Below are 137014 nucleotides of genomic sequence, written 5' to 3'. Positions count from 1 at the left end.
GATTTCCGGGAGGCCCGTCCCCTGCCACGTGCCTGGTGACCCTTGCTCCTGCCTGGCTGCCCGTGGTCCTCTGTGCGACCCCCACCCCCAGCCCAGGAACTGGACAGGAGACTCTGAATGGACGACAGCAGAGCCATCCGAGGGCCGCCCCTGACCCTGGCCCTGACCCTGCCCTGGAGCCTGGTTTCCAAATCTTGCCTCATGCTTTCGCCAGACCCCCTTGGCCCCTTCCCCTGACCCTGGAATGCCCCTGGGGCTTCCTGGAAACAGCCCCTCCTTTGCTTACTATTGGGTGCCAGACCTCACCAGCACCGACCGCCTGAAGGTGCGGGGACATCCCCCCATTCCCTCTCCTGGGGGTCCCATCGTCAGTTCCCCGTGGGCAGGATATCAGAAGAGTTCTCTGCACAGGTCCTCCGCCCCTTCAGGCACGGGAGAGGGCAGCTCAGAGACCGGCGGCAGATGTCAGTGCCTGCCCCTGCAGCGGGGTGCCCCGTGCTGAGACAGTGCGCACGGGGGACACTCCGGGCCTCGGTCCACTGTCCATGTGGCAAATGAGGTGCTCTGCGGGGCTTCTAAACTCTTCACCCTGGCCTCCCCATGGGTCCCTTCCCTTCCCCTTGGGGGCCCTGGCCCTAGGTCCCCAAGGCCTGGACCTGCCTCTGCCACCCTCAGAGCAAGGATGCACTGCAGAGGGAAAGGGGCTGCGACTCGGCCCCAGAGCTCCGGCTTCCCGTCTCCCAGCCCACAAAGCACTAAAGTCCGTAGGTCCTGGGACATCAAAGGCCCAGGAAGCTCCTTGTGCTGAGTTAAGCGTAGTGGGGCAGACGCATGTAGCTGGCATTTCCCACATTTACAGCTGCTCTGCTACGGGCTGGGAATCGGCTTCCCCTGCAGCCCGGTCATCCCTTGTCCAGAGGGACCCGTGGGAAGGCCAGGGTGAAGAGTTTAGAAGCCCCGCAGAGCACCTCATTTGCCACAGGGAGGGTGGACCGAGGCCCGGAGTGTCCCCTGTGCATGCTGTCTCAGCACGGGGCACCCCACTGCAGGGGCAGGCACCAACATCTGCCGCTGGTCCCTGAGCCGCCCTCCCCTGTGCCTGAAGGCCCAGCACTTCGAGGGCTGCCTGGGCTGAGGACCTTCGCAGAGAACTCTTCTACACCCCACGGAGGAGGCTGAGGGGTAGAGGCAGCTGCGGGAGCCCCAGGGCCACCAAACAGGCACGCCTGCCCCTCTCCTCGGTGGGTGCAGAAAGCTCTTAAATGGTGGAAAAGCAAGGCATGGCCGCCTTTCACAGGCACTGCTCAGAAAGTTCCAGAAGGAGACAATGGCATGGAGGGAGCAGGGCCCAGGCTGGTGGGGGCGCAGGGATGAGGCCAGTGAAGGCCACGGGTCAGGGGGGGCGGTGCTCAGAAGCCAACGACCCCATCCTTATCGCCTGTGTCTCTGCACACAGCGTCTCGTCTGCAAAGTTAGCTGAGCAAACGCCAGGAGCCAAGGGTCGAGGCAACGCCATCCGTGGGGCCACTCCACACCCCCTCTGCTGGCCCCACCAAGACCTGCTTTCTTGGTTGAAATCCAACTCACAGTCTGCCCCCGGGGGCCCAGCAGCCCTGCCCACTGGAACAGCTGCACCCACAGTGCCCAGCTTCCCAGGGCGACAGGGGCTGGGTGAGCCTTCCTGTCCCCACTGGAGCATGGCCGGAGTGATTTTCTGCTTCTGCTGCAGACCATCCCGGGCCTGGTGGGAGCAGCTGTAATCGCATTATCCCATTATGCCTCCACCGGGCACTGGGATGGGGACAGGGCTGCAGGATACGACTCCATTTACCTATCACCAGTGGAGCCCTGGGGGCTCTCCTAGGTCCATGGGGAGGGGTGGCCATCTCTTTAGGCCCAGGGACCCCAGGACAGAGGTAGAAAAGCACAGGAGAATTAAAGAGTTAAGGCCAGAAGGGGCCAGTCCGGCCAAGTGGAGCAAAGCTGTCCACCGGTGGCCAGGGCATGACTGAGGGGCTGTGTGGGGAACAGAGGAGGCGCCTCGAGCCCCCCGGCCGCTCCGAGCAGCTGCTGATCTTACCCAGGCCCATGCCCGTGATGAGCTGTGTAACTACCTCCAAGATCAGTCGGGAGGCTCGGCCCGGGGGCCTGCGCAGCGGTCGGGAGGCTCGGCCCGGGGGCCTGCGCAGCGGTCGGGAGGCTCGGCCCGGGGGCCTGCGCAGCGGTCGGGAGGCTCGGCCCGGGGGCCTGCGCAGCGGTCGGGAGGCTCGGCCCGGGGGCCTGCGCAGTGGTCGGGAGGCTCGGCCCAGGGACCATGCAGACCTAACAGCTCCAGCCCCGAGGCAGGGCAGTTGTGCTCCAGAGGGCTCCCACGGCCACGCTGTTCCTCCCAGGTGGACACCCTCGTGGCACGTACACCCCTGCTCTCAGCCCTCTCCTTCACTGGATGGAGAGACTCAGGACCCCCAGAGGTGGGTAGCGGGCAGAGGAGGTGGAGCTGGTCTGAGATGCAAGAGGTGGCCCATGGATTCTAGGAGCAACCGGCGACTTCCGAGGTCCCCCACCCACTCAACACACATTCCCAAACCCCATTTTACAGATGAGGATGAGAGGCCCAGCACAGGGGCCCATGTCTCTGTCACCAGGCAAGGTCGGGGGGATCTAGGGCCAGAATCTGGCTTCCCGCTCCGGCCGGGGGTCAGAGGTCTCCGGTTGGCAGCCGAGGCCAGCGGGACACAGGCTGAGGGATGGGGACAGCTGCTTTCTCGGCACAGACAAGGCTCCCCTCCTCATGCTGCAGACCCCGGCTGCCCCATCAGTCACGGCCCACCCAGGACCGTGCAATCATCCCCCACTTCTCCTAATCCTCCTGCCAGCTTCTTCCCAAGAGTCCAAGCAGTTGGATGCATTTTCTAAATTCTCAGGCCACTGCTGTTTCCTCCTCAAATTCCTTGCCCCCCACCCGCGGCCCCCTCCCAGCCATGGGAAAGGACTGCTGCGGCCTCCCCACAGGCCCATGCAAGGGCGGGGCTGCGTCCAGGCAGCTGTGAGGTACTGGGACCCAGGGGTAAGAGCCCCGATTACAGAGGCGTCATGGGAAAGCGGCGAGGGGAGGCCACCCACAGCCCCCACCACAGCCCCGCTCCACGCCCTCCCTGGATCTCTGGCCCTGGAGAGAATCAGATGGGACCCCCAGCAGCAGTCACTTGAGCCCCCCTGCCACTGGCTCTGCTGAGGATGCCCATTGGGCCATGCTGTGGCCACCTGGCTTGGAATGTGGGCACCAAGGTATCGGCCCAGATTCCTACCCATCAGGGCACCAGCATAGGGCCGAGCCAGTGCCACAGAACCCCCGGGCTGCACAGACATGTCCTGCACGTACCACAAACCGGGAGGGAGGGGTGCTGCCCAGGGCTCTGTGCCCTCCCGGAAGGGGCTACAGTGGGGCTGATTGTCAGGTGGTGGCTCTGACGCAGGAGAGGACAGATGGATAGAGCCCGAGGGCAGCCTGGCCAGGTGCACACAGTGGTGGCTATGACGCCTTCTCCCACGGCTGTCGCTCTGGGTCCAGGAGTGAAGATCTCCAGGCTCCAGAGAACTAGAAACAGCCGGCAGGCTCGCTGCTGATAACCGGGCCTTCTCCACCTGGTGGGGAGTGATGAGGCAAGACCGGATGGCGGGCCCCAGGCCTCCCCTCTCCTGGGACGGCCAGCTCTCCTCGCCTGTGCACGTCTCAATACGTCCATGATTACGCAACCAGCCCTTATCGCTGGATGTGAAGATCTGGAGGCCAGGCGGGGCCCTGAGGCCACAGCCTTCCCGCATGGGTGAGCGGTGAGCTGTGCAATTAGCCCTCAGGCCATCCTCACCAGGCCCTGCCTTTGTTCCTCCACCTGCCAGGCAACATCCGCTGGCGGTCTCCCACAGCCTGGCCAGCCTGCTCTTTCTCCCTCCACTCTGACCCCTTCCTCCTCGGGGCCCTGACATGCGGCTGTCTGGCACCCATTTTCAACTACTCTTTTCTTTCTTTTGAGTTTCACTCTTGTTGCCCAGGCTGGAGTGCAACGGCACGATTTCGGCTCACTGCAACCTCTGCCTCCCAGGTTCAAGCGGTTCTCCTGCCTCAGTCTCCTGAGTAGCTGGGATTAGAGGCATGCACCACCACGCTCAGCTAATTTTGCATTTTTTGCAGAGACAGGGTTTCACCATATTGGTCAGACTGGTCTTGAACTCCTGACCTCAGGTGATCTGCCCGCCTCGGCCTCCCAAAATGCTGGAATTACAAGCGTGAGTCACCGCACCCGGCCTTCTTTTCTTTTTTCCTGTCCTCAACTATCCTTTTCATTAAAGAATTCAGAATTCTCTCCCCTGCCTGCCAGGATGGAACCCAAAACCACGTAGCCAGTGGGCCTGCCTGAGCTGCGGCCCTGCGCCTGTCCCCGACAAGTCACCCTCCATTTTCCATTCCATCATCCTCTCTCTGCACCTCAAGCACCGTGACCCCTCTCCTGCCTGACTGACCTCTCCGTCTCCAAAGGAGACCCTTTCTTGTGCTTTCCCGCCCTCTCCAGGCCCGCCGTCTGCCTGGGGGCTGCCCTGGGGGCTGCCCTGGTGGCTGCGCTGTGTCTCCCACTGCTGTCCACACGTGCTGCCTGCTCTGTGCCTCAGAGGCACTGGAGCTCACGTACTCGGGGCGGGTGGCCTTCGAACACTGTGAGTCCCCACATCTTGCCCCTGGAGGCCACAGCTGCCCTGGGCCAAAGCTAAGCCGCTTGCTCTGCAGGGACCAAGGGCAGGGCTGCCTCGAGGGCTTTGGGGCAGGAGAGAGGGAGCGAATCTCCTGGAGGCAGATGAGGACCACAGGGAGGCTGCAGGCCTTGAACCCCTCCCAGAGAGCCAGTGGAAGGATGTTGCCTGGTGGATGGGAGATGGCAGACGGGTGCTCTGGGGGCTCCTGCCTCCCTATAGCACCTTGGACGTGTTTTGTTTTATCATGGTGAAAATACGTAACAAAACTAGCCCCTTCAACCATTGAGCCATTTTAGCCATTGAGCCACTGAGACATTTGAGCCATTCAGCCATTTTAGCCACTGAGCCACTGGGCGCACACATCAGTGGCACTCAGTGCTTTCTCACTGCCACGCAGCCATCGCCACCGTCCACCTCGGAACTCCTCCCTCTCCCAAACTGAAGCTCCCTGAAGGTGCCCAGCCGACTTGCCAGCCTCCTTGCCAGTAGACGAGATGGGGAGGCAGCCCTGCTCAAGCAAGGAGGCAGAAGTCTTGACTGTTCTCCCTGTGGTCCCACGGGGAGCACCTGCAGCAGGGCCCTGGCTGGACAGACGGCCACGAGGGGGGTGGTGTAGTGATCGCGTGCCCTGGCCTGGGCAAGAGAGTGGCGCCCTTGGCCTGCCCAGCCCCTGCCCTGCAGCCCGCCTGACAGCCGAGGGGAGCTTCACCTTCCAGCCTCTGGCTGTCATTAGCTGCTCCCGACGGGAGGTGGGACAGGCAGGGGAGACTCGTCCCCGCAGCCAGTGAGGATCCAGGCTCACGTGGGACCACCTGGACCTCATTATTCTTAAGTGGTCCAGTCTGAAAGTTTGAGAAGAGGGGAGGAAAAAACTGCCAATCCCCAGGCCTGGAGAGCCCCACCCCCTCTTCCAGCCATCACTGAAGCCCCGGGGCCTTCAGCCACAACCGAGAGCTGAGCCGGGCCCACCCCAGGGCCCAGGAGGGGCATCTGCAGAGGGTTCGGCCCCAGAAGGACTTGGAGGTCAGGCAAGTCAAAGGGAGTTCAGAGCTTAGGAGGGGTGAGAGGTCAGACTCTGGTCCTTTCTCATCAGCTGGGGTCCCTCTGTCCTTCCAGAAGGTCACCTGGGGTGTCTACAGTCCGGGCCAGTCTGACAGGTGGGATGGTGCTTCCCAGCAACCCCACCTTGGGGAGAACCCTGCTGCTTCTCCCTGCTCTCCACCTCCGGCACAGGCCCCGGGGAGCCTCCAGCTGATGACAACGCTGAGTAGACTCTGGGGCCAGCATCTCAAGGCACCCAGGACCCCAGACCATCCAGCCACACCCCAGGCTATGAAGAGGGGGAGCTCCGGGGAGGCTGGGGTGCCTTCAAGCTGCATCCTAGCAACATCCTCGACCTGCAAGAGGGACACTTGGTCTCAGCATGGGGAGGACGTGCTCAGACCCCATGGATAGGATTTGCTCAGACCCCATGGGGAGGACATGCTCAGACCCCAGGCAGGCATCCTGAGTGTGCCTGGCCTGGACCCCAGGCTGGTAGCTCCTACCTCTCACGGAGCAGCAGAGGCTGGCAAGAGGGACTCAGAGTCCTGGCTGGGGGCAGAGGGCCCTGCATGGCTCTGGGGTCCTGACCCAATCCTGCATTTCCACAGAGAGCTGCCTCAGCACCCATACTGAGGGTCCGTGCACCCCCTGGTGTATTGGGGACCCTTCCCCCACCCCACCCCCCATCGCCACTGGGACACCGGAATGTGCAGGATGGCTGTGAGGGGAGAGGCAGGCCCGGGGCGCGGCGGGCAGGGCTGGACGGGGCTGGGGATCTGTAGGAGGCTGGCCAGGCAGATGGGACGTGTCTGGACCCTTAGCACCATCACCTCTGTGTTTTGACCACCGAGCAAATATACCCTAAATGAAGCACAAATTCGCCAAGGGGACAGTCAACTCTGTCCTTTCTTCTTAATCCCTCTGGCTTAGGGTTTCCCAGCCTGGACAGCCTGTCCGAGGGGAAGGCTGCCCAAGGGCACACGGGCATCCGTCTGGGGACATTCAGGCAGTGATCAATCCCCGGCCGCCCTGGTGTGTGCTCAGCACTGTGGGCCTTTTCCCAGCCAGCTAGTGGGGGAGCGGCCACTGTGGCTCCCTGAGTCTTAGTGAGATGGTCAAGGATGGGACAAAGATGGAGACCCACATGCGGCCGCATCCATGGGCAGAGGCGGCGGAATACAGGACAGCTCTGCCATCCCCTCAGCCGAACCATGAAAAGCAACCCTGTCCCCTAAGGCCCCAGTGCCCACCTGGAGGCCACCATGAGCTGGAGCCCAGCACAGCCGCCACCACCACGTCTTGGCTGTCCAGCTCAGGACAGGTCAGTTCCAAGGCGTCCAGGCTGGAGCTCTGGGGGTGGAACAGCATAGCTCCTGAAGAGTCACTTGTCCAGCCCTGGCCATGGAGGGACAGGTGAGAGCCCACCGAGGGCTCTGAGGACTCCAGGAGGGACCAGCTGAGGACACCGGTGGGGGTGATGCCTCCCGCTTCAATGGCCGCTCGCAGGAGGCAATCCCAGAGCCCCGCTCCGTGGGCCACCAAGTACCCGGAGCCTCATTTAGAAATGGCCATCCCTCCCCACTGGCCCCGGCTGGGATCCTGGTGCTCCAAGAGTCCTGCTGTGGTCCCAGGGAGGAGCAAACCCCTCCCAATCAGGAAGCATCCTCAACCCCATCTAATTCCAGACGCTGCCTCCCACCTTGGCTTTCGGAGATGGAGAACAGAGCCGGCCCCTGCCCAAGGTCCCGGAGCCCAGGAGGGCGCCCCTCCGAGCAGACAAGCTCGCCCCTGCTCCCAGGACGAGCAAGCCCCTGCCGAGGCTCTGCTGCTGCTAATTGGTCCTTGGGATAAGCAGACCTGTCCAGGAAAGGACACCCTGATCTCCCAGCCCCAACCCCATCTGGCTGGGAGTTCTGACTTAAGCAAATAATCCGTCCAGGGAATTGAAGGCTCAACAGAATCGCCCGCTACGGATCCGGTCTCGGTTCCTCCACCCTCCTCCTGCCACCTCCACCTGGGCACTTGAGATCAACAGCAAGGCTTTGCAGTCGTGAGAGCTTCCCTCAGATGCCCTCCAGCCTCAACCCAGAGGAGATAGGTGCCTGGGCCGTGACCCCTCACACAAGAGGACCAAGCCCAGAGAGGAGACGGGGAGCCATTGGCCCAGACAGCTGGGGTCTGCAATGGACTCAGTGAGGTCCGGCCCTCCTCACTCCAAGGGGAGCTGGGAGCCGACCTGGTGAGGGAGGACGTCCTGGGAAAATGATAGGAATCAGGGAATGGCCCTGGGGCTCCAGACCTCTTCTGATGGAGTTATTCAAGGCCCATTGGCAGGGCTGGGCATCCTCTGGACCCTCGGGGGATAAGGTCCCCTCACTCCACCACAGAGTAGCATCTGGGCACCTACCTCCTGGCCATGGGCAGAGCAAAACTCTCTCCTGGACCCCAGTGCCCAGAGCCCTGGCCTTGAGAAGTAGCTGTGTGTCCTCAAGAGCCGCCCCAGACTGCCCCCCACCACCTTGCAGGCAGCTCGCCCTCCCACCCCACCAGCTGCAGGGTGCGGACACGAGTCTTTTACATCCCCAAATGCTCCTTCCGCGCCTGCTTCAGGAGGGCAGTCCTGCCTGCTCAGAGCCCAGCCCTGCCCAAACTCCTGGCCAGGGGACACACGGGCATTAGAACATGGCATCCTGGTTCTGTTCTATGTTCAGGAAGATGACACCCATTCGGCTGAAGGGATGGCAGAGCCCCTCTCCCCACAGCCCCCTCTGCAAGTGCAGCTCTCCTTTCCTCTCCCCGCATGCCTCTTCCCGAGGGCGGCCCCCTCTCTCCATCAGGATCACCCCTCCTGGGCCTCCGGGGTGCACTGTTTCCCCCAAGCCCTCCCTTCCTCCCTCAGGGTCAGGCCCTTTCCTCCAGGCCGCTCTCTGTCTCCTGGTCTCTGCCCTCTCCCAAAACTCATTCTATTTCTCTACATGTCTACCTGGTTCCCCACCCGTCTCCATTCTCCCAGTCTCCCGCCTGCCAGGCTGGCCCTGGCCCCAGCCACTTGGCAGCCTCCTCCTCCTCCCAGAACCTTCTCTTTCCTTCCTGGTCCCATCTCAAACTGCAGCAAGCTGGTCAGAAGGTGAGACCAGGCTGGGAGGAGCTCTGGGCCATGGAGATGGTGGCCGGGGGAGGTGTGGGAGGTGGAAGGACAGGTGGGCCAGGTGGGGAGCAAGGTATCCTGCCATGGGAAGGGCTGGAGGAAACATTGTATCCAGGGATGGTCAGAGTTCACCTGGAGGCCCTGAAGGTCTTGCTTTTAGAGCCGGGCGGGGCTGCCGTGTAGCCAAGCCAAGGCAGTGGCCCCATCCCGGGGCCTGGGCTCCTGGCGTCTGCCCTGGAGCCCACCATGTTGCAGTACTGAGTGGCCGTGCATTGCTGCTCTCTTCACTGTATGACCGGGGGTTCCCTCTGTGCCCCTCAAAGCCCCATCTGGCCTGGACTTTGGGTCTGCAGCTGGCACATGAGAATCTTCCCACAAGGCAGCGTAGGGGGACCGGGGAGCCGACACCAAGGATGCCAAGGTCTTACTTGAGTAGAAGACTTCCATCCTGAGCGATCCTGCTGGCCAGTCCTCCGGATCCAGCCCTCCCGGGGCTGTGGCCACCCCCAGGGCTCCAGGCGGGTCTGGGGTCCCTGGTCCCCCAGGTCGTCCACCCCTTGCTGCAGTTCTCCGGAAACAGGGGGTGCTGCCCTGGCCATTTTGCTCCTTGCTGGGTGTCTGGGAGGGCTGTGAGGGGAGAATAAAGGGCAGGGAGAGGTGAGAGACCCGAGGGACGGGGAAAGCAGTCTCAAAGGAGGGGAGGGAGGGCGGGCCAGCCGCGTGGCGCAGCGTGTAGGAGGGGAACATGGCGGTGCCCGGCACGAGGTGGGGTGCGGGGCGGCCCTGGAGCCCTGGCTGCCTCTCCCTACAGCGGGTCCGGCACTAGCTAGCCAGCTGAGCATGCTGTGTGTGGAGTCTGCAGAAAGTGCTGACCCGCCAAGCCCCACAGGCCAAGCCAGGCCCGGGGGACAGGAAGGAGCATGGGGCCTTCACTCACTGCCCAGCCTGGGGCACGGCCGGCCCATCTCCCATTTCCAGGGCATCCGGGGACGGGCACGCCCCGGACACTCACTGCCCTGCCACTGGAGGTTAGCATCCTCCCTCATCCGGTGCCCTGCCCAGGTGGCTGTTACCTCCCCTACCTCCTCCAAGACCCTGAGCAGGGGAAGAAGGAAAGTGGATGGACCTGACCCTCTGACCTGAGTGCGGTCCCCGCTCTGTTCCCCTTTCCTCTGCCCCTAGTTCTCACCGGGAAGGAGGACAAGAGCGCTCACCTGGGGTGGCCCCACGTGCCTGCCAGCCTTGGTCCAAGACTGCAGAGAAGGGGCCTTGAGGAGGTGGGGAGGAACCCAGAGGCAGACCCCGAGGGTCTTCCCTGAAAGTGGAGGGCCGGTGAGCAGCAGGAAGATCCGGGATTGTGCCCTCAGCTGCCCTCTCTGTCCTGACGTGTCACTCGCTAAGGGTCACGGGCCAAGGAGGGACCCGGCAATGTCCGGGAGCCACAGAGTTGGGATGGCCAGGCTGGGTGTGGGGTCTGTTGGGGATCCCAGGTGAGAGGAAGGAATTGGGAGTGGACTTGGGCCCGAGGCAGGCTGGGTGGCTGGTGCAAGGCAGAGGGCTGGGCCCCGGGGGCATTCTGTCCCGGCTCCTCTGTCCCCTCACCCAGTTCGTGAGCATCCCTTGTGCAGCGGGCCCCGGAGAGCACGGGGGTGGTGGGCGGATGCAGTGCAATATCCCCCAAGGAAAGTGTGTTGTGAGGCGGTGGAGGGCAGGGCCGGAGAGGCCCCAGCTGCAGAGCAGGACGCCGGAGGGCGAAGGGCAGCCGAGCCAGGGCCTGGGGTGGCCGGAAAGTGGTACTGTGTTCTTGCGGGCCGGACCAGAGCCCAGGCAGTGTCAGGAGGTGGATGGTGTGGAAGAGAGAGGAGTTCCAGGGGCACACTGGGGGCCCCTATGTGGCTGGAAGGTGGAGGGGCGCTGGGTGGAAGGGCTGGCATCGGGCTGGCGGCTTGGGCTAAGGCGGCCTTGCAGGGGCTGGCTCCTGAACGGCGAGAAGTATGGGCTGGAGTGGCCACAGCACTGGGGAGAGACAGATGGAAAGGCTGGACAGGAAGCAGGGCTGTGGCCAAGCCAGGGCCCGGGGAGGACAGGGACAAGTGGCAGATGTGAGGGTGCAGAGGAGCAAAGTCACCAGGACCTGGCCTGGATCGGGACGCTCAGGAGGCTGAGGCACTTGGAGGAAGGCCCTGGGGGAGCCCGGCTGGCTGCCCCACCCCTGCCACCCTTAGCTCCCTCTGCCTGCCAGGACTCCTGGGCTCCATCGGGTGCCGCAGCACCCTGGCCGCGACGTAACAAGGGGGGACAGGGTCAGCAAGGTGGCCTTTCATGCCTCCATGTTTGCAAATCCCCAAAATGACCCAAAAGACAAGCTCAAGGCTGGATTTTCCAAGAGAGCCCCTTCAAGTACCAAAGGACACAAAGAGCAGGCCCTTCGGAGTCTGTGGCCCGCAGACGGCCGGAGATTCCACGGCTGGCCTGCGGGGCTCCAGCAAACACGTGCAGGGCTTTCCAGAGCCCCGCACAGAACAAAGAAAAAATGGGGAGAGCAGGGCCTGGGCTGAGTGGACCACGGGCGGGTGGGTGGAGGGGACGCAGCGGCATGGCGCCCACTGCCAGGCCAAGGGCAGCTGCAGGGGGCTGGGCTGGAGCAGACCCGGGGAGGGGGTGGGGGCTGGAGGAGGCTCTCACGGCCGGAATCAATAACTCATGCTGGGGGAGGGTGGGAGACGTTTGTGGCGGGGCGGGGAGGGGGCGCCTGACAGGGTGTCCCTCCACCCCCAAGTTCAAAGTTTTATGGCGAGCAGGCTTGACTTCCTCCCGCGTCCCTCCTCTCCAGGTGTTATTTGAAAAAAACACTTTTCAGACTACATGCTGAAAAGTTCAGCATGAAAATTTAATGTCAGAAACTCTGTAATCTCTTTCCCAGAGATAAGACCCAGCCCCTCGAGGAGGGGCGAACTCGATCCCTCTAACACAGAAAGCAGACGCCAGGCCGGGAAAGCAGGGGCCTGGCGGCCTCGCTGGGGGAGGCTCAGGCTCGCGCTCCCTCCCTCCCACCCGGGGCTGGGAGGGGGTGACTGAAAGAGGCCCTGCAGGGATGGAGCTGCAGGGCTGGGGTGAGGGGTCCGGCAGGAGGGGCCGTTCTAGTGCAGCCTGCAGGGTTCGGGCACACCCGGGCCTTTGGGAAGCACTTCCTGCCGCTCTCCCGCGTGCACCCCGCTCCCTGGAACTTGGAGTGGGTGCCGCGGCTGCCAAGGCTCGGGTTTCCATGACGCCTGAGGCCCCTGGCCCTCTCACTCAGACCCGAATTTAGGCCTCACGGAGGGCTCAGGCTGTGGACAGCTAAGCTGGGGAAGGACAACATGGCCACCACCGCCCCTGGCCTTTCTGACCGGCGGCACTGCCCTGGGTTGGGTGGTGGGGGCGTCCTGCACACACAGTTCCTGAGGTCAAGCCTGGGTGTGGGGGTCTCGGACTCTGAGCTGCCAGACCCGCCGGGTCCTGGCCTTAGGGAGAGGAGAACAGAGCCGCCACACACCCGGCTCTTGACTCGATTTCTCTGTGGGTGACAGACATAACTTCTCTAAGCTGTTCCCAACAGTCCCCACCCTGAAGACGGCCTCCACCTCAGACATCAGACAACGCCCCGAGCCCCCCCTGCCCAGGGCCGGGAGGGCAGGCTGCCCGGAAGGAGGGTGGGGCTGCCCGGGGGCTGGGTGTGCTCCAGACCTGTGTTCTGGGACTGCATTCCGGGGGAGGGGGTGGTGGGAAGGCGCCATGTGGAGCAAACCGGCTGGGCTGGGGGCAGGAGGCCCCCCAAGCGGGGAGAGGGAGGCGTCCGACCGACCGACCGCACTGCTCTGCTGCCCCCACCAGGCAGGCTGAGGCCGGCGTCCCTGGAGACCGGGACCTGGTGGCCGAGCCCAGCACTCCTAAATGAGCCTGAGACCCCCACGTCCTGAGAGGCAGGGGGCTCCTTTGTAGCGGAAGGAGACAGAGGCCTCCTAAAGGGGCTGGACGCTTGCCCAGGGCGCTAATCGCCTGGAAGCTCCCAGAATGTGGGTGTGGGAGAGGCCAAACTGCTTTCTCCCCAGATCCCAAGATCCTGGGTGACCCTGAACCCGGGCCTGGGGACCTGGCCACGTCTGCCCAAACCCCCTATTGCCCCCCACACGTGCTTTGCGTGGTCCGAGCCCGGCGGGCGGGGCAGGGCTGGCTTGAGGCCTCCGAGAGGGCTTCTCCCCAACCGTCCTGCCCCCTCCAGGGGACATGGGGAGCCAGACGGGTCTGTTGTCCTGTGTTTCCTGCTTCTCCCGGTGTTGCCCTGGTGTGTTGCCATGGTGATGACACCAGGCATGACTGGGAGGGGTCACACCTCAAGCAGACCAAGAATCCTACGTGTCCACCACAGACCGCACCTCCTCAGGACACCCACGCCCCGGCCCCCGGCCCCCAGGCCTTTTCGACAATGTTCCATGAGCCTGATGGATAGGCACGAGGTCCAGCGTGTGAGGCCCAGCCCGCTGCTCACGAGGTCCACCCTGCATCGCCACAGCACCCCACCCGGCCACCCTGTCTGTCCTCGGGGGCCCCCCAGCCGTCTCAGATCCAGGTTGCCCACTGTGAGAAGCGCCCTGGGTTTCTGCTGTGTCCCTGAACCCTGACAAGGAGCGCTTCTCTTCCTACACCCGCAGCCCCTCACAGCCCCTCCACGCCCCAGGGTCCCCCAGCCAACCCAGGGCCCTGTCTGCTGCCTGCAGCTGAGCCTGCGGCGGGGGACCCCTGGCAAATGTGAGGAAGCCTGGGGAGAAGGCAGCCCCTGCAGAAGCTGCTTCCCGTGTGCCCCCACCCCATGCTGCCGGGAGAGGCTCGGACCTCAACAACTTGGGGGTGGCAGAAATGGTCTCGGCATGATCAGTGCGGCCCCTTCTCAGCCCCTTCCTGGGGGGTCCAGAGGGCCTAGCAGCTTCCCTGGCTGGGGGCTGAGGGGCCTCAGGGCGGCGACTCTTGGAAAAGCCTGAGGTCAGAAGAGTTCAGAAACGGCCGTGCTGGCTGGGTCCTCTTGACTGATGTGGACAACTGTGTCCCATCTCCCTGAGCTATTTCTGTTTTCGCAGGAGTCAGGGGAGGGCTGGAACTCCGGCTTCCCGGCATCCCGGCGGGCAACCAGATACCCTCAGATAAAGGGCATTCCTGGAGGCCTTCATCACGCTCCCCAGGCAGCTGCTGGCCCCTCACCCTGCACAAGTGGGCACGTCCTCCCTGAGCCCCGAGGGAGGCTCGGAACACACAGCTTCCCTGTTATGTACCAGCTGAGGGGCCCGGGTGGATTTAGCTGGGGTGAGGCCCAGGGGCCCAGGCGAGCAGGGGATGTTCTGGTGGGGAGGACATGGCTGAGATGGGAAGAGCAGCTGGTCCTAAGCCCCACAGGCCCCCTTCAGGGCCCCGAGCCTGGGTTTTATTTTGGGAGGCACCTTCTAGAGCGTAAGCTGCCTCATCCCGTGGGCAGGCGTGGGGTCGCCCAGGACCTAGGGGATCCTCCAGCCGGCTGTCCAGCTCTGGGACTCTGGGTTCTGGGGAACCCTCAGGGGCTGATGTTCTGAGCTTGTTTGCCCCACAGTGTTCTCAGCCAGGTCTGCACCCTAGCAGGATGCCAGAGGGCCTTTCCCAGACTTCAGAGCTGAGGCCTGGGCCTGGCAGGCGCCCCCTCCTCCAGCAGGACGGGAGCCAACCGTTCACTCAAGCCATGAGCACCCCACGGGCTTCCCTGCAGAGCTGTTGGGAGGGGAGGGTCCACGATCCCAGGTTCTGAAGACCTCTGGGCCCAGCAGCAGGGCCTCTGAGGGTGAGGAGGGATGAGTGTTAGGAGCAGAGTCCATTGCCGGCTGGTGGGGTTTATTTTGTTAAACAGAAAGAAAAACAGCAGCAGCAGCACAGAGCCCCGAGGCAGTTGACCTCCTGAAGCCAGGCAGGGTGCCTGGGCAGGGCCCCAAAACCACAGAGGAGCCCCAGTCAGCCCTCTGGGGAGGAGGGTCAGGCACCCCGACAGAGGGTGACCAGGACACACGACCCAGCAGCCCCGAAGCCCCCCAGTACCTCCTCACTGGGGACCAGCCTGGCGGCAGGAGGCAGCCGTGGGGGTCGGGGACACAGTGCTGAGGAACACTAGGACCTGGAATGCTCCTTAAGGGAGTGAGACACCCCTGGGGGGCAAAGCTAGGTCCTGACCAGGGTGGGGGCTGCAGAGGAGCTGAGCTGACTCCAGTTGGTGCGTGGCTGGCTGTCTAGGGGCAGCACAGAGGGAGGTCCCATCCCAGGCCAGCAGTGGCAATGCCATCTCCGAAAAACGGCCCATGCCATGAGGCCTGAGCCTCCGGTGCCCTTGCCTGGCATGCTCTGCCACACCGTGGCCGCGTGAGGGACAGACAGTGAGGGACAGAGCCCCAGCTGGCAGGGAGGTGACGGGCTTGCCATGCGCCAGCAGGCACCGGGGGAGGAGGGGCTGGGTATCGGCGGCGGGGACCCCAGGGTGCGCAGCGCGATGTGAGGCGGGCTTCTTCTGCAGGCCCGTGTCTCCTGGGCAAGTGTTATCATCTCCACATTTTATTTTATTATTATTTATTTACTGAGACCGAGTCTTGCTCTGTCACCCAGGGTGGAGTGCAGTGGTGTAATCTCAGCTCACTGCAACCTCTACCTTCTAGGTTCAAGTGATTCTCCTACCTCAGCCTCCCGAGTAGCTGGGATTACAGGCACCCGCCACCACACCTGGCTAATTTTTGTGTTTTTAGTAGAGATGGGGTTTCTCCACGTTGGCCAGGCTGGTTTCGAACTCTTGGACTCAAGTGATCCAGCCGCCTCGGCCTCCCAGAGTGCTGGAATTATAGGCATGAGCCACTGCGTCTGGCCTCATCTCCACATTTTAGACAAAGCAAGACAAGGTGGCAGCCAAGGGCCTCAGGGTTGCAAGGCGGCAGCTCCAAGTGGAAACCCGGACTCCTGGCCCCTCACCCAGGCCGCATACCTGCAGCCAGGCCTCCCTCCCAGAAGCTGCTACTAGGCCTGCTCCTAGGCCCCAGCCTCCTGTGCTCCCGGTCCAGGTGGTGGCCATTGTCTGCCAGCCACTAGGAGCCAGCTGGGGGGGAGTGCCGTGCCCCAGCCCCTGGGCAGCCCATGTGACCCTCCTACACCCGTGGGCAGGGCCCTCGAGTCCCAGGTCCCAGTGGCCAGCCATCGGTCTTCTCACTAACTGCAGGATGGCCACTGAAAGCCAGAATGGTGGGGGCCTTGGGGACCACCCGAGAATCTCGCCCACCATGGCCCAGGCCCATGGGCGTTCTGTGGCTCCAGCCTGTGGCTCGGGTGGGGGTGGGGACCTGGGATTTCTGACCCCGGCGGTGGGGAATGAACAGCAGACCCCTGTCTACGCCCCTGGCCTGCGGCTCGCTGGCCTTCCTAATGAGCGTGTGTTTCCAGAGCCCTTTGATCTAGGGCTTTAATGACCATCCCCTACCGAGGAGCCACCAATCAATGGGCCGCCCCCTCCCCAGTGTGCCCACAACCAAAGCAGGGCTTATCCAGGCCCCCTGACCGGCAGCCCTGAGGCTGAGGGCTCCTGCTCCCGCCCGGGGTCACCAGGATGTCCTCAGTGGCATTCCAGGTGGGACGAGCCTAGCTCCTCCTCAATGCCTCCATGCCCACGGTCAGGCCCAGCTGCCCAGGGGTCATCTGGGCACTTCCTGGCCCGTGATGGGGGAGGGAGTGGCCGAGCAGTGCTGGCTGCCACCTTTGGGCACCGGGGGTCTGCTCGGAACACTGAAAGAGGATGAGACATGGCCTCAGCTCTGACTCAGGGCATGGGAGCAGCCTGCGCTTCACAAGGTCGGTCCCCCACTCTGCCTGGGGGTCTCCTCCTGAGCTCCATCCTAGGTGGGCCAGGGCCCTCTCCCCGTGGGGTCTCCAAGCCCCAACACTTGGCCCACAGAGTCCGGCGGGTGTGCCGTCCATACTGTCCTGCTGGCAGAAGCTGTGCCCTCCGCTGGCCCTGAGGAGGCCGCTGCTGCTGTCCCTGCCACGGGGGACACCCTGACTTCCAAGGCCGGCTCTCCTCCCGTAGTTAACAAAGTGGGGGCGCAACAGGCTGTGTCTCCAATGTGGCGATGGGGGGACCCATGCCGTCCCGCTGATGGGGAGGCAGGGGCCACAGGGCAAGGCGGGAGCCCCAGGGGGAACTGCAGGGGTCCAGTTCTTTGGGGCCACCCTTCCCCCAGGGCACCCCTCACTCAGGCCATGCACGCACAGGCGGGAAATGAGATGTGTGAGGCTGGGCTCGGCCCTCCCCCTCTCTGGCAGCAGGCATGGGGTTTTATGAGTGCTACAAATCAGATATCACACAGTTTGGGGCTGACATGGTTTTTGTAAGAATTATTTAAGGCCCTGGCCGCCGGTAAAGTCCCCGGGAGAATGGGCGCGCCCAGCTGCGGGCCGTCGGAATTCCAAACACTTCGTAAAGCTAAGGTACTAGCCGGAGCACCTCGTTTTGTTTAACAGGCTGCTTCACCCCTGCCCCGGGCCGCGCAGGCTGCTGGGAACACCTCCCCCAGGCCGGGGGGCGGGGGGGCTGCCCGCAGCTGTGAAAGCTGGGGCCTGCCTGGGCGGCCCTGGCTCCAGGCTGAGAAGCTGAGAGGGAGTGAGTTGAAGGGTTGGTCCCACTAAGCATCTTCTCCCAACCCCAAAGCTCTACCCAGGGTCCTGCTGTCAACCCCAGACACCGGGCCCAAGCCGCTCCTGGTGGTCTCCCGTGCTCCATCCTGGGCCCGGCTCATTCCTCGTGCCGTCTGTGGCAAACTCCTGCAGGCCGGGACCCTGCCCAGCACCCACACGCTGGGAGCACGACAGTGTCCTGGCCTCGAGTGGGCCTCACTCGGCATCTGTGACTGGTCAGTTCTGCCAGCCGAGCCTGCTGCTAACTGGGCCCGGTCACGGGCTCAGGCTGCCCTGTGGCTACTTCCCTGCTCCTTCCCTTCAGTGGGCCCAGGCCAAAGCAGAGACCACAGATGTGCACAATGTCACCACTGCCAGAGGAGGGACGGCCATGTGGGTGGCCCGGGGCACCCCAGGCACACCCCAGGAAGCTGCTCAGGGGTGCCCGTTGGCAAGGAAGGTACAGGGGGAGGCACATGCCAATCCACCAACCTCAGGGATTCGTCCAGGCTTCTATCCTGGGATATTTGAGCACTTCCATAATTATCCAAATACCGGTGTCGTCTCATACTGTCAGACAAGGACACCCTTCCTTATGTGATCATCGCTAAAATCCATGACACTGTCATCACACCGAGGGCTGAGTAACCGCGCTGAGAATACGGGACACAGGGACACGAAGCTCTCCCAGTGAACCTGTGGGAAGGAGACGAGCAGCATCACGTGACTGGGGCTGGCCCGGCTGAGGGGGTTCTGCGGGAGCAGGGCCATGGGCTCCCCAATCTGGAGGGGAAGCTGCTCACTCATTGCCTGGCCTCTCCACCCACTGGAGTGGGTGCCCTCAGGGGAGCTCAGAGGACCGTGTAAAGGTGGGCTTTGAGTCCCTGGCGCTGCGTGGAGCACTCCTGCCATGCGGATGTTGGGTGGGAAGGAGTGGAGAACCAGGAAGGGGCGTTGTCGTCGGATCCGATGGGCCCATCCCTTCCCAGCCCCCAACTTCCCGGGGGTGACAGGCCCCGGACTTGTGGATCCCTGTCTCTGCGGGAAGTGTTTGCTGCAGGCCCCAGGGCTGCACCCTCCAGGGACAGGCTGGGGACCCTGCACGTCTGAGCTTCGGTAAATTCCATGTAGAAGGGCCATAGGATTTCTGGAATCTTCTGTCTCACGTCTCTCAGTGAAGGAGGATGGGGTAGCGGCTCTGTCCGGGGCCTGAGGGACGTCTCTGAAGGCCAGCGCCCCCAGCCTCCCTCCATGAGGGCTCCAGAGCAGGGGTCACTCTAACCATGGGGCGAGTCCCCTAGGGTCTCAGCTTTGCAGAGCTGGGCTCAGGCCAAGGCAAGGAGTGCGGATGTGTAGGGGGAGGATGGGTGGGGGGTCTCCCACCCTCTCGCAGAGCTGGCCTTGTGCACGGAGAATGCAGGCCCGGCTGGCCCTCCCCATTGGACACAGCATCAGGGCCCCAGCGTCCACGGAGGCCAGGGCCAATCAAAGCCAGATGTTGGAGAAACAAGAAAAGCTGACTATTTTGACTAGAAAAAGCCCTAGTTACAAAGAAATAATGAATCGATTTGGGGGGACTGGTGCTGGGGATGATCTCAGACGGGGTGGGGTGGTGAACACAGACGCCGAACAGGTCACTCAGGGCCTGCGTGTCCCCACCCAGCATGGTGTGGTCTGAGGCCTCGCAGGGTGCGGCTCCTGTCAGGCTGAGCTGGGTGGGAACCTTGAGGGACATCCCCTCAGACACCCAGACCCAGGAAGCAGCAGTGTCTGGAGGATCAGGAGAGGCCAGAACACGGGGACCCCAACAGTCCTGTCCTCCCAGCGTGCCATGGCAAAGAGCAGCATCCACTATGGAGAGTGTCCTAGGGCAGGCGGAGGGGTGGAAATATGGTCAAAGAGAAGAATTCTTGGCCTTGAAAGAACTCTTAGCGGGCTATGGAGATGAGACGGGCATCCACGTGCAGCGCAGCCCAGGCCCCGGCTGCCATGTACAGGGCACTGCAGACATTGTGCTTGCTCCCAGGGCCCCAAGACACAGAGGCAACAACGCAGGGAATTCCGGGGGTGTGGAGCTGTGAGTGGTGCTGGAGATAGAGAGGAGGGGACTGAGGGTGCAGCACCTGGGGAGGAGACGCTAAGATGAGAGAGAATGACAGGGAAGGGAGCAAGCACAGGTGGCCAGAGCCCTGGGGCTGGGCCCCTCGGTCCAACTCCTGAGCCCCAACCCGAGCCCCAGCCCAGGCCAAGCTCCCAGGGCCCTGCAGGAACCCCCTGGGGTCCAGCCCAAGAGCAAACACGCCATCCGCATCTACGCCTCTCCCCAGCTTCCAGGCCACTCGGGAGCCCACCTGCGCCCCTTGTGAGAAGCAGCCCAGGAAGACGTCGCCTTCATGAGCACCCCATCTGGAGCTCCACAGTAGGGACGTCTGTGGAGCCGGCCCCATCCCTCAGCCATCCTCAGGCACCTTTAGAGCCTGGGACAGTCACTTCCTCGGTGAGGCTACAGCAGCCTCACATGCACGCCACGGGCGAGAAAGTGCCCCAACCCTCCAAGAGGAATGGCAAGCTGACATCCACGTCAAAGTGTGCACACGCGTGTGCGCCACAGCTTCGCTCACGAGAGCCAAAAGGCTGAAGCCGCCACGTGTCTGCTGATGGACAGCGGATGAACACAAGGACCGTTCACACAGTGCAGCACGACTCAGCCTCAGAGGGAAGGAGATCCTGGTGCAGGCTGGGACGTGGGTGCGCCCTGAAGATGCCACACCAAGTGAAATAAGCCAGACACGAAAAGCCACACAGACCCTGGGTGGTTCACTCATGAAACATCCAGAACAGGCCAATCCAAACCAGACCAGTCATAGCCAGGGGCAGAGGGGAGCAGGGAGCTGGGAGTTCCAGCTAAGGGGCGCATGCTGCTTTCTGAGTGATGACGATGTTCTAGTAGGCTACACAACTCTGGGAACATACTAGAAGCCACTGAGTGGGTGGACTGCAGGGTACGTGAACTTCATCTCACTAACGCTGTTCTTCAAAAATTGAAAAGAGCATCCCAAGGCCAGTGCTCTCTCAGATCACTGTAGCCACAGGCCTCCTGCTCTGGGGGACCCACCATGGGCAGGCAGGGATGCCGGGCGGTGCTTGGCTCATGCCACCTGCCCACTCAGCCAGACCCTGGCCAGGAGCACCCATCAAACCCCAAGGAAGAGGATGACAGCCCGGCTTTCCCACCTGGCCAAGCTGACTTCCTCAATCGGGCGGTCACTCACTCACTCATTCACTTAGCTAATACGACTGACGGTTGCATGAAAGGTGGGAGGTGGGAGGGCAGCCCCGAGATGGCAGCCACTACAGCTACCTTCAAGGGGCTGGCCTGCTCCAGCCTGTCCTCACTTTAAGCCCTGGAGTGGACCAGGAGGAACCGCTGTGTCCCTGGCCTTCAGTTCCTGCTGGAGGCTGTTAAGTTGGGAACCCCAATGCAGATGGATGACCAGGAACGTGACTTCAGGCTCTAGACTGCAGAGGCGTGTGTTGGCTAGCTTGAGGCAGGGGGGCCCAAGGAGGTGGGAGGGGGCAGGACGGGGCAGAGGAGGAGCCCGGGGAGCCAGGGCCAGGAAGAGCCTGCTCCTGCCCCAGCGCCCGGCTGCCCATCTGCCACCAGGTACAGAAGTGATGCCGTTTCAAGACAGGACACTATCAAGCCGCCCCAGGAACACCGCCAGCTCCCGAAGAGAACCAGATGCCCACAGGAGGGAGGGTGGCCAGGGGCTTTCTGCTCCATTCCGGCAGCTTGGCTTACCTGGAGCTGCCAGGGCATGGGCTCCTGTGGGCTGGAGAGCTGGGCCCATCGTGGCTATAACTCGTCAGCACAGACAAGCGGGGCCATCCAGCTCTGAGCACAGCCTGGTGCGGTCCTGAGGGCCCCTCCACCCCTTCCCATGCACGCAGTGGGGCATTGCCTGGACCTTGCATCACTCCGGCATGGCAATAAAGGAACATCAATGGGGACACGCGGCAGTGCTGCCGGCTCTCCCTCATCCTGTTGCCTTTGTCTCTGGCTGCCCCCGACCCTGCTCCCAGTTGGAGATGTCCACAAGGAGTAGGGCTGTCATGTTGGGGCGACTGAGGCAAGGCCGCAGGCCCGCCTGCCATCCCTGGGGTCAGGGTTCCTCTCCCACTCCTGCCACGCTGAGGATGTCCAGACACAGGTGGGAGTGGTCTTGTCAGCCTTGGGAGATTAATCTTTCCGGGCGAGTTCCTTCTGCAGGAAGAGCCTGTTTGGGTTGGACGGGGGTCTCGCCCAGGTGTGGGGGTGGTGAGGCTGACGCCCAGGCCAGAGGGGCCCTGTGAGACCCTCTCCGGTCCCCATGCATGAAAGAGCCTGTGTTAGCACATGAGCCACTACAGTGGGGCCCTTGTACTGGGGAAAAGACAGACCTGCCCAGGTGCTGGTCCCTCCCTCCCCGAGCCTCCAGGCAGGAGCGGGTCATGGGAGCTGGCACGTCCAGCCAGTCCCTTCTCTGGGCTCTCAGTGTGCCTGGGGTGGTGGGAGCAGACTCCCGGCTGCAGCCCTGAGCATCCCACCCCACCCGGGGCCCTTCCCGTGGGCCCTCCCCGTACGGCCCTGGTTGGCTATCCCAAGCTCAGCTCCACGGGTGCGGCATGCAGGCCTCTGGGAGAGAGGCTGAGCCTTCCAGACCCCTAGTGGGGCCGCCTGCCCACCCCAGCCTGTTCCGCGCTCCTCGGCAGCAGGCATGTGAGGTGGGTGTGGATGCTTCGGGGAGACTATCCAGCGACATGGCTGGGTCACGCACACGTGGCTGGGACGGAGACCTGGGGGCTTCAGTTCAGACACCTGGCTCAGACCAGAAACCACTGGTCAAGTAATGACCCAGAAAGTGGGGTCTCGCGTGAATTACCCGCCCCAGCCGAGGACCGGCAGCCCAGTTTCTCACACTGGACAGCCACATGCCCGTCCCTATCCTCCATTCTTCGAGAAATGCGCTCAGTCTCACCCCTGCGCTCATCCCCGCGTTTTGGTCTTGCCTCCATCTAGGCACTCCCTAGGACTGGGCCCAGGCCAGGCACTTGGCAGGCCCTTAAGGCTATGATCTCCCCTAAGGCTCTGCCCTCAGCCAGCCCCTTTCCAGGGTCAGTGGGCTGCCATGCAGAAGGATGCCCAGTGGCAACTGGGGAGTGGGGGAGCCCCCAGCGTGCTGTGCAGTAGCTCCCCAGCCCCTTTCTCCTTCCTGGCAGGGAGGCCTGTGGGAGACATGGGGGCTGCAACAGGACAGCACAGGCCAGGGTGAGATGGGGCGGGAGGAGGGTCTGGAGGCCCAGGCGGCTGGAGCCAGAGTCAGGGCTGCGTCTGGGGGTGGCGGCCGTGATGGAGTGTGCCTGGTGCGCTGGCCGCCAGCAGGGCTGCTAACAGCCTGGCCCCTGTGTGCGGGGCTGGACATGCCGTGGATGAAAGATGGGATTCTTCTTCCCCTGCCGTGAGTTAGGGTCCTCAGAGCTCTAGGCCCCATGAATTATTTCTCTAAGGAAAATACAGTTGACTCCATTTCTCCGGCTCCACTTCCTGACCTTCCCCATCCCTTTAAATCAACACTGAAGGGTGAGCTTGCCCGGGCCTTCACCCCCTAGCTGAACGCTTCCCCCGCTGCATCTCATCCTGCCTGCACTCTGGGCTGGGGGAGGGGAGGCTGAGCCAGCTGCCACGCCATCTCCTCTTGCAAGACCCTTGTAGGCTGCCCACGCAGAAGCAAAGGCCAGGACCCTCACTCAGACCACAACAGGCCCACGCTGCGGATCGGGGTTGGTCCTGAGGCCACGTGATACCTGTGTCCTCCCGAGCATTCGGATGGGGAGGCTCACACGGCAAACCCAACTTTGTGCAACAAAGCCGTGCCGTGGGCTTTCCCCCAGATGCCCGAGTGCAGCTCCGTCCTGGTCAGGTTAGACGGTTCCCAACGTACACGTGGGCCCTGGCTTTGATTCCCAAGCCGGAGCTGCCTCCACACAGCAGGGAGGGGCCTTGCTCTGGCCTCCATGTTGGGTTTTCTGGGGAAGCACTGGAACCAAGGGCAGGTTAAGAAAAACAGAGGGCCCCCCAGGCCTCTGGAACTTTCTGAGAACGCACCAGCTGCCGCACGGAGACGGGGCCAGAAGGGGCTCTGGAGGCCACGGGCCTCACCAGATGCAGGGGTTCTGGGAAGAGGGGCTGGAAACCATCCGGGCTCCTTGGAAGGTCCTGAATAATACATCATTAAAACTAAAAATCAATTCTGTATCCAGCTCAGGGCCCCCTGGAGGCTGCCCCGGCCGGCCTGTCCAGCTTTGCTGGAACAGGAACCCAGGCCAGTCTGCCAGGTTCAGGCCCCGTAAATGGTGGCCGGGCAACCCCCTTGCTCCCACAGGCCAGGCCAGGCTAGGAGGGGCAGCACAGCGCCTCTGGCAGGGCCACAGGCTTCCATACAGAACCCTTTAGACAAGAATCAGAGGCAGCAGCTGCGCGTCCTGACCTGCCCTGGGCCGACAGAACGAGGGTCTAGACCCAGGCATCCACCCAGATACTGCGAGGCCACCGGGCACCTCCAACAGGACCCTCAAGCCCACCCTCTCCTCTCTCAAAGCCCACAGAACTGTTTTGCAGCGGTTGCTGCCCACACCTTGCCCCCTGCCCTAGTCACCTTTCCAAGCTGCGTCCTCCCTGTCCCCTAGGCCCAGCCCTGGGCCCATTCCCGATGGCACCTCTCCGCTATGGCTTTCCTGAGATGCTGCTGCCCTTGGATCCCTTCCTGGCCCTTCTTGGGTCCTTGCTGCCAACTGTGCCAAACTGAAACCCACAGGCGGGCCAGAGTTCCCTCCCCAGGCCCCCTGAGGGCTGCTGACCTGGCAGCCCCTCCCCAGAACTTCTGTCCAGGCCAGGCCGTGCCGTGCTCTTGCGGACCCCTCCGCTCCTCCCGACGCCTCCGGGCTCAGGCTTTGAATGTCAGCGCTCAGAACTATCTTCTGGGTCATTTCATCTGCGTGTCTCATTCCCCACCGGGCATGCAGCTCCGAGGCTGTGTGTGGCCCTCTCTCTGGCCAACCCGCCTCCCCAGCATGGGGCCACCTTGTCTCCAGTCTGCCCACCCTCAGTTCCTTGTCAACTCAGAGACCCGACCCCGGCCGCGCCCACTGCCCAGACCCTGGAAAGCAGAGCCAGGCCACGTGGCGCTCAGAGTTGGGGGGTGGCTGCTGCGTGTCTGGCACCCAGAGACCCAAGAGAAGAAGGAAACAGAGTTTCCTGCTCTTTCTTCTGCAGCAGGACCTTTATTTAGGTGTCAGGGCTGCTCTGCCACAGTGCCCACCTGGGGCACATCCCTGATGGCCGCCCCGTCACAGCCCGAACCAGTTGGGGACGCCGCCCCGCCGAGGGTCACTGCTCTGCCTCTGCCGCCTCTCCTCCGTGAGCACGTCGCGGAGTCCGTCGGCAGTGCTGCCTTCGGGGCTCTGGTCTTTCTCGGGAAACAGATCTGGGAACGTGAAGGTCTGTCCGTGGGCCTAAGGGGGAGAACAAAGGCTCCAGCCAGAGCTGCAAAGACTCCTCAGCAGAGGGGTCCATGGGGAGCCTCATGCTTTCTGGCAGCCCCCTTCTGCCAGCGCCGGATTCAACTGCTCAGAGGCACCTCCCTGGGCCTCCTGAGGCAGCGTCCCTGCCTGGAATGTAAGCAGCCCTACAGCCATGGCCTCCAGTATCATGCCGCAGCCGAGGCCACAGCTCCAGGACAGGGCTGCTTTCCCCACCATTGTCTCTTTAGGGCCTGGTGTCTGCCCCCACCCTGGGTGCACCCATTTACTAGCACAGGGCCACCTGGCTGGACTGGGGGGGCAGGGACAAGGCATGGAAAAACATGACACAAATCACGTCTGGTACCACGCGAACCTATCCATCCAAAATGCCTCAGGCTGTACTCACATTAAAGCTCCCCCTCCTCCCAGCCCAGAGCCTGGCAATTAAAATGAACATCACGTACGAAGAAACATGCACGTGCAGCAGCTGATAAATCAGGACCGGCTCTGCCAATTAACTGGTCTTACATCTTTTGCTGAGAGTTCAGAATATGTCTGTGTTGGCCAAGCCCCAGCCCAGGCCACGGCATGTGGCTCGGGTTCACGAGAAGGAGGGGATACTGCTCTTTGGGGACCTGAGCAAATATGAGGAGCCATTTTAACTTGCTGATTACTAAGTAGCTCCAAAGATAAGGGGCAAGAGCAGAAAGAAAGAGCAGATCAGAGGAGAGGGAAGAGAAGGGGGAGGAGCGGGTCAGCACATGTCGGGGCGGCCAGCCTCCCTTCTGTTTCCAGACAGGTGGAGGAGGAGTGAGGATGGCACCCGAATCTGGAAACCTTTAGTGAGGAAAATCAGTCAAGTACATTTGGCTCTTGCAGACCCTTGTTGTGTAAATAAATTTGGATGTGGGCAAGCAGCCAAGTATGATCGGAAACAGGCCCAGATTCCACCCTGCGAGGGAGGTGGATGCACCCCAATCCCTGGCAGGGGCTGGTGGGGAAGGTGGCACTGCGTGCGCTACAGCCAACCTGCAGGAGGATTGGCTTACACAGCTCTAAACTTTGCGTCTTTTAAAATACCGAGGGACAATGGTTTACATGTGAGGCTGATTGCCCTGAATGGGAGGTTTACCTTTACTATATGGAGGTGACTCTGCTAGTTTTCTGAGGCAGTCAGAAATGACAGTTTAAAACACAAACATGGCCATTTGTCATAGTTTCGGGAAGAAATGGGGGAAGCTGGTGAGAGAAAATCTGTTTCTTACAGAAGACAAACACCGTTTGTGGATGCCAAGCATGGTTTCCCAGGGGGTTCCCCTTTCTAGAAGCGTTCACCTTGTACCTAAAAAAAAAAAAGCCCTTGATCCTTCCAGAAAGGACAGAGACAGTTGATCGGAGTAAACAACAGGAAGAGAAAAATGTCCTAATGACAAGTAAACACGGCAGCCCTGCCTTCAGGAATCCCAGGGCGCCCTGGGGGCTGCTACCCGCATGCAGCCCCGAGCCCCGAGCCCGGAGCTCAGCCCAGCTGGCAGCAGCGGCTTGTTCTGGAGTTGCCTCTCATGTCCTGCGCCCTTCATTCCTGTGCTGCTCAGCGTCCACACAGGCCTCGGGGCAGCGGGCGGTCAATGGTCTTTTTGTTGTGTGGGTCACTGAGGCGCTGGTTACAGCTCCCAGGACTTTGGGCCAAGGAGATGCTTATCAGGTTGAAGGAGAAAAAAATGTGGGACTCCCACCATGTGGGACAGGGTCTTTCCACAGCGGCCAACTCCAAATAAAGTGGATAAATTTATCTTTCTAATGCTCCCTCCCTGGGCTTTGCAATTAGCAGTGATTCTAAGCCCTGGCGCAGGGCCCAGGGGGACACGCTGAGCAAGGTCTCAGCAGACACGAGACAGGAAAGGGCCTTGAGAGTCCCCTTTGCGGGGGACAGGGACCAACGGCTGTGGCCCATTTCTAGGCTGTGCAAAGATCTGCCGGAGTTCAGGAAGGGGGTGAGGACCCGTTACAAATTTTAATTCTGGAACCGGAGGAACCATGCCCAACAGGGACCCTCCAGGCTCCCAGTTGCCCTGCCCTGTCTCTGGCTGCCTGGACTTCACAGAGGGAGAACGACACACGGGCAGCAGCTGCAGACACCGGATCCCGGCGCTGCTGGGTTCAGTTTTCATGGGAGGTGGGGCCCAGAGGAAAAACGCAAGGGTTCGGATGACTCGAATGCCACTTGTAACCGTAGCTGCCTCTGAAGTGCCCGTGGCGGTGCCGGCACACGGGATGTCCACCCACATGCCATGACAAAGACAGATGGGCCCAATTGACACTGAGCACACAGAGGCCTTTATGAGGCCAACGGCTGCTCTCCCCACCTGGATTGGCTGATTTCATGCACAGCAAATATTAGGCCAAGTTATTCCGGGGGCCCCTGTTTAGAACAACAAATGTGACTGTTTTTCAGAAAAGCTGCCATGTTAACTTGGCCTTTTGAACAAACTGCCTCCTTAGCCCCAAAGTAAGCCGGCTGGCCCAGGAGGCGGTTTTCACAATAGTGTTACTGCCATCTAGTGGCAGGGGCCACTGGCTCAGCCTCCAGGGACCGTTTACACCGGAAGACAGCCCCATCCCCACCCAGTAAGGCCAGCCCCAAGGGGCAGAGCGGGGAGGCCCAGGAGGCGGCTGGAGCGGTCTGTAGACATCTTGGCCCGGAGAGAAAGTGCCTCTGGGTTTGCCTGGGACTCAAAACAAAGAGCCCGAAGAAAGGCTTTGAAACTGTGGGTCTCACTCCTGACAAGTCTGGGTTTCAGAAACTAAGGCCCAGGCAATGTGGGGTGAGGGTCCTTCTTCCCCAGAGCCCCTCCAGGACACATAAGAAAGCACCTGCTCAGAACCAGCCTGTTGAGCCCTCACAACTCTGTGGGACTGCTACCCTGCAACGCAAAGCACGGGCCTCGGCCAAGACCCCGGCCAGCCAGACCTGCCGGGGCACCAAAGACCTTTGCCCTCAGGGGCCTCAGACTCTGCCTCCGAGTCTGAAACCTGGCCAAGGACAGGCTCTCCAGAGGCCGGGGCCTCCCATGCTCAGCACCTAGTGTGTGCTGGAGCTGAAACCCACTAGGCCTGTGATGGCCGCTTTTGCCCAGAGAGAATTCAAACTTCAAAATCACAAAATGGCTGGACGCTGAGACGTGTCCCATGCGCCCCAGCGCTCACGTGCTCCCAGCGCCACCACTGACACCCCAAGGCCGTGACGGAGCGCGACCTTATGTGGAGCCTGCCTCTGCACTGCGGCCCTGAGATCCGGCCTCATGGGGGCTCCCTGGGCCCCAGCGCAGCGTCTCTGGCACAAACATCCCCAAGGACACAGTTGCAAGGAGCCCCTCGGAGGCCCCGCCGGGGCTGGCCAGCTCACACGCACCAGCTGCACGTAGGCGACCTTGTAGTCCGGCTTCTTGATCCTCACGTTTCTGTGATCTCTTCTCTTGTTAGAGCCTTCCGGAAGGGAGCGAAAAAACAAAATCAGAACTTTAAAAACTTACATCCTTAGAGGCCAATGCCACTAAAACGAATCTCTGCTCTCTTAAAAATGCAAAGATGTTTTTAAAAACTCAAAAAGGCAATTTCTCAGGGAAATGGGCACGGAAATCAAATGAGCCGGCACAGCAGGCTCGCAGGCTCGTCCCATCTCCGAACAGAGGCCAGCAGGCTCTCAACAAAGGAGCAGAAACAGCACCAACCAGAACACACAACAGGGGCTTATGGAATAGAGAGCGCTTTGCTGCCCAGCCTCAGCCACTGCAGTCCCACCTCGGAGTCAGGGCTCAGAGTGGACCCCAGGCCAGCCCAGTTGAATTCCAATCCCTGCTCTGGCACGTAAGCACCGTGTGACCCTGACAAGTCACCCTGTGCCTCAGTTTCCATGAACCAAGTCAGACCAAGACCCCCAAGCAGTGGCTGAGGCTGTGGCTCGGCGAGGTGGGCGTGTGGTACAGATGGGCACAACACCAACAGGAGACCCTCCTGTGGGTACTCACCATACTGCACCCGTGTCCGCACGGCAGCCACGGGCACGTTATAGATGCTCTCGAGGTAATTCCTGAGGTCTACCCTTGTCATTCTGGAGGCGAAGGAGAGAGAAAAGGGCATCTTAACCAGGCTAGGCCAAAAATATTGTCCCAGACAAACAAGGGTGAGAGGCCGACAGACCAAGGCCCACAGGGGGCAGGGAGGAAGGCTGGGTGCTGGTGCCCGGCACCAGCGGGGTCAGGCAGCCCCAGCAACACTAGTGCTACTGGTCACAAGGCTCTCTACTCTGGACACACCAGCATGGGGTGGCAGTGGCACAGACCCCAGGGAGTGGGAACACTGCCCAACCAACCCCTGGCCTGCTCCACAGCCCCACATGGCTCCCTACTCCGGGCAAGTGCCTGTGCGAGGTGACAGTCTCCGCACACTCCTGGCTGGCAGGTGCCCCACCTCGTCTGCCCTGGGGCCCGTCGGCAGCACCAGGGTTAGGCCTGCTCTGCGGCTGACGGTGCTCTACGGTTCTAGGAAGTGCCTTCTGGAAAGGCCCGCCTGGGATTCGGTGCGTTAACTGCATGTTCCCTCTACTGTAGAACCTCACGGTCACTGTCAACTCAGCTTCTGAGCCTCTGCAGGTGGTACAGTCCTGACCTCTGCCCCCAGGCGAGCTCACACTGCTGTCTCGCCTGGCTCGCGCCAGCCCCGAGCTGGGGACCTGTGACCTTAAACACTGCAGAGCGGCACCCCAGTTTTGTTCTCAGGGACTGTGCATTTCTCTGGAGGTCAAGGAGGCTCTTCTGAGCGGCTCTGCACATCAAGGCCTGCTCCCAACCCAGCCTCCCGGCGCCTCTCCTAGAAAGAAGTTGCGAGAACTCAACAGAAGACGTGAGCACAGAGGTCCAAATTTTAAGGCTTCCAGTGAAGCCCTCCCCAGCGGGCAGGCAGCGTGCAGCATGCCTGCTGGGCTCCCCACCTACCGGCACTCCATCAACACTTGCCGGCCAGGGCTGCCTGAGGTGCCTTCCCAGCAGGAAGAGTTAGCACGTGAGCCGAGTTGTTTAACTCAGGACCCAGGCCCCCCGAGGGCGCTCTCCCAACCCAGCCAGACTCCTTCTGGGTTCACTCCATGGGGATCCCCCCAAGGGCACTCCCCCACCCCAGCCGGAATCCTCCCGGACTCACTCCATGGGGATCCGGAACTGCACGGTGTCCTCGGGTTGGGCCACACCGGGCCGCACCAGCTGAATGAAGAAGTTGGTTCGGAACACCCGAAGCTGTGGGCCACCCAACTGGTACAGGGGGTACCTGTACAGAAGAGATTGGGTCCACATCACACACTTAGCCACGGCAGTCCGACATGCCAACCCTGCAGACCTCCGAGTGTCCACTAACAGGGCTGGCAGGAAAGGGGGTAGCTAACCCTGCAGACCCCCAGGTGTCCACTCACAACAGGGGTGGGCAGGAAACGGGGTAGCTATCAACAGGTCACCACCCAAGGACACAGAGGTCCCCACAGCCCCTTTCTTACATGGGCCTGCCAAGGAGGACAGCCAGTCCCTAGCATTGACTCAGGGAGCACGGGCTGTTGACCCCCAAGGTCAGACTTTAGAAAGGGCCAAAGAACAAAAATCAGAACCCCGCAGAGAGCGTTCCCCCAATAAGCTGGTGGCAACGCTCATAGACGTGCGTCGGGGCACTGATATCCCTGGGAGAGCAGACTCTCCGCAGCCGGCCCACTCTCCTGTTGCTCAGGTGAAGTGGAGCTGGAGAGGACCACACGCCATGGGACAGAAAGGCCAGCTCTGCACTCTCCTGGTGGCAGCAGGGCCTAGCTCCTCGGGATGGAGAATGCAGGCAAACCAGGCTCAGGCTCCTGGAAGATGGTGCTGCCAGCAGACTCTGGTTCGGTACACTAAATACGAGCTGACTGCCACACCCCACCACCCCACTAGAAGCCAGCGGGGGCAGACTCTGATTTGGTACACTAAATACGAGCTGACCGCCGTACCCTACCACCCCGCTAGAAGCCAGCGGAGGCAGCTGGAGAAGTGCCAAGTGGCCACCGAAAACTAGACCGGCACTCAGCCTGGGCTGGCGGGCCATGTGACAATCGTGCAGAATCTCTAGTCAGTTGGTTTTGTGCATTCTCCCATGTCCAGCTGGGTGGACAGGCGGCGCCTTCCTACTGCCCCCCACCCCCGTTCCATCCCCTGCCACTGCCCACACATCCTGGCTCTATTTGGGCCTCAGAGCCGGGAGGAGGGACACAGGAGAAACTCAGGTCTGCAGGGTCTCAGGGGATGTGGGGTCTGAGAGCCCAGGTGCAGGTCTTGGTGGAGGGGGAGCACAGGGGCTCTTCAGGAGTCTCTGGTGACCTATCTGAGGCACTGCACACAGCGCTGACCTTGGGGAGCACCCAGCAGCAAGTTAGAGGCTCCATAAGGCTAACGCTGCCCCAAGCCTCACATGAATTTCACACTGGTCTCTGCCTGTCTAGGGAAGATAAGGAGGAAGTGAGGGTCAGAGGCCTTGGGTGGGGTGTTCCTGAAGGGCCAAGAGTGATGGGCAGGGCTGAGCCTCTGGGCCTGGGGGCCTGGCAGGGGCCAGGAGCTGCCGGGAGCTCTCAGAGGCAAGGCGCCTGTAGCAAAGTCAAATCACTAATAATGTCCACCCCAGGCCTCCTGATGACCACACTGACACATGGCAGCCTGGTGGCTGGGCCAGTGGGGCTGAGTCTTCACTCCCCCAACCCCAGCAGAGCCTCCTCTTGGGCATGGCCTTGGCCCTTCCAAGCCTCGGAGTGCAGCCTTCAGGGGTGGGCGCCAATGAGAGGCCGAGAAGGAAGGGTGGGCTCTGGGTGTGGAGGGGCCTTGTTTTACCCACAGGTTCAGGCTAGCCATGGCTACCCAAGGGGTTCACACATTCCCTCTGGTGACCAGCTATGGGATTGCAGGAGGGGAGACAAAGTTTGGGGACTCCCAGGAAACAGTAGAAAAGAGGGTACAACAGCTCCCAGGCCATTAATTGTCGAGTCTCCAGGCTTGGGGCCTGAAGGGCACACTTTGCTAAGGGTCTGAAGGGCCATGTGCGGGCTTGAGGTGAGAGGCTGGCAGGGGTTGGGCCAGGACTATTCACTGTCCTTGTTCTCACAGGCAGAGCCTCTCCAGGAGGCAGCACGGGCTGTCTGCACATGGAGCCCGCAGATCTGGAACAAGCTGCACTGTCCACACCCAGGGCCGCAGGACAGGGCTCTAAGGCCTCTCTGCAGGACTCGAACCCTTATGGGCCCACCAGCCCTCAGTTCCCTCAATCCCACTCTCCCCAGGGAGCACCCCAAGCACTCCCCATGGTATTTCACAAGCACCTCCACCGTAACCTATCTCAAGTAGAACTCTGACCTAACTTCTTCCTCAAAACACAAAAACCTGGCTCACTGCCACCAGCCTACCTCCCCACGGCCCCACGAGTGACTCACCCAGGATCCCACCCTGTCAGCACCCCCTCCCCAGCTGCATCCAGTCCACAGCAAGTCCAGTCAGCACTCCCTGCAAAGGCTCCCCAGCAACAGGAGTGTGTGCACTGCGGGGCGTGCGGGCCCCGCTGCCTCCAGGGCAGCCACACCTGATGTTTCCAGGGGCCCACCGCCCTTGGCCTTTCAGGAACACCCCACCCGGGTCCTCTGACCCTCACTTCCTCCTCATTCTCCAGGGACAGGCGAAGGGCCAGCGTGGAATTCACGTGAGGCTCAGGGCAGTGTAGGCCTAAGACCCTTTCTTCCTTGGTGCTGGGTGCTCCCCAAGGTCAGGGTCACGTGCAGCACCGGTCCCAGATGTCTGCTGAAGGAAGCCTCGTCCACTGAGGGTCCCACCTGCCACCCTCCCCTCTCCCCCCAGCTATGTGCAGGGGTCTCCAAAGCCACGCCCTGGCCTCTTGACGGTCTCTCTCCAGAAATACTGATTACTGTTCTCCAAAACCCACCCGGGAGCCCACATCTACTGATTACGCCTGTGTCACTCGTTCACCAAGAAATATGCAGGGTTTCCTGCTTCAATTTGGGGAAGGCGAAGTGGGGCAGGACAGCGCCCTGATGGCCCCTGGGAATCCAGAGAAGATGCAGAGTGGGCGTGGGGGTTCTGGGCTGCGCAGAACCGGGACTCCGGCCCTGCCTGCCCCAAAGCCGAGGGCTGTGGTCAGCTGCCCTTTCCCACTCAAACCCAATCTGGACTCCCAGCTCCTTTGCCTCAGGCCGCGCCCGAGCTGCGGTGGGGGCCGCCCGTGTCACCCCGCCTGGACCCAGCAGCCACCGTGGCCCGTCCCGTGACGACCAGAAACGTCTCCAGACAACGCCCTCGGCCCTGGCAGCGGGACCACCCCCGGGCCGCCCTCCCAGTGCCCCCGCGGGGACACCGTGGCCTCCGCGGGTTTGGCTCGTACCCTCTGTCGCCACCCCGGCCACACCCGCCCCCCGGGGTTGCCCTAAACCTGGCGGGGGGCGACTTCCGCCACCCGCCTCACGTGCCCCAAGCCACCATGGGGGTCCCGGAGGACCCCGCCTCTCCCGGGCCAGGAGGGGACCCAGGGACGTCCACCCCACTCCCCGGAGTCCGCGCGCCCTGTGGGGTCCGTCTGCTTGTGACACTAAGGGGCGCCCCGCGGGGGGGGGCGACGACCCCTACTCACACCACATTCCGCGCCATGGCGGCCGCGCACGCTTCCGGGGCCCGCGAGGCGGAAGGAGCAACACGCCCACCCCGCAGGGCCGCCGCCTGGCACAGCGCCCCCTCGCTTCCGGAGGCCGCGCCGCCCGCCCCGCACACGCCCGCGCCCGCGCCGCCTGTCCGCGCCGTCCCCAGCCCCGCGCCCGCCCCGCCCCGCCGCGCGCCGTCTTCTTCCACCTCTCCTCCCCCCGCCTGTCCCGCACCCCACGTTCCACCCCGCCCGACCCCCACTCCCCGCGCCGCAGGCTCCACAGGACGCAGGACCGCAGCAGTCCCGCCCCGCACTTCCGCCCCCACAGCCTGAAGCCGGGGCCCGAGCCCCTGCTGCTCGCGCCCCGCCCACGCCCGCACCCTCCCCAGCCCCAGAGGCCTCTCGCCGCCGTCGCACTCTTTCGGGCCTGTCTGCGCTGCCTCCCAGAACCCGGGCCTGCACGCCCCCCACACCGGTGCCCCTGCCCTTTGGCAGCTCCAGGCCACAGCCTGGCCCGCACCGCTGCCCTTGCAGCTGCGGGGGACTGGAAGTGGAGACCTGGGGCTGTAGCGCCGGGGAGGGCGGGTCCCCGGGTCTGGGGTCTGAAGCCCCTCTCTCCTGGCTGTTTCCCCCCCACCCGCGTCCGGAACCCCAGGGCCCCTCCCCTCGCCCTTCTGGCGAGCCCGGTTGGCAACCCCCACACCGGCCACACTCTCCATCTCCGGTGCTCCCAGCACGCCTCCTCCAAGAGGGCCACGGGTCTCTCCAGGCCTTGCCATTTGCCCACCCCCTCTCCACCCTTCTGGCCAGCCCCCTCCAGCCTCTGGCAAGGCCCTCTCTACAGGGACCCCCGTCCAGGGCCCAGTCCTCACTCCTCTCCTTGGGTGGCGCTGGCCAGGAGGGCTGCTGGGACCTTTCGGGGTAGGGCGGCAGCCTCCCTCCCCTGTCCCCAGGCCTCTCCCTCCTCCCGTGGTTTCCTCTGCCTGGTGGCTGGATTCAGGCCACTTGATCTCTTTCTCAGGCCACTTCTCAATGTGTTTAGCTGCCCGTGTCCCCCCACCCCCAGGCCTGGCTTGTTCCCGCACCCAACAGCACCCTAAGTGCAAGAGGCAGGGGTGTCGGGGGACCCCGAGAAGCGGGGCCATGGGTCCTGGCTGCTGCTGGGGGCAGAGGGCCCAGACCTGCAGGTGAGGACAGGGCTGCGGGAGGGCACTGGGGTTGATGGAAATTCAGGAGGAGGAGAGGGCTCTGTGCCCCTCCGAGGGCCTGAGCCAGGTAGGGCTGATGGGTAGGTTTGAGTGGAAATGACTCCAGGGGGTCTATCTAGCATGAAGGCATTGAAGCAGGATGGAGTGAGAAGTGGGACAGAGTGGGCAGGGAAGGTGGTGGCAGCTGTCCCCACTGTTGTCCAGGCCTGCGTGGGGTGGAGAAGCTCCAGGCTGCCAGTGGTAGGGTCCCAGGAGGCTGGTGACCAGACAGGCCTTTGCACAGCAGCAGGTGCCCTTGGCCAGGCCCAAGGAGCAGACCGCAGGGGAGAAGGGACAGGAATGGAGCTGGAGAAGGGGGGTCCTGGGGCCGGGGGTCCTCAGGCTTCCTTTTATTTTCATGCAATGCTGCGTTTTTCGGCAGTCACGTTGTGCAGTGTGCTTAGAGATATGTGGCTGCTGGAAATTGGGTTCAAAGTTGTGGGTGGCTGATGTGGAGAGAAGAGTGATAGGAGGCCAAGCTGTGTGTCGGGGGTGGGTGCTGCTCAGATCACTGGGGCTCCTGGAGGGCAGGAGTCGAGCTGGGAGCTGAGGTCCTTCCTCAGGGAGGGGCAGGGATAGGGTCTCAATGGAGCACCACTCCACTCCTTCCATCCTTTCACCACTCCTTCCAACCCTGCTTCTCTGATAATCTGCTAATGGGATCCTCTGGAAGGCATGCTAGGTATGGGGGTTCTCTGAGATGCCTGGGGAGCCAGTGGGGACCTCCTCTTCCTCCTTCCCACCTGCCGTTGAACACAAATGCCAGGGTGACTTTCGCTCTGCCTGCCCCTCCTGAGATCAGTGGTCTGCACGAGGTTGAGGCTGCCAGATAAATACAGGCCCAGTTAAATCTGAAGTTCCGATGTTTATCTGAACAACTAATAAATTGTCATTATTTATTTATTTATTTATTTGAGATGGAGTCTCGCTCCGTGGCCAGGCTGGAGTGCAGTGGTGTAATCTCAGCTCACTGCAACCTTTGCCTCCCGGGTTCAAGCGATTCTCCTGCCTCAGCCTCCTGAGTAGCTGGGATTACAGGCATGCACCACCACACCCAGCTAATTTTTGTATTTTTAGTAGAGACAGAGTTTCACCATGTTGGCCAGGATGGTCTTGATCTCCTGACCTCATGATCCGCCTGCTCCGGCCTCCCAAAGTGCTGGGATTATAGGCGTGAGCCACCATGCCCGGCCCTTATTTTATTTTATTTTATTTTATTTTATTTTTTTATTTTTTATTTTTTGAGACAGAGTCACTGTGTTGCCCAGGCTGGAGTGCAATGGCACAGTCTCGGCTCACTGCAGCCTCCACATCCCAAGTTCAAGCAATTCCTCTGCCTCGGCCTCCCGAGTAGGTGGGATTACAGGTGCGGGCCCCCAAGCCCAATTAATTTTGTATTTTTAGTAAGGATGGGGTTTCACCATGTTGGCCAGGCTGTTCTCAAACTCCTGACCTCAGGTGATCCGCCCGCCTCGGCCTCCCAAAGTGCTGGGATTACAGGCATGAGCCACTGCACCTGGCCCAATAATTGGTCCTTTTTAAGTAGACCTTATCTTTTAGAGCAACTTTGGGCTTACAGAAAAATTGTTCAGGGAGTATACAGAGTTCCCACAGACCCCTCTCCCTGAGTCCCCCTCCGTTATTAACATCTTGCATCATGTGGTGTGATCTGTTCCAATTGATAAACCAATATTGATAACGTTACTATTAAGTCCAGAGTTTACCCCAGGGTTCATCCTTGCAAAATGTCTTTTAGCCACCATTATGGTGTCAGACAGAAGCGTCACTGCCTGAAAAGCCGCCTCTGCCCCGCCTGTGCGTTCCTTTCTCCCCCAGCCCCTGGCAGCCCTGGGTCTTTCCACTGCTGCCTTGGCTTTGCCCTTTCCAGGCTGTGGTGTCGTTGGAGTCATACAGCACGTAGCCTTTTGAGATTGGCTTCTTTCTGTGAGTGAGATGCAGCTAGAGCTCCTCTGGGTCTTTTCGTGGTTTCATAGTGCATTCTTTTCGGGCCGGATACTGTTCCATTGTCTGGATGTACCTCGATTTATCCATTTGCCTGTGGAAGGACTTCTTGTTTACTCCCAAGTCTCGGCAGTGATGAATAAAGCCTTTGTAAACACGTGTGTGCAGGTTTTAGGGTGGACACAAGTTTTCAATTCATTTGCAGAAACACCCAGGAGGGCCATTGCTGGTTGTATGGTAGGAGGACGTTTGGTTTTGTAAGAAACTGCCCTGCGGCTTTCCAAAGTGGCCACACCGTTTGGCGTTCCCACTGCAGTGGTGGCGCTTCCTGCTCCTCCACGTCACCCGCGTTTGATGTTGTCAGTGTTCTGGGTCTGGACCGTTCTCATAGGTGTGTCGGGACACGGTCTTCTGTGTCCACCTGCTAGACCTGAGCCGGGAGCCCCGCTGCAAGGGCAGCCCCTAGGCTGAGCTTTGTGAGTCAGGCTGGGGAAGATGGGGCATTTTTACAGTGAGGGGCCCTGAAGGATTTTAAGGGAATGGACGGACAAGTTCAGCTGGGAAAGCACCTTCAGCCTGCAGATGAGAATCCGGTCAGAAGGTGGGGGAGGGGCCGTTCACACATACACTCATTCATTCATTCATGCAGAGGGTGGGGGAGGGGTCGTTCACATACGCTCATTCATTCATTCATGCAGAGGGTGGGGGAGGGGTCGTTCACATTCATTCATTCATTCATACAGAGGGTGGGGGAGGGGCTGTTCACACATACACCCATTCATTCATTCATAGACTCATTCATTCGTCCAGCCAATAAACGCACAAAAAAAGTGCAAACACTTGTAGTGAAATCAGTATAAGCGCAAACCGATGAGCCACCATGTTCAAATGCAGGTTTTCAAAGGTTAGGAAGAATGGCAACCCCCTTGGTTTTTTTTGTTTTTGTTTTTGTTTGGTTTTGTTTTGAGACGCAGTTTCGTTCTTGTTGCCCAGGCTGGAGTGCAGTGGCGCGATCTTGGCTCACTGTAAGCTCTGCCTCCTGGGTTCACGCCGTTCTCCTGCCTCAGCCTCCTGAGTAGCTGGGACTACAGGTGCCCGCCACCACGCCCGGCTAATTTTTTTGTGTTTTTAATAGAGACGGGTTTTCACTGTGTTAGCCAGGATGGTCTCGATCTCCTGACCTTGTGATCCGCCCGCCTCGGCCTCCCAAAGTGCTGGGATTACAGGCGTGAGCCACCGCGCCCAGCCTGTTTCTGCTGTGTGTGTGTGTGTGTGTGTGTGTGTGTGTGTGTGTTTTGAGACAGGGTCTCACTCTGTTTCCCAGGCTGGAGTATGGAAGTGCAGTGACACAGCGAGAGCTCCTTGCAGCCTCAAAGCTCCTTACGGCGCCAGCCTGCGATCACCAGCCACACACGTGGCCACCTGGCATTTCCCCCAACCAGAAGAGAAGGCCCCCCACCCATGTGGGAGGCCTGCGTTTGGGCAGGACCAGGACAGCAGGTGGGGGTGTGCTGGTGCTTCCCTCACGAAGCCCTTCACAATCAGCTACCATTAGAGACTTCTTGTCTCCCCATGGACCCCTCCTGCTCCTTCCCCCTCCCTCCCCCCTCCCCGGCTCCCTCCCACCATCCCAGGCAACCTGGCCCTTTGCTGCAGCAGCAGAGCCCCTGCCCAGCACCTGCTCCTGGTGGCCTAGGGCTCAACAGTGCCCCCATTCTAGGAGCCCCTTCTTAATCCCAGTTCCCCCACCATTCTTGCCCTCCTAGGAACCCTGCTCTCGGTTGCCACGAAGAGGGGTGACAGAGGTAGTCAACCCCTCACATGGTGTGGTCGGGGGTCTCTGAGGGTCCACATGGCTTTTTTGTGCCCCTGTAGTGCTTGGGATTCCCAGGCCTCAGGGCCTGGGCGTATGCTGACCCTCTCCTCCTGACCCCGACACTTGCCACGCCCTCTTCCCAGGGAGGCCTCGTTCACCACCTCATTGAAAACCGCAGCCTCGGCCTGGCACGGTGGCTCACACCTGTAATCCCGACACCTTGGGAGGCCGAGGCGCGTGGATCATTGAGCCCAGGAGTTTAAGTCCAGTCTGGGCAACATGGTGAGACCCCGTCTCTACAAAAAATAGACAAGTGAGCCAGGTGTAGTGGCGTGTGCATGTCGTTTGCTCATATTTCGGATCCCAGGGCTTGGCTGCTTCTGTCTGTTGCTCATTTTTTCTACAGGCTGAATTGTGTCCCCCTTAAAATTCTTACCTTGAGGCCAGTCCCTGTGGCTCATACCTATAATCCCAGCACTTCAAGAGGCCGAGGCAGACGGATCACCTGAGGTCAGGGGTTGATCAGCCTGGCCAACAGGGTGAAACCCTGTCTCTACTAAAAATACAAAAATTAGCCAGGCGTGGTGGCGGGCATCTGTAGTCCCAGCTACGAGGGAGGCTGAGGCAGGAGAATCACTTGAACCTGGGAGGTAGAGGATATAATGTAGTGAGCCAAGATCGTGCCACTGCACTCCAGCCTGGGCGACAGAGCAAAATCCATCTCAAAATATATATATGTATGTGTGTATATATATATACACACACATATATATCTATCACGTATGTTGAAGCCTTAGTCCCCAGTGCTTCAGGATTTGACTGTTTTTGCAGATGGAGTCTTTAAAGACATAATTAAATTAAATGGGGTCATATGGGTGGGTCTTAATCCAACAGGACTGGTGTCCTTATAAGAAGAGGAGATGAGGACACAGACATGCACAGAGGGATAGCCCCGTTGGGGACACAGGGAGATGGTGGTATCTGCAAGCCCAGGAGAGAGGCCTCAAGAGGAGCCAGCTCTACCTTGATCTGAGACTCCAGCCTCCAGGACTGTGAGAGCACAAATGTCTGTCATTTAAGCTCCCTGGACTTGGTGCTTTGTTACGGCAGCCTGAGCAAACTAGTTAGGGTGGGAATGTTTTCCTTACGTGTTTTTCCAAGTGCCTTTAATGTATGAATGACATTACTCCTTCTTTGTCATACTTGATTCCAAGTATATTCCCAGTTTTGTCATTTGCCTTTTACTCTTTAAAAACACCTTCGTTGGGAGTGTCATTGACATGTAGTCATTGCCATGTTTAAACTGTACGATTCCATCGGTCTTAATCTACAGAGAGAGCCATGAAGCCAACCCCATCAGGAGACAAACGCACCCATTGCCCCAAAATTGTCCCGGTGCCCTGTGTGACTCTCCTTCCCACCCTGGACCTCCCAGTCCCGAGCAACCGGTGTCCTGGTTGGTTTCTGCTTGTGTGAATGTGTGTGTGTGTGTGTGTGTGTTTGAGACAGGGTCTCTGTTTCCCAGGCTGGGGTGTGTGTGTGTGTGTGTGTGTATATGTGTGTGTGTGTGTGTTTGAGATAGAGTCTCTGTTTCCCAGGCTGGAGTGTGGGAGTGTGGGAGAGTGTGTGTGTGTGTGAGTGTGTGTGTGTGTGTGTGTTTGAGATAGAGTCTCTGTTTCCCAGGCTGGAGTGTGGGAGTGTGGGAGTGTGTGTGTGTGAGTGTGTGTGAGAGAGTGAGAGAGACAGGGTCTCTGTTTCCCAGGCCGGAGTGTGGGAGAGAGTGTGTGTGTGTGTGTGTGTGTGTTTGAGATAGAGTCTCTGTTTCCCAGGCTGGAGTGTGGGAGTGTGGGAGAGTGTGTGTGTGTGTGTGTGTGTGTGTGTGTGTGTTTGAGACAGGGTCTCTGTTTCCCAGGCTGGAGTGTGGAAGTGCAGTGGTACAATGAGAGCTCCTTGCAGCCTCAACCTCCTGGGCTCGACGGATCCTCCTGCCTCAGCTCCCCGAGTAGCTGGGACCGCAGGTGCACACCACCACACCTGGCTAAGTTTTTTATTTTTTTTGTAGAGACGAGGTATTGCTATGTTGCCCAGGCTAGCTTCAAACTCTTGGGCTCAAGTGACCCTCCTGCCTCCACCTCCCAGAGTGCTGGGATTATAAGCATAAGCCCTGCACCCAAGGCTGAGATTACAGGCGTGAGCCCTGCACCCAAGTGTTTGTGCTTTTTTAGAGAGTTACATAAATGACATCCTGCAGCACGCATGCACTCCTTGTCTGACTTCTGTCACGTAGCGTAACTATTCTGAGATCCATGCTTGCTGCTGTGTCTGTTGTAAACACTCATTTTTATTGCCACAGCATGGGTACACCCCACCCCGCTCATCTGTTCATCTCTTGGTGGACATCAGGGTGGTTTCCAGTTTTGAACGATGGAAAGTAATGTGGCCATTTGCATTCACACTCTGGTTTTCAGAAGGACATACATTTCCTTTGCTCTTGGGGAGAGACCTAGAAATAAAATGACTAGGTGCCGTGGGAAGTGTGTGTGAAACTTGTTCAGAAACGGCCTAGCTCTCATTTCATGTTGCAGTTGGAGTGGTTCATCTCGCTGACTTTGGCCCTTCTTAGACGTGTAGGGTGCGGTCTGTGATTTTGGCTTGTGTGTCTCCAAGGACCAACGGCGCTGTGCAGCTTTGCACGTGCTACTTCGCCACTGATATATCTTGTTGGGGGAAGCATCTGTGCAGATCTTTTGCCTGTTGCTGTAAAATTGGGTTATTTGTTTTCCTATTGTTAAGTCTGAGAGTTCTTTCTTTCTTCTTTCTTTTTTTTTTTTTAGTTTTGCTCTCGTTGCCCAGGCTGGAGTGCAGTGGCACCATCTTGGCTCACTGCAACATCTGCCTCCCGGGTTCAAGCAATTCTCCTGCCTCAGACTCCCGAGTAGTAGTTGGGATTACAGGCATTTGCCACCACACCTGGCTAATTTTTGTATTTTTAGTGGAGATGGAGTTTCACCATGTTGGTCCAGCTGGTCTCAAACTCCTAACCTCAAGTGATCCACCTGCCTGAGCCTCCCAGAGTGTTGGGATTACAGGTGTGAGCCCCCATGAGCGTTCTTTATATATATTCTGAATTGGTCCTTGATGAAATAGATTTGCAAAGATTTTTCTCCTAGTTGGTGGCTTGTCTTCTCACCGTTAACCATCTGAAGAGCAAATTTTAAACATTTTTGATGAATTTCAGTTTGTCAATTTGTTCTTTTAGGAATTGTGCTTTTGGTATCATGTCTGAGAAATCTTTGCCTTATCCAGAGTCATAAACATTTTCTCCTGTGTTTTTATGGTTCCAGCTTTGCATTGAGACCCATGATCCTTTTTGAGTCCGTGTTTGTGTACAGTGTGAGGTATGAATGCAAATTCTTCTTTTCTTTTTGCATGTGGAGATCCAGTTGTTCCTGAATATGAAATTGTTGCAGCATGCTTTCTTGAAGAAGCTACAAGTGGGCACCAAGTTGCCTTTGTACCTTTGTCAAAAGTCTGAACTGCGCGTGGTGGTGGGTGCCTGTGGTCCCAGCTACTTGGGAGGCTGAGGTGGGAGGATCCCTAGAGCCTGGGAATTTGAGGCTGCAGTGAGCAGAGATTGCACCACTGCACTCCAGCCTGGGCAACAGAGCGAGACCCTGCCTGAAAAAAAGTCATCAGTATGTATGTGTAAGCTTATTTCTGGACCATTTTCTTTTGGATCTATTTGAGTATTTTTACACCAGTATCATTCAGTTTTGATTACTCTGGTCTTAATATGAATTCTTAGAATGTTAGCTCTTCAGTTGTGTTCTTTTTCCAGATTGTTTGAGCTCTTCTACCTCCTCTGCTTTTCCATATGGATTTTATTTTTTTATTTTTTTTTGAGACGGAGTCTCGCTCTGTCACCCAGGCTGGAGTGCAGTGGCCGGATCTCAGCTCACTGCAAGCTCCGCCTCCCAGGTTCACGCCATTCTCCTGCCTCAGCCTCCCGAGTAGCTGGGACTACAGGCGCCCGCCACCTCGCCCGGCTAGTTTTTTGTATTTCTTAATAGAGACGGGGTTTCACCGTGTTAGCCAGGATGGTCTCAATCTCCCCGCCTCGTGATCCACCCGCCTCGGTCTCCCAAAGTGCTGGGATTACAGGCTTGAGCCACCGCGCCCGGCCTCCATATGGATTTTAGAATGGACCTGTTAATTTATACAAATGTAGGGAGAGTTGACATCTTAACAGTATTGAACTTACTAATCCACAAACCTTGGATGTCCCTATTTATTCAGGTCTTCTTCAACTTCTTTCGAGAATGTTTTACTCTTTCAATTTGGAGGTCTTTCACATCTTTTGTCAGATGGACCTCTGCGTATTGTCTATTTTTATACAGTTAGGAAGTGGTATTTTCTAATGTCAATATCTGATAGTTGATTACCATTTTATAGAAACACAATGGACTTTGTATATCAGTCTTGTTATTCTATTAACCCTATTAATCTCACTTAGTAATTCTTGTAGCTTTTTTTTTTGTTTTTTATTCCATCGGGTTAGATGGTCACATTATCTGTAGATAAGATTGTTTTCTTTTTCCTTTCTCGTCTGTATGGCTTTTATTTCTTTTTAGGGGCCTAATTGCACAAGCAGGAACCTGCAGGTCAATGTTGGATGGAGGTGATGAAGGCAGACATCCCAGCCTCCTTTCTGTTCTTGGTGAGAAGATGTTCAGTCTTCCACCATTGGTTGTGGGGTTTTCATAGATATCCTGTATTAGGTTGGGAAAGTCCCCTCTATTCCTAATTTACTGAGTGGTGTTTTTTAAAAAAATCAGGAACCGATGTTGGATTTTTCAAATGCTTTTCTGTACCGTTAAAAGAAAAACCTTGGACAAATTAAACTTAACAGAGTTTAATGAAGCAAAGAACCACTCGCTAATTGGGCAGCCCCCAGACCCAAATAGGTTCCGAGAGGCTCCGGTACTGCTGCATGGCTGAAGATTGGTGGACAGGAAAAGGAAAGGAGGTACAGAAAATGGAAGCAAAGCCCAGAAACCATCGGAGGGGCTGCAGCTCGACGCTTGCCTTGTCTGAACACGGTTGGAACGGCCGGCACCCTTGATGAGCGGAAACCCGGTGAGTGACACAAGGGCAGGTTTCAGTCTGTTTACATCTCCAGTTAGGTTTCAGTTCATGGCGGATGGAGAAGGCGGAACATAAACTATGTCAGGAGGCAGCTTTACGCCAAGATTAATTTAACGATTTCCCCCTTTAGACGTTGACGTCCCTGTCGCCATCGTAAATGTACGTATTTGGTCCCAAGTCCCGCTGGGAAATAGCAGAACAATGGGTTTCGTAAGTGGGAACGAGGACCTAGGGTTCTATTTTTTGTAAGGAATAGAGAGGAACCTCCTTGTGCTGGAATTTCATGTGCTCAGAAAAACAAACCCTGGTCTGCCTTAGGACCTATCCGCTTCCCTAAAGCTTCAGTTTGATGGTGTCACATTTAGCTTGCGTGACTCCATCTGCGTTTGGTCTGATCTGTTGGGGCCTCTTGCAGGAGCTCAGTTCAAAACAATGGCCTCTTATAATGTTGTGTAAAAATTCCCTGCCTTTGGTCAGGTTCTCATTTAGTGGAAAGTGTAGCCAAGACTTAGGGCCTTAGCACCCCCCTCAGTCACCGCCACTTCGGGCTCCTGGTCACAGCATGTCATTCGTGGGTTACGATGTCCTCATGGCCGTGTGTTTCTTTGAGTTCTTGTTGCTCCGTCAAAGAGACACCATTTAACATCCTACAGATGGCTGCGTGCAAACATGTAAAACTTCTGAGAGAATGCAGAGCACCAGGGAGATGAGTATTATGACTATTTGGAAGATCATATTTAATACCAAGAATTTGGAGCATGCTCCTTAGGTGGGGTCCCGTGAACCAAACCAACGAAAATCAAACAGATCAGAGAGTGAGCTAGATAAAGAGTCTACTCATTTCAAACAAGCAGCCTGTTTGTTAATCCCCTATGACCGAACCTTTCTAATACCCGATACATTCCTCCATGTGCAACACGAAGCGTCAGCAATGGTACAGATACTCCTCTGTTTAGCTAGTAAGGAATCCAGAGCAAGTCTGTCATCTCACACACCTTTAGCAAGAGAATTTAAGGACTGTTGTGTAACCATAGCCTTTGGAGTAGAATCTGTTCTAGAGCCAATTACGAGGGATACTTTTTATTTATTTTTATTTTTTATGAGACGGAGTCTCGCTTCGTCGGCTGGAGTGCAGTGGCGTGATCTCAGCTCACTGCAACCTCCACCCCCTGCATTCAAGTGATTCTCCTGCCTCAGCCTCCCGAGTAGTTGGGATTACAGGCGCCCACCATCACACCCAGTTTATTTTTTATATTTTTAGTAGAGATAGGGTTTTGCCATGTTAGCCAGGATGGTCTTGATCTCTTGACCTCGTGATATGCCCGCCTCGGCCTCCCAAAGTGCTGGGATTACAGGCGTGAGCCACCGCGCCCGGCAGAGGGATACATTTTAAATCTTTGCCTCGTTTACTCCAAACTGTGGAAAAAGAGGCCTCAGAAATGATACCCATCTAGAAGAGTGAAGCTCTTGCCAGAGTTCTCTTTAAGCTGTGGTGTAGAGGAATGGACCGATGTTTGTGACTGATTGTAAAGCAACAAAGGCACCATTCACATTTTTCACCCAGGCTGGGCACAGGAGCTCACACCTGGAATCCCAGCACTTTGGGAGGCCAAGGTGGACACTTGAGGTCAGGAGTTCGAGACCAGCCTGGCCAACATGGTGAAACCCTGTCTCTACTAAAAGTACAAAAATGAGCTGGGCATGATGGTGGGTGCCTATAATCCCGGCTACTCGGGAGGCTGAGGCAAGAAAATTGCTTCAGTCCGGGAGGCAGAGGTTGCTGTGAGCTGAGATCACACCACCGCACTCTAGTTTGGGCAACAGAGAGGCTCTGTCTCAAAAAAAAAATTTTTTTTTTCCACCTACATTGACCCTTCATCTTCCAACTGTCAAGGCAAAAGGTTGGCCACGTGTAGGATTGGCTGCAAAACCCTCCACAAATAAAAATATACCCCATGAGCACACATAAGAGATCCCTTTTTGGTTTTGTTGTTCAGAGGCATAACGGTCCCAAGATAGGTTCTTGGGGAAAAGCTGTTCACGTCTGGGATGCCGTCTGCTTCTGCGGAGAGACTTCCCTGATTAGCTTGACCTTAAAATCTCCGAGGGGGCTGCAGTTCCTAGAGTCTGGCGGTGCCCTCTTGAGCTGTGAGATAATGAACCCAGGGTTCAAAGTCCTGAAGTTTCACTGCAGTGTGGGTGGCAAGGACAGTCTTTCTGTGCTACTCTCAGAAAACCAAATGTCTGAGTTTTAGATGGTGAAGGGCTTAGTAGAGTCCTCAGTGTACCATGGAAAGCTTTCTGTACCTGGTAAAATATACTCAGGCATAATGCATTAAGGCCTTGGAGCCTTTAGTCATATCGGAGATGAGGAGTGGAAGATACATGAGGTTCTATATAGGCCTTCCAGGGACTATTTCATAAGGTGCCAACCTATGTTTTCCACTGGAAATGGACCCGATGGCCCATCTACCTGCAACACCCTTGACCAAGGCAGCCCACTTCATTCAGTTCGCTTGCTTTTAATATTATTGTATCTGCAACAACTTATTTAACAGTTTTTCCACTTGAGCAGTGGAACAAGTACCTCTGTCACTGGAGATTTCTCAAGGAACGTCCCACGAGAAAAACAATTTTCTAATACTCTTTTAGCTACTGCTATAACATCAGTGCTCTTGCCTGGGAAAGCTTCTATATAATCAGAAAACAGGCATTGAAAATGACAATGGAAGGAAATCCCTCCAGTAATGTTTAAATGGCCCATCAAGTAGCAGAAGTATAATTGAAGTTTTGATTGTCCTCCCAGGATTATGGGGTTGGCAAACTAAACATTGGTCGTAAACCATTTTAACAACTTACAACAGTCACCATGCCAAACACATGTCTATCTGATGTATATATAATATGTATATACAAAAAATATATATAATATATATAAAATTTGGATTATTTTGTCTCTTCCATGATGAGTCATGGCGTGCAGAGCATTTAATAATAGAAGATTTAAGGACACAGGAAGAACCAGGTGACCATCTGGGCTGTCCGTGTGTCCATGCTTGACACTGGACTTATATCTTCTTAAATACCAATTTTGTTTCTCCAATTCAGGTGTATAGCGCTGCCTATTAGAAGGGTTATCGTAGGTAATTTGACTTGGACTATGGATTTTATTCAAATTGGGTACTGGCTGATTTAGCATGAAAAGCTGGCAAAGTATTTTCTTGGTATTCAATTAATTTTTGTCCATGGTTAGCCATTTTATAAACCAGTCAATGTTTTATATGTCCAGGTTAGCCATTTTATAAACCAGTCAATGTTTTTGTTAGAGTTCCAGGAATTTTTACCCAGTCCAAATTATATTACACTAAAGTTATCAGAAGCCTATTCGAGAGGGCTTACCAGGGTCATTTCTTTTTTTGTTTGTTTGTTTGTTTGTTTTTGTTTTTTTACCAGGGTCCTTTCTATCCTTTCAAGAACCTCCTAGAAGACTTAGTATTGTAGGATTGTGCATGCTTGTGAAGAGGTTTCAGAAACGTCAGAAAAAAGCAATTAACTATGGAAATGACTTAAAATGGCCATGGTTAAAGACAGAATTGACAAGGAATTTTGGTTATTTCTCTGGCCAACAATAACTTAACATAACTGTAATTATGAGTGACAGCATGTGCCAAGATGTATCAGAATTTTAGGAATCCCATACAATTTTGGAGCACATATTAATGATGTATTCATAAACAATATCTCAAATAAGGTTAAACATCATTTCTTATTTGGCAGTGCTTCCCATGTAATTTAGTTTATCAAATACTTCTGTCACTCTCTTTTTTGGATACTATAGGGGCCCTTAGTAGCATCCCAAAATTAGTTTGAAGTTGAAAAGATACCTGATTTTACAATTTAAATGTGATTTTGGGAAGCCTGTCAAAAATGTCAAAGATCTAAAACACTCAAGCAAAACAGGTTTACAGGTGACTGTAGAATTGTCATTCTTTTAGCCAAAGTGATATTTCTAAGATTTTAAAAAGCAAAAACCTGTATTCTTTGTTAGAGAAGGGATTCAGTTTTTTACACTGAGAAAGACAGCATGAGACAGAATCTCTTTTCTCTCTCTCTGTCTCTCGCAGTTTATTCAAAAGATTAACAATCATTATTACTATCTCTTACTAATACACATAAAAATTCTTGTTCAGAAGAGAGAAGCAAATTTTACTTTTAGACTAGTATATTTATCAATACTAAAACTAATTTTCATAAAACCTTATAAACAAATCAATCTGGCCGGGGGTGGTGGCTCACGCCTGTAATCCCAGTGCTTTGGGAGGCCGAGGCGGGTGGATCATGAGGTCAAGAGTTCGAGACCAGCCTGGCCAACATGGTGAAACCCTGTCTCTACTAAAAATACAAAAAATTAGCTGGGCATGGTGGCGGGTGCCTGTCATCCCAGGCACTCGGGATGCTGAGGCAGGAGAATTGCTTGAGCCCGGGAGGCGGAGGTTGCCGTGAGCTGAGATGTGTCTTTGCACTCCAGTCCGGGCAACAGAGCAAGACTTGGTTTCCAAAAAAAAAAAAGTCCATCCAATCTCACTCATCTCGTGACTAAACAAGGTTTTCCTAAGCCTTTTAGAATCTTACATATAATTTTAAAATTTTTCTTCTTAACTTTCTATATTTTTGTTTTACCTCCATCTTTTTATTCCTTTGATTTTTTTTTTTTTTTGAGACAGAGTCTTACTCTGTCACCCAGGCTGGAGTGCAATGGCACAATCCTGGCTCACCGCAACGTCTGCCTCCCTGATTCAAGCAATTCTCCTGCCTCAGTCTCCCGAGTAGCTGAGAAAACAGGCAAACACTACCACACCTGGCTAATTTTTGTATTTTCAGTAGAGACGGGGTTTCCCCATGTTGGCCAGGCTGGTCTCGAGCTCCTGACCTCAGGTGATCCAACCTGCCTCGGCCTCCCAAAGTGCTGGGATTACAGGCATGAGCCACCACGCCCGGCCTATTCTCTCAGTTTGAAATGAGCTTTAAGTAGCTTCAAACTAGAAAAAATGATTTTTAAACACACATTTTTCATGCCTTTATACCTTCTCTCACCAAAAGCATATCTTGATTTTTTATATTTTCTGTATACAGCATTGTTTTTCTTATCTCTATCGTAGTCTTAATTGCAAATGTTAACTACACTTAGTAACCCAAATCCCAGTGAAAACCCTAAGAAATAATTGTGAACTATTTTATATCAGTATTTGTAGAGGAGAACCACTTCATAATTTTTTTAGAAAGATGTTTCTTCAAATATTTGTTTACAGATCTAATACATTTAGTTTTGTTTGTTGTTTAAGATGGCATCTCGTTCTGTCACTCAGGCTGGAGTGCAGTGACCTGATCTCAGCTCACTTCTACCTCTGCCTCCTGGGTTCAAGTGATTCTTCTGCCTCAGCCTCCCGAGTAGCTGGGATTACAGGCACGTGCCACCACGCCGGGGTGCAGGTGTAATTTTTGTATTTTTGGTAGAGACGGGGTTTCACTATGTTTTGCCCAGGCTCGTCTCGAACCCCTGACCTCAGGTAATCTGCCTGCTTTGGCCTCCCAAAGTGCAGGGATTACTTTTTTTTTTTTTGAGACAGTTTCACTCTGTCACCCAAGCTGGAGTGCAGTGGTGCGATCTCAGCTCACCGCAACCTCTGCCTCCTGGGTTCAAGCGATTCTCCTGCCTCAGCCTCCCAAGTTGCTGGGATTACAGGTGCAGGCCACCATGCCTGGCTAATTCTTGTAGTTTTTAGTAGAGCCGGGGTTTCACCATGTTGGCCAGGCTGGTCTGGAACTCCTGACCTCAGGTAATCCATCCCCCTCGGCCTCCCAAAGTGCTGAGATTACAGGCATAAGCCACTGCACCCAGCCTACATTTAGATTTTCTATACATATAAAATAAGATGCCAAAGTATTTAAATCTGAGCTCATGAATCTCACACCTGAAATCCCAGCACTTTGGGAGGCCGAGGTGGGTAGATCACAAGGTCAGGAGTTCAAGACCAGCCTGGCCAATGTGGTGAAACCTCGCCTGTACTTTTTGTAAAAAAACAAAACAAAACAAAACAAAATTGTAAAAAAAATACAAAATTAGCCAGGCATGGTGGCACATGCCTGTAATCCCAGCTACTTGGGAGGCTGAGGCAGGAACTGCCTCCCCCTTGAGCCCAGGAGGTGGAGGTTGTGGTGAGCCAAGTTTGTGCCATTACACATCATCCTGGACGACAAGAGCAAAACTCCATCTCAAAAAAAAAAGAGGCAAGATGGAGTCAATTAAGTTGGATGTCTTTCACCATCTCAAAGAGAGAGTGCAAAGGCGGTTTCAGCTTTATTTCCTAAATATTATCAGATACATGTAATGCAGAGAGACATATAGTCATAACAGACACAGATAGAAACAGATCTTACAGATTTCACAAAGAATTTTCATTTGCCAGCTTTCAGGTAGTTTTTCTTTTCCCCCTTTAGACAATCAATCTTCTGATTACCTGTTTTATCATACTAAGCAATTGTTAGCTAGGGAACAATTTGCCTTCAAAAAATATAACTCTTAGGTGAAACAAGGCAGAAAATGTGTATCTGAAAAGTACAGAGCTGAGACTTTCAGCTTAAATACTGTACCATCATTTGCTCAAATCAAGAAAAAAGCAAGGCCCAGTTAAGACAAGATGGCCAGGAAAAGCACGTTAAACAAACGTGACTTGTTATGTAAATTTAAAACCAAGGTACGTCCCTCCCAGACATTGCAAATGGAAATGTCTTGTGGAGATGTAAATTTCTTTCACAAAATGGTTTCAAGATAGTAGTTGAATGTCAGAAAGGTGCATTTGAGTTATTAGGCTGGTTGAAAAGTAATTGCAAAAACCACAATTACTTTCACACCAACCTATGGATAGGTGGTCCTTCTAACTGTAACTACTGTTTCTTAGCTAAAATTACGGAGTACAGGGTGGGGCCCATTAAGGAATAGGGCGGAGAAAGCCTTCCCTCTGCCTGGGCTCAGCGTGGATGGATCTGAAGTAAGCCTGCTGGATCTGAGAGACCTTTTAGAAATCCTTCATCTAGGATAGCGTTCTGTCCGGGATAGTAACCAGGCCAAGAGCCCAGAAGATTCATTTTTTTCTTGTCAACTGGTCACTTAAGCTTTTTATTTGTCTTAATTAATTAATTTACATTTATTATCTTATTTTGTCTTTATCTTATTTGGCAGGGTGTTGCTCTGTCACCCAGGCTGGAGTGCAGTGGTGCCATCACAGCTCACTGCGATTGTTACAGGAGAAGGTCCTGATCCAGACCCAGGCTGGAGTGCAGTGGTGCCATCACAGCTCACTGCGATTGTCACAGGAGAAGGTCCTGATCCAGACCCAGGCTGGAGTGCAGTGGTGCCATCACAGCTCACTGCGATTGTCACAGGAGAAGGTCCTGATCCAGACCCAGGCTGGAGTGCAGTGGTGCCATCACAGCTCACTGCGATTGTCACAGGAGAAGGTCCTGATCCAGACCCAGGCTGGAGTGCAGTGGTGCCATCACAGCTCACTGCAGTTGTCACAGGAGAAGGTCCTGATCCAGACCCCAAGAGAGGCTTCTTGGATCCTGTGCAAGAAAGAATTCAGGGTGAGTCCACAGCGCAAAGCAAATACAAGTTTATTAAGAAAGTAAAGGTATAAAGAATGGCTACTCCATGGACCAAGCAGCCCCGAGAGCAGCTGGTTGCCCATTTTTATGGTTATTTCTTGATGATATGCCAAACAAGGGGTGGATTACTCATGCCCCCCCTTTTAGGCCATATAGGGTAACTTCCTGACATTGCCATGGCGTTGGTAAACTGTCATGGCACTGCTGGGAGTGTAGCAGTGAGGACGACCAGAGGTCACTCTGGTCACCATCTTGGTTTTGGTAGATTTTAGCCGGCTTCTTTACTGCAACCTGTTTTATCAGCAAGGTTTTTATGACCCGTATCTTGTGCCGACCTCCTGTCTCATCCAGTGACTGAGAATGCCTGACCATCTGGGAATGCAGCCCACTAGGTCTCAGCCTCATTGTTCCCAGCTCCTGTTCAAGATGGTGTCGCTCAGGTTCACACACCTCTGACACAGCCTCTGCCTCCTGCTTCAGCCTCCTAAGCAGCTGGGACTACAGGTGAGTGCTACCGTGCCCGGCTAATTTTTGTTTTTTTTTTTTCTGTAGAGATGGCAGGGCGACGGGGCAGGGGCTGGAGGGGGCGGGTGCCTCACTGTGTTGCCCAGGCTGGTCTCAAATGCCTGGGCTCCAGCGATCTTCCCACCTTGGCCTCTCAAAGTGCTGGAATTACAGGCGTGGGCCACCTTGCCAGGACTTATTTGCCTTTTGTGCAGACACTTTTAAAATAGGGAATAAATATATTGAAATCATGTTAGAAGCTTCTTCATATCAATCAGCATCCCCGATGGGACTCATTAGGAGGCCTTGTGGTTAGGTGCACTTCTTAAAGTGCAGCGGTGTTCACCTGGAACATCCCACCATAATTTCCATTCACCGTTAGTAAGATGCCACCATTTCTGTAAACATTTGCTGCGTCCGGGACCTAACACGGATGGACGTACAAGCCAGAAGGTACTCGGTTTCTCCGAGACGAAGGATCCCATTTTACATTAAACCTTGGCTTTGGCTCTTAGATCCCCTCGATTAACTTAGCAAAGATTTTTCCCTACCTTAGTGTGCACGAAAAAGAAACCAAGAGAGTAGAACACGAAAATCCTTTTGAGTGTCCAGGCTGGAGTGCGTACCTGCTGCAGTCCTGCCATTTACAGCTAGTTTCTGCCTGGCCCAGTCAGACATGCAAGGGCCTCTTACTGGATCCAAGCCAGTGGATGATCAAATCAGATTCCATCCTGGACCCAGTCCAGTTTCTGTCACGACTTCTGAACCCAGTTTAGATAAAAAATTTGCTCAAGCAAACTCGGATAGCTCAAAACACACATCCATGAAGCTTTGGAATCCAAGAGAGAACTTCCCACGAACCCCGGCTGCTCTGAGAGAGCAGAGGGCACAGTGGGCCCTGTGGGTCCTCCTTTGGTCAGTCAGAGCTCCTGGGGGCCTCTGGGAGCTCTACGCCAGATCCACTTCTGATGCCATCCGTTTAAAGAGAAAACTTGGCCGGGCACAGTGGCTCACGCCTGTAATCTCAGCACTTTGGGAGGCTGAGGCGGGAGGATCGCCTGAGCTCAGGAGTTCAAAACCAGCCTGGCCAACATGGTGAAATTCTGTCTCTACTAAAAATACAAAAATTAGCCAGGCATGGTGGCAGGCATCTGTAATCCCAGCTGCTCGGTAGGCTGAGGCAGGAGAATCACTTCAGCCGCGGAGGCGGAGGTTGTAGTGAGCAGAGAGAACACCCCTTTACTCCAGCCTGGGCAACAGAGCGAGACTCCATCTCTAAACAAATAAATAAATAAACAAACAAAAATAAGCCATGCGTAGTGGCACATGCCTGTAATCCCAGCTACTCGGGAGGCTGAGGTGGGAGAATCACTTGAACCCGGGAGGCGGGGGCTACAGTGAGCCGAGATCGTGCCCCTGCACCCCCGCCTGGGCCACAGTGGGAGACCCTGTCTCAAAATAAATAAATAAATAAATAAAAATAAAGAGAAGCCTTAGATAATTCAACAGAGTTTAATTGAGTAAAGACTCATTCACACATCAGGCAGCCATGTGGGGCTTGAATTTTCTTTGTGGGAGGATTTTTGCTGCTCTCTCAGTTTTTAAGAGAGAGTTATTTAGGTCAGTTGTTTCTTCTTGTGTGAGCTTTGGCATTTTCAGTTTTTCAAGAGACGTTATCTGTTTCATCTAACTTGTCAAATTAATTGGCATAAAGCTGTTCACCAATATTTTCTTCTTTTTTTTATTTTTATTTTTATTTTTTTAGACGGAGTTTCGCTCTTGTCACCCAGGCTGGAGTGCAGTGGTGCAATCTTGGCTCACTGCAGCCTCTGCCTCCTGGGTTCAAGTGGTTCTCCTGCCTCAGCCTCCTGAGTAGCTGGGATTACAGGCGCCCACCACCACCCCTGGCTAATTTTTGTATTTTTATTACAGATGAGGTCTCACTATGTTGGGCAGGCTAGTCTCCAACTCCTGATCTCAGGTGATCACCCACCTCGGCCTCCCAAAGTGCTGGGGTTACAGGCGTGAGCCACTGTGCCCGGCCTCTTTGTTCTTTGAATGTCTGCAGAATCTGTACTCACGCCACCTCTCTTGTTCCTGATATTGGTAATTTCTGTCCTTCTCCTCCTTTCCCTGGGCCCTCCCCCATCAAGTTGGTGAAAGGTTTATTGATATTCTTATCAGGATTATTGATATTCTTAAAGAACCAAGTTTTGGTTTTCTCAATTTTGTTCTATTATTTATTGTTTTCTGTTTTATCAGCTTCCACTTGATGTTTACCATTTCCTTTCTTCTGCCCACTTTGGATTGAATTTGCTTTTCTTTTTCTATTTTCCTTAAGCTGAGAGCGAGGTCATTGATTTGAGACTTTTCTTCTTTTGTTTTTCTTTTTGAGACCGAGTCTTGCTCTGTCGCCCAGGCTGGAGTGCAGCGGCGCGATCTCAGCTCACTGCAACCTCTGCCTTCTGGGTTCAAACGATTCTTGTGCCTCAGCCTCCTTAGTAGCTGGGATTATAGGTGTGTGCCACCACGCCTCACTAATTTTTGTATTTTTTGTAGAGATGGGGTTTCTACCAAATCCTGGTAGAAATGTTGCCCAGGGTGTTCTTGTCCTCCTGGGCTCAAGCAATCCTACCACTGCGGGCTCCCAAAGTGCTGGGATTACAGGTGTGAGCCACCATACCTGGCCAGTTAAACCATATTTCTTATTGGCAGTACATAGTTGGGCTTTGCTATTTTATCAATTAGACAACCTCTTGTTGGGGGTGTGCGGACAGGGTCTCACTGTTGCCCAGGCTCGAGTGTGTTGGTGCAATCACAGCTCATGGCAGCTTCGACCTCCAGGGCTCAAGGGATCCTCCTGCTTCAGCCTCACAAGTAGCTGTGACTACAGGCACAAGCCACCATGCCCAGCTAAATTTTTTTTTTTGGAGAGATGCATTCTCCCTCTGTTGCCCAGGCTGGTCTTAAACTCCTGGACTCAGGGGATCCTCCTCTACCAGCCTCTAAAACTACTGGAATTACAGGCGTGAGCCACCATGCATGGCCCCTCTGCTTCTTAATTGGGGAGTTGAGCCCATTGATATTTAACGTGCTTACTGGTATGGTTAAGTTAGAGTCCGTCACCTTGTTACTTGCTTTCTATTTGTCGCATCTGTTCTTTTCTCCCCTTTACTCTTTTTTCTGCCTCCCATTGCGTTCGTGAGAAGTTTGATTCATCACGTCATCTTGTTCGTTGGCGTTTTCGCAGTAACTCTTTGTGTTGTTGTTTTAGGGGCGGCCGTAGGGTATTAGTGGTGAGCTTTAGCGTCCCGCAGTTGACTTTGAGTGACTGATATTTCCTCGTTTTTATGGGTCACCCTTTCCTGCTTCTGTGTCTTTTTGATAATTTTTTATCGGAATGCAGACATTGTAAACTTTAACTCGGGTGGGAGCTGGATCCTTTTATATTTCCACAAATATTCCTGAGCTTTGTTCTGGAATGTAGCTGTTTATCTGCAAGCAGTTTGATCCTTTCAAGTATTACTTTTACCATTTGTAAGGGAGGTCTGGAATAGTGTGGGCTAACTCTTCCCCACCATGGGGGCAAGCTGTTTCTGAGCACCCCACCGCTGTGCGTGATAGGGTTTTCTGCTGTGGCTGGTGGGAGCAGACACAATTCCTAGATCCATGCGAGCGCCCGGCACTGCCCAGCACTGGTCTCTCTAGTCCTTTCTGATAGTGCTTTCCTGCCTTGGGACCTTTCCCCTGGCATGTGCTGATGGCTCCGTCCCTAATACTCCAGGGGACTCTCCAGTCTCAGCTTCTCTCTCTGGGCAGCTCTGTGAGCGTCATGAACTTCAGCTGCCTGGAGACCCCCAGCTCTGCCTCATCCGCTCAGGGACTCTGTGGCCTCCATCTCAACTCCCACTTCCTGCACTGAAGCTTGGAAACCCACCAGAAACTGCACAGGCAGCGAGAGGCCCCCAAGGCCAGTTCCCAGCGCGGGAAGCACATTTGTGCACCGCCCACGTGTGGGGTCTTGAGAGCCATTGTGTTGTGTGTTTTGTCTGTTCTGTGTTGGTTGTTTCATTGTGTTGTGTGTTTTGTCAGTTCTGTGTTGCTGTTTGGTTGTTTCATTGTCTTGTGTATTTTGTCTGTTCTGTGTTGCTGTTTGGTTGTTTCAGGCAGGAAGATAAATCCAGTCCCTGCTACCCCATCTCAGCCAGGAGTGGAAATCTGCCTTTTAATGTTGGTGGACATGTTTGGGTAGACAGAAACTTGACATGGTGAAGTAGTGAAATGGGCTGAGCTGCCCCTTTTTTCCATCGTGTTTCCACTGTTCTAAAGCCCGAAACATTGTTCCCCAGCGTGAAAGCAGATGAGTGTGCACCACGCATCTCTCTAGCTTATGTATTTATGTATTCAAGATGGAGTCTCGCTCTGTTGTCCAGGCTGGAGTGCAGTGGCGTGATCTTGGCTCACTGAAACCTCCGCCTCCGGGGTTCAAGCGATTCTCCTGCCTCAGCCTCCCCGGTAATTGGGATTACAGACGCCCGCCAGCATGCCCAGGTTATTTTTTTATATTTTTAGTAGAGACAGGGTTTTGCCATGTTGGCCAGGCACGTCTCGAACTCCTAACCTCAGGTGATCCAACCGCCTCGGCCTCCCAAAGTGCTTGGATAACAGGCGTGAGCCACCGTGCCCGGCCTCTGGCTTTATTTTTAACCTTTTTTTTTTTTTTTTCCACATGTCATGGCCTCTGTAATTCACCTGGACTGTATTTTGGCATTTGATGTGGAGAGCAAATCACACTAACCCAGTGCATACCTAATTTTCTTGACCTCTTTTATGAAATATCCCCCCAGCCTTCCTCGACCCTGCCACCCCGAGGTTCCCGTGCACACGTAATATTGCGGGATAGGTATTGTGGAATGAGGATCAGTGTTACAACCTACAGAAGATGTGGTCGTGAGGTCAGGAGTCACAGTCTCAGAGTTGACTGCACTGCCTTGTAGCTGTGTGACCTTCGGGATTTTGTTCAACCCCCTCTGAGCTTCGGTTTGCTCTCTGGGAAGACTCCAAGGATAAGAGCATCTACCTCCTCAGCCTGCTGTGAGAGTTACGGGGCCTGGGCCAAAGACGCTTTGTCCGACTGCTGGTCCGCAGGGAGCTCTAAATATGAATCTGCTACATCACCTTCACTTCTGAAATCTGCTCTGATGTTCCAAATGTTCTTGGCCGTTCCTCCGTGTTTCTCCTGTATGAATTTCAGCTTCTTTTTGCCAAGTATCTCCCCACCCCCGCCCACCCCCACCCCCAAATAAACTCACTAGAATGTTGGTTGAAAATCTGATAAGCCTACACATTGATTTGGAAAGAAATGATTTTTTGTAAGAGTCAAACTCCCTACCCATTTTTTTTCTTTTTTTGCAAAAGTTTTTTCTTACATTTGTCATTCAGGTTTGTCATTTTCTTGCTACAGACTCCAAACACTTTTCAAGAGGACCATCGCTAAGTACTTTATACTCTTGTTCGGGTTTTTTTAGAGTAAAAAGTGTTCAAATTCTACCTTATCTTCTAGCTGGTGGTGGTTGGAAAATAATTTTAAAAACGGATTTAAAATATGTATTTTGCATCTGGCCGCGTTCCTGAATTCTCTCATTCTTTCTGAAAACTCTTCCGCCGACTCTCTGGGGGCTCCTAGGAATGTGCTGTTTTGGCTCCTCCTTTCCAGAAGTTATACGTCTCATTTCCGCCTCACATCGCTGGCATTGTCCTTCGTTTCCAGACCAGGGTCGAACAGTAATGGTAAAAGCAGGCATCCTTCTTGGGTTCCTGTCTTGGACTGGAACGCCTTCGTGTTCCAACAGCAAGGGGAGATAAAGGAAGTGCTTATTTATAGTTTTCTATAGTTTCTTGAGCTTTCGTGTTGTTTTGCTTTCAGAGACAAGAATTGACTTTCAGCAAATGCCTTTCCCCCTATAGTTAACAATCAGGAACTATTTAAACTATGCCAGGAGGCGTAAATAAAGTTAGGAAGAGCCCCCATCTACCCAGCCCCCACTTAGCTTAAGAAAAACAACATGGCCGGGCACAGTGGCTCAAGCCTGTAATCCCAGCACTTTGGGAGGCTTGAGTCCAGGAGTTTGATACTAGCCTGGGCAACACAGTGAGTCTCTACAAAAAATACAGAAGTTGGGACCGGGCACGGTGGCTCACGCCTGTAATCCCAGCACTTTGGGAGGCCAAGGCGGGTGGATCACGAGGTCAGGAGATCGAGACCATCCTGGCCAACACAGTGAAACCCCGTCTCTACTAAAAATAAAAAATTAGCCGGGTGTGGTGGCGGGCGCCTGTAATCCCAGCTACTCGGGAGACTGAGGCAGGAGAATCGCTTGAACCCAGGAGTCAGAGGTTGCAGTGAGCCGAGATTGCCGCTGCACTCCAGCCTGGCGACAGAACGAGACTCCGTCTCAAAAACAAAAACGAAAACAAAAAAGTTAGCCAGGCATGGTGGTGTGTACCTGTAGTTCCAGCTAGTCAGGAGGCTGAAATGGGAGGATCACCTGAGCCTGGGAGGTTGAGGCTGCAGTCAGCCGTGAGGGTGTGAGTGACTGCACTCCAGCCTGGGCAACACAGTGAGACCCTATCTAAAAAAAGAAGGAGGAGAAGGAGAAGGAGGAGAAGGAGAAGAAGGAGAAGGAGAAGGAGAAGGAGAAGGAGAAATACAACATGATGACTTCATCTGAGTTGAGTGCTCTGTGCAGCTCCTTTGCGATGGAATCCCCTCTGCTGGCCGGGACCTTTCATCATAAGTGTGTATTCTCTATATCCAGGTGCATGTGATATTTTAAAATATAAAAATATTGTTTAAATGTCATGTAAGTAGCATGAGTTTTCCTTTTGCAACTGTTTCACCGCCACCCCAGTGTGGTTGCTGTGTCCGGGACTCGCCATTGGTGGCTCACAGCCGCAGGTCAGTTTTAATCGTGTAGAACCCATCTATGAATACACCACAGTGTACCTGTCTATTCTCTTCTTGGTGAATGTGTGGAGGTTTTCTGATTCTTTGCAGTGACCAACAGCAATCTGTACCCAGCAGTGCAAATGCCGGACTGAGGGATGCACCCTGTACGGTGGCCGAGATGTCATTGGGTGCCATTGTGGTGTTTTTTGTTTTGAGACGGAGTCTCGCTCTGTTGCCCGGGCTGGAGTGCAGTGGTGCGATTTTGGCTCACTGCAACCTCTGCCTCCCAGGTTCAAGGGATTCTCCTGCCACAGCTTCCCAAGTAGCTGGGATTACAGGCGCCCACCACCATGTCCAGCTAAGTTTTGTAGTTTTAGTAGAGACAGGGTTTCACCATGTTGGCCAGGCTGGTCTCAAATTCCTGCCCACATGATCCACCCACCTTGGCCTTCCAAAGTGTTGGGATTACAGGAGTGAGCCACCATGCCTGGCTGTTGTTCTCTATTTTCAAGACACCCTTTTAACTTTATAAGTAATCAGTCAGGTGGTTCTTTGAAACTGAACATACTGGCCCCCGTTAACTTTCACGTTTGACTTGGGCATGGATTATCCAGTGATAATCCTTGTCTCAATCAGTGATCCCATCAGTGGTTGCAAAACAGTGCATTCTTAATGCTGTCGTTTCACCTCCATTGAGCTGGTGTTCTGCAAAAATGAACTTTTCCTTCTCCAGACTGATGTTTATATTTTGTTCATCCACTTTGCAGTTTTAATTTAGTTTCCCCTTTCATGCGTGTGCTGACAATTCAGCTTCGCTTCTCTGCCAGCTACCTGTTACCACCTCTCGCCCATTTTTCTATTCAATTGCTTGCCTTTTTTCTAATGGTGTCCTACCTTCTTTTTAGATAGTGAAAACTAATCCTTGATCAGTGATACGTGTTACAAACACCTCCCAAGAGATGGCTTGGTTTTTTTTGGCTTGGTTTATGGTGTCTTTTGATGAAGAGAAGTTCACTTATTAAAGACCTTAGTTTTTTCTTGTTGAATTTACCAATCTCTTTATTCTTTGGTTTGTGGTTTTTATATCTTGTTGAACATATATTCCTAGCTGGGTGTGGTGGCTCACGCCTGTAATCCCAGCACTTTGGGAGGCCGAAGAGGGTGGATCACCTGAGGTCAGGAGTTCAAGACCAACCCGGCTGATGTGGTGAAACCCTGTCTCTACAAAAAATACAAAGATTAGCCAGGTGTGCTGGCAGGAGCTTGTAATCCCAGCTACTAAGGAGGCTGAGGCAGGAGAATCGCTTGAACCTGGGGAACAGAGGTTGCAGTGAGCCGAGATTGTGCCACTTCACCCCAGTCTGGGTGACAGAGTGAGACTCTGTATCAAAAAATAAAATAAAATAATAAGTGGCGCGATCTCAGCTCACTGTAGCCTCCACCTCCCAGGTTCAGTTGATTCTCCTACTTCAGCTTCCCGAGTAGCTGGGATCACAGGCACCCGCCACTATGCCTGGCTAATTTTTTTGTATTTTTTGGTAGAGATGGGATTTCACCACGTTGGCCAGGCTGGTCATGAACTCGTGACCTCAAGTGATTCGCCTGCCTCGGCCTCCCAACATGCTGGGATTACAGGCGTGAGCCACTGTGCCCGGACCTGTCTTCTGTTCTTAGTTGACCAGAATGTCTGTCTATGAGTGATGGTATATTTTATCCAAATTATTTTTTAGTCTTTACATTCTTTATGTGTTGTAAACATGAATCACTACGTCATTCAGTTTTCTGATGTAAAACTATTATCACATTAAAAGAACTCTCAAGGCCGGGAATGGTGGTTCTCACCTATAATCCCAGCACTTTGGGAGGCCGAGCTGGGAGGATCACTTGAGGCCAGGAGTTTGAGACCAGCCTGGGCAACATAGTGAGACCCCATCTCTAAAAAAAAAAAACCAGGTGTGCTGGTACGTAGCTGTGGTCCCAGCTATGTGAGAGGGTGAGGTGTGGGAAATCGCTTGAGCCCAGGAGTTTGAGGCTGCAGTGAGCCAGGATCTCACCACTGCACTCTGGCCTGGGTGACGAAGTGAGACTTCATCTCTTTAAAAAGGTAAAACTAAAAAAATAATAATAAAGGACCCCCTTGGTCATAATGTAATTTAAAAAATTCATACTGTTTTTTGCTTGGTAGGAGATTTAACTACTGGTTCAATGTCTTTTTTTGTCTTTGCATCCCTGATTCGGAATGCAAGATCCAATGTCTTTAAAATGAATTAGTCTATGCAGGGTTTGAACTTCACTTGGAGTCCATTCCATGTTATATTTCTCCTGGGAGTGGGCTGTTTTCCTCAGTTTTTAAATTGTCATAAAGTTGTTTATGGAATTCTTTCACCACAATGTCATCTCTGCAGCCTTTGTCATGGCGTTCCTCTTTTCGTCGACGTGGCTTATTTGTGTCTCTTCCTCTTTCTGCTAATTTTGTTGCCAGATGTTAGACTATTTATTAGTTTTTTCACAGAAACAATTTTAAAATTATTTATTTATTTTCGAGCCAGAGTCTCACTCTGTCACCCAGGCTGGAGTGCAGCGGCGAGATCACGGCTCACCGCAACCTCCGCCTCCTGGGTTCAAGCGATGCTCTCACCTCAGCTTCCCAAGGAGCTGGGATTACAGGCACCCACCACCGCACCTGGCTAATTTGTTTTTATTTTTTGTAGAGACAGGTTTTCACCATGTTGCCCAGGCTGATCTGGAACTCCTGGGCTCAAGTGATCTGCCGTCCTCGGCCTCCCAAAGTGCTGGGATTGCAGGCGTGAGCCACTGCACCCGGCCCACACAGCAGCGATGTTTAATTTGGTTGATCTTCATCAATTTTTATTTTTCATTCTGTTAACCTCTTACATTTCTTAATTATTTCCATTCTTCTCTTTCCCTTGGTTTTAGTGTTTTGTTCATCTCCTAATTTCATAAATTAGATGCATACTTATTAATACTTTCCCCTCTCTATTTTTTTGTTCGAGGGTAATCCATACTTTGTTTTCTTTGTTTTTTAGTCTTCCCCCTTTCTGATGTAAGCATCCAGGCCCCCCGTGTCCCTCTGTCTTGTTTTAGCTGCACCCAGGGCTTTGCTCTGGGTTCTCCCATTCTCCTTCAATTCCAGCCTCGCCCACTCTCTCTGACCACGTCCTCCCTGATCCCTGCGCGATTCAGGTGTGTTTTTACTTCCTCACCCTTGCTGAAAGGGCCGCCTTCCACTTAGTTGGGTTCTGACTTGGCTGCAGAGGGCAGACAGTTGGCTGGGGCATTCTTGTGTCCGTGGCCAGCTTTGGTCACTGTCTCCCACGCGTCCTCTGGTTTGGAGGCTCTGCTTCTGTCCCTGTCTGTTCCACCAAGCCAAGTCATTTCGTTCCAGTCCCAGACACCTCACCCTGTGCTCTGCGGTGAGCATGAGCTGCGTTGCGCACTGGGATCACGGACTCCTTTTCCCTTGTGATGCTGCCACGGGCTCCCACCGCACTCCCAGTCCCAATTGTGGAACACGTGGGGGACGGAGCCACTGCCCATGGGTGGTGACCACCTCTGTCCCCAGCATAGCTGCTTGCCTCCTGTTCATTTGGTGCTCCTTGGGGGCCTTTCAGAACCAGGCAGCACAGCAAGACTGGCGACATCCAACCAGCAGATTTCACCTGGGGGTACCCCGGTTCCCACCTTTGCATTACCCAGTGAACACGCCTCGTCAGGCACGGTGTGGCTGAGACTCCCGCGTGCAGGCCTGCTGTGCGGGTGCAGGCTGACGGTGCACATTGGTGTGTGTTGTGGGGTCACACACCTGGGATGATGTTGCTGTGTGTGTGTCTGTGTGTGTTGTGTGTGGGGTCACACACCTGGAATGTTTCTGTGTGTGTGTGTTGTGGGCGGGGGTGATATTTCTGTGTGGTGTGTTGTGGGGGGGGTGATGTTTTTGTGTATGTGTGTGTGTGTTGTGGAAGTTGATGTTTGTGTGTGTGTGTTGTGGGGGGTGATGTTTCTGTGTGTGTGTGTGTTGTGGGGGGTGATGTGTGTGTGTGTTGTGGGGAGGTGTTTGTGTAAGGGAGGTGATGTGTGTGTGTATTGTGGGGGAGTGATTTTTTTTGTGTGTGTGTTGGGGTGTTTGTGTGTGTGTGTGTTGGGGGTGATGTGTGTGTGTGTTGTGGGGGTGATTGTGTTGTGGGGGGTGATGTGTGTGTGTGTTGTGGGGGTGATGTGTGTGTGTGTTGGGGGTGATGTATGTGTGTTGTGGGGGGTGGTGTGTGTGTGTTGTGGGGGGTGATGTGTGTGTCTTTTGTGGGGGGTGATGTGTGTGTGTGTGTGTGTTGTGGAGGGTGGTGTGTGTGTGTGTGTTGTGGGGGGTGATGTGTGTGTTGGGAGGGTGATGTGTGTATGTGTGTTGTGGGGGGTGGTGTGTGTGTGTGTTGTGGAGGGTGATGTGTGTGTGTGTGTGTTGTGGGGGGTGATGTGTGTGTTGGGGGGGTGATGTGTGTGTGTGTGTTGTGGAGGGTGATGTGTGTGTGTGTTGGGGGTGATGTGTGTGTGTGTGTGTTGTGGAGGGTGATGTGTGTGTTGTGGGGGGTGGTGTGTGTGTGTTGTGGAGGGTGATGTGTGTGTGTGTGTGTTGTGGGGGGTGATGTGTGTGTTGGGGGGGTGGTGTGTGTGTGTGTTGCGGGGTCTGCACACGTGTAATGGTATCTGGAGGTTCTGTTTTGTCCTCCAGGTCCTGGCCTCGTCCCCATCCCCATCCCAGGCTGAGGAGGCCGTGCTGTGCTGCTCCCCCTTCCCTCCCTCCTTGGCCCCCTTCCCCAGCAGCAGAACTCCCAGATGTGGCCGCCCGCCCCCGAGTCTTTCTGGGGCCCGTTCTGGACTCCAAACCTTCCTCTGTGAATATTTTGCTGTACAAGTCTCTGCGTCTTGATCCAATTTCTGTGATTTATATTTTCCATAATTCTCTCTGGTCAGGATTTTCAGATTTACGACCCGCATGCGCTCTGCCGTCCTGCGTTCTGGAGAAGGCCGTCTGTGTCTTCCCCGCCTGCTGTGAGCTGCGAGTGTGCTCTCCTGCACTGCCCCCACCAGGGCCTGGGGTGCCCCTCACGCGGGAGCCGCTCCCGCCTGCCTCCACCTTTCTGGGGGGTGGCAAAGTCTTCCTTGCAGCTCTGCCCTCCTCCCTCACCCCCTCCTGAGGCAAAGTTCCTGTGTCCCCAGTGGATTGACTGGCACAGAGGGACGGGGTCTGGGGCTGGGGTGTGGCCTGCAGATCCCTGCTGCAGAAAGACCCCAAGGAAGTGGAGAGCGGAGGGTCCTACAGGCTCGGGCGGGGATGGGGCCCGCGTTTTAGAGGGAAAAGCCATGGGCAGCATCTGATGGGCATCCAGGCACCACCCTGGCCATAGTAACAGGTGGTACGTGCTGGCCATTGCCCTCCTGAGCTGGCCCCGCGGATGGCCAGGATGCTGTGCCCTTGGCTAGCCCCTACCCACATCCCCCCCGTGTCCCCCAGGGCCCCCCATGCAGAAGCAAGTACACACTGTGGAAGGGGGTCTGCGGCTTTATTCACAGGCCCCAGGGGATAGAGGCAGCAAGGACAGAGATGCGGGGGGTGCCCTGGGATGGCCTCTTCACCCCCAGGATTGTCAGGGAGCCCCTGACAGGACTGTGGGGGCCGGAGGATGTGGAGTCCCACGGGCGGCCCTGGTGGGCACGAGGGCGGAGGGTCTCTGCCTCGAGGGGCCTTTCTGTCCTCTCTACTTCCAGCGCCCGCCGACTTTGCCCTTGGCTGGGGTCCCAGCCTTCTTGCTGCTGCAAATGGGAAGCAAGCGATCCTTGAGGGTCAGGACCGCTGTCCGTGCCCCTCCTGGTCCTCCACTCTGGGTGGACGCTCAGCCTGACCCCACGCTGCTCTCCGGGCACAGGCCCGGCCCAAGCTCTCGGTGCACACCCAGCTTCAGTCCAGGCAGTGCCCACTCACCTGTGCCTGGCGGGCCTAGGTCATTAGTGTGGTTAGGGAGCTGGCACGTGAGCCCAGGGCACCCTCCCTTTGTCCTTCCTTCCTTGCCTGAGGTACCACTGCAGACAGACCCCGAGCTTGGGAAGACTGTCTTGGCAGATAATGATAATCCTTTCACTTGGGCTCGAAAGAGTCCTTGGCCCTCCAGACAGTGGCCTCTGAGGGGTGGCGGTCCCAGGAACCTGCCCCGTTTGTCTGAGGCCTTCACGTGGCCGAGAGCCAGGAGGAGCTGGGTTCGGGTGAGGGATGGAGGCAGGAGGAGGACAGGTGTGCTCCGGCCCGCGAGGCCAGCCCCTTTCAGACGCGGCTGCTCAGCAGGACGCCTGGCTGGCAAAGGCCGTGCCCTCACACACGTTCCTGAGCACCCTCAGCACATGCACACGTGCACACACGCAGGCACATGCACACCACGTCGACTGCCCGCCCTCAGAGGGGCCTGCAACGACCCCTGATGGCACAACAGGGAGACGGTGAGGTCGCGTGCACCAGGGAGGAGCCTGCCCCGGGCGCCACAGGGAAGCCAGGGCTACAGGAGGAGGGAGAAGAATTCCCAGAAAACATTGAAACTCCAAGTAGCCCCCAAACACCGCGATCCTTGGAGAAACGGAACTGGCTGCGCAGCTGGGCTCGGTGACAGGATCCCCGGTGTGGCGTTGCCGAGGGCACCCTGGGTGCAGCCCTGTGCGGGTGGTCAAGTGGCTGTGCCAAGGGATCCCACAGCCCCCCGGGACACGATTTTATGGACGAGGCGTCACCATCCTGAGGAGTCCATGATTTTGCCCAGCGTCACAGAGGGGCTGGTGACGAAGCCCTGGCTGCTTAACTTCCTGTCCTAGGTCCTCTTGGAGGGTGGGACACTGGCAGATACCCCGGGGCCCAGGTTGGCTACACCAAAGGCCACCGAAGCAGCCCCTTCTAGGGTCCCCTAGCTGCCCTCTCCCTGCAGCCAGTGCCAGACTCGGGGCGAGGGTGTGACAAGCAAGCCCCATTGGGTTCCCTCCTCCTGACTCTGCCATCCCCCAGGGCTCCCCTGCATGCAGGAGAGGGAGGAGGCTCCGGGTCCCTGGCCACAGGCCTGTGCATGCTGGCCTGGGTGGCCTGACCGGGTTAGTCTCGTTACTGCCCGCCCAGGCCAGCCACCACCGGCCCTTGTTAGGGACTGGCGACAGCGGCCAACCGGGAGGGCCCCTGTGCCCAGCGCGGAGTGAGGACAACAGGGCTACTCACTGCTTCTGGGCCTGGTCGATGCGGCTTCTGAGCGTGGTGATCTGTGAACAACATGAGTGACTCACTGCGACGACCCAAGAGCCAGGCCTGCGTGTAATGGGTGGAAGGCCCGTCTCCACCGCAGGGTGGGCTGGGCTGAGCGACCCAGGGCTGCTGGGCCCCCACGAGGGCTCCTCGGCTCCCTTACTGTCTCCTGGCTCCTTGTGCAGGGGGACACTGTCCCTTGGCCCTCGGGCTCGTGCCTGGACTTACTCTCGCCAACCTGTACTGGCCTGGACTGCCACACACAGCAGCCCGTAGCTGGCCACTTACCTTCAGCCTGCGGCAGGATGTGGGGCAGGGGGCACGGAGCATGGATGAGGGGGTGGGGAGGGTGCAGGTGAGGCCTGCAGACCCCTCCTTCCCAGCTCCAGCTCCCTTCAACTGCTGAGCTCTGAGCTCCTGGGCCAGCCGCTCCTGCCCTCCTGCCTGCACCCGGGGGCACTCCGTGGCCGCTGCTGGCTTGAGGCGGAGCTCCCGGGAAGGTGGGGGCCCTTTCTCGCTTGCCAACAGGGCAGCGGCCACTGGGAAGCCCCCAGCTGCAGGCACGAGGGGAGAGCGGGGGCAGGAGGAAGGCTCCAGGCCCCCTGCCACCGACATCCTGAGCGACCCAGGTTTTTGCCATGCGAGAGGTTCACCTCACCGTGCAGCGCACACCCACGGGCCTGGCCCAGGGCGGACCCGGCTACTTACAACTTGGCCAGCATCTGCACTCTGGCCCGGACATTCATGATCTAGAAAGACCAAGATGGTTACAAGACTGGATGGGCAGCTGAAGCATCAAAGCTGTGGGCTAGCTTGGCCTGGTGATGGCCCTCCAGGCTCTGCAGTCCCTAGGGACCCGCTGTGGCCGCATCTATCCAGAGCCAGTGTGGGTCCCTGACTCAGCTCTGGGAACACAGCCTGGGTCCTGTGCAGTGAAGCCCATCTCAGGGCCAGCCCCTCTGGGAGAGCCCCGAGGGTGAAGTCAGGGCTGTCCCCCATGCCTAGACCCCCTGGGGACAGCTCTGGGAGGGAGTGTAATCATCCTGCTTCTGTGGGAGGGGAGCTCGCGGAAGCTCGGGTGGAACAGGTGGTGTGCGCAGAGCCCCTGAGAAGGTGCTCGGATTTGCCTGGCTGGCTTGGACGGGTCGTCCCGCACCCCTGCACCCGAGTGGAGCACAGGCCCCGTGGGCAAGCTGCTCTCCCCTGGGGCCTCTGGCGGTGCTGGAGGGTGGACATCGTGTCCTTGATGGTGATGCTGGAGTGTCTGCATTTGCCCCAAGCACACAGGTCATCCACGGCTGCGCCCCTCGCCCCTGGAGCCCACACGGGTGTTTGGGAGGGTGGGAAGCAGCTCGGCCTCCATCCTAGCTCCCACACTGCACCCCAGTCCCTGAGGCCACCCAGGCAGGCTGCCTTCCCCAGCCCCAGCTTTGCCTGCAGCGATAACGCCTGCAAGGGATGGGGGCTCTGCTCCGTCCCCGAGCGGCACAGTCTCAGGCCCCCTTTTCCAGCCGCAGGGTGCAGCGTGTCACCCCTCTCTGCCTGCCCTGAGGAAGCAGATGTCTGGGGCCCTGGTGGAAGCCAGAGCCTGGGTTTGCGGAGGAGGCTCTGTGGAAAGGACGCCCCACACCGGACAGCCTCAGTGCCCCAGGGCTGAGCTCGGTGATGATGGGGACTTTGTTTAAGCTTAAAGAGGTTCAGAAAATGAACCCTGAGTCCACTCAGCCATGGCTGCTCTGCCATGACAGTCCTCATGGCAGGGGTGACCAGGGCCGCCCACAGGGGTCAGCTTCATTGCTCAGGGTGCTGCGTGGCCAGCCAGGAGGACGGGCTCTGGCCACAGTCCCCATCAGGAGAGCAGCCTCAGCCAGGGGTCAGTGGCGACAGCCTGTGTGGGCCTCTCAGGGCCCAGGGCCCTGTGATGGGCAGGTCCAGAGTTTGCTCGGGACGCAGGGAGTGGCTGCTGTGGCTGGTGGGTGAAAGCTGCTAGGGCCTCAGGGCCGGAGGTGCCAGGACTCACATCATATTTCTGGCGTTTCAACTTCTCCCCAAACTCGAACTTGTCGGTCTCCAGCTGGTGCAGGGTCTCCCAGAGCTCCTTAGCTTTGTCCCTGGGGCAGAGGAAGGGGTGAGGCTTTGTTGAATAAGCCCCAAAGGCGGGGCCGGGGCCCTGGAGTCCTCCTCCAGCCACTGAGGAGCACAGTCCTCGGCGGCTCGGGGAGCAGTCGGCAGCCCCGCAGCAGCCACCCCTCACCTCAGTTTGTCTTCACTGAGGTGGTCGATGTTGAGCGGCTTGCGTCTCTCAGCAAGAATCTTCTTCTTCATTTCGCGGGCCGTCTGCTTCTTGCCTCTCTTCTGGTCAGCCTGGAGGGGACAAGTCCAAAGAGAGGGGCCTGGTTTCAGGAGGGCGCAGTGAAGGCTGAAGGCTGCCACCATGCTCCCAGCAGCGGCACTCGCCTTGGCCAGGTAGCTGCTGTAGTTGGCTCCCATGGAAGACAGAGCTTTCTTCTTCTTCAGGTCGTCCTCTGCCCTCCTCTTGGCATCCTCCTCCTCTCTTCTGGCCTTTTCCTCCTGTGGAGACCCCATCCCCAACACGCTCAGGGATGGAGAGAGGGCTGTGCTTTCTGGGCAGGCTTTAGGGACCCACCCTGGGCTTAGAACTCTCTGGAAGGACCCACCCTGGGCTTAGAACTTTCTGGAAGAATCCACCCTGGGCTTAGAACTCTCTGGAAGGACCCACCCTGGGCTTAGAACTATCTGGAAGGAAGCTCCAGGTCTTGGCCAGGATTTGTTGTCTTGCAAGGGGTTCTGCAGGGCGTGGGGGACTTAGCCAGTGGCTCTGATCATTGGCCAATGACAATGGGAACCCCAGGAGGAGGAAGGCCTCAGTCCCCTGCATTTCTCTGGGCCTGGGGTTCATTCGCTGGTGAGACAGCGGTAGGGATGATGCCCTCCTCACCGCCAGTCTGTTCTGGCGCTCCCTCTCCTTCTCTGCACGAATCCTCTGCTGCTCCGCTCTCTCCGCACGGCGCTTCTCCTGCGGCCGGAGAAGTGCGTCTGCTTAGCCCTGTCCCCAGGTCCTCCGAGGGTGTCCACCAGCCCCTGCTGCAACCTGAACTGCCCCACTCACAATTCTCTCCTTGAGGGCGACCAGCTCCTCCTCCTCCTTCTTCCGGGCTTCAAAGTGGCTGTCGATGAGGGCCTGGAGCTCCATTAGATCTTTGTTCTGACGCTTCTTCTGGATGTCCTGTGGGCAGGGGCAGTGGGCGTCAGCCCCACCCCTCTCTCCAACCGCTGCCCTGCCTGGCCTGCCTTGCAGCAAGAGGTCCCTTCCCTTGCCCCAGCAGATAAGCCCTGAATCCCTTGGCCACCATGAAAATGGCAAGTGGCAAGGAATGTTTCCCCTTCTCCACATTGCCACGGCTGCTATCCTCATAGAGGCCAAGGGTGGCCTGATTTCTGAGCCACAGAGCAGGGATGGTGCCCAGCCGTAAGCTCCTCAGCATCCTTAGGATGAACTGGCCCTGACTTGGCTCTGTCATCATCCTCAGAGATGCCCTGCATGGGCCTGGCAGAGAGAAGACTGCTGAGTGAGAGAAATTGTTGGATAAATAGAGAGGCATGTGAACAGATGAACTGATGGATGGGTGGATGAGTGAGAGAGGATGGAGACAGATGACTGGGTGGATGGATGAATGGATGGATAGGCAGATGGGCAGAGGGATGGATATGTGGATTAATGGTAGAGGATGTGTGGATGGTGGGTGAGTGGCTGGGTGGGTGGATAGATGGGCGGGTGGATGGGAGGATGAATGGGTGAATGGGTGGGTGGGTGGGAGGGTGGATGAGTGGATGGTTGCATGAGTGAGTGGATGATACATGGATCAATGGATGGATGAGTAGATGAATGAGTGGTATGAATGGATGGATGGATGGATGGTTGGGTGGATGGGTGGGTGGGTGGGTGAGTGGATGGATGGATGGATAAATGGTTGGGTGGATGAGTGGGTGTGTGGGTGAGTGGGTGGATGGATAGGTGAATGGGTAGAGCTTATGTGGGTGGGTGGATGGATGGATAGAAGGATAGATAGAGGAGAAGGGAAGAGAGAAGTTTAGTTTTAGAGGGATTTCCTCTGGTCCAGGAATAAGTTATGGTAGAATTGTCCGGACCCAGGAGGCCCCAGCTCTGGCTGCTTGGGAGGAAGTGACCATCTGAGGCCTGGCTTGGAGCCCAAAAGCTGGGGTGTGGGGAAATCGTGGCCGTGTTGACCGGAGTCCTGTAAACTTACATCGAAGTCCACTTTCTCCCCTTCTGGAATCTTAGGAGCAGTGAGTCTGAAGAGGAGACAGAGAGGCCCATGAGCAGAGACCCGGGAACCCACCCCAGAGGGTCAGCCTGGCGCTTTCCCCGCTGGCCCCTGCTGACCCTGGTGCCCTCCTGCTCTGGCCCCTAGCTGAGGATGCCCCGCCCAGCGGCACGTTTGCCCCAGCTTTATTCTTACGGGGTTTGTAGCCCACCGTCCTGAGAGTGGCTTGAGACCCTCAAGAATGCTTTAGCTTTCAGCGCTGCCATCTGCCTTTCGGCTTCCGGCCGTTGCCAGTGTCACTGCACCCCAGCTACCAGGAGGGCACCTCCGTTTCCTTCTCAAACAGATAAACAGACGCAGCCAGGTCGGGTGAGAAGCTACAGCCACTGTGGGTGGCGGTGGTCTCCCTGGGCAGGAACGGCCACTGCGAGCCTGTGCCTTTCCCCAGCCCCTCTTTCATCTTTCTCTCTGGCAGCCCAAAGGAAGGAGGAGGGGGGCTGGGAAGAAAGCAATCTGGAGGGGAAGCGAGGCCCCTCTCCGGCTGGGTGTGCAGTCCCCTCCTCTCACCAATACATTCCAGATGCAGCAAAGAGTTAAAACAACAACCATTTTTTTTCCAACAAACCATAGAAGAAAGTGGAGCTAAATATCAATCAAAAACTGGAGCAGGAAAAGGTTTCCTAAGCTCAGAAGCACCAGAAGGTGCCTCTAAGGGAAAGAAGGCCAGATGACGCCACGCAAATGAAAAACTTATGTATGTGAAAAAAAAAAAAAAAAAACGGAAAATGGAAAGGCAAAAAAAAAAAAAAAGACTAAAAAAATATTTTCAGCAAATACAGAGAAGACTTATATCCTTATGCAAACTGATGACTAAGAAAACACAGAGATTCTTCCACCAGGAGACAAATGAGCAATGGTCATGGCTATGAGTTCTCAGAGAAAAGACGACCCATCCCAAAGTCAGGGAAATGTTGGCCCCGAGTGACTGTTAGGGCGCAAAGCCAAGCAGCCATGAGGTGCCGTTTCTCATCCATCAGAGGCTGCAATGTAAAAGCACGTTCCTGTCCCTGGGTGAGGAGGGTGTGGGACACAGACCCGCTCACATCCCACGTAGGAGACGGCGTTGGCCAGGCCCTTGTGGAAAGCAATTTGGCAGTGGATGTCAAAGCCTTAAGAACATTCATACTCTTTGACCCAGTAATTCCAGTTCTGGGAATGTGGCCTACGGAAATAACCCTAAAGACAGAAAACGCTTTCCAACCGGCGTTATTTATGATAGTAAAATATTGGGGAAAGCCTGCAATAGGGGAATGGTTAGGAAAATTACGGTTTGTCCAATTGATGGAATATTATGTGGCCATTCAAAATATTTAAGGAGACTGTGTAAAAACATGGAAAAATACTTATGAATAGTGCTAAATTTTAAAAAAGCAGAATTCAAGGCTGCAGAGACGGCATGATGTTTGAAAAACAGGGCCGACTTTAAATCTTTTTTTCCAAGCGCTATGCATGGAAAAAAGGAAGAAATAAGGCTTTTTAGTTCTTTCTGCTCTTTTCCACAGTCTGGCTGGCTGGGTGGGAGAGTTATAGATGACGTTTTTTTCTTCATTTGACTTTTATATATTTTCCAAATTTTCTTTCATGAGGTGTTTTATTTTCATAATGAAAACACAAACAATTTTTCTAAAATGAGAAAATATCTCGTGATCTGGCATTACTGTACTTAAAATCACTGAAAAATACAGTGCAAAGGATGGGAATATGCCGGCTGTACCCTTCCGATGTTCTCACTCTTCTGAGGATCTGCAATGCTCCCCAAGTGGGAACCAACAGTGAGTTAAGACACTATGAGATTCCACCTCGCACAGGGCAGAACGCAGGCAACAGCACCCGAGAGATAAAAGGGTGAATCACGTAGCGAGTGCTGCGGCTGGTGAGCACTGATCAAAAGCGGAAAAGTCAGAAGAGCTGCAGTAAAAAAACAAACCCATGAAGTGCTCACAAGCAGGTGCCATGGGGACAAGATGCTCCGAATTCTGCCCCAAAGGGGGACAGGGGCCCCTGCACGGTGAGCTATTTCGGACACGGTCAAGGTGTCATTCTGAGGTGGGTTTCTGGGGTGGGTCTCCCACCTTTCCCCACTTCTGGACTCACTTTCTTGTCGATGTTCACATCTAGGGCTCTGGGAGTCCTCGCAGTAATGGCGGGGCATGATGTGGCCTCCCGAAGGCCATGAGGTGTCGTGGTGGCCCGACTCCCTGCACCCGGCACCCTGCCTTCCTTCTTCGACTCTCTCCCTCCCACCTCTCCTCCCTTCTTCTGCGTCAGTAGCCTCCCCCTGCAGGAAGCCCCCTCTTCGTCTGTGCCGAATGACCCCGCGCAACATCACACCCTGCCGGGCCTCCAAGCCCATCTCCCAGGTGACCCTCATCCCTCCCACCCTGTGCTCCGAGCATCCCTCCGAATGCAGGCTCCAGGCATCTGGCCCTGGCCCGCTCCTCCACCCCCACCATGGAGCACACTCACTGGGCGCCACACTCACTTGGCCGCCCCCTCCCCAGAACACGCCCGGTGCGGGGCCTGCCAGGACCCCACACTCACTTGGCCGCCCCCTCCCCAGAACACGCCCGGTGCGGGGCCTGCCAGGACCCCACACTCACTTGGCCGCCCCCTCCCCAGAACACGCTCAGCTCGGGCCTGCTGGGACCCCACACTCACTTGGCCGCCCCCTCCCCAGAACACGCCCGGTGCGGGGCCTGCCGGGACCCCACACTCACTTGGCCACCCCCTCCCCAGAACACGCTCAGCTCGGGCCTGCCGGGACCCCACACTCACTTGGCCGCCCCCTCCCCAGAACACGCTCGGCGCTGGGCCTGCCGGGACCCCACACTCACTTGGCCGCCCCCACCCCACACTCACTTGGGTCTTGGTTTCTCCTCTGGTCCGCACAGCACCAGCGTGGGAAGAGGGACACCAGTGTGGGGAGAGGGACACCAGCATGGGGAGAGGGAGAGAGACAGCCCGGGTGAGACTGGGTCGCCTGGGGCCCTGGGGTCCCCCTCACTGAAAGCTGCCGTCCTTTTCAGCTGGGTGTACCCCCAACCCCCAGAAACAAGAGGGTCCTGTTTCTGCTCTAGGCCTGCAAAAGCCCCTGGCAGGGTCAGAGGGGAAGAACTCAGGGCCTGGGGCCGGCAGGAAGGGTGAGGAAGAGGTAGGGAAGAAATAGGAGCGAGACAGGCAGCATCCTTGAAGGCTGGGAAGGGAGGAGACGGAGGAAAGAGGACAGGGGCCCAGAAAGAAGATGGGGAGGAAAGGGGCTCGGGAGAAAGGGGAGGGGGGCGCTCTGCCCGGGCTCTGGCACTGCTGGCTGGTCCCGCTTACTCCCCCTCCACTGTGTGGCAGAAGCTTGGAGCAGTGGCACCTGCGAGGCCCTGGCAGCCCGACCCCAGCAGCACGGTGCAGAGCAGCAAGGCCTAGCCCTCTGAGGCCCCCGTGCCAGGGGAAGAGAAAAAGGACAGAGGGAGAGGAAGGCAGGGCAGCGAGAGACCCCAGCCTGTCCTCTTTCCCTCGCGTCGGCTACAGCCAGGGTCCTGCACCTCCAGCGGCGGGGACGGGCCCTTACCTTCCGCGTCCTCCTCTGCGGTGTCTTCCAGGTGGCAAAAGGCACAAGCACACATGCAAGAGAAAAGCCAGCGCAGCTGCGGGAGCGGCGGGCAAGGGGCCTGTGGCGGGCAAGGGGCCCACCCCTCTCACTCAGACCCTCTCTTCCCCAGGGTGCGCCTATGGGGCCCTACAAGTGTCAAGGGGCAACGTGGGGGGCTAAGAGCACTGGGTCTCATCTGTCCCCCTGGTCTGTCCTCTTGGGTCTGGCAGGGCCAACCTTGGAATCTGAGACCCTCCCCACCAAGAGGGCATTGCAGCCGGGGTGGGTGCAGCCCCTTCGCTTGGTGCTTCCTGGAGCCTGAGCCCTGCCTGTAAAGGCAGTGTTGCTGGGTGGAACCCAGCAGGCCATGGAATGACTACAGCCCTCAGGCCTCAGGAGCCTCCGCCGGCAACGTGATGTCTAACTCCTTGCTGGTCTCAGCCCCAGGAGCCCCTGCCTGAGCCCAGAATGTCCACCGCAGCCCCCATCCACAGGCCAGGAGCCCAGGCGTGCTCACCCCTGACCTCCCTGGGACCTGCCGTCTGACTGCCACATGGCTGCTGTCCTGAGACTGGGCCCCTCTGGGACCCCCCTGCTACCTCTCCCTGGCTTCTCTGGGGCCTGCCTGGCCTGACCTGGCCACCCTAGTAACGGGCGGCTTCTTTTAGGATACGCTCAGCTCCTGGACCTGGGGTGGACCTGGCTGGCCTGGCCTGGCTGGGGCCCAGGAGGGGGGTCTGCTGCTGGCGTAGTGGCACCCGCCTGTCCTGTTCCTTCAGTCCCTGCTCTGGGCCTTAGGTAGCAGCAAGGCCATTGACACGCAATGCCCTCGGCCCTCCGAGTCTGGCCCAGAGCTGTCCCCTGCACTTGGCTAAGGCCAGCAGTCCTGGGCCCAGGGGTGGGGGTCCTGCCTTGCCAGTGCCTGGCCCGGGGTGCACTGGTCCTTGAGTCCTCCTTGCTGGCAGATACTTCGGTTGCCTGGGAGCCCCCACCAGAGAGCCCGCCAGCACTCTTGATTTTGCAAGTGGGCCTGAGGTCACCCCTTCCAGATGCCTTGGGGGACGTGTGCACCGGGAGTGAGCGGTGGGGCATCCTGAGTGCCACAGCCTGGCCAAGGGCCCTGAAGGAACGGCGTGGTGAGGATGATGAATGGGCTGCTGGCCCCGGCCTCCCTGACTTAGGGATTTTGCTGGACGCAGTGCGTGGCTGAGGAGCCCCCCCGGGTGGGAAGGCCAGCCAGGGGGGAGGGTGAGGTTGGGTGGGAGGCTGAGTGCTTGTGGGGAGCGACCACACGGCCAAGCAGCAAAGCTGTTCCGCGGCCCTGCCTCCTCTGCTCCTGCTCCACCCTCCCCTGCTGTCTGTCTGTCTGTCCGTCCACTGGCCTCAGTGCTGGTTCCAGAGGGACCCAGCGACCCTGTCACCCCCATAGGCCATCTCCTGGACCCCTCCCTGCACGGCTGGAGTCCCATCCCCCTCCTAGCGTGTCCCTTCTTGTCCAGGGGCCTCTCTGAGGCTCGAGTCATGCAACAGCTCAGGCCCAGCAGGGAGGAGCCCCTCAGCTCCACGGCCCGTGAGTGGGGGGAGCTGAGAAACGCTCCCCAGCTGGGGCCCCTGACTTGAACGTGCAGCTCTCTGACCTCCGCCCAGGGGTACGGCCAGTCCCACTGCCAGGAAGGCCAGGCCCACCCAGGGGGCCTCCTCACTCCGGGTGTGTCTGGCTCGGGCCCAGGCAATGGGTGGGATGCTGTGACCTGGCTGCGCCTTTGCACGCATGGCCCCCGGCTGTTCCGGGTCCCCAGCGTCCCCACCTTGGGCCTCAGCCTGCCTTTCTGCTTCACTCCACTTGCCCCTCCACCCTCCCTTCCACCTCACCCCTCCCTACCTTCCCACTTCTGGCTTGCTAACTGGAGCAGGGTGGAGGCCTCTCCCGCGCTCTTCCCACCCCACCCTGGCGGATCCAGAGGGTCCCAGTGGACCCCAGCACAGTCCTCCCAAGGCCTGCTCTGCCTCGGCCTCAAGGCTGGCCACCCCCACCTCCCACCTTCCTGTGGGCAGCCCGGGAAGAGCCTCGCTGTCCCCAGGCTATGGAATCAATGCTCTCTGCCTGGGAGACCCAGGGAAACCTGCACCCCGCTGACACCAGCGCTTCCTAAGCCGGGGTCCTCACTCTGTCCCCAGCCCAGAGGCCAGAACCGGTTACGTTGTTGGTGGCAAATGTCACAAGCGGTGGGCAAGAGGGAGGAAGTGAGAGAGGACAGAAGGGAGGACGGGGCTCTGGCCTGGAGGCTGGGGAGCACCAGTGTACCTTCTTGAACTTCCTCTGCAGAAGCAGCATCGTGGTGGGCAGAGAGGGCGGGAGGGAGAGAGAACCAGTGTGAGCGATGGCAGCGCAGAGAAAGGGGGGGTTGGCAGGGCTGAGGCGGTGGGGCGAGCAGGCCAGGCTGTGCGGGGTTACGCGGCCCCTCTTGTTCCTTCTTGGTTCCTGCACCCCCCACATGGCCACATGTGCCCATGTGGCATTGAAGTCATGCACGTACCTGGTTCATGAACTTCATGGGCTAAGGAGGCCACGGAACAAGAGGCAAAACCGCGGGTCAGAGGTCAAAGGAGAAGGGTCCGAGGTTAATGGAAAAGCGGCCCGTCGCCACTCGAGGCCGAGGGTGGGGCGCGTGCGGGGATCGAGCAAGACACGGTCAGAGTTAGCCCAGGCACGGCCACCACCCCAGTCCCATGTCCCCAAACCCTGCTGTCAGCATCTGGGAGCACCCCAGGTGGGGAAACTGAGGTGAGCTGTGGCTCTAGCCCTTGGTAGAGAAGACTCGGTACTGGGGCTGGGCCTTCCTTTGTTTGCCCCTATCCCGTCTGTCCTGGGGTGCCCCTGGAAGGGTGTCTGTGCCTCTGGCCGGAGCACCAAGGCCCATGGGCAAGGTTGTAGCCTGGCCAGGCAGCCCCAGGGGCCCACAAAGGCAGTGCTGGTAGCCCTGGGAGGCAGAGCCACAGACGGGCCATGGAAGGCATCCCCAGGACCCCCATTCCTGCCATCCCAACAGCTGGAGGCCCACTTTCTTTCCCTGATGGGATTCTTTCCACCCTCCTAGGGTGCTGGCAGCCCTGGGCACCAATGATGGCTCTGCCTGCTGATCTGGGCATAGAACCCCAGCCCTCCCATCTGCCCCCAGCCTGGGTGCACCTCAAGGGTCTCACAGGCAGAAGGCTTGGGGGGCTGGCGAGGGCACGCGCACGAGGGAGCTGACTGTGCCAGGCTGCAGGGTTCTGCCCGCAGCTGCTTTCTCTCCCCTCACTCTGGTGTCCCAAGATGTGGCGGGGGGTCCTGGCCAGGCCCAGGGCTCAACGCTACCACGGGCTCTTGGCTGCTCACCCTGGGGTGGAGGACTAGGGTGGGCCTATGTGTCCCCTCTGCCCCATGCTTGGGGACGCCCTGCTGACCAGCAGCCCAGCCTGGGGAGTCCCTGGCCCTGCTGCCTGGGAGGCTATGGGGAAGGGGGCCCACCCTCGAAACCCCACGCCCTCTCTGGTCAAGCATTGGCCATGGTTAGTGGGTTACATTAGGGCCACATGTGGAGGCCCCTTGGCTGGCTGGTACCTCGTGGCTTCCCCACCCTCTCCCCCACCCCCACGTGGGCTCCAGCCAGGCCCCGGGCCCCACATGGGGACCAGAAGTCCTGTGTCCTCATACCTTCCTCATGGACTTCTGCAGCTGAGGAGAGCCAGGGGTTGCAGGTGGCAGGGGGAGAGAGGAGAGGGTTAGACAGGGGCACACGGCAATCCTTAGAGGCAGGGTGGAGGTCAATGTCGGGTGGGGCAGGAAGGCTGGGGAGTGGGCATGGGGGCCGGGGCCTTGGACCCCACTTACCTTCCTCCTGGGCTTCCTCTGAGAGCCGGAGAAGCCAGGAGCAGAAGAAGGCGGGGTTGGGGGAGAGAGGGAACAGAGACAGTGATTAGAGTGTACTCAGGCCGCAAGGACAGGAGGCCGGCTGGCCGGGAGAAGAGGGCCTGGGGCTCGCTTGGCTGGGGTAAAAGATGGGGGTCAGTCCTGCATCTCTGGCCAGCCTGGGGAGCACAGACTCCCACCAGCAGAGCTGGTCACTGTCAGTTGGGCTGGGCCCGGTCCCTGAGAGGGGTTCTGAGGTCCCTCCTACCCTCCCGGGGGCCGGGTATTCCCATGCCTGGAGGCATTTGTGCACAGAGGCCCTTGCTAAGTCCCGCTTTGCAGGTGACGCAAGTGAGGACGGGGACAAAACCCACAGGGCCTGTGGGAAGCCCCGGCTCTGAGTGCGCCCGGAAACAAGGCTGGCACCAAGGGGTCTTTGGAGACATGTCGCATGAAGACCCTTCTGTGGCCTTCCGTGGCCTCCCAGCCTACCCCGTGGCTGCCCCAAGAGAAAAGGTGGCTCCCCAGGGCCACAGTTCCCTCCCAGAAATGAGTCTTTCCACCTTTTCGGGAGAAAAAGAAATGTTTTGCTGACGTTGTTAGGGTAGCCAAGTGTTTTCAAAATATTTTCAAAACATAGCACTTAGGACTCCTCACAGGACAGCCCTGTCTGTTAAGGTTTCGTGAACGCGCTCCCCAGTTGAGCGGGTGCCAGGGATTCCAGGGCAGCGTCGTCGGCCTGAGAACTGCCGCCCCGCACGGTTCCCAGGTGCGCCCACGCCCGCCCACGCCTGCCCGGGCACGATGGAGACGCCCACAGACCACACCTGGCCAGCACAGGGAGGGGGCTCCAGGCTCCACCCAGGGTTACAGCACAGGGTAGTGGGTGGTACAGCGGGATGGAGACACAGGGAGACAGGTGGAGATGGAGGTGGAGAAATGGGGACAGAGAGGCCAAGAGAGACAGAGACTGAGAGAGAGAGGCAGGGAGAGACAGAGACCAAGAGGCTGAAAGATACAGAGACAGAGAGAAGCTGAGAGATAAACAGGCACACAGAGAGCCCAGGGTGCCAAGAGAGATGTGGAAAGGAACTGGAGAGAGATGGAGAGACTCTGAGATGCCGGGAGGGCAGACAGAGAGAGAGGCTGAAAGACAGCAGCACTGGGCACGGTGGGGCACCTGGTGTTAACGAGAGTGAGGCCCTCATGACCAGCCCCAGCGAACCCCACGCACCACGGCACACGGAGGGTGAAGGATAAATGAAGGATCATGAGTGCATATTAATCAATTAAAGAGACAGGGGTTAGTGATGATTTACTGGCTCATTCATCATTAATTAAGTGACAGCCTCATTCATCATTAATTAATGATGAATGGTGATTGTTAATGACTAATGATAAGAGAGATGGATGGTTGATTGATAAGCTCAAGGCGGCCTGGAGCAGCCTGGGGAGGGGGTTCTGTGAGTGCCACACGGGGAGGGGGTTAAGTTCTAAGGAGGGGCTGGGGGGCTTCCAGCGGTTGCCGGAATTACCTTCTTCTTCGTACTGCTCTGCATTGGGACAGAACAAAAGAGGGGAACCACGTTAGAAGGGGCCGCCCGTGAAGGGAGGAGGAAGAGGAGGAGAGGCCAGTGTGTCCTGGCCCTAGACAGGCCAGTGACTCCCCCTGGCCAAGGGTGTGGAATTGGGGGTCCTCGAGCCCAGAGGAGGTGCTGAGGAAGGCAGAGGCTCTGGTGATGATGGTGGCTTTTGGTGGGCTCGGGGGTCCTGGATGCCCACGTCCCACAGTGGGCATGAGAGAGGCAGAGAGACAGGGCAGAGCCTGACCCGCAGGCCCCTCAGGACTGTGTGGCCACCCGTCGGGGAAAAGACCCTCGAGGCCCCCAGTCGGACAGCTGTTTTCTGGGGGTCACTCAGAAGGCACCCATGGCATGTAGCCGATGTAGGGCTGCTAAGGGGACATGTGGTATGCACAGTCCAGCCCCCTGCCCAGGTGTGACCCTTCGTTCTAGAGCAGGAAGTAGAAGGAAAATGGGTTATACTTACCCTCCACCTGTTCACTGTGGGGCAGGGAAAGAGAGAGAAAGAAAGAGAGAGGTGGTGAGGCTGGGCTCTGCTTGGACTTGTGCAAGTTAGGGCGTGCTCCAGGCCCACAGAAGCCAAGGGGCCCGGGTCCCGAGCCGGGCGGGGGGTAGCCACCAGCTAGGTACTCACACTTCCTCGTCAGACATGGTGGAGGTGGGTGGTTTCTGCAGAGAGAGATTGAGAGACAGAGAGAGACAGAGAGAGAGAAAGAGAGAGGATGGAAAGAGAGTTCGGAGCTGCCTGAGCGTAGGGTGGGGGATGGACTCTTGGAGCAGTGCTGTGGGGAGACTGCGTGCAGGGTTTGGGGGCCAGCTCTGGCCTTGGACGAGTCCACCTCTTTGGGCCCCCCCTTCCTCCAGGGCTCCTGGCCCCTCCCAGCCCTTGGCGCCCCGGACTCTGTCCCCTCTTCCTGCCTTGGCTCCAGCCTGGAGCTTGGAATCTTGGAGTTGGACGGGATGTTGGAAGGTCGTGGCATCCACCCCCACCCAGGGCAGACATCCTCTCCGCAGCGTCCCCTGAGGAGGGTCATCCAGAATGCAGGGCGTGTGCCGTCCAGCCCGCTCTGGACACTGGAAAAGTCCTGCTGATGGAGCTGAAACCTGTCTCTGGGTATTCTCTGCCCAGTGGGTGTAGGCGGGGTCTCCCTGCGAGCCCCTGGATGACCAAGGCTGGCTCCCCAAGATGGGTAATCTGCTCAGCCTACCGTTCCCCATGAGAACCCCTCCTCCCTGTTTGAGCCCAAAGCTCCCTTCTGTGCCCGTTTTCCTATGGGGTGCTCGGAGTCCCTGGTGTGCCCACCACATCCCTCTGAGGACCCCTCCTCCAAGATCACAGAGTAGGGAAGCTGCTCCGTCTTGTCACCCCTGTCTCCTGAAGACACTGAGGCTGAGCTCCGGAGCACATTGGGTTGGGTCTGGGCTGCTTCCCGTGCACCCCCCCAGCCGGGCTCTGTGCAAGGCATACTTGGACTGCAGGAGCCCACTGAGAAGCCCCCCCATTTCCCTCCCAGTGGCCGCTTTCCCCAGCCCCGGGGGTGCTCTGGATCTGTCCCTCCATGCCTGGGACTGGCTGCCCTGTCCATGTGCGGTGGTGGCTCCAGGCCAGCATGCTGGGGACCATCTCTCTGTGAGCTGGCCACGATGCACACCGGGCGGCCAGGCCTGGGGAGGCTCTGAGCAGCTGCACCGGCATGTTGGCCAGGGTTTTAGAAAACAAAGTTCATTACAACACAGTACAGATCACTCGAAGACAATAGTTACGGTCCCCCCTGGGAGGGCTGTATAAGAAAAACACACGTTCATCAGCTAAAAATGCATCTACGTTGCATTGCTGAGGTGGGAACCGTTTTCCAAACCCTTTGTCAAGAATGTTAATTTTCCCAGAGCAACTTAAGCTCCATGCAAAATTATCCAACAGATAGCTGTCTTCCAGGCAACGGGGGCCGCTTTTCCCTATCCCAGAACCTCTTCCTGAACTCTGCTGCCCCTCAAGTGAAGCCTCTTGTAACTGCCACGGCTGGGCCAGGCTCTCCTCCGTCCTCAACCCCACCAGCCAGTGTTGCCCAGGCCCCCGGCGTGACCCAGTCCTGGGCTGCCCACCGACCCCTCGTGCTGTCCTCCTCGCTGCTTCAGGCCCCAAACCCCACAGCCTCCTCTAGGGCCACCCTCTGTATGGAGGAGGGTCAGTGAAAGGAGGGAGCGGAGCCCGGCCCCGCCCTGCTGTGCCCACCCCGACCCTGGCCGAGCTGACACCTGTCGACTGCCACAAGATGGGGGCGGCGTGGCCCTCGCCTGGGGTGGGTTATTTATAAGGAGCCAGTGGCAGCTGAGGTGTCCAGAAATAGGCAAGACATTTCTGCCCAGAAACCCAAGACGTGGGTGAGGCAGGTGTGACAGCCCAGCCCTCCTTGGCCCGCAGCGGCCCCCTCACCCTCGGGCACCCAGGCCCTCCCCAGCTCCTCATATTTCCCTCCTGTGCCCCCAGGCCAGAGTCACATGGGTGCCCCGACACCCCCAGGCAGGGTGACCTCAAGGCCCACCGACGTGAGGTGGGAAAGGCCCACTCTTGAAGTGGGGAGACTGAGGCATCTGGTTTTCTGCTGAGCGCCTGGAAGCAACACAAGGCTGTTCTGTTCCCCGCAGTATGGCCTGTGTCATCGCCCCTCTTTGGGGAAGGGGCTGGTGGCAGGGGTGTGCTGGGGGCAAGGGACGGCATTTCAACAGCTGAGAAGCAAAGCAGGTGTCCAGTTAGTGCCTGCCTCAGAGGGGCTGCGTGAAAATAACCTATGCGGTCAGGTTCCTTAGGCACACACGTCACCCTTCCCTCCTTCGGAGGTGACGGGGCCAGGGTGGGGCGGGGAGGCAGGAACCACTGCCCCTTGCTTGCTGTGGTCCTGACCATGCCCCCAGACCTGCTGTCCAGCCAAACAACCTATGCCTTGCCCCATGTTCGCCATGGACTTCAGGAGGGGCGCCCAAGGCCTGATCAGACGGCACAAGTCAGGGGGACCGTGTCCAGGGCAGGGAGGGTGGGTGGGGGCTCTTAGGAGCACCAGCTCCTCCAGCCTCCAGCCAGGGGGACGCCGTGGAGCCCAGCTCCTCATTCATGCCCCGTCCTGCCCCAGTCCAGCCCCTGTTCACTTCTGTCCTGCACCTCCAGACACTGGCCCCCAAGACTTTGAGGGCTTTAGATGTCCCTGCCCTGACGCAATCCTGGGCTGACCATACATGAGCCCCTGCCCTCCTATCCTTGTTTTTGTCTCTACAAAATGGCGGTGTTGGAGGCCCAGGTGCAAGGGCAGCATGGCAAGGCCAGGATGGGCCCGGGCAAATGTCTGCATGGCAGCTGCAAGCCGGCAACCTAAGCCCTGGCAGCGCCCCTGCATGGCCTCTTCCCTGCCACTCACACCCCGCGCCTCTCTGCCTCCTGCCTTCAGGCCACTCCCTAGCACTGGGCGTCCCTAAGCCCCGACTTCTCCCCTCCCGGCCTCCCACACTCTGCCTTCTTCCGTGTCCTCCCGATGCAGAGACCATCACACCACTGTGTCCGCATCCCACACTCTCCGGACCCTGGAGCAGCCACCTGGGGGCTTGGAGCCACCATGCTTCAAGTTGAGATGCTCGGCACCACACGGGCCTGGGACCTCGGTGCCCCAGGACCCCAGAGTGTCCCTGGAACAAGGGGCTGTCCACCCGCACGCAGGAGGCCCCATCGGCCCCAGCCCTGGGTGGCCGTTCCTGCCCATACCCACCTGCGGGTTGAGTGTGAGAAGGGCTGGAGCTCCCTGTGGACAGGACCGGCTGCAGGCACTGGCGCCCGGCTCACACCCTCGTGTTATAGTGACATTTGATCTTCCCAGCAGCCCATTGGCCAGTGGCTGGGTGGCCGGGGTGTGTGTGGAGTCAGCGGGGGGGTGGGGGGGCTGTGCCCGTGCAGGCCCCTTACCAAGTATAGGAATAGCCAGAGGAGGAGGATGAAGGAGGCCAGGATGCAGAGGACGTGCTTGGAGAAGGAGGCAAGGTCCTCCCTCCGCCTCCAGGAGGTGTCAGCTGCTATTTTTACTTCCAGCAGCGGGTACATTCTGGATGGGCCGAGGAGGGGAGGAGGAAGGTGTTGGGTGGCCCTGGGGCACAAAGCCGAGGCTCTCTTTGGGCCAAATTGATGTGGGGGTCACCAGAGCCGGGCTGCCAAGTTTCCCATCTCCTTGCCCCTTCTTTCTGAGATGTTCTGTGGGAGTAAACCTTTGTCCAGGAAAAGGGTCTGCACAGCCAGGGTTCCCTCCCGCTACCCAGCCCAATGCCCCAGGCCCTTTGCTGTCTCGCCTAGGGGAGGAAGCAGCCTGAGGCCTGGGAGACCCCCCATGAAACTGAGGCCAGGCCCCCATCCCATCTGAGACCCCCTTAGAGGTCAGCTGTGCTTCCCCAGGTGGACGCCACTGGGGCCCACACAATAAGCGGGCGAGGGACATGGCCAGGCTGGCTGCAGTCCGAGTCTGCCATACCTCGCCTGGGGCTGGTGCCATCGGAGGGAGCTATATCTGGAGTTTGCTGGGTGAGGGTCTGGGTCCTCCCTCTAGGCCCTCTCTCACCCCGGGGCCCCGGGACCCTGGGCACTCGCAGTGGCTGTTACCATCTGTGCCAGCGTCTCCCACAGGCTCATGGTGGCTTGTGGAGATTGGTTTTCTTTCCTCAGGACTCCAGGTGGCACCGTCCGACTAGCAGACACCCTTCCTGGCCTCTGATGACCCCTATGCTGGCCAGTGAGGCCACCAGCTTGGATGGCCCTGCCTCTTGGATCAGGGAAACTGAGGCAACAGGTGGGGGAGAGCAGTCGGGCACCCTGACCGGCCCCCTTACTCCCCTCAGACCCCACAGGCTGAGCGTGGGCGGTGGTGTCTGTGGAACTCTCCGGTTTAGGCACAGGTTGGTTCCTTCTTGGCCAGCGCCCAGGACAGGGGTGAGTCCCGAGAGGCACAGACGAGGTCCCTGTCCTCCCCAGGCTTAGAGTCAGGGACATCAGGTCAACGCGCAGGGGCTCACAGTGCCATGGGGCCGGGCCGGGGGCCTTCTGGAAGGCTTTGGTTAGCACCTCATTCCAGCCCTCCATGGAAGAATGAGGCCGCAGAGCCCAGGACAGGCAGGGTGTGCCTAAGGTCACACGACAAGGCGGGCTGGCCCCAGGCTGCCATTTCAAAGGACGGGGCCTGTCCCCTGCCTGCCTCCCCCTGAGTGCCGGGCACTGGGAAGGCTCTTGAAGCTGGAGTTGCTGGGAACGTCCCTGTCCTGCTTTGGGTCCGTGGCTTCCTCTACACTCCACACCTTCCCCTCCCCGTCCATGTCCGCGATGGGCAGGGCTTTGGGGGCCATGTACAACCCTGGCCCCTGGACGTCCATGACCAACTTTTTGCCCACTGGGGACATCTGCAGAGCTGCTCCCTCAGAGGCACCTGAGCGGCTTCCTGCAGGTCGGCGGGCCCACCCTGTCCTCTCCCATGGTGGGGCCAACCTCCTTTTCCAGGCTGGCCCTGCCGGCTCCCCTAACGGAGCCCTGAGCCCACCATTGTGGTTACACATGGCTCAGTCCGCAGGCCTGGGAAGCCTGTGCCCACCCAAGTCCTCGCCCAAGCCAGGGGTCCTGAGGGGCGCATCTGAAGGTGGGCATGCCATGGCCCTGCACTGGCCCCGGGTGGCCAGCAGGGGAGGGTGCTGCCCGCCCAGCTCCTCGGGTTTTGGCAGGCACTCTCCGCCCAGCCGGCTGAGGTCAGAAGCACAGGGCAGGTTTTATTTTGGGTATCGGCGACCTCCCGCTTAGGGCGCTGGGCCTGAGGCGTAGCAGGGACTGCACAGAGCAGGCACCAGCGGCCTCGAGGGTCTGCACCAGGTAACCTGCGCCCTGCTGCCATCTGGCCTGACCAGGGTGGTCCGAGAGAGGAGGCAGGGCAGGGGCCACTATAGACCTGGGTGGGGGCACGGCACAAGGGAGGCCCAGCCTGGGTTGGGGACGCATTTCCATGCAGGAAGAGTCTGAGGACGGACCATGGGACGGACCATGGGGCCTTGGCTCTAGGGCAGTTGTTGGGGGATGGGGAAGGTTCTGAAACTGGTGAAAGCTGAGCCAAGCCCAGGGAGTGGGGAGCAGGCTGTGGGAGGGAGGATGACCTCCCGAGTGTCTTGGCTTCAGCTCTGCCTGGGTGACCCCCAGATGGTGGCCGGGGTCCCTCAATCTAGGTCCCAGCACCCAGTACGCATGGTTGGGAGTTGTGGAGACCAAGAGGGTCCTGAGCCTCTCCTCATGCCCTGAGCTGACCTGAGTGCCCAAACTGGTTTCAGCCTGAGGCCACTTGGCCCAGTTGTGGGCTCAGACACTGCCAGGCCCAGGACAGGAGCAGCTGACACAGCACTTGGGGACTGAGCTGCTCTAGCCCAAGGTAGCTGCCTCCCCACATGCCTAGTGCTTCTGATTGTGCAGATTAATTGATTCATTCTGCAGAGATGATGGCCGTCTTCTGTGTGGGGCTGGCCTAGGGGCCTGTAGCAAGGGTCACAGGATGTCAGGTGGCTGCTCTGGCAGACAGGACAGAGGTTAAGGGCTTCGTCTGCCATCCCTGGCCAGGGGCCTCGTAGGCTGCAGCCCTTTTGAGCCTCCTGACGTCTGCACTGGGCATGGCCTGACCTCCAGGTTTCCAGAAGCAGAGGCATGGGGTTGCTGTAACCATGGAGGGGAGGCTGCACCAGAAACACAGCAGGGCTGAGGCTAGGCAGAGCTCAGAGGGACAGGCCCTGGGTCCTTGTCCTCGAGGCTGAGCTGAGGGGTGCGGAGGATCTGACAAGAGGCCAGGGCTGGTCGGGGGCCGGCGGGGGCAGTGGCTGCCTCCTCAGCACTGCTGATCCCAACTACCCCCTGCCCCTGGTGCTGTCCACTCTGCACCCCAGTGCTGAGTGCCCAGCTGCGGCCTTTGGGCCTGCCTCTGCCGGCTGCCCTTGGTCACCGTCCCATCCAGATCGGGTGGGAAAGGAAGGGAGTGCTGTCACCGGGTGGTTCCCCAGCTGGGCAGGGTGGCCTGGATGCTCTCTCAGTGGCTGGGGCATCTGAGAAAGGATGGGGACACATCATCTCCCTTGTGTGGGTGGTGGCTCTGTCGAGGTTTTGCTTTTCTGAACTGTGTGTATTCATGAGACAAGCAGGGTTTGACATGAAACCTTCAGAAAATAGTGGCTGTGAGGAGCCAAGGGAATGGCAAAGTGAAGTCCAGAACATCAGAGTTTGGGGGGCCTGCTCCTCAAAGGGGTTTCCCAGACACTGAGGGCTGCAGGGCTGAGTGTCAGGCCCCAGTGCAGGAGCTGGGAGAGGAGGGACAGGAGGGAGGATGTCCCCAGGCTGTCTGCTGTTTCACAGTTGTGCATTCGTCCACCCATCTATTCATTCCCATGCATTCACTCTCACTTTCACTACTTCCTTTCCTTCCTTCCTCCCTCCTCTTCCATCATCCATCCCTCTGTCTGTCCATCCCTTCATCCACCCATACATCACCTACCCATCCACTCATTTATCCCTCCATTTCTTCCATCCCTCCCGCCATCTGTCCATCCATCATTAGTCTATCCATCCATTCATCCACCCATCTATCTATCTATCTATCTATCTATCCATCCATCGATCCATCCATCCATCCATCGATCCATCCATCTCTTCATCCATCCATCTACCCATTCATGCATCCATCTATCCCTCCATCCATCCCTCCCTCCATCCCTTCATCCACCCACCCTTCATCCATCCCTCCTTCCCTCCAGCCATCCATCCATACATCCACTCATCCATCCATCCACCCACCCACCTACCCATCCACTCATTCATCCCTTCTTCCATCCATCCTTCCCTCCCTCTGTCCTTCCAGGCATCCATCTCTTCACCCATCCATCCACCCACCCATCTACCCATCTACTCATCCATCCCTCCATTCATCCATCCACGTATCCATTCACTCACTCACTCACCTATCTATCCATCCATCCTTTCATCCATCCATTCATCTACCCACCCACACATCCATCCCTCCATCATCCATCCACCTATCCATCCATCCGTCCATCCACTCATCCATCCCTTCATCCATCCGTCCATCCATCTACCCATCCATGCATCCATCCCTTCATTCATCAATCCCTCCAATGCATCCACCTATCCATCCATCCAACCACATACCTATCCCTTCATTTATCCCTCCTTCCTTCCATCCATCCATCCACCCAGCCACCTACCCATCCATCACTCATCCCTCCCTCCATCCCTCCCTCCCTCACTCTGTCCATTCATCCAGCCATCCTTTCATCCATCCATCCACTCATCTACCCATCCACTCAGACATCCTTCCATTCATCCATCCATCCACTCATCTACCCATCCACTCAGACATCCCTCCATTCATCCATCCTCCTATCCATTCACTAACCCATCCATCCATCTATCCAGCCAGCCAGTCAGCCAGCCATCCTCCCACCCACCCATCCATTCACTCACCTATTCACCCACTGATTCATCCATCAATCCATCCATCCACCCACCTGCTTACCCATTCACCCATCCATACATCCCTCTATCCATTCATCCATCCCCTATTCATCCACTCACCCATCCCTCCACTCGCCCACCCAGCCATGCATCCACTCACCCACCTACCCATCCATTCACCCACCTATCTCTCCACGCATCCACCCATTCGTCTATTCATCTATCCATTCATCCACCCACCCACCCATCCATCCACCCACCCACCCATCCATCCATCCACCCACCCATCCACCCATTTGACTGTTTACCAAACCTTCACTGAGCACCTCCTGGGTGGTGTTGGGGGAGGCTCCGAGGTGAATCTTGCCCTCAGTGAGTGCACAGTCAGGGCACAGAAGTTTATATTGGGCTAGTCATGGTGGGGGTAGGGATATCACGGACATTCTGGAAAAGGAAGCCTGGACCCCACCCATTGTGTGTGCTCTGACTTAGGCCACCAGAGAGCTTACGTCCTGGAGGCTTACACTGCAAAGGCCATGAGACAGGTCAGACTGCCTGGACCCAGAGGCCACAGAATGCTGTGCAGTGTGGGAATGGGCTGGCCACTGGCCCAATCTTTCCATCCTGGCCAGCCCTGCCCCCTTAGTGAGTACAAGACAGCCAGCACACGAGAATACACAGGGAGCTTTATTATATAAAATGGCGGGGTGGGGGGTGGCAAGCAGAGTGCGGGGGGGATGCAGCATCAAGCTTCCTGCGTGGCCGTTACCAGCCCTTGACCTGCAGTTTCCCCTTGGATCTGGGGGGTGACCCGCCCTCTCTGCACAGGGCTGTGCCTCAACCTCCTAACTTCCTAGAAGGTACTTGGCCTCTCCAGGGGTAAGTTCCTCTGGCCAACGATCAGGAGTTTCTTTCCTCCCCCAGGTAGTGAGAAGCAGAGCTGGCGGGGGGTGGTTGGGGTCAGAGAGAGGAAGGGCAGAGAGGCTAAAGGGTCCAGGAGCAAAAGGAGGTGGCAGCGGGGGGCGTCAAAGAGGCGAGGGTAGGTCATGCTGGCAACAGGAAGCAACTTCTTAGCCAGGGCGGGGGTGCAGGTGTCTGGCTGGGATCTCCCCTGGGTACATGGAGGGTGTCGCCCGTCTGGACCTGCAGACCCAGGAAGCTGGAACATAGGCATGGGGTGCAGGGGGCATTAGGCTAGGGTCCAGGGAGGGGCCACAGACCTGCCTCCTGCAAGCCCACAGAGCCTGCTCGTTGCTGGCCTCCCTGCCCTGCCCACACTCCGACTCCACCACGGGAGAAGATGTCCTGCCTCAGAGGCCTGCTTCCCAGTGTGAGCACTTGTGCCCTGGGTCAGGACCTCTGGCTGGAGACCTGACTCCAGGTGGAGGGAATGCAGCCTGCCCACCCCGGGAGCTAGAACCGGGGTTCTCGTGGTTCCTGCCGTCCTGTCATCCAGAGGAGACCGGCGGCTGAGAGTAGGTCCTGGGCAGGCTCCTTCCGCCCCCACCCCTCCAGCAGCTCTGTTCTTGCCTTGGCAGAGCCAGCCCCCACCAGTAGCAGCCCCCAGGACTCCTCCTTCCCCAAACCAGACAGCCTCTGGCTCAGCCCAGATGCCATTTGTCAATGTCCTTGCAAACACGTGGTGCCCAGAAACCAGGGTGGGCGGCTTGGCCGGACCACCCCAGACAGGAGGTCTGCGGGAATATCCCATTTAGCATAGCTCAGCGAAAACTGCTCCCACCTTCCTGCCGATCTACCTCTGATGATGCAGCCTCAGCTTTCCCGAGCCTCTTGGCCGCCACCCCTCACCGCTGGCTCGCAGCGGACGCGCCTGTGGTCGGGCCGGCGACAACGGGGCGCCCCTCACGTGTCTGTGGGCAGCCGCTCTTCCAGCCGTGGGCCCAGCCAGCAGCTGGCCAGGGGCATGCCTGTCACTTGGAGCTCACCCACGTCTCCCACCCCAGCCCACACGGCACTGTGGCCTGACCCAGGCTGTGTACTTGGGGCCTGCTTTGTGCTGGGGTGGCATGGAGGACAGAGACCTGGAGGCAGGTTCTAGCCCCATCCCTGGAGGGACTCGGTCTCTGTGACCTCATTTCTACACAAGGGTGATGGTCGGGCCACCCCAAAGTCCCCAAGGCACAGTCGAGCTCAGGACGGCCCCGGCAGGTTCTGGGTGTTTAGGAAGCCGAATACTCAGGCCCCCACAGCCCTGGCCCCAGGTCCTCCCTGGATCACAGGAGGCACAGGCCTCCCACCTCGGTGGGGAGGAGGGCTGGCCTGACTACTGTCCCTCCCACCCTAGGACACAGCCATGCTCATCTCAGCCGCGTCGATGGCACCCGAGGTGAGTGGTCCGAGCCTCCAGGGAGCCCCTGGACCCCCACCGCCCGTGCTGCCCAAGCCAGGAAAGGACAACCTGCGTCTGCAGAAGCTCCTGAGGAAGGCAGCCCGGAAGAAGATGATGGGGGGCGCGCACCTCGCCCCACCCGGGGCCTTCCGCACCTCCCTGTCCCCCGTGAGTGAGGCCAGCCACGACCAGGAGGTCACAGCCCCGCACGCTGCTGAGGGCCCGCACCCCGCCGAAGCCCCACGCCTTCCTGAAGCCCCACGCCCCACTGAGGCTCCCCGCACAGTGGCTGCCCTACCCCGCTCCCCGCACACCCCCGTCATCTACCACATGGCATCACCCCTGCAGAAGTTCACGTTGTCTGTCGGCCTCACCCAGCGCAGGATTCTAGCTGCCCACAAGGCCACGGGGCCCCAGGTTGTAGCCCCGGCCCCAGAACCTGCCCGGCCCCCCAGTGGCTTCGTCCCTGTCTCAGCCCCTGTGGCTGGGGGCACCCACATCACCCAGGTGCACATCCAGCTGGCACCATCCCCACACGACGGGATCCCTGAGCCCCCCAGGACAGCCCCAGAAGGGGGATCCAACAGCCAGGACGGAGATGCCACCCCACGTCTCCCCAGGGCCCAGCCCCTGGTCCCAGTGGCTCACATCCGCCCACTGCCCACCACAGCCCAGGCTGCCAGTCCCCGGCCTGAGGAGCCCCCTGTACCACGGCCGCCACCCAGCTTCCATGCCTCGGTGCCCAGAGAGGCTAGTGCCAGGGTCGTGGTGCCCATAGCCCCGACCTGCCACTCGCTGGAGTCCTCACCGCACAACCTGACCCCCGTGGGCCCTGGCAGAGAGCAACTGGAGGAGCCCCCCATGGCTGGCCCTGCCGCTGAGGCCGAGCGAGTGTCCAGCCCCGCCTGGGCCTCATCCCCTACCCCACCATCAGGCCCTCACCCATGCCCTGTCCCCAAAGTTGCACCCAAGCCCCGGCTCAGTGGCTGGACGCGGCTCAAGAAGCAGCTGCTGGAGGAGGCCCCGGAGCCTACGTGCCCAGGGCCGCGGCAGAGCCTGGAGCCGGAGATGCCCGCCCCCACAGAGCAGGAGGCGCCCACCCCTGCCGTGCCCCGGGTCCCCGCCTCCCGGGCCTCCAGGATGTGGGATGCTGTGCTGTACCGCATGTCGGTGGTGGAGGCCCGAGGGCGCCTGACGGGGCCCAGCGGTGGGGAGCGCACCCCAGCCGGCCTCACCCGCCTGCCCTTCCTGTACCGGCCTCGTTTCAACGCCCGGAAGCTGCAGGAGGCCACCCGGCCCCCTCCCACAGTCTGCTCCATCCTGGAGCTGAACCCTCAGCCCAAGAACTTCAACCGCACAGCGACTGGCTGGAGGCTCTAGTGAAGTGGCCGGAACGGCCCCCAGGGCCCAGAACCATGAGGTGGACAGAAGAGGGGGCTGAGGTTCTAGCTGGGGGCCCATAGTTACTGCATGAAGATGCACCAGGGCCCAAGGGGCATGGGGTGCAGGGCAGCCTGGGAAGGGCACACGGGGTGCCGAGGGACGTCTGGGTGTCAGGAAGGTGATCAGGTGGAAAGGGCAGAGAGGACGAGCTGGAGCCCCCGGGCTGCAGTGGTGTGAGGGGAACAGAGGAGGGGTCTGCGTTGGGATGTGGGATGGGGGCCTTGGGATGAAAACTTTAGGGAAAATGGCGGAGGACCGCACCTATTGACCTAGGCCAGGCTGCTCAGGGGCCTGGGCCTCGCGTTGTTCCTCCCTTTTGCTGTCAAAGGTTTGGGGGCAGATCTCTGCTTGCTGAGGCATGGGTGCAGTCAGGCTGGCTTGGCCATCGGCCTCAGGAGCAGTCAGCAGTTTTGCTGCGTGCTCTTCCTGATGGCAGAGCCAGACCCTGGGACTAGGGTGCAGGGGGAGCCTCAGCCAGCGTGAGACTTGGCACCAATACAAGTGCTCAGGGGCAGGCAGGGAGGGGCTTATCAGGGGGTAGAGGAGGGCCCAGCGTGACCCCTCTCACTGCCCCCCTCTGCGTCCCCTACCGGGGCTGACAGCCTGAGGGGGCAGAACTCGAGGGGTTCACTGGTGGGACAGCGAGGGTCTCAGCATTGGCCACGCCCAGGCTCTGACCGCTGGATGAGGAGGGAGCCCTCAGTCCCAACCCTGTGGGAACAGCCTGGCCAAGTGGGACCGAGAAGGGGCTGTGACCCCGGCAGGGAGAGTGAAGGCGCCCAGTTGGCAGTCAGCCAGGCTCTGGCAGGGGTCACCAACCACAGGAGAGGGACACAGAGGTGCCAGAAAAAGCCTCTGCCACAGCTGCTTGAGAGTCAGGGTTTGGCAGGGAAGATGGTAGGAGGACAGTTGCCCCACCCTGGGGTGTGATGGGTGCTGGAAATGGAGCCTGGGGTCCAGGTCACTAATAAATGTGTGTCTAACCATGGCAGGAGTGGCACTGCTCTGTCTGCAGCATGGGATGGGGAGGGCATCAGGACCTCTGAATGACTCTCGGCTGGGACAGGGAGTAGGACCTAAGTTCCTGCCCCTCTATGGACCACCAGCATACAGATGGTCAGGGAACCTGGGCTCCATGCCACCTGCTTTCTTCAATGCTAGCCCTGTGGTGGCCAGGCTGCCCCTCACTTCCCTCATGAGCCCTGCTGGGGCTTTTGGGGAGTCCCAGATGGGAGCCTTGAGCTTCCCTAGTGGAGCAGTGGCTGAGCCGGGCTGTCTCCAGTGAAGTGAACAGAGAGTTTGAATCTGGTGTCAGACGAGGGAGGCAGCATCTGTGCAGGGCTGGGAGACTGAGATGGTCTGGGTTCTGGCCAACTCGGGGTCCACCCTTGCAGCATGCAACAGGGCTCCAGGCCCCCTCCAGGCTGCCAAGTTCCCAGCACAGTGCACGTGCGTGCACCTCGTCCCACTCTACGGGTTGCCGGTTGCCGGGGACTCACCGAGACAGGAGGCCTAGGGCGCCGGGCCCCCCTCCACAAGCACCTTCTCATACTTCCCATGCCCGGTGGCCACAAACTTATACCTCTTCCCAGATGGGGTGCTCTGTTGGGGAAGGAGACCAAGAGTGAAGGTGAGAGCAGCAGAAAGATGATGCCTCTGCCTGTGGGAAGCCCTCACAGATGCACAGAGGACAGTCCCTCTTTGCCCTCCCCTGCTGCACCCACCCTTCCTGCACCAACCACATTAAGGCTCTACCTTAATTGTTGATGAGGTCTTGGAGCCTCCCTTCTGCTCCCAGAGGCTTTTCTTGCTCATGTCTCCAGCCACAATATCCTGGGGGCAGCAGAAGGATATGTCACAAGTGCAGACCCCTGGATCTCGGGGAGTAGAAGCCCTGGGCCCTTCTCTCTTGCCTTGCCTTACCTGGTCAGGGGGCCTGGGACCTGCCTACTGTGTGATCCCAGTGGAAGTGGCAGGGAAAGGGATAAAGGTGCCATCCACCTCCACTCAAACAACACAGCCTTCTACACCAGCAAGGGTGAACCCAACCCTACTGCAGTGCCTCAGTGTTCTGTCTACCCACATTCACGCTGGACAGTCCCACGCTTGCCTTAACAAAGAAAACTGGCCTGCTGCTAAACTCCCAGGTGCTGGCTCTGCAGCCTAGCCTTGCCCCTGGAGGGGACCTTACCTTGCAGGACGGAGTCTTGGTGGCAGACTGAGCCTGTACCTCACCCGTCTCCCACCGACTCTTGGTACTGGCCACGGCCATGCTGGGCAGCTCTATGGAGGCCTGGCGGGCTAGCTTGGGGGTCCGGCCAGCGGTCTGCAGAGGAGGCAAAGCATCAGGATTACCTTAGTGAACAGCCACCGTGGTCACATCAGAGGGTCACACTGGGCAACCCCTTGCTTTGTGTTCGTATTTTCCCTGGGAGTGCTTTCCCAATGCAGCCCTAGAGTGGGGAATCACTGAAAACATGTGCCTTCCTACATTCAATGCAATTGTGAGACATCTCCCGGTCCTGAAGAGCATCAGGGAGATGATGGCGCACAGGACAGATGTGGGTCTGCCTCCATGCTGCTCATGGGGTAGGGCTGGGGGACCATGGAATGGATGGAGGGACATTGAATGGATGGAAGCACAGTGGTTAAATTGCAGAGTATTGGTTGGATGGAGGAGCATTGATTAGATGGAGGAGTATTGGTTGTACAAAAAGGTGTTGATAGATGAAGGAATATTGATTGGATGGAGGGGTACTGATTATATGAGGGAGTATTTGTTAGATGGAGGGGCATTGATTGAATGGAGTAGTATTGGTTGGACAGAGCCATATTGGTTCAATGAAGGGGCATTGATCGCATGCCACGACATTGATTGGATGAAGGAGTATCGGTTGGATGGAGGGGCACCGGTACAATGGAAAGGTATTGACTGGATGGAGGAGCACTGAATGAATGAAGGAGTATTGATTGGATGGGGAAGTACTGGTTGGATGGAGGAATATTGGTAGGATACAGGAGCATTGATAGGATGGAGGGGTACTTGTTGGATGGAGAGGGATTAATTGGATGGAGGAATATTGGTTTGATAGAAGGATGTTGGTTGGGTAGAGGAACATTGATTGCATGGAGGAGTACTGGTTGGATGGAGGAGTATTGGTTGGTTGAAGGGGAATTAGTTGAAATCGGAAGTACCGGTTGAATAGAAGGGCATTGATTGGGTGAAGGAGTAATGTGTGGATGGAGGGGCATTCGTTGCACAGAAGAGCACTGACTGGATGGAGGAATACTGGCAAGATAAAGGAGTGTTTGTTGGATAAGTGAGTACTGGGTGGATGGAGGGGCCCTGGGTGGATGAAGGAGCACTGATTTAGGAGAGGAGTATTGGTTCGATGGAAGGATACTGGTTAGATGGAGATGTCCTGATTAAATAAAGAAGTACTGGTTGAATAGAAGGGCATTGATTGGAAGCAGAGGCATTGATTGGGTGAAACTATTTTGGTTGGTTAGAGGGAAATTGATAGGATAGAAGGCCATTGATTGGATGCAAGGCATTATTGGATGGAGGGGCATTGATTGGATGAAGTTGTTTTGGTTGGCTGGAGGAACATTGGTTGGATGGAGGGGAATTGATTGAATGGAGGAGCACTGAACGAATAGGGGTACTGACTGGATGAAGGTGTATTAGTTGTATTGAAAGGAGTTGGTGGATGAAGGAATATTGGTTGGATGAAGGAATATTGGTTGGATGAAGGGACATTGATTGGATGGAGGAGTATTGGTTGAATGAAGGAGCAATGACTGGATGGAGAGATACTGATTGAATGGAGGGGCTGGCATGTGGGATTGGCATCGGTTACATGGTGAGCCATTAATTGGATAGACAAGTATTGGTTGGATGGAGGGTATTGGTCAGATGGAGAAGCATTGATGGATGGAGAAGAATTGATTGGATGGGAGGGGCATTGATTGGGTGTAGTAGTATTGGATGGATGCAGGAATCTTGATTGGATGGAGGGTCATTGATTGGATTAAGGAGTACTGGTTGATTGACTGGAGGAGTATTGGCTGGAGAGAAGAGCACTGATAGCACGAAAGGGCATTGATTGGATGGTGCAGTATTGTTCTGATGGGGGCATTGATTGAATAGAGAAACACTGAATAATTGGAGGAGTATTGGTTGCAGGCATATTGGTTGTATAAAGGAACATTAACTGGATGCAGGAGCATTGATAGGATGGGAGATTTTTGGTTGGATGGAATAGCATTGATTGAACGGAGGGGCATTGGTTACATGGAGGGACATTGATTAGACGGAGGGGCACTGATTGGGTCGTGGGGCACTGACTGGATGGAGAAGCATTGGTTGGATAGGGTGTTGGTTGAATAAGGGGGCATTGATTGGATGGAAGGGCGTTGGTTGAATGAAGGAATGGTGCCAGGATGGAGGAGGGACCTGGCAGCAGACAGGAGCCAGATCATACCTCGATGGCCTGGGTGTATTGTTCCAGCCGCTGGTCAATCTTGGAGATGGGCAAGTCTGGTTGGGACTTCTTCACACTGTTACTGGAGGGTAGAAGATGTGTCAGGCCCCATGTCTCCCACAAGGCTTCTCCCAACCTGCCCAAGCCTCCCCCAGAGCGCCCCTCGGTCTCCAGATCTCCACCCTGTGACTCCCTTCAACCCCCTCTTGGGGAAACCTAAGATCTGAGCCCAGAAAGCAGATAGACAGACAGACAGACCTCTTCTCTATGGAGCGGTTTAGGGACTCGGTCCTGTCGATGAGCTGCAGAGGGTGGAGAGAAACACAGGCCTGCAGCAGCTGAGGTAAAGCCCACCCTCCATCCCCACAACTACTCCATCCACCAATCCAACCCCCAACCCTTATATCACGGGGCTTTGCTGAGCATCAGGAAATGCGGGGGATAGCAGACAAAAGCCGGGCCTGGGCCTGGTCTTCCTGTGGCTGGCATGTGGGACTGGCCTTTTGGGTATGAGTCCGGGAGAGGGGAGAAGATGGCAGGCTTTGCAGCTTGACCTACTTTGGTGGTGGGGCTCAGAGGAGGTGAGCTGTGTTCAATGGTCCCCTCCAAGATCAAGGGGCTGGGTGTCCTGGGCTGCTGACATTTCTGGTGCTAGAAAAGAAACAAGACAAAACAGACATCCCAGGTGACCCTCTGCTGGTATCCCTCCTGCCCTGCCCAGCACCTGTGGGAACAAATGCTGTTCCTCCCTGAGCCCCAGGTTCTCTGTGGCCCTGACATGCTCCCGTTCTAGAGCTGGTGGGGAGGGACTGAGGAATCTGGGGAAATGTCTCCGGATCTTGCAAGAGGATCACCGAGCCTCACCCTCTCTGAGAATGTGGGCCCAGAAGGGGCTGCAAGGTCTAGGGGTGTGGGGTGCTGACCCACTTTGGGCTAGACCCACAGGGCCCACAGAGTGGTGCAGACAGCAAAGGCAGGCTCATCCCTGGGGTGGGGGTGCAGTCAGACCCTCTGAGGTGGAGCCATCACCTCCTCCTGCTCCTCCTCAGCCCCTGCGGCCCCCAGGTTGTCCTGGACAGTGTCCTCTGGCTCTGGCTCCTCCTTGCTCAGACTCAACTCCTCCAGGTGGACTTCATCACCGTCCTCCTTTTCACCAGCATGCAGGCCGGGCCTGTGGGTGGAAAGGGAGGCAAAGCCGTTCTAGGGCCATTGGATTGCTTGGTTGACCCCTTCCTTTTTCCAAGCCTCAGTTTCCCCATCTGTAAAATGCAGGTAGTCAGGCTAATTGAGTGCCAAGGGATCTGAGACCCAAGCCCATTGGGAAAGAAGGTCCAGCGGCCTCAGAGCCGGCGCATTCTGCTTGGGTCCCTGTGTCAGGGCCTGAGGCCCTTGGGGAACTGCCCAGTCCTCCCCCAGGCGGGGCTCTACAGACGGAGGGGCCCCCAGGCACTGAGGCTGGGTTCAACCCCAGCTTCCTGGCTGGGCCTCAGCTTGGCAGCTGCCCGCCCACCCAGTTGGTCTGGTGAGGTGCCCGGGGGGCCAGGCTGCCGGGACCACCACTCCTGCTCGGCTCCCTGTGGGGGCCCTGGGGTGTGTGGGGGACTGGAGGCTGGGTCATTTGGAGGGCTAGGCAGGGGCAGGGGCCAGGCCACTGAGTAGCAGGGCCAAGGGGCTGCCGGCTGCGGGGGAGGGGAGGCCAGCCAGCTGGCAGCTTCCAGCGGCTCTGCATTTGAGCAGGACTGAACCTGGAGGAGAAGATGGGAAATTCTCGAATTTTCCATGATTTCAGGCCCCTGGGTGTGCGTGCCAGCCAAGACCCAGACCCACCCGCCCAAGGTGGGCAGGGGTCTGAGCCAGCAGCAGCCACACAGAGGGCCCGTTCAGCAGCCAGTCTGTGCAGCCTGGCAGGTGCAGGGGGTAGGGCGGCTTCTCGAGCTGGGTTTCACGGAAGAGTCAAAGCGCCCCCTGCTGTTGGGAGCAGCCTGGCCCGCCTAGGCCCGAGGCCAGGGAGAAGGGCGCTGCCCCGGCTCAGAAATGCAGGGCTGCTGACTCCCAAGCATGTAGGGGGAGACTGAGGCCTGGGGAGGGGGCAGCGAGCACTGTGCCAGACCACGACCGGTGCCCTGGTTATAGGAGGACAAGGCAGCGTCGCTCAGCAACACTGGTCCCGAGAGCTCCAGGCTGGTTTAGGACTTCAGAGGGGGCAGGAAGGACCCCGACCAGGGAGAACTGTCAGCCCAGCCACGGGCTCTGGTCCCACTCAAGGCAAGGGGGTCCTGAGCAGGGCTGGGGTCCTAGATGGCCCGGGCCCCGCAGAGCAGGTGGGGCCGGCCCCATCGTGGCCGCAAGTATCTGAGAGCAGCAAGGACCCCGAGCAGGCTGGGCAGGGGTAGTGAGGTGGGGCTTGCACGCAGCCCCCGTTGGGCCCACTGGGGTTGAGGCCGGCACACACATCCACACATCTGGAAAGTGTGTCCTCCCACCCCACTCTCCGGCATGCACATCTGGAAATACCTGCTCCCCTCCGTGGGAATGGAGATCAGCCAGCCCCGAGGGAGGAAGGGGCGGCGGCGGCTCTCAGCCTCCATTACGGAAGCGGCCGCAGCTGTGTGCTGATGTGGCAGCACTCGGCTTGGCCCCGCAGCTGCCTGGATGGGGCCCAGGGGCCCTGGAGAGCCCCAGAATGAGGTTTCCTCGCGGCCCTTTGCCGGCCACCATGCTGTCTCGCCCTCTTCCTCCCTCCCCTCCTTTCTCCCCCTTTCCTGGCCATGGGGGCATTTCAGGGGCGGCTTGGAAAGGGGAGGATGGGGTGGCTGCTCAGGCACAGGCTGAGGGCCTGAAGGGAGCCTGCTGTGCCCTGCTCTGCCCAGCGCCCACCCTCGAGGCCTGGCGGGAGCCCCGCTCTGCCCACTGCCCACCCTCGGGGCCCTCACTCACTTGTCCTCTTGCTCCCCCTCAGGACTCCTGCACCGGGGGGGTTCTCTGCTGTCCGAGGCGCCCTGGACCCCCTCATGCTCCTGCCGCTGCTCTGGCCTCTGGGACCAGTCGCCAAAGCCCTCGTCCTCATCCAGTTCAGGGGCCTCCGAGGGCTTCAGGCTGAGGCTGAGGGTAGCAGGGGGGAGCTTAGGACTGGGCGGCTGCTGCCTCCTCTGCTCGGGGCCCACACTCACCTCATGGCACCTGCTCAGGCCCTGGGCTCCAAGTGTGGGAGACCCTGTCTGCCACAGAGCTGGCTCTGGGCTGTGTCTCCTGTGGTTAGAGAATCCCTGAGGGTAGGGCTGTGCCTCCCCCATCAGTCTGGGGCAGCCTGACAACTGTGCTTCCTCCATCAGTTCAGGACTCCTTGAGGCTTGGCAGGGTTGTGCCTCCTCCATCAGTCTGGGGCTACCTGAGGGCAGGACTATGCCTCTCCCATCAGTTTGGGGTTCCCTGAGGGTAAGGCTGCGCCTCTTTCATCAGTGTAGGGCTCCCTGAGGGCAGGGCTGGGCCTCCCCCATCACTCTGGGACTCCCTAGGGCAGGGCTGGGCCCCCCCCCGTCAGTCTGGGGCTCCCTAGGGCAGGGCTATGCCTCCCCTATCATCCTGGGGCTCCCCAAGGGCTGCCCTGATCCCCAGGCTCCTCCTAAGCGCCTATGTGGCAGGGTGAGCTCCTGGAGAGCTAGGGCTCTTGGCGGGGGTGGCCGAGGGCCTGACCGTGGTGACCGCTGAACCCCACTCTACCCAAGGCTGCTGACTCGGAGAAAATGGAACAAAAGAGGCCAGGAGGAAGGGGAGCATTATTGGAAAAACAGCCCAGCCCAGCCGCGGAGGCCTCCTGGGCCCAAGGAGGAAGCAAGCCAGCCTGGCCGCCAAGTTGGACGTGGCTCTGTGAGTCATTGGCGGGGGAGTCTGGTTGGGGGCCCAGGGGCTGGCTGCGTGGCTGGGGTCAGAGGCAGTACAAGCAAGGCCCAGCTCACGAGCACAGAGCCTGGGTCAACGTCCAGGAGGCAGCCAGGCATTAGCAGACCCTCACCCAGGGCTGCAGCCCCCCTCACCCCAGGAGTACTCGCCCCCTCCCGTGCTTGCTTCTGGGGGCTCTTCCTTGTTCTCGTGCTGCACTGGGACCCCCAAGCCCAGGCCCTTGACCTCCCCCTCAGCTCAGGCCCCAGGGTGCACGGACAGGGGTCAGAGGCTGGGCATGCGGTGGGGGTTGCTCACAGCATCTCGTGCTCCGGCCGCTCGGGGACATGGCTGCCTCCGTCCACATCCTGGGCCTGAAGCTGCCGGTCTCTCTCCTGCCGGCATGGGTCGCGGGTGGCCTCCTCCTCGTCTTCCACGCTCCGCTGAGCAGTGGGCCTGGTGGGGGACACAGAGGGACAGTCACGCCACAGCCGAGACCGGCGCGGTTTTGCACCCACTCCTCCTGTCTATGCAGGGCCTTGCTGGGCCACACAGTGTGGGCAGCCCTGGTCCACGAGGGCAGTCCCAGGCTGGCCCTCAGGCCTCACCTTGTCCATCTTTAAATAGAGGCTGCTCACGTGGTCATGAGGTGCCGTCTGACCCAGGCGAGGGTCCCGGGGCCTTGTGAGGATCTGGGCACCCCTGTGCCCTGTGGGGATGAAGGTGGGACTCCAAGGCCCATTCAAGCCTGAAGAAACTCAAGGACATGACAAAAGCTCCTCTGTCCCCCTCTCCCAGCCCACCTCCCTCCCTAGGTAGAGGCAGGACCTAGACCCAGGTGACCCTGGAGGGCCCAGGAAGAAGATACTGGAGTCCAGGGAGACTGGCCACAGTGCGTCGCCAGGTGGCACCTCCACCCTACCTGCGGGTGCTCCCTCCTGCACCCCAAACGCAGGGTGTATTGGGGAAAGGGGGCCCCACATGAGGTCCAAGGCTGAGGAAAGGAGGCCCCGCACATGTCCAGGCAGGACACCTCCTGTCCCACCACCAGCCCTGCTAACAGAAGCCCAGCAGACCGGTGGGCTCCTGCCTGGGCCTAACCCCATAGCTGGGGGCACCTTACAGGGTCGGCTCACCCAACCCCACCCCATCCTTATTTCAGAGCCCTCTGCAGAGTCTCTCTGAGCTGTTTCTTTTGTTTGTTTGTTTCAGCGTTTCGCTCTTGTTGCCCAGGCTGGAGTGCAATGGCACGATCTCGGCTCACGGCAACCTCCGCGTCCCGGGTTCAAGCAATTCTCCTGCCTCAGCCTCCTGAGCAGCTGGGATTACAGGCGTGCACCACCACACCCGGCTAATTTTGTATTTTTTAGTAGAGACCGGGTTTCTCCATGTTGGTTAGGCTGGTCCCGAACTCCCGACCTCTGGTGATCCGCCCACCTCGGCCTCCCAAAGTGTTGGGATTACAGGGATGGGCCACCTCGCCCGGTCATTTGAGCCATTTCAAAAATGGTGAAACTGAGGTAAGGGAGTGCTTCTGCTCTCAGAGACTGAAACCATGGCTTCTCGGGGTCCCACATGCCCCACTGGGGGACAGAGGTAGACACAGGCTGGCCTGGACCCGGTTATCAGAGCCCCGGCCCGGCACCTCTCAGGCAGTCCGGGTCCTGCAGACACCTCGGCCTCAGCTGTCGTGGCCCTGCCTCCCATCGCCCTCCTAGAGCCTGAGTCGGGGGTCCAGGGTCTCTACACTCCTACAGGGCTTATTATCCCAGACCCAGGGAGGGCGCCCAGGCCAGAACGGGGAGCAGGGCTGGGGTCTTGCCGCTGGGGTCTCAGTTCTTCCCGGCCAGTGTCCGCTGCCTGACCCTGCAGCCTGATCCCCACCAGGCCCCAGTCCCCTGGCCAGACAGCCCTGCCAGCACATGATCTAATCTCTCCTAGGTCTCCCCTAAGCCTCTCAGACAAAAGCCAGGCCCTTCCACAGGCCCGAGTTCAAGGCCCACTCCCCCCACCGAAGCCACAGGGGACTCCAGCCACGCAAACCCAGCCGCCTGTGCACCCCGCCCCCTACGCCCCCGAATCCGCCTGCCTGTCCTGCTCCTCAGAAATGCCTTCAACTCCCGGCCCCCGAGGAAGCCACTTAATTCCCCACACCTGGCTCCCATCATCCGGGCAGATGAGGCCCAGCTTCCCGCTTCTGCCGGCCTCCGCATGGCTGGGGGCTGCTGGGCCTCGTTCCACCTGGGGAGGCAGAGCCTGGGGCGCAGGGGCCCTCATGCTCACTCACGCCCCAGCCCCTCCAAACGGAGGGTGGTGCAGAACTGGGGCAGTGTTGAGGAGGTGGAGGGGTTCCATGGAGGGGAAGCCTGGCCATGTTGCTCTCCGTGTTCCCATGTCCCAGCCCCTCCATGTGAGCAAGGGTTCAGCTGGGGTGTGTGCCCCTGGGCCTGGGGCATGAGATGGAGCCCCAGCTCCTCCTTGGACCTGGGCTTCCGATGGGTCCAGGGCCCTCACTCCAGCTCCACAGACCCCCTCCACCAAGCCGTAGGGGAGAGGAGAGCTTAAAAGCCCACACTGGTGCAGAGACCCCAGATACTCGTGTGCACACGTTTCCTCGGGTGCACCCCTATGGGCAATGAGTCCGGGCCCCAACGGCCCCACAAAGGCCCTGGCTCTGCTCACAGCTCATGTCCTACACATGGAGCGCAGCCGTGCTCGGGCTCCCCAGGCCCGGGGCACACGCAGGTGCACACCCAACTCACACACGTTCTCCACGAGCCCACACTCCAGCCACACAGGCACACACGCCCGCACCCCATAGGCACATACAAGTACGCTCGTGCTCACACACGGGAACCCTTGACAGTCACGTGTGTGTGCAAACAGGCTTGGGAACAAGGCGACCACGTCCCCCTCCAGGGATCCCTTCCGGGTGCCACAGCCTCACTTTCGTGAGGCTGTTTAGTGAGGCAAACATTGACTGTTTGCCTTGCCATTGCCCTGACAACGGCAGTGCGGTCCTGGCACGAGGCCCAGGTGTGTACTCTGGGAACATCACCCCTGCCGAGTTGGGGCCCCTCAAAGATCACCCCGACTGAGCTCTCCCTGGCTAGGGGCCTGGAGGACAGAGTGGGGGTGCAGAGTAAGCATCTCCTGGTGTCTCCCCTAAAACCCAAGGCTGGGGAGAAGCCCCGCCAGCCCCTGGCCTCTGACCCAGCAGACTGAGGACGTGGAGGCCTCTGGGCCCCTTCCCCGTCTCCTCCCTTTCCCCTACCCCAGGATGTGAGTCATGTGGGCCCCCTCCCCATGACCTCACCCCCTCACTATTCCACAGCTGGGCTCTGTTCTGGGAACTGAAAGGGGGGCAGCTCTCCTGGGGTGGGGTGGGGGCCTCTGGCCTGGGAAAGGCGCCCCCCGGCCAACGGCTCAGGCCCCTTGGCATGCACAGCAGAGCTGTCAGGACTCTCAAATGGCCGACCCCACCCGTGGCCCTGGCTCGGCCCCGTGCAGCTGCGAGGGATTTGGTGTTCCTGCGCAAATGCAATTAGGCGATTTCCTGTGTCTGTTCTGGCTCCGAAGCCCAAGGTTCAGCCCAAGGGGCCAGGCAGTGGAGGGGGGGGCTCCATCCACCTCCCACCCCGGCACACCCCCACACCCTCACAGTCCCAGGCTCCGCTTCGGGGCTTGGCTGCCAGCCAGGATCACCAGAATGCACAGAACCCTGACGGTGCCTTGTTCTGAGTGGGACTCCCCAAGCTCGGGTCTGTTCCTGCCGTCCTCATCCACTGCCGACCACCCCCCGACTCCGGACGCTGGCCCTTCTTCTCCTTCCTCCACAGACCCCCCCCACTTCTACCTCCCAGTCCCCACTGAGGGCCTGACAATGTTCGTCCGCAGCTCGGCACTCCCAGCTGCCCACCTCCAACGTCCCCCTGCAGACACTTCCAGAATGAGTGTCCGGCTCGGTCCCCGTCCCGACTCTGCCCCCTGCAGGCAGCTCCTGTGGCCGCCTCACCCGGCTGTTCTGAGCCCAGTGGTTGGCTGGAGAGGGTCCTCTCTGGGGTCCTGGGGAGTGAGGAGGTTCTGGTGAAGAGCAGGGGCTGCAGGCAGATGTCGAGAGGAGGGGGAACTCCTCCTCCGGGCTGGACCACAGGTCCCCTGGACACCACAGGGAGCTGGCAGGAGGCCTGGAGAGTAGGGCTGGGCCTCCAACCAGGGTGGCTCAGGGCTCCCTGCACAGCGCTGAGGTCTCTGGTCCCCTCGTGAGCCCAGCCTCCCCTGTGGTCATAGACTTGCCCCCTCAAGTCACTGCAGAGCCCAAGAATGGGAAACACAGCACAGTGTGCCGGGAAAAGGTGCCCACAGGGGCCCTTCATGGCTGAGGCTTCCAGAGGGTCGTGGGACAGCAACCCCAACCCCACCAGGCACCCACCACAGCATTCACAACACAGCTTCGGAGTGTGGGTCTGGGTCTATCTGGGAAGCCAGGGCAAAGGCAGTGGCAGCTGGCAGCACCCACACCCACAGCTCTGGGGCACGGCTCACATGAGCCCCCATCAGCAGGCCCCTTGGTTGTACCACACGCAGGGGTCCCGCCCCAGGGAGGGGGCAGTCCAGGGAGGGGCCCGAGGGTGTAGCACGGGCCAGCTGTCACCCCTCCCTGGAGAGGCAGCTGGGGACGAAGCTGGGAGGGGAGCCAGGAGCAGAGACAGCCCGGGGCCAGCACGTGGGTGACAGGTGGGGCAGCGGGAGGGGCACACGCCATCCGCCTGGGGCTGGGGTGTAGAGATGGGAACCTGCCCCCCAGTGCCTGGTGCTGGCTCAGCCTGACCCCTGGGCCTCCAGCACCTTCCCAGTTGTCTGCACCCTGCTGGGCGTGGAGGGGAGGGAGGGAGTCAACCCCTTTCCTTGTAGTCCTGGGCCAGGGGGCGAGGGAGACGCCCCAGCGATCAGAACTCTCACCTCTCTGCCTGGGGAGGCCAGGTGATGAGCCGCCCGGAGCAGGAGGAGGCCTTGAACTTGGGTCTGAAAGACGAGCTGGGGTTTGCCGGCCAGGTGTGGGCAAGAGCTAATGCAGGAAGGCAGAGAGCCGGAGAGCTTAGAGGGAGTAGCTCTGTGCGGCTGGAGCCAGATGGGTGACCCCCACTCAGGAGGAAGCACTCGGACCCTCTCTGCATGTGCGGGGTCCTCTGCCTCCCGCTAGGATCCCCACGCCTAGGTCCTTCTGGGCCTCTGCCGCACAGATCGGGTCTGGAAGGCTCCCTGGAGGAGGCGACGCCTGGACTTGGACATTGGCCTGCAGAGCTGGCTTCCCTCACAACCCTGGGAAGACGGAGCTCTCTGGCGAGTTGATGCGGGGGAGGCGGAGCCTCCCTCCATGGCACCAGCCCAGTGTTGGGGGCGACACAGAGAGCCGGAAACTGGTGGGGGCGGGAGGCTCTGCCTCCCATGGGCTTTACATACCGAAGCCCTCATGGCCAAGTGGAACCCGGGGTCAGCCCGGGGAGGTTGCGAGAAAGGAGACTGTGGGCCCCACCCCATCACACAGGGAGGGAGGAGGTGCTGTGCCCCCGGGGGGGGACAGCTGCCCCTCTCTGGGTCCTCTGGGTGGGAAAAGGCTTGGTGAGGCAGAAAGCCCAGCCCCAGCCGGCAGGGTTGGCTTCTCACAGTGGCAGCGCTTTGTAACCTGGGGGTTCCTGCAGGGCCTCTCTTGGTTTCTCACCATGGGGCAGCATTTGGGGGCCTCTTGAGGGACCCCCTAGGTGCTTCTACTCCGAGCCCCCAAAACCAAGGAGCCTCCATTCCTCTGTCTGCAGCCTCCCCTGCCGGCTCTCGGTACCCAGGGCTCAGTGGCCTGGGGGCTGACAGAGGGGGTCACCTCTGACAAGGCCCCTCCTGGCGCCTCCCTGACTCATCCAGCCCACCTCCCTCCCACGCTGGCTCAGGCAAAGGGCTCTGGTCACCAGACGCCCTTCCTGCCCAGCCCCAGCCCCTTCTTGGCCTTCGCCCCACCTGGCCTCCCCTGGAGCCCTGGCCTGGGTGCCCGGCCTGCTGGGTTCAGAGCCCCACCCCGCCCTGAACAACCCCGAGCCTCAGCCACCCTCAGTTCTCGCCCATTTCACAGCTGGGGAGTGGAGCCTGAGGTCTGGTTCCTAGGAAGAGGCATGGGGAGACCAGACCTCACCCCGACACTGCCCCTACAGTCCCCAGCCTCCCTCCTCTGCGGGGCTCCCTGCTCTTCCGGCTGCCACCCTGATGGCTACTTCCTGCCCCACAACCACCCAGCTAGCCCAGGCTTGGTTCCGGCTTTTTCTTCTCAGCCTGCCTGGGATGGCCCAGGGCACAATTCGATTCTTCTATAGCCATAGCCTCGGTCCAGTTCCTTCCTCCTCCCTCCTCCCTCCATTCTTCTCCTTGTCCTTCCCTCCTTCTCTTCCTCCCTCCTCCCTCTTCCCTCCTCCCTCTATCCTTCCTGCCTTTCCTCCCCTCCTTCCTCCCTCCCTCCCTCCCTCCCTCCATCTTTCCTTAGCCAGCAGTTTATTTTGTCAGGTGCTAGGGACCCAAAGACGGAGGAGTTAGCTCTCTCTTCCCTGCCCTTACAGATCTTAGCAGTTGCCAAGAAACCAGCGCTGACCCACGATGTGGATCAGGAACCACAGAGGGGAGCTGGCAGGAAGTCTCTCAAAGGAGGGGCTCCTGTGCCTGCTCTGAGCCTGGGGGTCGCCACAGTGGGCAGGGTCCTGGCAGGGAGGAAGGGGTGCAGTGACCGTGCGTTTGTCTAGGACTCCCCAGGGAGGCACAGCCAAGGGGAGACAGACCTGCTCCCCACATGCACAGCCCTCCCCTCTCCCCATCCTCCCTGAATCTCAGATGCCAGTCCCCAACTCCTGATGACCTGAGGCTTGTCTGTGTCTCTGCCCCCTGCCTCCACCTCCCCCTGCCTCCACCTCCCCCTGCCTCCACCTCCCCCTGCCTCCACCTCCCCATGCCTCCACCTCCCTCTGCCTCCACCACCCCCTGCCTCCACCTCCCCCTGCCTCCACCTCCCCATGCCTCCACCTCCCCATGCCTCCACCTCCCTCTGCCTCCACCACCCCCTGCCTCCACCTCCCCCTGCCTCCACCTCCCCCTGCCTCCACCTCCCCCTGCCTCCACCTCCCTCTGCCTCCACCACCCCCTGCCTCCACCTCCCCCTGCCTCCACCTCCCCATGCCTCCGCCTCCCTCTGCCTCCACCACCCCCTGCCTCCACCTCCCCCTGCCTCCACCTCCCCCTGCCTCCACCTCCCCATGCCTCCACCTCCCTCTGCCTCCACCACCCCCTGCCTCCACCTCCCCCTGCCTCCACCTCCCCCTGCCTCCACCTCCCCATGCCTCCACCTCCCTCTGCCTCCACCACCCCCTGCCTCCACCTCCCCCTGCCTCCACCTCCCCCTGCCTCCACCTCCCCCTGCCTCCACCTCTCCTGCCTCCACCTCTCCCTGCCTCTACCTCTCACTGCCTCCACCTCTCCCTGCCTCTACCTCTCACTGCCTCCACCTCTCCCTGCCTCCACCTCTCCCTGCCTCCACCTCCCCCTGCCTCCACCTCTCCCTGCCTCCACCTCCCCCTGCCTCCACCTCCCCCTGCCTCCACCTCTCCCTGCCTCCACCTCTCCCTGCCTCCACCTCCCCCTGCCTCCACCTCTCCCTGCCTCCACCTCTCCCTGCCTCCACCTCCCCCTGCCTCCACCTCCCCCTGCCTCCACCTCTCCTGCCTCCACCTCTCCTGCCTCCACCTCTCCCTGCCTCCACCTCCCCCTGCCTCCACCTCTCCTGCCTCCACCTCTCCCTGCCTCCACCTCCCCCTGCCTCCACCTCTCCTGCCTCCACCTCTCCCTGCCTCCACCTCCCCCTGCCTCTACCTCTGGGGAGAGGCACACAGGGAGGGTCTGTTCCTCTGGGTTCCCTACCCACCCAATCCGAACCTGCTTCCCTCTGTCCCCCGACCCCGCCGCTGGGACTGCTATCCAACTTGGGAGGCGATGGGTTCGCCTCCTCCCATGCTGAAGTCCCCTGAGCTTCATGACCCACCCAGTGCTACATGAGGGCCCCGAGCTCCTGCCTCAACTTCACCCCAGAGTGGTGATGCCATGACTAGGCTATGAGTGTGGGCCGGGGTGACTGCAGCCCAGGCCTGCTCGCCACACACACCCAGTCCCAAAGGTGCCCACGCCAGCCAGACAGACCCCAACTCTACCAGTGCCAGCCACGGTGACTCTGCAGCCCAGGCCTGCCCACCACACACACCCAGTCCCAAAGGTGCCCACGCCAGCCGGACAGACCCCAACTCTACCAGTGTGGACCGGGGTGACTGCAGCCCAGGCCTGCCCGCCACACACACCCAGTCCCAAAGGTGCCCACACCAGCCAGACAGACCCCAATTCTACCAGTGCGGGCTGAGGTGACTGCAGTCCAGGCCTGCCCGCCACACACACCCAGTCCCAAAGGTGCCCACGCCAGCCGGACAGACCCCAACTCTACCAGTGCGGGCCGGGGTGACTGCAGCCCAGGCCTGTTCGCCACACACACCCAGTCCCAAAGGTGCCCACGCCAGCCAGACAGACCCCAACTCTACCAGTGCCAGCCATGGTGACTCTGCAGCCCAGGCCTGCCCACCACACACACCCAGTCCCAAAGGTGCCCACGCCAGCCTGACAGACCCCAACTCTACCAGTGTGGACCGGGGTGACTGCAGTCCAGGCCTGCCCGCCACACACACCCAGTCCCAAAGGTGCCCACGCCAGCCGGACAGACCCCAACTCTACCAGTGTGGGCCAGGGTGACTGCAGTCCAGGCCTGCCCGCCACACACACCCAGTCCCAAAGGTGCCCACGCCAGCCGGACAGACCCCAACTCTACCAGTGCGGGCCGGGGTGACTGCAGCCCAGGCCTGTTTGCCACACACACCCAGTCCCAAAGGTGCCCACGCCAGCCAGACAGACCCCAACTCTACCAGTGCCAGCCATGGTGACTCGGCAGCCCAGGCCTGCCCACCGCACACACCCAGTCCCAAAGGTGCCCACGCCAGCCGGACAGACCCCAACTCTACCAGTGTGGACCGGGGTGACTGCAGCCCAGGCCTGCCCGCCACACACACCCAGTCCCAAAGGTGCCCACACCAGCCAGACAGACCCCAATTCTACCAGTGCGGGCTGAGGTGACTGCAGTCCAGGCCTGCCCGCCACACACACCCAGTCCCAAAGGTGCCCACGCCAGCCGGACAGACCCCAACTCTACCAGTGCGGGCCGGGGTGACTGCAGCCCAGGCCTGTTCGCCACACACACCCAGTCCCAAAGGTGCCCACGCCAGCCAGACAGACCCCAACTCTACCAGTGCCAGCCATGGTGACTCTGCAGCCCAGGCCTGCCCACCACACACACCGAGTCCCAAAGGTGCCCACGCCAGCCGGACAGACCCCAACTCTACCAGTGTGGGCCAGGGTGACTGCAGTCCAGGCCTGCCCGCCACACACACCCAGTCCCAAAGGTGCCCACGCCAGCCTGACAGACCCCAGCTCTACCAGTGTGGACCGGGGTGACTGCAGCCCAGGCCTGCCCACCACACACACCCAGTCCCAAAGGTGTCTACGCCAGCCAGACAGACCCCAACTCTACCCAGACACCCAACAGGAGGGATGCCCACGCACCGGCAGACAGTGTTGACCTCAGGGTATCTATGACCCTGGAAACCTCATGGTGTGGCCTCCACAGAGCCCCAAGCCCTGACCCCCTGCTGAGACTGGACAATGGAGCCTTGTTTCCCCAGTCCCTCTACCCCTGGCTTCCCATTAGTCCTCAGAGGCTGGATCAGGGACTGTCCTCAGAGCAGAGTCCAGAACTGGCTTGATGTCCCGCTGACCAGCCCATCACCTCCCTTGCGCTGGGTGCCCTACCTCTTTTGATGTGCTACGTGGTCAGCCTTGTGCCGGCAGCACCCTCGTCCCGCTCTGCAGCTGTTTCACATCTCTGCCCCATCTGCTGCAACCGGCCTGGGTCGGAGGTTAGGGCCCCGCCCTGTTCGTGGGTGGCCCTGCCTGCTGCATCCAGGCATGGCTGCGGCTCCACTTGCCCCGTGCCTGCTCTTTCTTCCCCCCTCCTCCTGCTCTGCATGCTGTGCACATGGCTTTCTGTCCTCCTCCGTGTCACTGACCACAATGCTGCCGGGCCCGTGCCACGAGTGAGGCAACCTGGGGGACCTTTCTGGGGCCCTCATCTGCACCCGGCAATCAGTGTCCTCCGCCACAGTTCACCCTCACAGGCATCTACATGCAGCCTCGCTCGGCGCTTGCTTCCCACAGGAGGGGAACAAGGAGACCTGACACCCACAGGTCCCACTGACAGCCCGGTTACGCCTCCCGCCTTTGCTGGATGGCCCTCGGGAGCCCTGCGGCTCCTGGGCCAGCTGGTACTGCCCTGGCAGAGCTCTCGCCATGCTCACGAGGCAGGTTTTTGGCACGTTCCGGGACACGCGACCAGTCCCTGGCATCGGCTTGAGGCTCTGCCATCCTCTTTCCTTGCCAGCTAGTTGTGCCCAGATGTACCTCACATCCCTGAAGGCTCTGCCCACAGATGCTGCCCAAAGCGCTTCCATCCTCCATGCAACCGGAGGCTTCATACATTATTCAGACGTGGTGCCCACCTGGGCGGGAGCCACAGCCGGCACCCACAGAGAACGGGCAAGCCAGCCTGGCATTCAATCACCTGTCTCACTCTCACAGCACTGGGATCTTCCTACCATAGCACCCAGCCACCAAGCTCTCTGCCTGACGCCGCCATGCCATGTCTGCCTGTGGAGCTCTGGGGTGCCCGGCCTGGCCACCAGCCCCTCCCCGAAGCTTTCATGGGTGACCAGCCCCTCCCAGACTCATCATCCCTGGGGTGCAGGGGAGACGTTGCAGCACAGAAAAGAGTCTGCCCCTGGGCTGGCCCTCCTTCCCCAGGAGACTTCCTGGTGTGTGTCCCCTGGTACTGTGGACGCCCCCTGCCAACTCCCAGGACAGGGGTAAGCTTTGGAGGCTCCCTGAGCCTCAGCTTTCCTATCTGCAAAATGGGGTATGAAGGACCAGCTTCAGTGGGCCGTGGGAGACTCACATGGCCTTGGGAAGTCCTAGTGGCTGAGGTCAAGTGGACCTGCCCTGGTCCTCTGCGCCTGAGGTCCAGACATCCCCATTTAAAGAGGCACAGCGAGCACCAGGGCAGCCAGCACCTCCGTCCTCACAACAGTTGCCAGGGCCGCAGTCCCAGCATCCCCATTACAGGCGCGCACACGGAGGCTCGGAGGTGCGCATCTCATGCGGGGGTCCTAGGGAGCTGATGACGTGGCTGGGGTCCAATCCCTCAACCCCCAAGAACTGGGTGTGGGGAAGACCAGGCAGGGACAGAGGCCGGAAGAGGTGCTGCCCCTGAATGTGAGTGGAGGGCAGGGTCCTGACCCAGGGGGTCCAAGTCCGGGCGCAGAAATTCATTCCTCAGTCCCAGGGAAAGCCAGCCCTCCCCCGTGCCCCGTCCTCTGTTGGGCGCTCCATTTTCCTCGCCCGTCCTCTCCTTGGCAATCTCGCCAGCCCTCGCCTGGCCTCACCGCGTTCCTTCAGCATCCATTTCTCGATTCTCTGGTTTTCCTCCCACCTCCCGTCTTTGCAGCACCAAGGAGCTGCGTGAGACAGTGGCTCTGCAGCCTCCTGCCCCAGGCACCTGCTAGGTGGGGCCCATGTGGGAGAGACCCCTCCTTTCACGCCTGGGGTCGGCTGCACAGGGCAGTGCCCGGGACCCTCACACAGCTTCCATTCGCAACTCAGCCCCTCCCTCTGCCCTTCCCCTCCTGCCGCCACCCTGCACCCACTTCTGCTCCCCTCTCCTTTCTTCAAGGCAGCCCCTGCTCTTGCCCTCCCTTTCCACATTTTTCCCTCCCTTTCTCTCATGTCTTTCTCATGCCTTCGCTCTTTCTTTCTTTTCTTTGTTCACTTCTCCCCAGGTAGGGCTTGTTCTCGTTGAGAGACCCTCAGAGCCCCAGGCACAGTGTTGCCCCCTTCCAGCATCCCTGGCCAGGCCTGGTGCCCAATCTCACCTCCACAAGCACCACCTCGGCTCTCACCAAGACCTCCCTAGTCCATCACGGGCAGTAGCCAACCCTCACGGCCACGGGTCTCAGCCCACTTGGAGCCTGGGGCTGGGGTTAGAGACCCTCACCCTTCTCTCCGATGGTCCCCACCCCATCCAGGGGGCACCCAAGGGCTTCTCTCCTACAAGCTCCCACCTGCAGCGGCTCGTGTCTGCCCTCCAGAGACCTCTGTGGTCAACCCCAGGCTACCAACCTCTGTGGAGCCGCTCTGAGCCGGATGCTCAGTCCCTGGGGCCATGCTCCCTCCGGGCTCAGGGTGCCTCCCCTTTACGGCTCCAGCAGGGGCATCTGGGGGTCGAGTGCCCAGGGCACCCTGGCTGCCGCTTGCTGGCCGCTCTGCCCAGCTCTGGTTCGCCGGCTGGGACTGAAGCCTGAACCGCAGTCCTCTGGGCTCCGGCCCTGACACCCTGCCCAGGGGGCTGGGCCACTCGGTCCCTGCACCCCTGTTGCTGGCTTGGCTGGGCTTCTGGGCAGGACGGGCTCTGTCCAAAGACGGACTTCCAGCCCTGCCAGGGCGGGGGCTACCCCACCCTCAGGATCTCGGGCCTGGATGGGCCCAAGGCAGCCACGCCCTTTTGGACACTGTGGTTGGAGGCCTGGCTTCCCCCAGCCCCCTCAGGGCCAGCCCAGCAGGCTGCCAGCCCATTCCTGCCCCACTGGCCACATCAGGAGCCCCAGAGGTCCCTGGACCAGGCTACTCAGGGCGGGTCCCTGCCTGAGGGCCTTAGAGGCCTGGGGAGAGCCAAGCATGGGGTGGCTGCCACATCTGTGGGCAGATGTGTGCCGGAGATGAGGGACTGGAGGGGCTCACACCACCCAAAGAGCCATGGCTGAGGTGGGCACAGGGCTCTGGGGACCTCAGTGGTTGATAAGAATGTCTGCCAGGCTGATCCCCAGCCCCCCTCTTCACTCCGGGCCAGGCTATAAGGCACTCACAGCCGGCCTGCTGCCCTCTCCCAAGCCAGGACCCCACAGGTGGCAGGACCAGGCCAGTGGCTGAGTCTGGGTGACCTCTGGAGTTAAGTGGGCTGAGGTCCTCTTTAGGTCCCCTGACCATCCCTAACACTGGCCTTGCCCGAGCTGGCCCTGGGAGAGCTCCGAGTTGCCCAGGGGCAGGGAGGAGGCACAGGGCAGACTCTCAGGTGCCTGGAAGGGCAGACTTGGCAGGGAGACATTGGGGGGAGGTCAGCCCAGGGCCCGACCCTGCCAGCCAGAAGCCGCATGCTGGCAGAGGCTGGGAACAGCCAGACCTGGAGAAAATGGTATTGTGCGGCTACATGCAGAGCCCCTGGGCTCACACCAGGTGTAGACAAGGAGAATCGCTGGGGCAGGGGTGGGGGACAATGGGGCAGGGGAGGATGGGGCAGGGGGGACACGTTTTCCCACTGGCCCAGAGCACCATTTTTAATGAACGTAAACTGCATTGAATTTGCTCTCTGGCGGCTGCTGGCACCTAGCATGGCCCTTCAGGGCTCATCACTGAGGACACAGCAATGCCTCTCCCTGACTGCAATGCCTCTCCCAGCCCTGCAACCGGCATGGCGGGACACCCAGGGGATCCCCGTTGAAGGGGTGGGGTGATGTGGGTGGAGGAGGGACCTGCGGACCTGGGCTTACCATGCCCTGCTGAGTGGCCTTGGGCAAGTCTCTTCACCCACAGCTTCTCTGGGCCTGGCTCGCTCCTTTATCCAACAGGGAGTGGGTAGGGGGCAGCCTGCCGGGCCTGGAGGGCTGAGACTGGGGAAGTTTGAGCTGTTGGAGACTGCAGAGAAGTGATCATGGCAGTGGTGGTGAGTGCAGCACTGTCCTGGGTGGTAGTGTGTGTGTGTGCATGTGCGTGTGCATGTGTGTGCGTGTATGCTTGCGAGTGTGCGTGTGGTGGGTGGGTGCGGTGCAGTGGTCTCTGGGTCTGTGTCCTGGAGGGGGTGTGCATTAGTGCACACGTGTGAGCCTTGCTTCATGTAGCTCACCATGATTGTCCCCCATAGCTGGACAAGGGACTCTTGCTGCCCTCTGCCTGGCCCCCGTCAGGGCAAGTTCCCAGGGAGTTCAAAGGGACGGGTCCTTATGCCACCATCCCACTGCCTGACCACCTCTAATGAGGTCCCCTCCCCTCTGTGTCCTCCCCAGGTCCACAGGGACTGGCCCGGAGCCTGGGCCCATGCGGCGTCAGTGCACCCCGAGTGCTGCTTGCTCACCTGGGGCTGCAGTTTGTGCTGGGCCTGCTGGACGGGTGCTCATGGCCAAGCCCCTGGTGACAAGGGGGTGAGCCCCTGCACAGACAGGCAGGGACTCTGCTGCTCCCCCGGGGGCTGCGCTTCCTTCTCTTGGGCCCATTTGTTAAGTAGCACTGGTGAGTCTGGGGGGTTGACCCCAGGCACTCCTCAAATCCCAGGCCACAGAGCTCCTGAGGGACAGCAGCGTTCCCTGGGGAAACACAATCCCCGTTGGGCAGGGAGGGGAGGTCCGACCAGCAGAGCCTGGAAGCCCAAGAGGAGGAGGCTCATGGGGGGGCAGGGGTAGGGGGAGGCTGGGATGAGGTGTGCCCAGCCAGGGGCCCACTGCAGATCCTGGTGCTGGTCCTGAACTGGGATGGCAGCCGGAGACCCTGTAGGTGAGGGCCGGATCAGAGCTATCTCTCTGCATCTGCATGGACTCAATAAGTGGGAGCTGGGGAGGAGGGGTGAGCCGGGCTGCCCTCAACTCCTCAGACCCTGCTGAGCCCACCCCCATGGGCATCCCTGGCTCCCTGCTCTCTCAGAGTCTCAGCATGGAGTGCCTGGCCTGGGTGGGCAGTGGCAGGCTGACCGATGCCAGCTCTGCCTCCCAGGAGCTTGAGGTCCGGCCAGCATGCTCTATGCCATCAAAGGGAGTCAGAGCAGGGCAGCCCTCCAGGTTAGGAAGAAGCAAGGCAGCCTTCAAGGAGGTGGTGGTGTTTCAACTTGGCTAAAAACCTGAAAGGGTTGAGGAGGAGGAAGGGCACTACAGGTGGCTGAGTGGCTGAAGATGCAGAGGGATATCTGACTGCCCAGGCTGGGTCCTGAGGAGCCTTGGGCCCTCCAAACTCTGCTCTCCTGCTTGACCCCATGAGGGGTCACACCACTACTTTACAGAGGAAGAAACAGGCGGGGAGAGGGCACCACACTGGCCCAATGCCTGCAGGTAGACAAGGCCCAGGTACCCTCCCTGGCCCTGAGGAGCCTCCCACTCAGGGTTGGTGTGATGCGGCCAAGGCGGGTGAGCTCAGCCCAAAGTCGTTTCATGATCTGTGAAGTGAGGGTGACAGGAGCGTGCCCAGGGTCCGAAGGACCCCACGGGAGGCTCCAGAGGCCACTCAGAGGATGGGCCCTTCATCCTGGGGGCTCAGAGTTGAGCAGAAGCCCTGGGGCTCGGGGAGAGGTGCGAGAGAGCGACAGTGCAGCCGGCAGTGCAGGTGGGACAGGGGAGGAGGATGCATGGGCGGCTGCCAGGAGCTGGGAGGAGGAGAGGCCTCAAGCAGCCTCCACACTCACACGTGGACACGCGGCCAGCCTGGCACCTTCTCCCTGCCCACTCTTGGGGCAGTGGAGCCCACTGAAGCTGGGGGAGGCCCAGTGGCCCCATGCCCGGGGGCCTGGCCCAGTGCATGTGGCAGCCCAGCACTAGCATCCTACCCTGCCCTGCCCTCCATGCCCAGCCGGGGCAGGAGGGACCTACCTCAAGAGGGTATCCAGGCCCTGTCTGCTAGAGTTCCTCCTCAGCTCAGGACTGCCCATGCTGCAGCCTCTGCTCAGGCGGCGACCTGGCCTGACCCCAGCCCCAGGGATACAGCAGCATCTTCGAAGGCTCCTGTCCTGCTGGTCCTCCTCTCTGCTGCCCTCCTCCCGCACCCCTGCCCCTTATGCCTGGCTCTCCTTGGCTTTCCTGCCTCTCCCTGCCCCTCTCGCTCCTGCGCTTCCTTGGCGCTCTGCCCTGGCCCTCGGTCTCTCACTGGCTCTCACCCCTCCCCTGTCCCTTCTCTCTGTCTGGTGGTCTGCTCGTCCCTGTGACCCTCTGCCTGTGTGTCTTGGCCCCTCTGGCCCCTGGCACAGGAGTCTGCGGGCCGGCTCCCTGTGGGCAGACTGGTCCCTGTGTCCCCATCCCTGCGGGTCTCCCTGACTGTGGGTCTCCCGTTCCCCTCTCTTACTTCAGGACGCCCAGCAGCTGCTTCCCTTTTGTTTCCCCCAGCCCCCTTCTCCTCCCGCCTCCATCTCTTCCACCTCCACCTCCTCCTCCCGAGAAGAGTAAAAATGTCAGAGTGAAAACCCTCCCAGCCCAGCAGCGTGGGGCTCAGCCAGATCTCTGTGGCCCGCTGATGGGCAGCGTGGCTGCCTCCTTCCCTCCCTCCCTCCCTTCCTCTTTCCTTTCCTCCCTCCGCCTCTCCCCTCCGGCCACCTTGGCAGCCGCTGCCCACCTCTCGGTCTCCCCTAGCCCTCCGTGGTGCCCCTGCCCAGGCACTGGGGCCTATTCTGCCCATCGTCGCCTCCCACCTCAGAGTGCCTTATGCCCTCTGCCAGGCCCTGCCCGGGCCCTCCTCTGTTCTTCTTCTTCGTCGGCCATTCTGGTCCAGCCCCCGCTCAACCTGCCACCTCCCTCACCATCACCGCAGGCCTGGACCCTTCGCTGGTTCCTCTTTGTCCCGTCCCCTCCTTCCCCGTCTCGCACTCAGCCCCTCTCTCCTCTCTCCTTTCCCTCTGGTGTCTCTGTCCCTATCTCTATCTCCCTCCCTCCTTCCCTCCCCCCTCCCTTCCCCTCCCCTCCCTTCCTCTCCCCTCCTCCCCTCTCCCCCGCTCCTGGTTCTCCACTTTCCCTTTGTTCATTCCCGGCCTCTGCTCTCGTTGTCACCTCTGGAGAAGGCTTGGCACCCCAGGAACCCTCTCTGGTCCCCAAATGGGGAGGCTGCTGCCTTTCCTGGTGCCCCCCTAACCGACCAGACTGCAGAGATGCCCCGAGAAGCAGAGATGCCACCAACGTGGCGTCTTCAGTTTGGTATTGGGACACCATGGTCCCAAGAGGTGGCCAGTGGGCACAAAGTCGCCCTGGTGCCCTCGCCAGCCAGGGCCCCCTTGCCCCCGTCCTCTGGCCCTGGCCCAGGGAGGAGCAGCCCAGCCCTCTGTTCCTCTGGTTGGGCTTGGCTACTGTGACTCACTGGAGAACATTCGGGGCTAGTGGCCGGGCGAGGGGAGGGACGGGTGGCCCGGAGAGGGGAGGGTCAGGACTCGTGTTCAGGGCTCACCGAGGGTCAGCTCTACGACGGCAGTCTCACATGCGGTGGCTTGCCCAGCTTGCTGACACTCAGAACCACCACTGTACCCATGTCCCGGATGGAGAAACCAAGGTCCAGCCAGCAGCACTGGCCTCCAAGGTCACAGAGCCAGGGCCTGGCACAGCCAGAACCAGAGCCGGCTCTGCGGCCACCGGGTTACTGTCCTGGGCCACCATCTGTGCATGCACAGCCACCCGCCCATGCCACTCCCCATCCCCACATCCACGGAGAACAGCCCCCTCTTGTTTCCCCAGCTATCATGACTCTGGCCGGGCCAGGCAGTTGGGGCTGCGTAGCACCTTGGGAACACTGAGGGAAGCAAGGGTGAGGCTGTGAACAGATTCACTGCGAGCGAGTGAATCACCGCTGAGGGCAGCGCGCCCGGGGGTGGCGGCGACAATCGGAAAATTCCACATGGGTCCATAGCTCGGGCTGTGGTGACTCAGGTGGTGGGTTAGCCCATGGAGACTGCGGGGGTCAGGAAGTCCGTCCCCACTCCCTACGCACGCACCAGGATGGGTCTCGGCCAGTCCTGGAGAGAGGAGCCCACAGCATCTCCCCTCTCCCGGCACAACCCAGGAGGAGCAGGGAATGGACACTAGAGACCACGGTGTTGACCCCACATACCCAGCGTCCACAGAGCTGCAGAGGCCACAGGATTCTGGAGTAAGCAGGAGGGATGGTGGCCAGGGTTGGAGCTCAGGTTGGACAAACATTTAGTGAGATCACCCAGGGGAGGGGAGGTCACCCAGGGGAGGCAAGATCACCTAGGGGAGGCCAGATTACCTTGGGGAGGTGAGGTCACCTAGGGAAGGAGAGATCACCCAGGGGAGGTGAGATCACCCAGGGGAGGCAAGATTACCTAGGGGAGGAAAGGTCACCCTGGGAAGGTGAGATCACCTGGGAGAGGTGAGATCACGCAGGGGAAGGGAGGTCACCAAGAGAAGTCTATATCACCAAGGAAGGCAAGATTACCTAGGGGAGGGGAGGTCACCCAGGGGAGGTGAGATCACTCAGGGGAGGTGAGATCACCCAGGGAAAGTTAAATCACTCAGGGGAGGTGGGATTACCAGGGGTAGGTGAGACCACACAGAGAAAGTGAGATCACTCAGGGAGGCCAGATCACCCAGGTGAAGTGAGATTACCTGGGGTGGGGGCGCAGTGAGCTTGTGCTTCATTTGTACCTCAACCTGCCTGTTTCCTCCTTGCCTCCTGTTTTGACTTCTGGAGGGAGTCCCAGCCACAGAGAGCCAGGAACGAAATGTGGCCAAGGCGTATTTTAGTTCAAAAGAAGGAAGAATATTCCCACAGGGAAAAGAGCTACCTTGGAATGGCAGGACTTCCCTGTCACTAGGGAATGATCATCTGTCAGAAATGCTGATAGATGGAAAGTGACAAGAACAGATATTTATATGTAGTGGCCAAGACTCAAGGTTTTACAACTAGGGCATGTCTTGTGAGGGACAATATGGGAGAGTATTTGATGTCAACTCCACTGTTATGTGTGTGCTCATCCATCCACCCACTCATTCATCCATCTCTCTGTCCGTCTCTCCATTCATCTATCAGTTAATCCATCCATTTTACCCATCCACCCACCCATCTATTCATCCATCCATTTATCCACTCATCCATCCATCCGTCCATCCATCCGTCCATCCATCCACCCATCCATTCACCCATCCATCCACTCATCAATCCATCCATCTATCCATCCATCCATCCATTCACTCATCCATCTATCCACTATCCATCCATCCATTTACCCATCCATCCATCCAGCCATCAATCCATCCATCCATCCATCCATCCATCCATCCATTCACTCATCCATCTAGCCACCTATCCATCCATCCATTTATCCATCCATCCATCCATTCACTCATCCATCTATCCACCTATCCATCCATCCATTTATCCATCCATCCATCCATCCATCCGTCCATCCATCCATCCATCCATCCATCCATCCATTCACTCATCCATCTATCCACCTAGCCATCCATTCATTTACCCATCCATTCATCCGTCCATCCAACCACTCATCTATCTACCCATTATTCATCCATCCATCCATTCACCCATCCATTCACCCATCCATCCTTCTGTATGAATGCCTGTCTTTTCATGTATCATTTATCAATCATCAATTTCCAATGTATCTATTCATCCAATTATCTATATAAACATAATATATCCTTCTATTTAACCCATTCAGGCATCCATCCATATAACCATGTCCACCCCTCTCTATACATCTATTCATTGAACAAGTATCTGACATCCATCCATCGATCCTTCCATTCATTTACCTAAATGTCTTAGTACATAGAAAACACTTCACAGATGCATTCAGTAAGCCATCCATTTAGCCATCCATCCATTTATCTAAATGTCTAAATATGTAGAAAACACTTAGAAGCATTTAGCAAGCCATCTATCCATTTGGAACTTAACCACTCATTACATGCTAATTACTGTTATCTACATGTTCACTCATCCATTTGTATGTCCGTTTGTCCAGCCAGCCAAACAGTGAGCTATTTATCCTTCTTTAATGTATCTTTCTATATCCAAATGTTCTTCTTTTCTTATTTTCATTTGTCTGTCCAAATATTCTATTTACCCATACCATCCATACATCCATTCATACATCTTTCTGACTATCCATCCATATGCCCATCTATCTTCTCACCTAGCGAATCCCATTTCCAATTATACACACACATGTGTGTTTACCCTTCTGTACACATGTGTGCCCATCAGTTTGTCTATTAAGTCATCTAAATGATTTAACACTTACAACAGTTACTGGAACATAGTCTGCCCATAATCAATGTTACTTATTATTTTTCACCCACCTATTCACTCAACCAACCAAACATCTATCCATTAATTTCTCCATTTACAAATTTGTATATGAGTCCATCTATCCATATATTTATCCATCCATCTATCCATCCATCTGTCCGTCCGTCCGTCCATCCATCCATCCATCCATCCATCCATCCATCTATCTCTCCATCCTTCCATATATTTATTCAATAAATTGTACTGAACTCAGACACTTTGAAGGTGCTGGGAATTCAGCACTAACAAAGTCCCTACTCTCAGTGAGGATCATGTTTCATTTGGAACAAACACATAAATAAATAAATAAAGGTCAGATGATGGAAAATATGACAGAAAATATAAATCAAGGTAAAGGCATATGGAGTTCTGGGGGGATTGATATTTTATGTATGATAGCCTCATGGAAATAAGTAATTATTTCCTTGGATTTTTATATATGAAAGCCTCATGGAAAGAAGTAATTCTTTTCTTATTTAAAAAGAGATGAGAGAAATGGGAGGACGTGTTCCAGGAAGACAGTGCAAAATTACTGATTTAGTAGTGTCTGCTCACACATCTGTCTTTCTAATCGTTCACCTAGCACGGATTCAGTTGTCTATTGATTCATTATCTATCCATTTATCTTTCTACTCATCTCTTGTTATATCCGCCCATATATCCATCTATTCTATTCATCTATCTATTACCCATATCCATCCATATGTCTACCTCTCCTGACATCCTTCTATTAATCTTTCCAATCATTTATATGTCCATATTCCAGCCATCCACTCATCCACCCATCCGCACTTCCATTTCATGTGTCCTTCCATCAATACATTCATTCACCCATCTATACACCCATTCGTCCATCATCCATTCATCCATAAATCCACTCATCTTTTGTTTTGGCATATCTGCTCACTTAGCTATTGGGCTGATGATCAGCCAGGATACACAGGTACAACACAGTTCAATGTATGAATATAATCAGCACCCATTCTCATAGATTAATATTTGTACCACATGCTTTGTTAAATATTCTAAATATCACATCTGCATTTATCTATCCACCCATCCATTCGTCCTTTCCTCCAAACATCCATATATACATATGTTCTTCTGTCCATCAATCTATTTTTGTTCATCTGCTCATTTGTTCATCCATTAATCAATTACTAAATAATTCTTTTTATTTATACATGAGTTATATTCTATTTATACATGAGTCCATCCACCCATTCATCCATCCACCCCCATCCATCTGCCCATCCATTCATTCACCTGTCCATCTATCCATGCACCTATCCATCCACTCATCCCTCCATCCATCCACTCATCCATCCATCCATCCATCCATCATTCAATTATCCATCCATCCATCATTCAATTAGCCATCCATCCATCCATCCATCCATCCATCCATTTGTTCCTACTTCCTATCACTCTTCATTCATCTTTCCATGCATTCATGCTGTTCTCCATAATTGATTCTTTTCTAATCTTTATTTTTCCTTTCTTACGTGACTAAGACATGGTTCATAAGCTCATGGCCCAAGAATAAAGCAGACCACCATGGCCCAGGAGGCTGAGCACCTTGATAGAGCCTAAGCAGGGGCTACAGGGGTAGGGATCTGTCTTCTTATTGACACATTCTCATCATTCCTGACACATACCTGCAAATATGTGTTCACAGAGCAGCATCCCAGTGCAAGGTGCTTTGAACAAGCCGATGGGGACAGGGGAAGACAGGGTGGTGGCCTCAGTGGCTCCCAAGTGATCCCTGGTAGATAAATGTCTCTGATTTAAAAAGGAGGCAGCCTCCAAATGCTTGGAGCAGGCATCTGTTCAGTGTGGCCCTCTGTCCAAGCAAGCACTGCTGACAGCAGGAGAATGGGCCAGAGCCATGGGTAGGGTCCAGGGTGGTGGGTGGTGGGTGGTGGGTGCTGGGAGCTGGGCGCTGGGGGCTAGGTTGTGAATGTTGGGTGCTGGGTGGTGGTGATGAAGCTCAGATGTTGGTTGGGACTGAGTCTAGGAGAAAGGCTAAAGGATTGTTTCTAGATTCATCTGGAATGAATTGGCCAGATCCTTCCATCCCAAGTCCCATTGCTTTTCTGAGGACAGGTACCCTGGAGAAGGGTCAAACCTGAGTCAGCTTTGCCTCAGAAACCAAACTGTCAAAAGTATAATTTCCACCCAGGAAGGAGGAGCAGAGGCACCTCTGAGATGAGGGGGACGTGCTCTTCTCTGGAGCAGAAAGGAGCAATAGGTGAGGTCCCACCTGCCAGGGGTAGAGCAGGGCAGTGACCCATGTGCAACTTTGAACCCTCATCTGCAGCCCATGGGCAGCTGGAGATCGGGGGCTCTGGGAAGGGCACTGGGTATAGAACCCACCCCCTGCCCCAGTGGACAGGGCCTCCTGGACACCTCAGCCACTCTCCCCAAGCGTGCGGTGTGTGTAGAGGCCCCTGCATCTGCACCCCTGCTCCCGGGGAATCTAGGAACCCAGGAGGGATGCTAGAACCCTTCATGCTGTTGAATGCCCTGCACAGAGCGGCCCTGCTCTAGGCTTCACGGTCAGGGGCCAGAGTGCCTGCCCCCTCCTGCCGGGGGATACAGGTGACTCAAAGGCCCTCCCTGCCACAAACTCCCTTCCCTGACAGAGCACAAGCAGCTTGGAGGCAGTTAGCAGACGGAGTCTGGATAGGACTTGCCTGGCCCCAAGAAAGGGCCAGGGGCTTTCCTCCCTCCACCCCTGCTCAATATCTCTCTCCTCCCTTATCTGCCTGTGTCTGGCACTGGCGGGGCTGTGCTGGGTGTACACGGCTAGGAGGCCTGACTTTCTCAACCCCCTAATCTCCTATCAACCCCACCCCCATACAGCCCCTCGAACCTCTTTCCAGGTCCCTAGATGTTGGGAACGGGGTGGGGGCTGGGCTGGCTGGAGACAGTCTAACCCTGGGGAAGGCACCCTGCTGAGCTGCCCCCTGGCCGAGCCCCTCCAACCCGCTCGCCTCCCTCTCTTCTAAGTATCAATACATCCTCGTCCACAGCCAGGGCCTGGTTCTGTCTGCCTCGGCGCATGCGGAAAGCCCTCTCTGATTGCCTTGTGGTCCTGGGTTGCCATCTCCCAGAAGGTCTTTAGTGGCCCCCCAAAAGATGCTGAGGGCTGGGATTTGGGCGGGGCTGGGCTAGAGGGAAGTGGAGGACCTTGTTGGTGCAGCAGCGCCCCAGTCCCAGTTCTGCTTTTCCGGGAGGTCCCTTTGGTTGCATGCTGAGCTTTGGCCATGAGCAGTGCTCGGGCACTCTCGGGAGCCTTTGAGTCCAGTGGCTGGTGTGTGGTGTGGGGTCAGAGAGTCCCCGGGAAGGGCAGCCCAGTCCTGCTCCCTGCTGGTGCCCACGGGTCTTGTGGGCCCTCAGCACCCGAACCCCACGGGGGCAAGGACTCTGGCCCCTCCCCAGGCAGGGAGCAGCCTTTGGACAACGCACTTGGCCCCAGTGAGCCTCAGTTTCCATCTGTGAAATGGGAAACTCCAGGAACCTGCCTCACAGCTCTGGGGGATGAAACAAGAGGCTTGGTTTAAAAAGCTTGGCAAAAGTGGGGCGCGGTGGCTCATGCTTGTAATCCCAGGACTTTGGGAGGCTGAGGCGGGTGGATCACCTGAGGTCAGGAGTTCGAGACCAGCCTGGCCAACATGGTGAAACCCTTGTCTCTACTAAAAATACAAAAATTAGCGGGGGGCAGTGGCAGGTGCCTGTCATCCTAGCTACTCGGGAGACTGAGGTGGGAGAATTGCTTGAACCTGTGAGGCGGAGTTTCCAGTGAGCCGAGATCGTGCCACTGCACTCCAGCCTGGGCAACAGAGCGAGACTCTGTCTCAAATAAATAAATAAATAAATATATGAATAAATAAATAACTTGGCAAAGACTGGCATGGAGCGAGTGTTTGGTCTGAGTAGCTACATTCTGAGTGTGCAGATGGGGAAACTGAGGCCTCAGAGGGGTAGGGCTTACTCACCCAGAAAGCACTTCTAGGCCTATAGCAGCTCATGCAAGACCAGCCCTGGGGCCTTGCAGCCCATCCCCCTCCTTCTCCCCCAGCAGTGGGATCTCAGGGGCTGGGACTGCAAGGCAGAGCTCACACCCCCACCCCTCACCAGCCTGAGGACTCAGGCGGGAGACCACTTGGCTGTTTCCACTGCCGACACCCTCCTCTTCTCTAGGGCTCACCCATCCGTCTGGCACCTTCTCAGGGAACTGAGCAGGCTGGCCTGTAGGGTAGTGGAGGGGAGGCCCACCATCCTGCCACCCCAAGGTGCCACCTGCCAGGGCCTGTCCCAGCTGGACCACCTGGCCCCCAGACCCTCCTGGCACTGCCCTTCTGTGGCTACAGGATTGTTTTAGGAGACACAAGGCAACCAGGAAGGGGGCGGGGGAAGGAAGGATTCTGGCTTCTAGAATCAGCGGGGGTGGGGCCTGTGATGCTCCCATTTGTGCAAACAGCCCAGCTGGGTGTCAGCGGACAGCAGCGCCTGCCAGCCCAAGAGGAAGAAGACATCCTTCTGCGTCCCTGGGAAACTTCCAGGTGCCTGAGACCCCTTGCCCAGGGCAGGAGGAAGGGGACCTCCCCAGGGATCCCGGGTCCAGACATCAGGTCTTGACCACAGGAAGGTGTAGGGAGGGAGCCCCAGGGCTTAGACCTCAATCCCAACCTCCCTCAGCAGCCCCTGTGGGGCCAGGGCTGGGGCTGAGGTGGCTTCCCCGACTGTCCCCAGCTCTGCCCTCTTTCCTGAGCAGCCATGGGCACTGCTGGGGGCTCTCAGGGCCGCCTACCCCAGCTTGGAGCATTGTGCATCCTCTGGGTGGTGCCTGGCCCTTATTGGGAGGGAAGGTGGGCGGGAGGGCTGCCCAAGGGCCTGACTGCCTGGGGGGCTCCATCCAGTGGGCTCCTGCTGCTCAGATGAAGGCTTCCCAGGGGCTGCCTGGGGCCTCCAGGTGAGTTCAGCCCCGTCCTCCTGCAGAATCTATAGCTCTGAGGCTCTCCAGGGACAGAGTCCAGAAGGGTCCCTGCCAGAGAGGCCCCTCAGGTCATCCCTCCCCTTCCCAACTCAGCTCAGCACATGGAGAAGCGAGGGAGGCTCTGATGGGCCAGGTGGGGCTGCAGAACTGGAGCTGTCCATGGCAGGTCCTGCCAGAGCCCCGGGCAGCAGCCTCCCACCGCGGGCTGGGCAAGCCTTTGAAGGTCTGCAGAGGGGCAGGGTGATTGGGTGATGCTAGGAGGGGCACGTGCCAGGGCTCTGACACCTTCCAAAACTGGGAAGAGCTGGGAAAGCCGGTGGGATGGGAAGTGAGTTCAGCCAGGCCAGGAGGGCCTGGCCTGGCCACCCAGAGCCATGGTCTTTGCCTGTAGCTGGTGAATGGTTCTTTGCGTGGGAGACACGGCCTGGTCATGCATGGGGAACAGACTGGGGGCAGGGTCTTCCTGGTAGGGGCCTGGGTTGCACAGGGGCAGACTGAGAGAGCCACCAGGGTGTCTGTGGGATGGCATGCAGGCAGGCAGACTTGCCTTCTAGGTGTGGGCATGGGATGGGAGCCCCAGGGCAGCTGGGCCAAGGACAGGCACTGCAGCCACATACGAAGTGTGACCCCAGGGAGGGTGCACCCCTGCAGAGTTGGGTTCCAACATTTGGATATGTCGAACCCAAGGTCTGAGAGGGTGTCCTGACCCTCCCTAGCTGTGGGCCGGGACTGCCCCGTCCTCATCGCCTCAAGGCCCCCAAGGCTGGGTAGTTTCTCAGGGTGGGGAGTCTTGCTCTTGGGGGCTATGGAGGGCAGGCGTCCCCCTAGCGTCACCAGGGAGTCCCCCCAGAGCCACAAGGGAGCTCTGTGAAATCCTCATCCCTGCCCCCAAGGGACAAGGACAAGCTAGTGACTGTCAGCTGGACAACCGGGCGAGACAGGAGTGCCCCCGAGTGGAGGAACTGCAGTCCAGCCTGGCTGGCAGCCGAAGTGGAGCCCGGATCCCGCCCAGGGTCAGGGGACCTGCTCTGGCCTGAGGCCCGGTGGGAGAGGACAGTCCTGTCCTGGGGGCATCTGAAAGGCCACATCATGGAGGGGTGGTTCTGAGGAATTTGGCCCCATCCCAGGCAGTCTGAGGGGAGGGGCCACATCATGGGACAGTCTGAGGGGCTGGACCCACTTGTCCGGCTGGAGGGGCTTGGACTGCCCTGGGCCTCGTGTGGGGGGCATGTCCTGAGACCGTCACAGCCTGGCATCCCTGGTGCCCTGTGAGACGCGTGGGGGGATGTCTCATCTGCTTTTCTCCAGCCTCAGCCGAACCCGCCCAGCCTGGGCCTTCCTGGGGACTCCCACGGGGGGCCTCCCAGGCCACACATCCCTGTCTGGGTGCAGGGGGACTTCTGTCCCATCCTAGACAGGAAACTCCCCGGTTCCCTTAATCACCTTTTGAAATGAGAAGCCTACCCCGCACGGGCTCTCAGTTTCATTCTGAAAGGTCAGGTTTGGCTCCCCACCCCATGCAATTTGGAGGGGCCGGGGATGTCCAAGGAGGGAGTCCAGGCTCTGCAGAGCCCAGGAGAACCATCGTTCTCCAGCTGGAGCTCCTGACAGCCCGGCACAGGTGCAGCCTTGGCCTCCCGGGATCTGCACCAACATGCCCCAGGATCATCTGCGCCTTGGCCATGGCCGCCCAACCCCCCACCCTGCCTGGCCCCGGGGATCAAGGCATATGAGACAGCTGGGAGGGGGTGGCCAAGGATGAGGCCAAGGAGGAAGGCGGGGGTGCCCTAGCCCAGAGGCTCAAGTCCTGCCCTTCTATGGGCATGAGGTGACCAGGAGCAGCACCTCGTCCAGGGCTGGGGGCGGAGCTGACAGGAGGGGCCGTTTTGGAGCCGACACAGCTGTTGTGCGCCCAGCAGCCTGTCTCCCTGTGCACGGCCTGGGCAGGGCATCCTCCCACTTCTCCCTGGGGACAGGCACGGACATCCCGACCCAGCCCCCAGCCAGCCGTGGCCTCTGCTTAGCCTCCACTCCACTCACGGCACGCAGCGTCCCTTCAGCAGCCCCCACACCTGTGCCCCAGTGGGGTTTGGCAGCAAGAAGTCCGAGATGCAGACCCTTCACACACACCAGGCCCACGGCAATGTGACAGCCACCAAGGACACAGACACAGGACAGTGACTGCAACTGCCAACACAGCACAGGAGCTGGGGCCAGGACCCACTTTGCATGAAGGCAGGGAGGCGGTCCTGCACCGCCCTGGGTCGATTAGACAGGGACCCTCTGCCGTCAGCACCCAGGCAGAGCCTGGTAGCAGCCCTGGCTGCAGTTTTGGGGTGTGTGAGCGTCACCCTGGGCCTCCTCTCAGGTTCATCCTGTGTGACTCCGGGCGTCACGCCCTTTCTGTGACCTGGGCCCCAGCACCTTCCCTTCCGCACACCAGGCCACAGCCCCCGCTGGCCTGCTCCTGAGCTGGCCTCTATCCCCAGCACGGGCCATCCCCTGACCATTAGCATGTTGCCCCTCTGCCCCTCAAAGCCCTGCCTGTCCCCGCACCCCACGCCCTGAGCCCTCCCATCTCTGCTGGGACCTGCACCGGGGGCAAGTCAGGTTCCCCTGGCAAGGCTTAGCTGCGATGCCTGGATGCCTGCTGGCCGGCAGCTCCCCCCTGCCACGGAGCCCACTTACCAGGCCCCTAGCCCTCTCCACCCGCCCCAGCACAGGGCTGGATGTCCATTGGTACCACAGAGTACAGCTGCCCGCTAGGAGGCCTTTGGCTGCGGGGTTTTTCTGCCCAGCTCTGGCCTTGGTAGTCCCACACACAACCTCTGCCATGCCCCTCAGGTCCCCATCCCAACCAACACACGGTGGCCGGCACCCAGCACAGGCACCTGTCAGAATCCTGGGCCTTGTCCTTTACAGCAACTCAGAGGCAGCTTTGGGTGTCCTGCCTTGAGGCCTGCTGGACCCCAAGCTTGGCAGCCTCCAGACCCTCAAGGCAGGATAACCCCTCTCAGATAGTCCTGAGGGCAGGTGGCTGGGCCCAGGCCAGTGCCACCCCTCCCAGAGCAGCTGCTCCCCAGCCCCCACCTCGCTTCTTCCCAAGCTAACAGGGCCCACAGTCCCCAGCTCCTCCCCAGCAGTCCAGGCCACGTCTTGGGGTCTCCCCGCTTCAGGCATCCACCATGGGCTTAGGATCCCACGCGCCTCCCCTAGTGAGTTCAGGGCACAGAGGCAGGCAGAAGAGGCCTCCACCCTTGTTATGAGACGGGGGTCCCGGCAAGACTTCCTGACACCTGTCTGTGGGTCCCCAGCTTCCCCATTGGACATCCACATTCTCTCCTCGAGGAGCCCAGATTCTCCATCAGGCACCCCCGTTCTCCACCATCCATGCAGCTCAAGGACTATGCACCCGTGGACACGGCACAGGGCGCTGGGTGTCGCCACAGACCCTTACCCCAGCAACTCTTCCCGCTCCTCAGCGCCTGGGTCACTCGAAGCCTCTGCCATCGGCCTGTAGTCTGGACCCCACAGGGTGCTGGCAGATTCCTGGAGTGGGTGTACGTGCTGTGGCTTTCAGGGCTTTCTGGGGCGGCCTCGGAGCCCCCACCCCCCGCCGGGTTTCACTTCCCCCTTCCGGCGGCAGGTTGAGGTTTGGAACCTATCTTGGCTTGGGTCGGGGTGGTGTTGTTTTTTAATCTGTTGCTACAAGAGGAGAGGAAGAAAAAAAAAAAACAAAAAACCAAACCACCTCTCAGGAAGCGTTAAGCAAGTTACAGGGGCCTGGGGGACGGAGACGGGGTGCAAGGGCCCAGATGGCCTCAGGCAGCTCGTCAAGGCTGGGAGGGCGCGGGGCATGCTGCCCCTGGTCCCCGCTAGTAGCTCTGGCCGCCAGGTTCAGCTGTGAGTGGCTGGTTCTCCTGCAGCATCAGGGACAAGCACGTCTGTGATCCCATAAGCACCATGTGAGCGTTGTAGCCTCTTTGGGTGAAATCTCCCCAGAGGCTGGCTCTCCTACAGGCTCTCATGGAACTTGGTGGAACCTTTTCTCAAAGCCTGGGGTCATTGCCTTGAGCACCCCAAATGGCTGTGGGTTCCAGGGGGCTTTAGGGGCTGTGCCCGGGATGCCCCTGCATCCTACCCGTCAGGTGCTTTGCTCTGTCTTGGGCTCCCTGGCTGATGCCGAGCCGTTGGGCAGCTGCCTCGTCCCCCCCCTGCCCCTGCTCTCCATGCTCTGGGCGCTGGAGTTGACCACCGAGTGGTTCGTGTCCCCAGGCTCTAATGGGGGTGCCTCAGGGACCCTCCCGAGAGGCACAGGCAGGGCCGAGGGGAGGGATGGAGGCTGTTTCCAGCCCTCACTGCCCTCAGCTTCTGGGAGTGGCCACACAGCGGCTCCAGGGTCAGGAGGAGGCATGACTGTGGGGGCCAGACCCCAAAAGCTGAGGCAGGGGAGGACTTAAGCTGGGCCGAAGTGGGGCAGCCCCGGAGGAGGTAAAGGCTTCCCTGTTGGAAACCTCAGCCCAGGAGAAGGGGAGAAGGGAGCCCTGGCCAGCGGCTGGGCCTGAGAAATCCAACCAGCAAGGATTTGCAGGGGTTCCCGAGGCAAAGAGGGGTTGGAGAGAGGCCAGGGGTCGGGAAGGCCCAGGGCGGAGAGTGTTGGCCCATCAGGCTGGGGCCGAACCAGGAGCCGCCTCCATGGGAGGCAGCGAGTCCCCCACCCACCAAACACCGCAAAGACCGGCAGAGGCTTACTCAGAGCCTCACGAGTGGAGGCACCAGAGGGATCCGTGGCCCAGATGATGGGCAGGGCTAGAACCAGGCCAGGCCCAGCGCTGTGGAGATGAATAGGTCATGCTTGTATCTTCCCCGTGCCTCCTCCCTGGGGGTCCCTAAGGGCCCCCAAGCCCCCCTTGCAGAGCAGCACATGGCACGGCCCTGCAGTTCTCACTCTGCAGCCTCCCTCCTGAGGCCATCCTGAAACGGCTCCCCTCGGGGCGGTAAGGTCTCGCCTCCAGGTTGCAGCCATCCTGCTCACCCACCCGTCCAGACACCGTGTCAGCAGGTGCAATGCCCATGTCCATCTGCCCTTGTGTTCCCTCCCCTGGCCTGCAGAAGGGCAGCCCCAAACTCTTCGTTGGGAGCTTCAGGAACCTTGCCAGGAAGAGAACAGGCAGATGGAGACTGGGGTCCACCCCATCCCGCCCTCTACTGCCCGAAGGCTGGACAGGCTGCCTCACTTTTGGAGCTAGAGCAAAATAAGAATGCAGGACCCTGTGGTTCAAAATTAAGAATTTTGACTGGGCGTGGTGGCTCACGCCTGTAATCCCAGCACTTTGGGAGCCCGAGGCAGGTGGATCACTTGAGGTCAGGAGTTTGACACCAGCCTGGCCAACATGGTGAAATCCCGTCTCTACTAAAAATACAAAAATTAGCCAGGCGTGGTGGCACACGCCTGTAATCCCAGCTACTCGGGAAGCTGAGGTAGGAGAATTGCTTGAACCTGGGAGGCGGAGTTTGCAGTGAGCCAAGATCGTGCCACTGCCCTTCAGCCTGGGCGACAGATCTAGACTCCACCTGAAACAAAACAAAACAAAAACAAAAACAAAAAAACCTTAAGAATTTCAAGAGGGAGACACAAAGCACAAAACCATGCTCAGCCCCAGGTCTACAAAGCCACGTGGCCAGAGCGGGAGGCCCATAGACCCTGGAGCTGAAGGTTGGGGTGATGATCGGCCTGCCCCGGGGCTTGGAGAGTGTGCCCTCCTCCCCTCTACCTACCCAACCCTGTTGGGGCTGAATCATGCCCCCCACAACGTTCATATGGTGAAGTTCTAACCCTACCCCAGCCCAGTCCCTCGGAGCATGACCGTGTTTGGAAGCAGAGTGGCTGCAGGTGTCATTAGCTGGATGAGGTCATGGTGGAGGAGGGTGGCCACTCATCCAGTGTGACTGGTTTCCTTACAAAAAGAGGAAATGTGGGCCGGGCGCAGCGTCTCACGCCTGTAATCCCACCACTTTGGGAGGCCGAGGCGGGCAGATCACGAGGTCAGGAGACAAGACCATCCTGGCTAACACAGTGAAATCCCATCTCTACTAAAAATACCAAAAAAAAAAAAAAAAAAAAAAAAAAAAAAATTAGCCGGGTGTGGTGGTGGGCACCTGTAATCCCAGCTACTCAGGAGGCTGAGACAGGAGAATGGCACGAACCTGGGAGGCGGAGGTTACAGTGAGCCGAGATCGTGCCACTGCACTTTAGCCTGGGCGACAGAGCGAGACTCCGTTTCACAAAAAGAGGAAATGTGGACATGGACACCCATGGTGGGGAACTCCCCATGAGAAGACAGCAGAGATGAGGGTGAGGCATCCACAGGACAGTCACACCAAGGGGCACCGGGACCCCCAGCAGTGGGAGAGGCCTCGGGAGAACCAGCCCTGTCCACCCCGGGATCTCGGACTTCCAGAATGCGGGAGCTTGACATCACGGCAGCGGCAGGGCAGCAGGACAGTCGCTCTGGTGGTGCGTCCCGCAAGCAGGCCACAGTGTGGGGGAACCCTGCCCTGTTCTCCGGGAACCCAGGCTGAGGAATAGGCCACACTCCAGGATGCTCACGGTGCTCTGGGAGGCCTTCTCAGCAGATGTGCACCCTCACCTCCCGAATCACAGAGGGCAGGGAAGCCAGGGTGCGGGGTGTCCTCCTGTGGCCGTCCAGCCCTCTCTCCTGCCCACATCACCATCGTGGAGAAGGCAGACTCTTGCTCTCTCACTCAGCTCCTCCTCCCCAGACGCTATCTTGTGGCCCATCCACCTTCCTCCCCGTCCCCCGAGCCTGTCCTCCGTACACCCTCCACGTTGATGTGCAAATCACTCAACATTTTAACAAAGAAACAAAAGTAAAAACCATCCCAGAGCGTGCCCAGTCCATGTGGTCCACCCCCTTCTCACTTCTTCCCTCCCTGGCCAAGCCCCTGCCTCCAGCCCTTCCCTCCACTCAGCCTGGACTGGCAGGCATGGGCAAGGGGGGAGGTGTCCCGAGCAGGGGCCCAGCCACCCCTCAGGCAGTCCGGGCATATTTATGTGTGTGTGTGTGTTTGTGTGTGTGTGTGTGACAGGGTCTTGCTCTGTTGCCCAGACTGACGTGCAGTGGTGCAACCAAGGCTCACTGCAGCCTCTACCTCCTTGGCTCAAGTGATCCTCCCGCCTCAGCTTCCCAAGTAACTGGGATCACAGGTACATACCACCATGCCCAGCTAATTAAAAAAATTTTTGTGTGTACAGACGGGGTCTTGCCGTATTTCCCAGGCTGGTCTTGAGCTCCTGGGCTCCAACAATCCTCCTGTCTCAGCCTCCCATGTACTCCCATGCTGGGAGTGCAAGCAAGAACCACTGCACCTGGGCAGTCCGTGCATGTTTGAGGACCTTGTGGGCCCTGCTGGGTGGGAGGTTAAATAGGAACATAGCCTTCCTCTGAAGAGCTAAGAGTCTACCCAAGAATGAGATGCAGAATCATTTCTTCCCTCAGTGCCACTCCCTCCTGAAACTCTAAGGGAGGTGTGTGGAGGGCAACTCCGGCCCCTCGGTTGTCCTGTCTCCAAATCTGGTGCAGGGTCCAGCGAGCAGCACGGGGACCAGCAAGCGGCTGCGTCAGGCGATGAGTTAGTTTGAATTCTGGGATGGAGCGAGCTGAGGGCATCAGACTCCAGGGGATGGAGCCAAGCAGCAAAGCCCTGAGGGGTCATCCAGGAGGAGGTCTGTGCCAGGCGGGCAGGACACAGGGACACTCCAGGTGCAGAGGCCACAAGGCAGATGTCTGGGTGGTGCAGGGTCTTGCTCTGGATTTGAGGGGAGAAGCCAGCGGTTAGGACCTGTGTAGCAGGCTGGAGGTGCGTGTAGAAGTCCCCGCTGAGCTGGGAGAGACCTGGGCAGGAGACGCTGTGTGCTAGCACCATGGGCGGGAAAGGACATTCCTCAGTACAATACATGCCGCAGCGCCCCTCCCTGGTGAATCACTCTGTGGGCACCCGCAGGTGCTGGAGGCGTTTGCTGTGGGGAGCAAAGCTGGGGTCTGTGCCCTCTCCCTGCACGTGAGCTGGGGTCCCTTGGTCCCTTTCCTTCCACTGACCGTGGCCACTGGTGAGCTGGGGAATCTGGCCCAGGAGTAAAGAGAGTGAGGAAGAGAAGCTCTCAGTGGAGACAGAGACAGACAGGAAAGGGGCGGGGAAGCCTTCGAGGGGGCCGGGTGGATCGGAGGGATGCCAGGAGAGGGCAGTGACCAGAGAACTGCCCCTCACAGAGTGGACAGGCCGGGGGTTGGGGAGGCAGCACTGGGGGAGCCCAGGGTTCAAGGCCAGCCGAGGGCAGAAGTTTTCCAGCAGACACAGAGACACAGGTTGGGACGAACAAGATGGGCGTCGGTTGGCACGAAAGGCCTTGAGTCGGAGAGCTTGGCTATTTATCTTGTTTGCTTTTAGTTTTTACTTTATTTTTCACTTAAAAAAAATTTCGTAGAGATGGGGTTTTGCTATGTTGCCCAGGCTGGTCTCAAACTCCTGGCCTCAATCCACCCGCCTTGGCCTTCCAAAATCCTGGGGTTACAGGCGTGAGCCATCGGCCTGGCCTTCTTTTCTTTCTTTCTTTCTTTCTTTAAATTCTTAAAGCTTTAATTTTTGAGATAGAATCTCGCTCTGTCACCCAAGCTGGAGTGCAGTGGCGTGATCTGGGCTAACTGCAACCTCCGCCTCCCGGGCTCAAGCGATTCTCCTGCCTCAGCCTAGCTCTGCCTCCCTAGCTGGGACCACAGACATACACCAGCACACCCAGTTAATTTTTATATTGTTTTGTAGAGACGGGGTCTCACTTTGTTGCCCAGGCTGGTCCCAAACTCCTGAGCTCGAGGCCGCCACTCAGCCTCCCAAAGTCCTGGGATTAAAGGCGTGAGTCACCACACCTGGCCTTCCTTTTTTTTTTTTTTTTCCTCTCTCACTCTTTTAAAATCTTTAGCTTGGTTTTGTCTCCACTATTTGGTGGCATCAGAGTGACTGGGGCCTTCACTCATGAGAAACTCAACCTCCAGCGAGAGCAGGGCTGGCTGGGACCTGCAGGCAGGGAGCGAACCTGAGTGCCGTGAATGGCCTCGCTGTGGACATGTGCTCTGGGGGGCGTGGGACACTTCATGAGAGGGCGGTGATAACTGCTGGATTCTGCCCCAGTGGCCTCTGGTTTGAGGTGGGGGGCCCGGGTGATTTGGGGTGTGAGTGAAAGATTTTGGGGGCTTGGTGGAGGGGGCGGAGGGGAGGATCAGGAGGAGGAAGCTTGTGGAAACTGCCCGGCCCGATGCCGTGATGATTCTTGGCGGCCTGCTGGAGGGGCAGCTGCAGAGACTCGGGTCTGCAAGGACCCAGGCCTTCCCGATGGCTCAAGGAGGGGACAGGGAGTCAAGAGCAGCCTGGCAAGGACGGGGAGCAAAGGGAGATGGGAGGGGGTGGTGAGGAGGTGGGGGTGACGGGGCCAGGAGAGGGGGAGGCCCTGGGGCCAGGCTGTGCTTGTCGAGGGGACAGAGGTGCTTGCAGGAGGCGGAAGCAACAGGGGGATCCGGGGAGCTTCCTGGTTGGTCACGACCAGCCCCGCACAACGGGGGACGCTGGCTGCCAGAGGACCCCAGTGTACATGGTGGCCCCAGTGTCCTGTAGGGACTGTTAGACAATCCCCATGCAGACGCCTATCCCTGTCCCCAGGTCCCGTCATGGGTGTAAGCTAGCCGCTTGCCCCAGCAGCGCTGACACAGCTGCAAATAACTCCAGGTCCCCAACTTTGTGGAGTTTCCCTCCCAGGGGAAGAGACGAACAGTGAACAAATGAAAAAACAAGCCCATGGTCATTCTGGAAAATAACCAAGAGAAGTCACAGAGATGGCTGGGGGACTCACGGAGGGCTTCACGGAGGAGGTGACCATGCCGGAACTAAAGGGTATGAAGGAGACGGCCACAGGGAGAGTCTGGGGAGAAGCTTCCAGGCCTGGGGCAGAGGCAGGCTTGGTGGTCCTGGTGTGATATTCCGCAGCTGGGTGGTACAGGGGTCCGAGCCAGGCCTTGCTGGGACTGGGGGAGAGTCGGGCTGACTCTGGGGGGCATGGTAGGCGAGGAGCTTAGGGAGGCAGGAGGTGCCAGCCAGGTCCCTGCCTACCAGATGGTCCAGTGAGGCAGACGCTCTCATCTCCATGTTCATCGTACGTCTGGGTAAACCGAGTGTGGGCACCCCGTTGGGGTGGAGTGGGGGGCTGAGCCACAGAGGCAGCTCGAACCCTGGGCTCCAGGGCCGTCTGGTGAGAGCTGGAGCCGGAGGAGTGGGTGAGGTCTGGCAAGCGCCGGGCTCAGCTTTCCAAGGATGGCTGGAGCCAGGCACCGGCCTGCAAAGGTGGGTCTGGGCAGGTGGGTCTGGGCCCAGGCACAGCCGGTGCCAGGGGAACAAAAAGGACACAGGGCTGGACAGGTCAGGGACGAGGCACAGCTGGGGAGAGAGCGTGAAGCCCAGCCCTGATCCTGGGGCCCCTCAGTGGAAGCCCAGTGAACCCCTGAGGACCACACAGGGGGTCCAGCAGGTGGACATTCATGGGGGAACTCTGTGTCCTCCTCTGGGACCCCACTCCTGGCTTCCCCTTGACCGAGTGTGTGAGGGTGAAGGTCAGGGGGAAGCCCCTCTGAGTTCAGCCCTGCAGAGAGAACAAAGCCCTGTGACCTGCCTCGTCCTAGCTCCACCCAGCGCCCACCCTGCCCAGGGCACCCGGGCCTCCCTCCTGCTGTCCCTGAAGGGCAACTTTCCAGCCTTGGATCCCTGGCCCTAAACCTAACCCTAACCCTAACCCTAACCAAGGTGTCCCCGGAGGCCTGGCACCCAGCCCCGCCCTTGGCCCTCAGCCAGGGGCACACACGCAGTCCTCAGCCTCCCCCACCACCCCCGAAGTCCCCCACACCCTCTGGGGCACCTCTCTACCCACACCTGAGCCCTGTGAGGGCCTCTCTGTTAACTTGTGGTGGTTTTCATGCCGTCTGCTTTTGTTGTCGCTTACAAATTGTATTGCTTTAACGTTTAAAGAAAAGTTTAGCTTCGGGGGAAATAATTTCAAACCCACAGATAAGTTTCAAGAATAA

At 58.3% G+C, this 137014-nt stretch overlaps 5 protein-coding genes and 1 long non-coding RNA gene across 55 annotated transcripts in view; 2 read left to right on the top strand and 4 right to left on the bottom strand.

Annotated features, from left to right (window-relative positions):
• LOC141408420 (uncharacterized) overlaps positions 1-9631 on the bottom strand; it is a 13395-nt gene extending 3764 nt beyond the window's left edge. Inside the window, exon 1 of the long non-coding RNA XR_012422905.1 lies at positions 9370-9631. This is a non-coding gene — a long non-coding RNA (uncharacterized lncRNA). The remainder of the gene's footprint in view (positions 1-9369) is intronic.
• A 15310-nt stretch (positions 9632-24941) lies between these two features.
• MRPL23 (mitochondrial ribosomal protein L23) lies at positions 24942-34888 on the bottom strand. Of its 7 annotated transcripts, none has more exons than XR_012422904.1 (6): positions 32909-33934; positions 30401-30523; positions 29230-29312; positions 28614-28687; positions 26467-26543; positions 24942-25192 (listed from the first exon to the last, which is right to left on the bottom strand). XR_012422904.1 is itself a non-coding variant. In XM_045370679.2 (5 exons), the coding sequence occupies exons 2-5, from the start codon at positions 30403-30405 to the stop codon at positions 25028-25030; spliced, it is 327 nt and encodes a 108-aa protein (XP_045226614.1). In that variant the 5' UTR covers positions 30406-30523; positions 34780-34888; the 3' UTR covers positions 24942-25027. The 7 variants fall into 7 exon arrangements, 5 of the variants coding, with proteins under 5 accessions (XP_045226614.1, XP_005576936.2, XP_005576938.2 ...); XR_012422903.1 differs by having other exon boundaries at positions 25054-25192; positions 33899-33934; XM_045370679.2 differs by lacking the exons at positions 26467-26543; positions 32909-33934 and adding an exon at positions 34780-34888.
• On the top strand, positions 33914-59108 carry LOC107127230 (uncharacterized). Its single transcript, XM_074014034.1, has 6 exons — positions 33914-33955; positions 34072-35094; positions 43887-44068; positions 51318-51721; positions 52094-52246; positions 57094-59108. Exons 1-2 carry the CDS (start codon positions 33914-33916, stop codon positions 35005-35007), a joined length of 978 nt encoding a protein of 325 aa, XP_073870135.1. The 3' UTR covers positions 35008-35094; positions 43887-44068; positions 51318-51721; positions 52094-52246; positions 57094-59108.
• A 2952-nt stretch (positions 59109-62060) lies between these two features.
• On the bottom strand, positions 62061-83940 carry TNNT3 (troponin T3, fast skeletal type). Of its 37 annotated transcripts, none has more exons than XM_074012836.1 (19): positions 83855-83940; positions 80540-80574; positions 80372-80385; positions 79858-79875; positions 78305-78322; positions 78128-78148; positions 76968-76988; positions 76736-76750; positions 74410-74433; positions 73707-73725; positions 70770-70815; positions 69611-69727; positions 69440-69517; positions 68938-69051; positions 68735-68844; positions 68501-68591; positions 67189-67229; positions 66457-66497; positions 62061-65021 (listed from the first exon to the last, which is right to left on the bottom strand). In XM_074012836.1, the coding sequence occupies exons 2-19, from the start codon at positions 80554-80556 to the stop codon at positions 64525-64527; spliced, it is 1302 nt and encodes a 433-aa protein (XP_073868937.1). In that variant the 5' UTR covers positions 80557-80574; positions 83855-83940; the 3' UTR covers positions 62061-64524. The 37 variants fall into 37 exon arrangements, with proteins under 37 accessions (XP_073868937.1, XP_073868948.1, XP_045226569.2 ...); XM_074012847.1 differs by lacking the exon at positions 83855-83940 and adding an exon at positions 83492-83720; XM_045370634.3 differs by lacking the exon at positions 83855-83940 and adding an exon at positions 83661-83720.
• A 1756-nt stretch (positions 83941-85696) lies between these two features.
• On the top strand, positions 85697-93201 carry PRR33 (proline rich 33). The gene is made up of 2 exons (XM_005576861.5): positions 85697-85789; positions 90726-93201. Exon 2 carries the CDS (start codon positions 90735-90737, stop codon positions 92148-92150), a length of 1416 nt encoding a protein of 471 aa, XP_005576918.3. The 5' UTR covers positions 85697-85789; positions 90726-90734; the 3' UTR covers positions 92151-93201.
• On the bottom strand, positions 89095-129426 carry LSP1 (lymphocyte specific protein 1). 8 transcript variants are annotated; one of them, XM_045370633.2, is made up of 11 exons: positions 129328-129426; positions 100895-101032; positions 99635-99799; positions 97727-97868; positions 97256-97348; positions 96956-96999; positions 96698-96779; positions 94405-94539; positions 93969-94046; positions 93713-93815; positions 89095-89579 (listed from the first exon to the last, which is right to left on the bottom strand). In XM_045370633.2, exons 1-10 carry the CDS (start codon positions 129378-129380, stop codon positions 93726-93728), a joined length of 1020 nt encoding a protein of 339 aa, XP_045226568.1. In that variant the 5' UTR covers positions 129381-129426; the 3' UTR covers positions 89095-89579; positions 93713-93725. The 8 variants fall into 8 exon arrangements, with proteins under 8 accessions (XP_045226568.1, XP_065383847.1, XP_065383849.1 ...); XM_065527775.1 differs by lacking the exon at positions 129328-129426 and adding an exon at positions 116431-116588; XM_065527777.1 differs by lacking the exon at positions 129328-129426 and adding an exon at positions 112928-113100.
• Positions 129427-137014: the final 7588 nt, after the last annotated feature.

This window comes from Macaca fascicularis, chromosome 14, assembly GCF_037993035.2.
Source record: "Macaca fascicularis isolate 582-1 chromosome 14, T2T-MFA8v1.1".
Taxonomy (NCBI): domain Eukaryota; kingdom Metazoa; phylum Chordata; class Mammalia; order Primates; family Cercopithecidae; genus Macaca; species Macaca fascicularis.
Note: the sequence above shows the minus strand (reverse complement) of the source record. Positions and strands in the feature narration are given on the sequence as shown.

Excerpts from the sequence above, each read along its gene's own strand:
- LOC107127230 (XM_074014034.1), top strand. The coding sequence starts at position 33,914 with ATGGCGGCCGCGCACGCTTCCGGGGCCCGCGAGGCGGAAGGA. Across the intron at positions 33,956-34,071 it reads GGGCCCGCGAGGCGGAAGGA|CCCCGCGCCCGCCCCGCCCC; the intron begins GCAACACGCCCA and ends CGCCGTCCCCAG.
- MRPL23 (XM_005576879.3), bottom strand. Across the intron at positions 28,688-29,229 it reads GCGGACACGGGTGCAGTATG|GCTCTAACAAGAGAAGAGAT; the intron begins GTGAGTACCCAC and ends CCCTTCCGGAAG. Across the intron at positions 25,193-28,613 it reads AGGTCGCCTACGTGCAGCTG|GCCCACGGACAGACCTTCAC; the intron begins GTGCGTGTGAGC and ends TCTCCCCCTTAG.
- TNNT3 (XM_074012847.1), bottom strand. The coding sequence starts at position 83,512 with ATGGTGGCTCCAAGCCCCCAG. Across the intron at positions 69,052-69,439 it reads AGCGCCAGAACAGACTGGCG|GAGGAAAAGGCCAGAAGAGA; the intron begins GTGAGGAGGGCA and ends GGGTCTCCACAG. Across the intron at positions 68,592-68,734 it reads CTCAGTGAAGACAAACTGAG|GGACAAAGCTAAGGAGCTCT; the intron begins GTGAGGGGTGGC and ends CCTCTGCCCCAG.
- PRR33 (XM_005576861.5), top strand. The coding sequence starts at position 90,735 with ATGCTCATCTCAGCCGCGTCGATGGCACCCGAGGTGAGTGGTCCGAGC.
- LSP1 (XM_065527775.1), bottom strand. The coding sequence starts at position 116,489 with ATGGGCAGTCCTGAGCTGAGGAGGAACTCTAGCAGACAGGGCCTGGAT. Across the intron at positions 97,000-97,255 it reads CTCTGAGCCCCACCACCAAA|CTCATCGACAGGACCGAGTC; the intron begins GTAGGTCAAGCT and ends CACCCTCTGCAG. Across the intron at positions 94,540-96,697 it reads AATACACCCAGGCCATCGAG|ACCGCTGGCCGGACCCCCAA; the intron begins GTATGATCTGGC and ends CCTCCTCTGCAG.